The sequence below is a fragment of the Ylistrum balloti genome, unplaced genomic scaffold, assembly GCF_031769215.1.
Source record: "Ylistrum balloti isolate Yb309-2 unplaced genomic scaffold, AGI_CSIRO_Ybal_v1 Utg369562, whole genome shotgun sequence".
Lineage (NCBI taxonomy): Eukaryota > Metazoa > Mollusca > Bivalvia > Pectinida > Pectinidae > Ylistrum > Ylistrum balloti.
In genome coordinates, this window is record NW_026781862.1 from 356,024 (window position 1) to 477,919 (window position 121,896).

The 121,896-nt window shown below is 35.4% G+C and overlaps 3 protein-coding genes across 3 annotated transcripts; 1 reads left to right on the forward strand and 2 right to left on the reverse strand.

Moving 5' to 3' along the window:
- Positions 1-5,765: 5,765 nt before the first annotated feature.
- On the forward strand, positions 5,766-33,239 carry LOC132549270 (uncharacterized). Its single transcript, XM_060213224.1, has 11 exons — positions 5,766-5,826; positions 21,549-21,602; positions 22,376-22,552; positions 22,892-23,037; positions 25,834-25,926; positions 26,312-26,378; positions 26,804-26,961; positions 27,333-28,807; positions 28,919-31,744; positions 32,333-32,364; positions 33,202-33,239. The coding sequence occupies exons 1-11, from the start codon at positions 5,766-5,768 to the stop codon at positions 33,237-33,239; spliced, it is 5,127 nt and encodes a 1,708-aa protein (XP_060069207.1).
- Positions 33,240-38,003: 4,764 nt separating this feature from the next.
- Positions 38,004-73,247, reverse strand: LOC132544704 (carbonic anhydrase 15-like). The gene is made up of 8 exons (XM_060208381.1): positions 73,001-73,247; positions 44,738-44,770; positions 43,082-43,255; positions 42,188-42,336; positions 41,883-41,984; positions 41,480-41,537; positions 40,698-40,852; positions 38,004-40,414 (listed from the first exon to the last, which is right to left on the reverse strand). Exons 1-8 carry the CDS (start codon positions 73,062-73,064, stop codon positions 40,208-40,210), a joined length of 942 nt encoding a protein of 313 aa, XP_060064364.1. The 5' UTR covers positions 73,065-73,247; the 3' UTR covers positions 38,004-40,207.
- Positions 73,248-89,231: 15,984 nt separating this feature from the next.
- Positions 89,232-119,864, reverse strand: LOC132547194 (carbonic anhydrase 4-like). Its single transcript, XM_060210993.1, has 7 exons — positions 119,782-119,864; positions 107,251-107,385; positions 106,520-106,660; positions 105,579-105,673; positions 105,138-105,201; positions 96,362-96,501; positions 89,232-92,444 (listed from the first exon to the last, which is right to left on the reverse strand). The coding sequence occupies exons 1-7, from the start codon at positions 119,849-119,851 to the stop codon at positions 92,265-92,267; spliced, it is 825 nt and encodes a 274-aa protein (XP_060066976.1). The 5' UTR covers positions 119,852-119,864; the 3' UTR covers positions 89,232-92,264.
- Between the last annotated feature and the right edge of the window lie 2,032 nt (positions 119,865-121,896).

Consider the following 121,896-nt stretch of genomic DNA (forward strand, 5'->3'; position numbering starts at 1 on the left):
TTGCATTCAGTTGTTGCAGCGGTTTTTTTTATCTCATCTGATTAGTGTAATCAGGTTAATTGTGGTTTCATCTTTTTGTGAATTCTTCAGTAAGTTTAAAATCGTTCCGGATATAAACTGTAAAGTCACCGTGGGTTATCTCTGATAATGACAAACTGTAACGATTAAATATATCATCCACTTCTGCCTTCCATCTGAACATTATCTTTTCTATGTACTAGTACATCAGGTATAGTAACACTGACTTTTCCTTTATTTATAGAGAGAGAGAGAGAGAGAGAGAGAGAGAGAGAGAGAGAGAGAGAGAGAGAGAGAGAGAGAGAGAGAGAGAGAGAGAGAGAGAGAACCACTGACGTTTTTGTGATTGGAGACGATGTCAGAATTATTAGATTGATGTTTACAACTTCATTGCACATCTCAAATAACCAACGATTTAATTGTTAATTGAACAGGAACACTCGATCCAAGAATTGATAGCAAGGATCTTACCACTGTGCTACCGTTACGTTATTGATTATAGACCCATAAAATGTCAATGTTTCTTTCAAAAAAGAAAATTGAGCCCTGTTTGTATATATTTATGCTTGGGCTTCAAATTTTAGGCCCTTAATGTTACTGACGAGAGGAATAAGGCTGAAACTGTTGTAAGGTGCAGTTTAATTCACTATTTGGCTCTACTGTATGTAACCTTTCTTTATTTAAGGACATAGTGACTTTTTGCAGCCTTCCTTTTGGATGAGAGACAAGCCCACCATCCACTTTTCTTCTTGGAGTAGAACGTCATTGTTCCGGTTATAACCGAGCCTAGCACACTCCCACCATCCACCCTTTTGTATATTTGTTATGTATGTTCCACAAAGTCGCCTGTGTGGGTATACACTCATTTGCATAAATGGTACATAGTTTCACTCAAAATTCAATACAACTAATAAAACCAAATAAAACCAACCTGTCGAGAAGTATTCATGTTTAGAATAACAAATTATAAAGCAATATTTTCACAAAAAGCTGAAATATGGTGAGATTTTGAAGCTATTTGGTTCAGCTGCAACTATATTTATTTCTACGGGGTACTATGGGTTATGTCCTCTTAGCGCTAGTCGAGACGTAGGCACGTGAGCACACAGGTAGAATGGGGTCAGTCTTGGATGGGTGATTTTATCAAACTTCAACTATACTAGTCTGAATAGTACGGTACATATCAGGCTCATTTTGAATTTAAATCCCTGATAGCATAAATTCAAGTCAACAATATCTGTTCAATAAAAACACATCACATTTTATTATATGAGTGCATATAGTCAGTTATTTCAATGGACTCGACAGAAAAAACCCCCTGTAGTTTACCTGGACAGGTGTGAACTATGTTCATCTCTTTAGTAGACTAATTTCTCGTCGTCCGATTCTATGTCCTATATGATTTCATACATTTCTACAGACAATATACGAAGAAATCATCTGACACCCCTGACTTTGGTTAAAACAAATAAAACTGCGAGAAGATCTAAAATTTGAAAAATACATTTGAACAGAAAAAATGATTATTAATGTAGCAATTAAAATCTGAGGATTAACAACTGAAAATTCTTGATCAAGGATTCGGATTGGACGGGATCTACAACATCTACCGTTAACTATATCACAAAGTAAGCCAGTACACTAACGAAAAGAACAATGATTAGAAATTGATTAACCACAGCACTTTTAAAGGACTTTTTCTCTACTGTGGCAATGCTTCTATCCAATACAAATACATAGTGGTACAGAGCAAATCTCTAATTCATTGAACTCGTACATTTTATTTCTGACAAAGATTTATGACTTACATTTATAAATAGCAGTCAATAAGTCAATTCTGATTAAGTATTTTTGTTTACAAAAAGATAGGAAAATTATAGTAATACAGGAAAAATAAAACTAAAATTTCCTTTCTGACTGTATGAATGATGGTTCATTGCGGAACAAACTGTTTACATATATAATAAATATGATCACGTGCGAAACTGTGGAAACAAAACACTTTAAATTGAGAGTATATCAAACTATTCAGTCTGTATCTTATAGACTTACACGTGTCTGACCATATACTTAGTTGTACTCTTATATATATAGAAAATGAATAAACCTTATCCCACATTTTGCTATGTCATTTTAAAAATTATATCAGTTACGATAGAATCAAACATCTGTGCGATAGAACATGTGCGGTAGCTTATTTCGCCCTGTTTTCCTATCGTTCGCACATCGTATAATGTTGTGCGATCCCACAACTGTATGTAAAGGAAAATAGTTGTTTCCAACACGGAGAAATAAATAATTCTTATATTATGGCATCTGATGCTGAACGGATAGAAGTTTTGATGAAGCTTGACATTACTGTAGTTCTCGATATCATTTACAACCTCAGGGGAGTGTAGTATCTTGGCAAAACCTAGTTATCCTACCTTTTTAAATGGGGATTTCTCCTTCAGACATTATCAACTAGAACATATACACGATACTTATCACCAACCTGTACCAAGAGAAAAACCCAGACTTTTTACACTGGTGTGTAGCCGTTCGTCGGGACGGAAATATACTAAAGACTAAGCATTTTCATGAAGACAGGTACCATTAGATTTCTTTTGTAAATAAACTGCCACTGAATGTAGAGCACGCAAATTAACGAAATGTCATTTACTTTAAATCGTATTAAACAAAAGAAGCTAATCACCTCCCTTTAAAAAATATTTAATTGGAACAAAGGGACTGGGCACAAGTTGCTGAAATTATGTAAAAGCCCTCTACCGCATTATTACAAACAAACAATTACAACTGATCAGATAACAAATTTAAACATAAATAATTTATATATAGTAATAAGCTACGATCATTTGTTAGATTGTAAATTTAAGGACTTTTGCTATGTTTACAATTAATTTTCATACATACGATATATATATTATATATATATATATATATATATATATATATATATATATATATATTTCGATGATGAAATGAAGATATGCTCTGACAGTAACTTACAGAGATGAAATAAATACTTTGAAATACTTGTTTTTAAATATAAACGAATTTCAACAATTTCTCTATTTTTCATTCATCATCAAAAAGTTTTACCTGGTAACCTTTACTGTTAAAAATCTATTTCTGTAAAGTTATGAAATTCCTTAATTAAGTATCAATTATTATCTTGAAAAAGTTCAAGTAACTTTATGACATCTTATCTCAGTATTGAAATTTTGAATGCAATAACTTATTACTCGCTCCAGGTGTGATTCAGTGTGTCAACATTGTGTAATGTTGTATAAGTGTTACAACAAATTTGTGGACAGTATTCTAAAATCCTGATATGGAAATATGAAAGGAAACATTAATTATGATTGTTTTAATAAATGTTTAGTTGACATATTAAATGAGGTATTCAGCGAACGACGATATTATCAGTCAACGAACTGACACAGGTCATATTAATTAAGGTCTAATTTGATACCTTATTCAAATAATGCGGATTTAATCATAATTAATCTTGATTTCTTATGTTTTAAATATTGTTTTAATCAACATCATTAAACATAAAAAAAAGATTATACAAATATGTATATAAAAGACAATAAAATGGAAACATATGCATTGTAATGTTAATTTCTGGCTTAACAACGACATATATCATGACATACTAAATGGAAATGTACATCTGATGTAGATTACGTATAAAAACAGCTGCCAGTCTAATGCATATGTCTAAAGATTACATCAGTAAGGCCTTGATTTAAACTCATGATAATGCATAAAGTGGACACATTATAGACTTATATTGACGTACTACAAATAGAGTACTCATACTTATCATTACAGTGATGAAGAAACACCAGTAAAATATTCATACTTATCGTTATTGTACTGACGTAACACCAGTAAAATATTCATACTTATCGTTATCGTACTAACTTACCACCAGTAAAATATTCATACTTATCGTTATTGTACTGACGTAACACCAGTAAAATAATGCTTCTTCCTACTATTGTATTGACGTAACGTCATTGAAATTATTATATTTATTGTTTTTGTTATCACGATATTCAAGGATAATTTCTATGGCGAATGGATGATATCACGCGCATAATATTGTTGTAAGTGTATAATTATTGCAATTAATAATTATAAACTGATATATGTGATATTGAACACTGCTGACGACAAATAGTGTATAAAATAACAACAAAGAAAATGCCGAAATTTCGATGGAATCTCAATTCGAAACTTCACTTAGAAAATGAACAAAAGAAAGATTTACACGGAGACTCATAAAAACGTAAAAGGAGAATAAGACCAGGTGTTTCAGATGGGTAATCGTCTTCTGCTTCATCAACAAAGTCAGAAATGCAATTCCAATCAATCCAATTATATAATGAAACCTAACTAAATGAGAACAAGTTCAACAACAACGGAATTGACAGGTAAAATGAACATAAAATATTTACACCATACAAGGAAACAATGGACGACATCGTGAACGTGTAATCTATGTAACCCGAGTAACTTTAATAAGTCATTATTGTTGTACCAGGAAATGAATAAAAGATTCGTACTTCATGGTATTCAAGAACATTTAAATCTAATACATCTGTTTGATCGTTGACAGTATGGACACACATACAATTGATGTTATACAAGGCAATAATACCTATTTATGATTGACGTAATACCGTTACGTACTCACATATTAATATATATATACAATACATCAATGAAGCAAGGAAATCACTAAACGTAATGCCTGTTGAACTGTTATATAGTTTTAGATACATTAGCTGCGACTTGAAAGAGAAACAACTACATTATGGATGAACACAAAGAACAGATATTGAAAGCGTCAGATTCTGAACTTATCTTTTACAGAAAATGGGCCAACAACAACACCAAACTCTGTTACAGTTTCAATTTTTACCAGAACATACATTCTGTTAGTTTTCTCTATGTATGTTACTGCTAGTAACATTTTTTCGTTCTTATTAAGTTCGCACAATTATCATATCCGTAACATCATGTTAGTATTCTGTATATTCTTCTTAGCTGAGAAGTATCATTTTATAGAATATTGATAACCTAATCATGCTGAACATCAATCTACCAGTTGTGAAAGTAACAGAACAACATTTAAAAAGGAATCGAGAAAAAAGCTGATTGATGATTAACCTTGGTCCCTAAACCCAATCTGCACTCTGTCATAAGTATACTATTCATGTGTAAATACTGATCTCAGTGATGCGATATGTAATCCATCACTGTAACATACAACGACATGTTGTCCATTGTAAAATTTTAATATAATCTCTGTTTTAGGTAGTAGAGTAAATTGAATAGTCCTTTAAACACTGAACCTAACGTAACTGATTAACATATTTGAGTAATAGTTCGTGACGGAACGAAACGAAGCGTGACATTAATATTGCGCATTCAACCAAGACATGAACTACGAATCAGTTTCGGGCTTACTTTCGATTTGCATAACATGCAAATTAGTAGCAGTAAGTTACCAACTTTTCATCAAGCCCTTTAAAGAGGGATTTTACAAAGGAACTTGAAGTGGGACGGGCAAGATCGTGGGAGCAACAACAATATGCTCGGAGTAAGGACGAATGGTGGATAAGTCTGCTGATACTACTTCAGGATTCTAGTGTTTTGAAAAAATATATACAATTAAGTGAAAGTGAAAATAAACGTGACTTTGACTGATTATAATAAACTAATACTCCACGATGGGGGAATTACCTATTGTGATGCTAATGACTCTTTTATATGGAGGTACAATACAACCAGGTGAGTGTGTAATCAATTTCATTTATAAGTTGTATGTAAAAGGTAAGTCAGATTTTGTCAAACAGTATCCATTCAATCATATCTGTTGAAAAACGTTCAGGAAATATTCCTAGGAATAAATGAATTTTAACACTAGAACGCCCTTTGGTGCCCATCATCCAAAAAAATATAGCATGATTGAAAACTGAATCCCTTTTCACACAATGAACTCTTTGCAGAATGTCTGTTCTATCTCGTAAATCTCTGAATAATATATAATTACTGATTTGATAGAATTGAATTTCAATTACTAATATGCCACTTTCGTCAAAATACAAAATATAGATTTAACTAAAGGAAACTTACTCTTTGAGGTCAATTTCATACAATTTTCAATTACTTTGACAAGACACCTCTGCAAATGTATAGTCCAATGATTCAGGCAACCGCACTGTGGCATTATCGTTATGTCATGAGTCAGAAATTTTTCACCGAGAATGGAGAGATCATTTCAATCTTCTGTCAAATTTATGTTAAATACAGCATATATCAAACTAATTGTTCATTAAACTTATTATGTTTGTAACTCGACCTTATGTATATGATCTTAAAAAAAGTGGCCATTTCGTAAAAGATTTTATCTAACGTGCCTTAAAAGTCTTTATTTTGTCGCGTCTTGACGAGGGAAAATAAAACTTCGAGACTAATTTATATTTTAATCACTTCGCATTTTAAAAGCAGTAAAAGATATGTATGTATATATATATATACATTATCATTTGAGCCAAATTTTCTCAAATGGTGCTGAACGAATATAGTGATTTCTTTTGAAATGTGAATTTTGATTTTTATGAGTCATTCACAATTTTTGAGAATATATCACGGGACATTTTCTTCAGGTTGGTAATGTTAATAGAATATAATTTCTTATAACACAACCAGTAGAAGATCTTCTTTCTGATGTTAAAAGAAATTATATTCCAGCTAGATACAATGTAGTAGCAGTAATAAGATACAATGTTATAAGGAAACAAAACGCATAAATATCATTCAGGTCATTAGATGGTTTGGTGAAAAGCTGTAAATGATATTCAACCAAACAGAAATGTATTAATCACACATCAGATATTATGTCAGTAAGGTAACATAGCTACATGATGGTAAGAATGATTCCTATCTCGTTGGGAAAAAAACAATAATTTTCAGATAATCTAAAAATCTGTGTATATTAATGAGATAAAAGATTCGATATTTCATTGTAAACAATCCATGTATAAGTGTTAAAGTAGTTGAATACAAAGTATTGTACCGTGAATTTTTTCTGTGATGATTAATAGCGATTCATTGAAAAGTGCAGCGTAAGGTATTATCAACCTGTCCGGTGATGTCATTCACTGATCATAGGTCAAATAAAACGCATGATTTTTCGTACATTGACATTTGATAATATGAAAATATATAATGAAAAAAGAAGGTAAATGTAAAGGTACATGTAATCAGTCAAGTTTTAAGTCTTGGGTTAGCTAGATAACTGTCATTTAAATTAATCACGATGAACGTAACAAAAAAAAAAAAAAAGAAAAGGTAAGGATCGAAAATTTGAGATAAAAACATTGAAACAAACTATTATGATTATCAGATTTCATTAAAACGAACCGAAAATTGTACAATATTCAGCAACACGTATTTATTCTTGATTCTTAACAATATTGTTTATTGTATAATGACCAAAATAAGAATGCATATTTTAAGCGAAAAAAGAAAATTTACTAATGGTCTGAGCGATACAATTGACAGACATATTACATTGATTCATATTTTACTGGGATTGACTAATCAATTGAATAACAATAGTAATAAAGACGATCTGTTATATCGCGTGTCATTAAAACCTTATAAACATCAGTACATTAATATAAGATGTTGCCATCAATTTAAACTTTCATCCTTTAAACACCTCAAATTGACTATAAATGAAGATCGTGTGTTAGAGTAATCACTTTGTGCTGTTCAGGTATGCTTGTGGCCACGTGACATGTCTATGTAGCATCGTAATGAGAAGTGATTAATCAATTACGTCACAGGAAGATGACGGCGAGATCACTGCTAAGCACCATGCAACTCTGTATATTAATAAGACAAAAACGCAGACATATTCCGTGTATACAACTGTCCGAGACAATCACAAAGACACAAGTTAAATACATACGAAATGTAATTACCTTCAACAAAATGTCACGCACATGCAATTATATTGATTTTATGGAGATTAAAATTATTGTTTAACATTTCAAAAACAGATACAATGATAATATATAAACTGTGTTATAGAGATTAAAACATGAACAGAGTTTAAACAGTGTCAAAACATTGCTAAACAATTAGTAATGAGAATTTTGACAGACTCCCAACGATGGTATTTAGTAAATCATATGTTAGACTGGGAAACTCCAGGAAATGTAGATCTGACCTAATGACCCCTTTTAAAACAATAATAAATCTTAATTTGAAATTAATATCCTCGTCAACACTTTTTTTTTGTATGTAAGATCACACTTGGGTGTGGGAGAGTGAAACACGGAAATATTCGTCACACCCATTTAATTACAAACGGAACATGAGTCGATGTTGACCTTATGTAGACATTAAACAATTAATCCATGCACGTCACGCTGGGTTTGAGGTCACATCAAGTATAATTGGGTTATTTATTATGACAATGGTCAGACTTAGCCATCTTATTCTGTCGTTACCTTTCGTGTTCCCATGTTAAGGGCTATATATTATCTTTTACAGATAGTTAATTGTTTATACCAGTGATAATGAATCAACACCATGAATTTCGTTAAGGATCGAAGTATAACAGTATTGTGTTTTTTGTTGGTGAATATAACAACAAAATAATCACAAAACTATGAAATTGATACAAGTTCATATGGAATTTTCTTTACCTCTCTCACAGAAACACTGAATGAAGTTAGTTGCCATGGTGTTCAATTTGCTAATCGTTAACAATCAAGTTTTTAAACTTACAAAAGACACACAAATAAATATAAACCTTGAATACACAATTAGAATTGGAGGCACCCTTGGAGGAGACGTATGTAAATCCAAAGTGATTGAAAGAAATGTCCAGATGTAAATGGGGAGGTGCATTACCCCATCATGCAATGGATTTATGAAATTTCACATTTCTGATAACTTTAGAAAACTCCATTTACCTTTATTATTTACCGTTCTCATATGACCTTGACAATTACCAGGACGTTTAACCACGTAAAACCAATTAAAACCACAAAAAATGTCTGAAGTTATTTGTTCAACTGTCTACTTCTGGTACAGAAAGGCTAGAGTATAAACGCGATGTCATTGTCAACCTCAAATTAAAGATGACAAAATAATTGATATTGTGATGTTTATTGAATTAGCATTACTATATATATCAATCATTTCGTACATTCGAAAATGTCAAACATTTCATATTAACGTTTAAATGCCGTCTATGCTAGTTATTAACAGTGAAAAGACTTCCCTTTGCCGTATACTTTGCTTGTTAGCTAAATTCATTTCAATACAATGCATTGTCCCATACTAGTGAACACATCATCAAAACAAAATCAATCGATACAATAACACAAAGAAACTTACCGTAACATTTAATGAATTGCTTGACTATGTTTACTCTAAATTATGAAGTTGATCGTGTTATGCGGCTTGTCACCACCCCATTTACATTTTAACATTTTTTTCGATTATACTTTTCCTCTATCGCCTCGTAGGTTTCAAAATATATCCTTGCCATGACTGACGAGTCCTAGAATTCTTTCAGCGAATAAGGCTTATAGCAGCAATGACTAGTCCTAGAACTCACGAGCTTTATGATGCAGTAAAGCTCCTTATTACACTTAACAGTACTTAACTTTGTATTGAAATATGCTGTGAAGTTGGACGATCTGTTTCATGCAATGAAACTTGACATAGAGACGCTCCCTACGTCCTGTAATCTTATTCTACTTAATTATCTTGAAATAATTGCGAATCCCTGTTTTGAAAAGTGTTGAAATGTTTGTGGAAAACATTCTTTAATGAAACAATAGTAGAGACATACATACCAGCGGCTGTAGATATACATGTATCGTACATTTAAATAAGATTGGGTAAGTGATTTTACAGAATACATGAAAACGAATTAATATGCGACACTGATGTTCCTCGGGATAGTTATAAATTCTTGCTGCCTCTTTGACATTTAGTTAAGAAAACATCTGGGTTTATTTTACAATCAATAGGTAATTATCGACTATGTGACTACAAATCTAATATACAGCAATGACCTTTAGTTTCCCGTGATATATCACCCCGAGCTCACAGCTGTCCCGAAATATAGTGAACAGCTGTGAATTGGAGAGCCCTGATCAGACTTCCCGGAAACAACGCAAAAGATAGGAAAGTCTGGAATAAAAAATATATAAATAAATGAATGAATGAATGAATGAATGAATGAATGAAATAACAACAAAAAATAGAAAGAAATGTAATGATGTCACTTTGCAAAGGGATTTATTTTGTTTTGAAATAAACAAAATTTTGTAATCAAACAAAGTCCATCGGATAGATCATTCACAATTCACTTAAAAGGGTAGGGTCAATATTGTATAGGAGGAAATAGTTCAAATTAAATGAGGACAAAACTATCATTTGGCGAAAAACGAGCCCTAAAATTGCTTTGTACTTGTAAGCTGAATTAAGCTTGGATATCTCAAATGGTAATAAAAAAGTTTCCAGTTAATGAACATGTGTTTATTGTTTAATTGGAATAGTCCCCAAATGGTCAGTGAGGATCAATTTCGCAAAATTATGTTCTTGTATTTGTCTGTTGTACGTACATGCCCAAGGCGGTAAGAACATTTCGATATTTTTTCTGAATACTACAAATGTAATTTCGTCCTTGAAACTATTAACAACCTATATATTTCCAAAATTAAAAAAAGACACAATATATATAACGTTATTAAAGATTGTAGTAACATTCAACCCCCAGTAGTACTATTAAACCGAAGAGGAAACTAGTAACATGTCAACATAATCAAAAGTCAAGCTCAACATGTTGCAAAATATGAACAAAAGAAATATTTACACACAAACTTCTGAAAAAATTACAACGACAATAAGACCACGTGTTCCGGTAGACGACACCCACCATGTAAATGTTGGTCAAGATGCACTCTATGTAAGTAATGTCACGTTCTCAAATGAGAACAATGCATAAGTTCATTCTAAAACTACACAGAATATATTATCAGTAAAAGGTGATCATGACATTACACTTATCACTTTCTGAATTAGATGAACATGCAATTATGTCTTACACAAATGCAAAGCAGAAAAAAAATATAATATATAACACAGTATTGTCAGATCAAATTAAATTTTCCTAACCCGTATCAATCACACTACCGAGAGCGATGCATCACGTAACTTAAGGTACTAATAGGGTATACACCTCATAAATCACAAATCATGATGAACTGTTTAATTAGAACATATTTTTATTCATCAAATGGAATATTATTACATGCAACACAATATTGATATTGAAAACTTATTTCCTGGTTTTGTTTTCTAGAACGAAGCAATTTGATTGATATCAGAGTTGAATGGGTTTAGACTAGGTGTAATGTAAGTTTTAATCTGAGTCAGTAAGATATTAATAGGAACATATTTAACACAAACATCATCAAAAACGGAGAATACGGCAAACTGATTCCGAATAGGAAGTGCTTTACATTAATGTACACTTGCCGTTTAAATCAACATGTAATACAATAGGAACAGCATTCTCAAAAAGATGACCGGGGCAGTGACAACGAGCCTTTGAGACATATTTCCGCAATGTGATGGGTGGTCATCTTCTTTCCTAACCCTTTGATGTCTAAAATTGATCATCAGAATCGAATAACTAATAAGTGTGACATATAAACATAGTTCGGGAAGCAGATATGTATCTCTTGAAAAGTTCAATTAACAAATGGAAATTGGTAACATAAAGGTGAATATCATTTTACAATGCCGACCTAAATTCTAGTAGCTTGAAAATTGATAGTGTAAAAGATATTCCAACCTCTGGCTTTAACTGGAAGTTAAATCGAAATCTATTCAGAAAAAGTGTTACCGTAATGCTTATTACGTGAATCCCAATTTTGACTTTGACCCTTTTCTTTGTTGGCCGTATTATAATATAAACCTTTATAATCAAATAATATCAACATACCAAATTTAGAGTGTTACAATATATCTAATCCAGAGTACATTAATCATTAGAGTTATAACAATAAAGGAATTTTATGTCGCTTAATATCACATTGAAAATGATATTCTCCTGGGTTTTATAACTATCTCTTTAATTGGGTCTACATACCCACCTACTCACCTCGTCAAATATCCTTATCAATATTCGCTGAAGGAAATTAAAGAATCACTTATTTCCAACTTGATAATTTATGTTTCGACACAATTCTGCATATACTTATATTTATTGACATACGTGACGTATCATTACTGCTGTTGAAACAATGACTCTATATGCTAATGTATATTAAAAATGATGATTTATGAGCAATATTCTAAATATACAGTTTGGTCACGAATTAGTGTTATCACGACACGTGCACACCACATAGTGGTAACACTTCTGGTCATATGCCTTTTCATTAGCATATATAGCTGTGCCTTTATAATTAATGTATCTAGTCAAAACTCATTTCCTTTCTCACGGACTGCATTTAGATCAATATAAAAATCGGTTTGTATATATCAAATATGTTGTAGATGTAAATAATTTACCTACGTGTCCTTGTGAGTATGCGATAATATTTATCTCAAAATTAACGCGCCTGCAACTAGTCAAGGAAGGAGAAAATAGATTAATTCCTTATTAAACTGTATATATTAACATGTTAACAAGGTGAGTGTCGGTAGCCGCATAACTGAAGGGATAATCATATCTAATCCAGTTTGACACGGAATACACCGTCAGGAAATAATACTATGTGTCTCTTTCTTACTCTGTGAAATTAATTTCAACTTTTTACAAAATCTCATTTGATACTGATATACAAGCCGAAAAATTTCAGAGAACTATTCAAATAAATATCATGTTTTTACAGATTGTGTTAATTTTTTCATAAGTTTATATCTATCTCTTCCTCGGTGTTACGTGATATATCCAGTATGTCATAACATCCTAATTATCATCAATTTTATAATTTTTTCTAAGTAAATTAATTCTATACATCGATTTTACCTCACTCACAGTAAGGGTACCTTACAGTTGTTTATTACCATGTTATCTTGTTTCCGTCGTGTTTTGATAAACATGAATTCCATCTGTTGATGTATTTTAGTCATAATATGACCTTTGGATAGAGGAATTTATTCTTTTAATTAATTCAGAAAATAAATAACTACGATGTTATATAAAAAGTAAGAGGGCATATTTACTTCATTATAAACGCAATTTATTATATATGTCAAGAAACAATATATATGTATTTCATGCTCGTTTACCAGTTTATTTGTGTGGCGGATTTATCGTCGAATTAGGTTGAAGTGTCTTGATGAATGACACAATTATGTGTCAATTAATGCTAGAACAGACCAGACCGTTTCTCGTCTTCTTCAGAAACACAAACCGCAACGGAAATGGAGCGTCGAGTAATATACATTGGATTTTTACATGAGGTTACACATGCCAACGTGTTCACTGACTTCAGTAAAAGCAGTCGTTCCGATTGAGCTTCGATGACCTAGTCGACATCGACACAATGGAAATATATCTCAGTTTCCTCCACGTTACCATAAGTCATTACCCAGCGCGAGCCCTATCTCCTTTATGTTCTTCAAGTCTTCCTACATGTCATAACACTTCCGACATGTTTGCATCCACAAATCACGTCACATGTGACGACGGACAGGTACTGACGTCACACAAACTTGGAACTCAGTACCTATCACATTTGCACAAAAAACATTTCAATTTGGCATTAACGCAGATATTGTTTATCTACTGACCAACGATTCCACGAAATACGGCAAAAAATCTTAAAACGGTCCGAAATTTAATTAATCTGACAATTAAAAAAACATTGGGTAACGGCGTTGAACAGCTTGATGGCTCCACATGTCAGATATTGTTGTTGAGTATAAACATACAATGTCCGTTTCTTTGAATTTTTTTGGAACATTTACAATTGACACATGACATGTGAGCTGCTTGTTTCTCCACGACTACATGTGTTTATAATCAATTTCATACGTATTATTAAGTGTAATTAAACCATATATAAGTCTTTGTTATTGACATAGCGATTGTCCAATTTAACTTGGAAAATGTATCATCACTAATTTCGATCATTTCAAAACGATGGGCGATGAAAGCGCATTATCAACAACATTAATCTAAATTTTATTTTTGCCATAACTGACAAACACCGGATTATGGATTAGTCATGTTCAATAAATATACAACATATACGGAAATAAGTATATGTTAATATTGTGGTCAACATCAGTGAGATTGATGTGCACAATAAAATGATCATTCTAAGTGATTGCATGTCCTCAAAGTGCAGTTTGTGGCAGTATAACATTGATAGCCTATATGACAAAATCCGAGAAATTAATAAACAAGATCATAATATGTCCATGAATGTATTTGCAAGAATTCATGTACAAAGATACTGTTCTGTAGATTTAAATTCCATCACGTTTTGTTACAAATATGATAATACACATATCTGGAATAAGCGCGTTGAGAGTTATCAATTAATGAATATGGATATGGAGATTACTTCCATAAACTATGCCTTTAGCTCAATTAAATTCGTCTTCAAGGTCTTAACAATTAAATACAATAATGCATTGATTGAACTATCATGAAAAGAAAAAAAATATTCTAGAAAATTACAGTAATGAACTTTTCTACGTGTCATGAACTTGACTTGTGTCGTTAATATTCATCATCACAAAGTTGTGTTTATTTGACACTCGTGGTATTTATTTCGTTTGATTTTATTAAGCTATGTGTGTTTTATATACATACATTTTCTTCTTATGTTATTTGTTATCATTAAAAATATTCAAAATATTTTCAACTACACATTCGTTTTAAAATATGGTCTTTCTTGAAGAGATAATTTTCAAGTTAAAAGAAACTAATTGTTTGATATGATAAAGAATACTGATTTATGTATGCAAAGATTATTCTGATAGCTGCTATTTATAACAACAAAATTACATTGCTAATAATCTGAGGCAATAACAACAATCAGAACCATTAAACATTTAAAGTGTTTTAGATGCTATATGTATGGCCGACACTAGGTAAGGTCTGAACTCGTGCGTGGTAGATATGACAGGATGTCAGTATGGATGACAGACGTGTTCTAGATTATGGAATCTCAATGCTGGCCCTAAATGTAGTACCATCAAATTAAACACAGTATCTATGAATAATTAATGTAAGCTTCACCTTCAGGTGACTGGTATATCAATCAGATGGAAAAACTATTTCCGCCTCACATTATCTCTGAAAACTGACAAGCAAGCAATCTATGTAGATCATCAGTTCAAATAGATACGTAACGATTGACTGTATCTGCTTTAGGAATGTGTAAACTATATGAACATGCTATGATGAATCTAAATTTGCACTATGTTTTACTTACCATTTACGTATAGTCTGAATTATGTTTCAAGCTAGTTAGTTTTACGTTTGTATATTGTAAGTGAAATGCTTTGTAAAGGTATATATTACGTCTAGAACAGTATCAATTTGTAGTATGTTCGATACATTGTAAGTTAAGTACATTATAAATTTGATATATAGTATGTATAGTACAGTGTGAATTTGGCACATAGTAAGTTCAGTGCAGTATATAATTGGTATACAGTCAGTTTGATACGTTGTAATTATAATACATTGTAAATTTGGTAAATTGCGACTTTGTTGTAACATACCTTCCGTAGACTACGAAGGGGCTACCAATTTGCAATTGTTTCATTACATATATATCTTTGGCGAAGCAACCTTGGACGATACATGTTGGCTCTGTGTCTCTCTGTCCCTGTCTCTCTCTCGCGTTGCCGTTTGTTTGTTTAATGTAATGTATGCTTTCCATACTTCTTTTAGCCGTTTTATGATGACATAGGGTACTGCTACTGAGAGCAGTCATACATAAATGTGTGTTAACTATACGGTATAAACGGCATAAAGTATATATAGAATCAAGTTACGACATACTTTGCTCTAAATCTTAACACAACAATGTCACAGATAAAATTTCATTTTTCGATACACCACATCATAATTGTTAAAACACAAAGATATTTTTAAATAAAGAAACCTTATCAATTCGGAAGTCATTCTAACTGAATCTGAATTTCGAAAGATTACGTGCTAATTTCAGAATAACAAGATAAAATATGAAAGGTAGACAAATTGAATGTTTCCCCAATCTGTGAATGCGTCAAAAAGTTAGGCGTACCACTTCTGATAGCTGTGACTACAGTTTTTTTTAAATCCTATTTTTAATTTCTTGAAAGATTACTTTCAACACACTCAACATTTATTGAAAAATATAATTTAAGAAAGGTTTTTAGAATGTTTTTTATTTTGAGTATCTCCCTCAACACATTGTGTCTGGCAACACTTAGAATGTGACACTTATTTCAATTTTTTCAACACAGGTGTGAAAATGTATCACTAAAAGCTATTTAACTATCATCCTATGTAGGATTATGTTATTTCTTGGTAAATTTACCTTTTAGAGTATAGAAAATGATAATGATTCATAAGAAATCGTTGCAACTTACGCATCTCTTTCACATAACTTAAATAGAGATTCTAGCAAAATATGTTTGAAGTCACTGTATACATTGGAGAGTTGATAGAAAATAACACTTTTCCTTATATATTCATTATGCAAACATGGCCAAAAGTTAGATTGGATTTATTTATGATTCTGGAGTGGCAGTGGTTTCCTCAGAGAAAAAGCTTTGGCGTCTGGTCAATGGTATGAAACGACGGGCACAAATATTATACCAGAAGCGTGGTTGCTATCCCCGATTTTCATATCCAATAGAATTTGTTGATTAAAACGTTTTTTGAAAATTAAAAAATGTCTTTTTGAGTGCTTCTTTTTACAATGAGTACAGCACTTTCGGTTAGCTAAATTTCTTTCCCTAGTAACTGTGTATAGCTTAGTCAGAATACGTAGAAAGCAATATCATATTTTTCTTAGATACACAGAACAAAATAAGCCGAGATGTCACTAACTTATGGCAAGTGTTTAATAAGACATTGTTTTGATATGTAAAAGTTTATTAGCAAAATAATGTAAATACATGTATTATGATATATGAATGTTAAATAACAAATTTAATATGATAAATTTGCATATTATGAAAATTAACAAAGAGAAAATTGCACAAAAAATCTGATGGGAAGATAGAAATCAACAATGGTGTCAAACAGGCCAAAATTTTAAGTTTTAAAATCATTGCTTTTGACAATTTCCTGTAAACGTTACATGCGGATCGAGAATGAAACAAACGATATTGTCTAGAAGGTTAATATATAATTTCTCAAATGTTTACTTTCAACAATTTCAAACAGAGGTCGTGTGTTTTTATAGACTGGTTTTTGTTGTTGTTGATGATGTGTTGACATTATTATGTAATGATCACAGAGTTATGTTGTTCATTACTAGCTTTTGGCATCCTTAAAAACCAATTGGACACGCTAACTTCATTCTTCTATGACACATGGAGGATAAATTATTCATAGACATCTTCTGGCATTATGATGCTGTATGATCCCGGATGGTTCCTACGACACAACAAATGCTTGTATAGCCCATGATTAGTGTCATTATTTATAAATAATTTAAAACCTGATCTTGGGTCATTTCGCTAAATCCTTTGAATCTTCAAGGAATTTTTAGATTTTACAGTTTTTTCTTTCGTCACATATCTCTCCCTTTTGTAATGTGTATTCAAAGTTCTTTACTTTAAAAATCCTAGTTATCGGAACACATGCTTTTGTTAAGGTCATTTTACAAAATGTCCATGTATTGTTTTGTTTAACGTTCTGTTTGACTTAACATCCAGTTGTTGTATGATAATGAAGAAATACCGACAGTTCAATACTTTCATAATCCAAACTCCAATTCAATACAAATATGGCATAATATGAACAAAAGTAAGATTTCTGAAACATCGTAAAAAGTAGAGGGAGAATAAGACCAGATGATTCGGAAGAGTAGGCGATCTCTGTAGCTATAAGTGTTGGTATATCCATGAAGGCCCTTCTGTTTTCCTGTTTCTGTGGTTTTTGTAGTCTCTTTAATAATGTCTGTGTCTGCTGTATCTTCAGCTTAACGTTATGGCTTATATTTTCATTCTGCTGTCACAAGAATTCCTATCATTGTAATAAAACTATTGTGTTTTATATATTTCGCAATACTTCTTCACTTCTTCACTTCTTCACTTCACCTTCTGTCCTTTGTCTTGTTGACGTGAAACCATTTGTCCGCATGAGTTTCCCAATCATTGACATAATGGCCATAAAACAGCCATTTATGTCTAAGTACGGAAACCTTACGACTCGTGTATTACGAATAATAAATTCACTATTTTTGCGTAGAACAACATATTTTTCATATTAATGTTGACCTAATTACAGAAGTATTTTTTAGAGAGAATCACGGTAGGCTGGATTGTATGACGATGTCTACAACATTACTGAGACAGTTTGTTGTTTTTACAGAAGACAGAGTCACTTTTAACATTTTTGTAACTCGTTAATTCAATATATGATGCGTGATTACATCGATATCAAGAACACGATATTGAATTAGAATGAAATACTGATAAAGTTATATACAACATCTTAACATTATCTAAATTTTACTAAAATAGACAATTTTTTAAAACAGGTTTTAATCTTTATCTGTATTCGTCCTACACAGGTTACCTGTCATTTTATATGGCTTATATCATACACCAAAATTACAAAAGTAATAAAGATTAAAAAGTACAATATCGAACAAACAAGGAAAGACCGTATAACAAATTTGGTCTCTTCCATGGCACAGAAAAAAGTAAAGTTATGCTACTTATGCTAGGCACATAAATATGACTTATTTTTTAGTTGCCAATCGTCCGAGAATTAATTGAAATGCCTTTTTCCAGTTCCGTCAGGAACCAACATTACTCTCCGCGTTACGGAGAACAAAATGACACCAAAGGCTTGTTGTACTGTGGCAAAACTTGTTTCATTTGTTCCATGTTTTTCACGATTTTATCATTATTATTTATGTGTATCGATGATTTCAATATTCATAGATTTGTAGTGTATAAGGAAATACATCACTAAAACTATGCCGTGCCAAAACGATATTTTTTCTGTAAAGTGTATACTTTGATTATCGTAGTTTTAAATATGTGCCTCTAAATCGTGTTTCCAGGTTTAACACACGATTGACGAATATGTATTAATAATAATCAAGAATTGCTAATTGTGTTATCTAGATTTTTTTGTTCTAAAGATCATAAACGTTTTATGTGAACATACAGTTTTTTTTACATTTCTTTTATAGTCATACACCATTGATGAACTCAACCATTGAAAACGTTTGTTTTCTACTTCATCATGTCAGATATCATGGAGTACTGTTGCTGATTTCCAGTACTATCATGTCAAATATCACGGAGTACCCTTGCTGATTACCAATACTTGCTGATGTTCTTTTTGTATTCCCAACTATCTCTGCATATGCACATTTCAAGGAATTTGAAACTCAAACGTTTCAATAAAAGATAAACAAATAGGCAGAATCGTTTCGATCTAAAATATTCTTTTTTAAAACTTTGTTTTGTTTGTATTATACTTTATAATCTTCATGGTAACTGTTGACTCCTTTGTACCGGCGTCAGCTGACAAACCTCGCTATAAAATATATAAATTACACCTCTTTACGAATACGGCTAGTTCATTAGGATATATAACATGAACACACTGCATGATTGACACATTTCTAATTTATAGTTGAAACGTGTTTTTGTCATTTCTTTAATTTCCATAATTACACATTCTTTCCGTCACATTGTTTCTATATGTTTTAAAGTCGATTCATTAATATTACATTACCCCATTACATTTATATGTACACAATGTAAAATTTAGTATGTAAAGTACTTACCTATATACAATTTTTATCATATAAATGAAGTTCACACCGTGTGTCACATTTTTCGTATATAAAATAAGTACATATCTTGTATAATATTTTGATTATTTAAAGCAAATTCACGCCCTGTTGGATACTAATATGTATAAAGCCATGTTATATAGAATTATAGTGCTTTCATATATATCACATATATAGGTTTCATCTATAACACAAAAGGTACCAAGATGTCATTAAATGTCCATACTTAGGTAACACAACGTAAATATCAATAATACATCAGGTTATGAATAAACATTCTATGTGGCAGGAGTCAATGTGCTTAATTAGCATAAAGGATACAAAATTAGCTTAATTCATTTTACAACCATAGCTCAACAAGCTTACAGCTTAAATCTATCATACAATTCAAACAAAATTTCAGATGAAAAAACACTATTCCGTTTTCGTCGATACAGGTCTATGTATTTTTATATCAAATTAAATGGTATGTCAAAACGGAGACATTTTCAATAACAGTATCAGACAAAACTTTGGCATTTTTCCGTAACATGACGTCATCACAATCTTACACTCTGTGTAAGGTATCACGTTAGTGTTGTGAATGGAGACCGTTTAGCAAGCATCAGCATATGCCATTTGTAATTAACATAAGACAATCATTGTAATCAACCTATGGATAAAACCTGTAGTGCTGAATGACACACTAATAATGATAAAGTATATGTAAATCACTATATCTTATATCGATATCATAAAGAGGGCTGATGACGAATAACGACGACAGCAAAAAAATGGTTACTAGCTCACGTATATGTGATGAATTTCAATTTTCTAATGTAATTTTAATTCTCAATAATCTCTAAGGTCATATTCTTTGCGATCCGATTGATGAATTTCAGTTAAGAATTAAATTTATTACGTATGCATATTGCACACTTAAGATTGATTGATGACAAATAGAACTACAGAAATAAATTTAGTGTCACTTCTTAATATTGATGATACATAAATATGCATTTCATTGTTACATATCCCGTAAGTCATGTAACACTTCTACACGTAATGTGTAATCTTTCATACAAGTTATGTTGTGAATTAAAACATATGTAACTTACGAAAGGTAATGTTCTAGAAAATTCTAGATAGGTGTTACTGAGAACCTAGTAACGGAAATTTTCAAAACATTCTCTTCTACCGAAGAAATTAAATAGGCTGTCTTTGTCTTTGTCTGCTGGAAGTAATATACCCTATATATAGAGCAATCATGGTGTGCTTTGAAACTAGGGAAGGAAGACACGATACAAATGTATTGTCATATGATCAGGCTCTAGTTCATCTTTTTCTATTATTATTAACATATAATTTATCTACATTTTATTGAAATAGCATTGGCAGAAAATATTGTGAACTTTGAATAACTTTACTGCAATATAAACAATTGTGATCCATATTTATGCCTATGCATTTACATGACTTTGTTTAATCTTACAGATATATCGCACACAAAACCCGACAGTAACAGCTGGAGTTATCATGGAAATTCAAGTATGTATTACTTACATATAGTTTACCAATATTACACACGTTTAATTTAGAGCTAATAGTTAATGAGAGACGCCGATAATGCAAAGTTTTGATGACACGGACTATTAATAGTCAATGAGAGATGTCGATAATTTAATGGTTTGAAGACATTGACAATTAATAGTCAATGAGAGATGTCGATAATTTAATGGTTTGAAGACATTGACAATTAATGGTCAATGAGAGATGTCTATAATTTAATGGTTTGATGATATTGACAATTAATAGTCAATGAGAGATGTCTATAAAATAATGGTTTGATGACATTGACAATTAATAGTCAATGAGAGATGCCGGTAATGTAATGGTTTTACAAAATGGACAATTAGTATTCAATGAAAGATGTCTATAATATAATGTTTTCATGACATGGATAATTAATATGACCAAGCCTTAGATATGATTCTTAATTCACGAATAAGATGTTTAACAATACACACGAGACACTGTTTAAAACTTGATCAAGTCAATAAAAATTATGAAATTACGCGTATTTTACGAACGATCTAGATAAAGAACATCACAGTTGCCAAATCATTCATTCTTTCTAACTAACTTAGATAATTATACTGTACCTTTTCCGACCTTATATAATTATACTTTTTTTTCCTATAAATCTCATAAAGCAATATTGTATAACATGGTGTCATATTTATATCTAACATCAATATGAAATTTTGATTTTTTTTTTTTCATATTCAGGTTCAACATTATTATTTTTGATATTTTTACAGACCCACAAAACTGGCACGAGACATATCCCAAATGCATTGGACCAAGACAATCACCTATTAATATCAACATCGAGGATGTCCGTCCCGTCAGTTGGCTGAAGCCTTTCGTTTTTTATAATTATCCATCAGATTCAGCCACACAAGTAGCAGCAACACTTGTAAACAATGGACACACTGGTACGTTTTCCTAAAAGGAAAGGAATATTCTAGAAAAAGATCAACTCTGTAGATATATGATTTAAATGTCATGTATATATGGCATGGGTTGCTTTCTGTAAGACCTACTTCTAGAGATTAAGTTTTACAGTATAATTACAACGTAATATCAATTAATGTCACACTTTTTTATCGTTGCAAAGAAACATAAATTAAATCAATGTAAATATACAGATTAAGGACAAAACCAAAATGATACTTTGCGTTAGGAACAATGTGATAAAAACGAACTGTCTTAAAAGTTCACAGCATATAGCAATTGTGGTTTGTTTATTCATTGAAAACATTCCGTTCATATAGCGAGTCTGGCCCTCGCCTCCAACTGGTTCATAGGAGGCGGTAACCTTAAGGAGCGGTATCAGGCTGCAGAGATTCATTTCCACTGGGGTGCAATGGACGAAGGCGGGGCAGAGCACAGTATCAACGGCTTCAAACACGCTATGGAGGCAAGTATCTTTAAGTCGGCAGATCTTGCGAGGTGCATACGAATTATGAAAGATTGTCCATTACTTACTGAACACTTGACATCATTGTGTCTACATAGGTTTTCCTGGTTGCATGCTGGATTACTTCTGAGTTAGTTTTTCAGAGTTCAATAGTAAATAATCATACTGTCTACCAGGAGTATTTTCTATAATTATACATAAATCATCATAACTTAAGAAACAGTCGTCTTTTTCCCTAACGAGATTCCGAAGAGGATGTCGACATGTAAAAACCCTCAATCATATTTCAAAGGAAATGAAGACAATATATGAACGACGGGAACATTTACATGAAGACACCTTAAAAGTGCATTGAAAACAATACCAGATGTTTTGGATACAGATATTGTCATATTGTAAAAGGACTGTTTTCCTATGAGATCATGAAGGCGATGAAACCTTCACATTCGTCTTTCAGAACATCGCTAAACCCTGTTGTACATTTTGTCCTACTGGTGCCTACATTTATAGTGTTAAAATTATGGTATTAAGAACGTCTAAAATAATTCCTCTTGTAAATTTATATCAAGTTTGCGCTAAAGGTTATATTTAATTCATCTAGGAATCAAAGGAAAATGATAACAAAGTACTTGATATCAAGTACTCTTCAATAAATATTTTTATATTGCTTATATATGTAATAGTCGTTATCAAGTGTGCTATAAACTGCTAAACGGGGCAAGGGCGTTTTATTTAAACACAAGCAAGATTTCAGACTTCATTTTCTATATTTAACATATAAAAAGAGAAAAGGCTAACACGTATTGAACACAATACATTCATATCTAATCATCAGAAATTTGATGTTATTATGTAAGTCTGCTAGTCATTCCAGGGCAGTACAGGTAACTTCAAACTTTACATTAATTATCCAGATGTGACATTAACACTGAAGTCTAACAAAAGAACACATACCTGTAAACTGCATACGAAATAACTCATTTATTCTGAATGTCCTGCAGATTACAGTAAAATAAAAGTGAACATTATAATAATAAACAGGGAAATCATTTGAATAAGTTAGAGATCCATCTCTACATGGTACCGGCTCATAATTGTATATATTAATATCAAGACATTGTTCGTCTTGTCACAGTGGGAACTGTATCTGAGTAGTGGTGAGGCTAGCTCGTGTTACAGTTAATGTGTTCGGGTTTATTTGGAACATGAAAGTATATAAAATTGCGTAACAATTCATTAGCATACAATATACATTTGATTTATGATATCCGGCATGGTATTAAGGAACTGATTTATCGTGATTCTATACCACACCTTTACTTGCCTCTAATTTGGCACCAAAGATGTCACATACACTCACAATTGTGGCTGGTGCACGGATATATCTTTTCTACACTAATAAAGGTCTACTTGATCTTGTAGTGCTGATAAACCTTTTTTAAACCAATACGATCAATAATTGGGGTATACTTATCTTACTGTGATAGAATTCTGATCCAATATTATGTTATATTATATAATGTCCTGAACTAGGTAACCACATTTATGCTTGTAAACTAGAGTTTTTGGTAAATCAAATTATACAAATGAGTGTATTTCGTAAATAAACAAGGATTAGTATTACAGTTATAATTTCATAATTTCTACTTCAATGTTTGCTACTGGTGCTGAATCTATCACTCCATATTTAGAAAGTGCCTGAAGGTAGGGCGTTAAAATTTTACCTTCTGCACCCGTTGCGTAATTATAAAAGGCGATCACTACTGGGATCTTTATATTTTCTCTGCCTTCTAATGCCTCTTTTGATACTTCTTTAAGTTTGTCTTTAATTGACGTTCGTCCATTTAAAAAAAGACGTTGTGTTTTGCCCCCTGGCCGTGGTATACTGAAGTCTTCAAAATTGGTAGTTACGTCTTCCTGCTGAACGCTCAGCATTATGTTCCTGGTAGGGGCTTTCGTCAGTGCTTTAAAGTCGACAGCCGTTTCCCGGCTATGACGCTATCATAAGGAGGCTTGCACTAGCTTATTTCAGCCTCCGAAAAACACGCACTCAACATCTGCACTCACTTAGCAACCAATGTTCTTAAATGACTCTAGATGTCGATGTTAAAGAAAATACTTAGTGAGACAGACACTATATTTGTTTTATATCTAACAAAGTAGCAAATTTGTGCTGCGTCTTATCTGGCGGCAAAATTTGTGCCAATACTGACATTGTGTTAAACATCATACTTAGAGCATTTCTTCGAAACGAATATTTGCTTTCCCTCTCTGTATACTACTACAACCCATTCTAAACTGAAGGAAGGCCTTCGTTCTCTAGTTACGAGAAAGGTGAACGGCGGTTCAAAAATATATTTGTGAACTCTATTGAAGCGTATTTTGTTAAGGAAAAATACGTCAAAATCAAAGGAGAAATATGCAGAGGACGAAATCATTAAAATGTCAAATTTCTGGTCGACAACATCTTCCTTGAGTTTGGTAGTAAAATCGTCCAACATGCAAAATGTAATATTTCAGTCTTTAATGCTCGTTAGTTTTTTCCTGGTGGTGTCATTTTTCTCATTTCAGAAAGTGAAATTAAACACGTAGATTAACCCAAAATTTGCATGGCGAGTGCCGTCGATGAAGCAAAAGACATTTATCCTTCTGGAGTACCTGGTCTTGTTCCCTTTGTACTTTTTCATGAGTCTTCGTGCATAATTTGCCGTAATATAATCGCATTTGTGTTTTAATTATGGTGCTCTTAACATTTTGTGTATTTTGTGGTTAGAATTGCGTCTTTCTTCGTTTCAGATCCAAATGATATTCTTCGCTACCAAGTACGGGAACCTAACAAATGCTATGACACATCACGATGGACTCGCAAGCATTGCCGTATTTGCCGATGTAAAGACCATTTATGTCTTACTCTAGTATTCAATTTATGTATAGATTTTGATAACAGAATAGTAAGACATGAATCTATATATTAAATATTCAAAATTAATTAAGTAAAAATTTTGTGTCTATTCCGATTTATTTTGTAACTTAACCCCCTAATACTAGTATTGATTATGCTTTATGTGCATAAGAGGAAGGAAACAAGGTTACTCATCCCCTTACAGAGTGTTTTCCATTGTTTTACATAGGTCATCAGGTCCTCCCTTTGTTTAACCATAATGTAGTTATGCTTTTATCTTGGGGTTTTCTCTGGATTCAATTATATTACATTATTGCATGTTATTGATTTCTGACGACTATTCATATTAACGAGGATTTTTTCCTTTATTAGGTTTCGCCCGAAGATAACCCTATATTTGAAGACCTTGTTGGATCGCTTGAAACAGTAACTGAATACGGTATTGTAGCAAAATATTCACATTTATATCTCGATTTATGAAAGTAGGGCATCTGTCTTATATTTGTGTTTATGCATATATCATTTTAGTTGAAAGGATATAAAATTTTCATAGCTGACAATAGACTTGACTTTTACTAAGCTGCATATAAAAGACAACGGGGTATTATGCTTGAAGAAGAACTGGCATTAGATTTAGATAAATAATATATATATAAGAACCTTGATTTAATTTAAATTCATTTCTCCCTCTCCCTCCACCCTCCACTCCCCTCTCTCTCTCTCTCTCTCTCTCTCTCTCTCTCTCTCTCTCTCTCTCTCTCTCTCTCTCTCTCTCTCTCTCTCTCTCTCTCTCTCTCTCTCTCTCTCTCTCTCTCTCTCTCTCTCTCTCTCTTTTCGATTTCTAAAGTAAGATAATGTTTCCAGGGAGCACATCCGATCTCCTCTCCTTCCGATTGACGGACTTTCTGCCACAAGATCCCCAGGGTTATTTCCACTACATGGGAAGTTTGACCACCCCACCATGCCACGGAAACGTCATGTGGTATGTGATGAGTGACCGCATAACGTTGTCTAGTCGACAGGTATGACAATGCATACACAATTTTTCATGTGAATGTTTTCTATCATGTCTAACTCCATTTTGTTACTTCTAAAAACTTGATGTTTAAAAAATGAATAAGGTTACAGGTATATCGGTGTTACTAAATCTTTTGAGTTGACATAAGATAGTAACTTAATTGAATAAAATGACATTTTGCATTATTATCATCAACACTATTCATTAGCTGCTACAATACATAAATTTATAAATTTCCATTTTAGAGACTGCAACATGATTTTGCTTTCTTGAGGTTTAAATACTCAAATATTCAAAAGGTAACCGAGATTCAAATAACCCGAAATTGTTTAGAATGCTGACGAAGTTGCTAATAAAAGAATACCTTTATTTCAGATTGACGCTTTCAGGTCACTTCAAACTGGCGTCGGTGAGGTTGAAGCAGTGCAAAATATCAGGGACAACGTTCGTCCAGTACAGCCTATTGTTGGTAGAACGATATTTAGCAGTAAACAGGTCATTGTAGAGTCACCAGCATCTCCTGCAGCCTATCATTCAATCCAAAAGAGGGCAGTTGCAGGGGTCATAAAACCTAAGTTCAGGTTATCCGGTAAAATCAGTGGCAAATTCAGTTTTTCAAGGGGAAGAAAGATTATGTCGAGAATTGCACCAGCAGTGAAAGAGCCAACAGAGCAACTGAGCGTTGGACATTTTTTCGGTCAAAAGAAATCTGTTTCATCGATGAACACCCAGGTGCAGCCGATAGCAAATATTAATCAAAAGTCTTCAAATCATATAATCCAACCAGCGAGCGGTGGTGGTGCGCCATCATGGAAGTCACCTCCTGCTTCCGCAGGTACCGCCTCCAAGAGCAGCTGGGCCTGGCCTGGGACTCAGACAGCAGAATCCTGGTCTCCCGCAAAAAAAGAACCCAATGTTCCCCCACCACCTCCAACAGAATTATCGAAAACAACAACCGAAAATTTCATATTACAATTCAAAGGCGCAAACAAGGCAGCAGCGATGGACCTCACAAGTAATGTACAGTTTGGTTCTATTCACGGAATTTCTGTTAAGCCACAAGAGGGTTCTGCAAGTGGTAATACCATTAGTAACACACCAAAAATAGGAGGTACACCGAACGAGCCGAACATGGAATTTGGTGTTGACCCAGCGGTACAAGTTTCAAAAATAGGCGGAGCAGAAACAGCTCCCCCATTGACAAGACCAACAACAGCGGCCCATGTTAATCCTACAGTACCGACGACTATGCCAGTTGTTGAGACAACTATGCCACCGGCTACTCCGGACCCGTCTTTGGTTCAAGAGACCAGGTTTCCGGCAGTAGCTACTCTTCCAGCAAATAGACAACATATTGCCTCCCAAACCACGGCCAGTCCCATCAATAACCACCAATCGTGGCAAATGACCGCGGCTGACCCTACCAACGGAGTACCAATGCATGAACCAACAGCTGTTCCTCCGACCACTGTACAAAGTCCACAATCAACAACACGTGTCTGGCAAACCCGTGTCTCGGAGCCAGCTATACAAGAAGCACCTCAACGACTTTGGCAATCCGGTGTTGCCGATCTAACTCATAACCAACAGGCAAGAAATTCACAATCATCTTGGCAGTCCGGAGGCTCTCAGGTATCAGGTACAGTAGCATCTAGAAAAGCATGGCATGCAAATTCACAAGGACTAAAAGGATGGCAGTCAGGATTTAAACAGGCACCAGTATTGACACAAAAGACTCCAACAAGACAAGAGTGGCATCCTATCTCATCAGCAACAGGTTTCACGGCTGCCAGCAACACGCAAATAGACAGACAACCATCATGGAATCCTGGTCAAACTTCGCAGAATCAGCAACAAGTACAGACTCAAGTACAATCTCAAGTACAATCTCAAGTTCAATCCCAACAACAACCTCAAGTACAAAATCAACCACAAACTCAATCACAAAGCAAAGCACAAAGCCAGGCTCAAACTCAATCACAAGCAAAGGAGACTGCACAAACCTGGTCCGGAAATGCAAGAGTACCTGCATCGACGCAATCAGCTCCGAACCAGTCACCTACACCATCAGGTATACCTAATAACTCCACCATGGAGGACGCAGTTGGATGGTTTGTAGCTCAGTTAAAAAGTGGCGCATTTCAGGCAAATTACAAACAGCTGTGGAATCTTCTTGACTCAGCTATAACACAATACAAGAAGGATACAGCAAAACCTGGTATGAAAGAAAAGATAAATGAACTCAACGCCAAATTACAAAAGCTCGGAGGACAATTAAGGAATTCAGTAACATTAGCTCCTAATCTACAAACATATAATCAACATAAAAACGGGCAGGCGCCATTCGTGTCCTCACCTGAAAGTCCCCAGGCAGTGCAGTCATTTGTTCAGCCTGGAAACCAATATGGTCAACAAATGGAAAGATATCGCCATCCAGAAGTTCCACAGCAGAGATCAGCATTATATCGAAAGCACGATCCTCCCCGTTCACGTTATAATCAGGATGTAAAATCAGTCAACTCTATGAATAAAATCGACAGAGGCGTAAATGCTGGCTCCGCATCGCTCAGCAATCTTCACGGCCACAAGCCACATGACACAATCACCGTTCCACAGGACATCACAGTGTTTACTCCGGTGAATGGTGGAAATCCACAATCAACACCCGCCCCAAAACCACAGACGCTGGCAAACTCAATGATTAACCCACAAGAACAGCATGTATCCAGACATGCTGAATTCAACGTTGCACAACCTAACCAGGTACAACAGCATGGATTCGAACCTAATGTTCCAGTTAATGAGCCTTTCAGTACTGCTTACGAGCAATTAACAACAATGGCTACTCCTATAACTACTGTTAAAGTCGTACGGAAGAAGCCGTCTTTTTCTGTCGGCAAAAGTAAAACGGCACACAGCTTCAAAATGACAGGAGGTTCTAGATTTTCAGCAAAATCGTCGTTTTCTGCTCGTAAAGCTGTATCAGCATCATCTTTTTCACCAAAAAGGATGAACACTTGGTCTGGTTCTTCTGCCAATCAAAAGAAGTTGGAAGAGCAGCGACTTCAGGAACAACAATTGAAGGAACAGCAGGAACAGGCAAGATTACAACAAGAACAGCGACGCCAAGAACAAATTAGACTGCAGCAGGAACAACAACAGCAAGAGCAATTAAGGTTACAGCAAGAGCAACTACAGCAAGAACAATTAAGAATGCAACAGCAGGAACAGCAACGTCAAGAACAAATGAGAATACAACAAGAACAGATGCAGCAAGAACAATTAAGATTACAGGAACAGCAGCGTCAAGAACAAATTATGCTACAGCAAGAACAGCAACGACAAGAACAATTGAGATTACAGCAAGAACAACAAGAAAAGCTGCGATTACAGCAAGAGCAACAGCGTCAGGAACAACTGAGATTACAACAACAAGAACAGCAGCGTCAAGAACAAATGAGATTACAGCAAGAACAACAACAGCGTCAAGAACAAATGAGATTACAATCCCAAGGACAACATTTCCCAAATCAACAGCAACAGCATATGTTTAATCCTACACACGATCCTTTCCAATCGCAGCAACAATTCCCACAACATAACCAGATGCAACATCAATTTAAGGAGGTGGCCCAACAACAACAACAACAACATCAGCAACAATTACCACAACAACAACAACATCAGCAACAATTACAACAACAACAACATCAGCAACAACTACCACAGCAACAACATCAGCAACAATTACCACAGCAACAACATCAGCAACAACTACAACAACATCAGCAACAATTACCACAACAACAACATCAGCAACAATTACCACAACATCACCAGCAGCCTCAACAAAATCAGCAATCACCACCTCAACAACAGTCGCCACCACAACAACAACAACACATGAATCCGATGGATACTTTCCAAATTCAACCGCAGCAAGCTCAGCCGTATCAAAACCAGCAACATCAGCAACATTTCATGGAAACACCTCCTGCCGAACCTGCTCATCAATTTGGACCTTCGGGTAGAATTAACGTTCCTACGCCTGCACATGGATCAATTTTGGACCAAGCGTTAGGTGTAAATCCGACACAACCTATTCCCAAAGTCAATCATGGAGGGAATGCTAACACTAACAGCATTGTCCCAAGCAAAGGCCCAGAGGTCGCTCCATTTGGTCAGCATCAACCACAGGTGAATGCTTGGGCTCCAGGTGCATGGGTGGATCCTATTCCTGCAGGTCAACAGGCATCTAATCCACAACACGGTGTCGGTACAATGCCCATGCAGGCTCAGCATTCCACTTTTAACCCGTTTGGTGTCCAGGACCCATTCCAACATAATGCAGGGCCAACGGTCCCTCGACATGAATTTATGCAGGCACCAACCAAAGTCGCTAAAGCTCCAGGCTTCCGTCGTAACGCGAGAGTACAGAGTACGGCTTCTGTTATGCAAGCTAGTCACCAGCAAATGCATGCGCGTGCATTTGATAGACCGCCTTCAACAACTGTGGCCCCAGCGGCAAAGGCTGTAGATTTCTGGAATCAGCCAATGATCACGCAGAGAATACCAACACCTGCTGTAACCCAAATGCCAACCACATTCGCCCCACCACCTACCCATGCTCCGATACCGTCATCCCGATGGGCACCTATGGTACCACAATCTCCACCACCCAGGAGACCCACAGTGCCCGTCACTCAATTAGCCAAGCCGGTGACGTCCCAGAAACCAAAACCAAAGCCTAAACCAAAACCTAAAGGAAGGAAATCCAAACCAAGAAGGTAAGTAGAATCGTATGTCTGTATAGGGAATAGACCTTCATGGTGTATGTTCTTAATTACATACAGTCAGATGCGACAGTTCAGTGGCAAGTATGGTTATGTATCCTGAATGACCTTTATTAGGATATGCATCAGTTAAGTGCTCTGTAAACATTGAAAGAACAAATAACAAGGGTCACAGTTCAGCATCAGGCTTGGACATCTATGTTGTATGACATTGATTTGTGGGAGATCACTCCTCAGCCAGCGGTTAGTGAAAATTTTAAAATACGGAAATAACTAATTTGGGATCATTCAATATCATTTCAAAAGCTTCTGGGTTTTTTTTTATTTCATATTGATTTTTTAAAAGAAATTCTTAGAAGTCCAAAGTTTTTTTTTCAAAAATTAATATTTCTCATTAACCACAGATGAAATTTAACCAAATTTGTTCCAGATAGTTGATACACGTACACTGTATGGTATCGAAGTGAGTAATGAGCTAAAGCCGTAAACATTGTTAGTGGAAGATCAGAATTTTGTTATAATGCCACTGAATATAGTAATGATTCTCTCAAATCTAATTGTGATATTTTTTACTTTCAGGAGAAATAAGAAAAGGTTTGGCTTGTCAAAATTACGTAAGTATCTAAATTATTTTATGCACATTTCCTAGAATTCCCAGGCCTTAATGAACTAGCTATTTTCTCGGTTGACATTGTGAATTCCTTTTTTTAAACTATATTATGTCCATGTAATCTAGATTATATTATGTCTAGATAAACGGTTGACGTTAATTTGTTTAACTAAAGTTTAAGTTAAATTGTTCTGTACTAAGATTATCACAGGCTGCTCGGAGGATATGACACAAAATGGATATGAGACAATAACCTCTTACACTCCCACTTCTTGCACGAGTCGTCAAACAATGCAATGTATTGAATTGTGGGACTGGGGCATTTGCCTCGTATTGATTTCTATATTTCTTTCAAACACCAATGATTTTCCTAAAGCACGTAAGTCCTAGAAGGACGAAACAGCTGTATGGTGCGTTTTGATTCGTTATTTAGCTCTATTGTATCTGGTTCAAATTTCAAATATTATCTCGTGCCCAATGGCATCAAAACGCGTTTAGTCAAAGAGATACACGGGCTTTAAAGAATACAAGCTTTATCAATCAATGTGCCCAAAGGATTGTAAAAGAGACGCACAATAAATCAACATCTGCCAATACAAATATGGAATTAGGTACAGTATAGCAAAATACCCAATTAAGCTGCATCATTGAAGTGTTTCGTCCTTCTAGAACTCGTAAGTGCAATAAGGTCTAAAGTGTTGATACTTGGAAAGCGATTAAGGAAAATCGAAATAGCTCAAATCAGTATAGAAATTAACTTGGAACACATGTTTTTCAATATTTCAAATATAAAAAACGGACTTCACATCAATTAATCACTAATTTTGGCTTACGACTTTAGTTGCAGGGTTTGGACCAAAGCTGCGCGTGGAAGGTTAAACAACGGAAACGGCTAAAACTTGAGTTGAATTTGGTAGGAACTCCTCTCCTTTATGAAGTGAGAAATAAACACGTTCAAGCTGCAATAAATATAAGAAATGTACGAAACCAGGACATTTTTACCAACAGTGTTTTGAAAGACACGCCGCAATACAAACTGTAACAGTAAATCGGAGTCTGTGGTTACGATCGAGAGCAGGCTATAATTTATATTGCTATCAGAAATTTATATATTGTTAAACTTTCAGTAACGTTAAAAATTTATAAGAATTATTTTGTCTAAAGCGCGTTTAACTTTTACGAAAATAATAAAATCCATCTCTGTATTTAATGGATCATTTATCCGCCATTAAAACCTGCTACTGCAGCATGAATGCGTATCATGTTCATGGTTTACCTCTGTTCTGTAGGACAATCATTACATTTTCTGTGTATATTTTGTCAACAATACGCCATCTATGTGTTGGCAAATAATCCATCAGACTCACTAGTGGAAAGGGCAATGGAGATGACATCCTGTTTGCAGCAGATCCAACGTGTTTCAACAGAGTGTTTGAGGCCGAATCTGGATCAGAATGGACAAGTTTTTTGATACTTGTGTCCGGATTCCGGTCGCCATTCTGGCATTTACCACAGACAAAGTGATCTAAAACCATATAATATTTTGTACAAAAGTGTTTTGTTTATAAGTAGTTAATTCGATTTATTGTTAGGAATAAAGCTACCTGTGGTTCGTGTAAATAAACTTATACAAAACGTATCAATATATTTGTCTCCTGTTACATACTTCTTTTTAAAAAAAATCACATTTATTCCTGAACTATACGCGATTCATTCACAGAAGGATGATCACTGCTAATTTGTCACTACACCAATTGAAGACCAGAGCATATTCTTGCGATAGATAAACTAGGAAAACAGCACATTTAGACATTCTTTAGACGTTCTTAATCCGAAGACTCGACCCATTGGTCATCTAAATAAAGGCCATATAGACATTCATCAGACTACAATGGAGCTTGTCAGAGAGTCCATAGATTGGTCTACTATGTAACATCGTGGTTGGCATTCAGCGGATTAGTATTTGGACAGAGCGCCGTCCTCTATACAACTGGAAGTATGACTACTAGTGAGGTCTTTCGACAGCTTGAATAAAAGGGATTAATGACTTACGAAGCAAATAAAGAAATGAACACGTTGCTCTCTTCAAGCGATCAAAAAATAGATAATGCACTTCAATTGTTTCAAAAGCTGCAGCATCTTTTAGGCCATCGACAATGACGTTGCTGCAGCGAACTCTTAAACCATGAAATAATTTATTTCCTTTTTAACTGCCATACACATTAATGTATGTAATTATATATGTATTTGCCCGGATTTTAAGTTATGAGGTGCTATAGAAATAAGAATTTGGAGTTGAGTTTGTGTAATCAAATATTTACACGATTGCCAATGTAATTACACTCATAACTCTGATTTGAAATGACAACAGGAGCAATAGCGCCCAGCCAATCAGTGATTGTCTGGAGGTCCTTTGGCTCTTTCTCGTCAAATTCATTGTGTTGTCATCTGAAAAGAGATATAATGTGAGAATATTACTGATTTTAGCTGATATAATAGTCTTGATAAAACGCAGTTTTCACGAAAAGTATCGAAACTACGTGATAAACAGAATCTTACGTGAGTTCTCATTTCATACAAGAATTATAAAACTCGTCTCGAATTGCTTACTGGTTAAAGGCTCGTCAGAACAAAAAGTGGTTTTGCTAATTTCCTAGACCTCATATAAAATAGAATTTCTTGTAAGATTGTCTGTTAATGATGTCATATATCAACCACTTTTTAAAGAAGGGGTACCTTAGCGTTCTAGTCACTGTGCCTACAAGGTCATAGATTTCAACTTTCTCACACAAAACAGTCAACTCAACATACCGACTACAATAGGCTTGTTCCTGGTGTATGGAAACAATGTCTCGAGTTGGTTAACATTGAAATCAATGGGCCGCAGATATTCATATGAAACAAACAGGTGTTCTAGGAGAGTAAGCGTCTCCTGCTTTATCGATGACATCCGTCATGTTAATCTTGGTCAATCCAAATAAGTGATGTCATTTTCTCAAATGAGAACAAGGTATACAACAACGCAACCAACAAGCAAAATAACGAGCATCAAGCACATCCAGCTTTATATCGCGCAAACAAAAAGAAAATTTCTTATTAGTTCACTGAGACGATCGTTAAACTTTCTCATAATTTTCATCAATCTGCTTCATTTGAACCTTGTATTATGAGTTTGTTCGTCTACAATGACGAATTCTAGAAGTCGTCATCGTAGAAGTTCGACATTAAAGCTGTGAAATGAAATTATTTAACAAGATGAGTAAATTATCCACTGTACAAGTCAGTGTGAATCAGTAATAGAAATGTAATCGATAAACAGCAGTAGACTTCTAGCACACCTTGAAAACAAAATAAATTCTGAAAAAATAGGTCTAAACGGACGACAGGGTAATTATAACATAAATATACATGTAGGTTTAGGGTTTATTGATTTAACATAAGCAGCAGGTAAGTAACTACTGTCCGGTTGTTTTAAGGTTGGCCAATGTAAGGTAGTAAAAGTGAAACAAAATGTGACTGTCAACTACTTTTCAGTTTCAGACAATTTTTCAGCGCAAGCCTTCACATCCATCGCAAACACAACAATATAAACCTTTATTGGGAAGTAAGGTCCAAAACGTTGCATAAAATGTTCATTATAAACTTCCGTCATATGAACACATATGATGGATTGCGGCATCAAAACGGATTTTGAATTATGACTTGGCTAACTTGACACAATGTCAGATACATAATAAGTATTTCCGTTTAATATTGATAAAACTTGCACCTTCTACTTCATTTGAATAATTTTTCAATAACGATTTGCTGTCAATCGAAGCTATTTTATCTAACCCATTTTATATCACATGATTAACTCTACTCGACACTATGTCTATATAAAATGAACAGGAAATCGCTTATTGTTTCACTAAGTGTGCATAACACTACATCAATACACGATACCAAAATAAGACATGGTCACTTTGTCCGTCCATACATCCGCCTCTAAGTACAGTTCTGTGTCTGTGTCTCTTTAATCATGGACATTTATATGACTGACCATTACGCCACATTTGCTGAACCTTGGTTAGTACGGTTGATCTTCGTAAACTTTCCTGTTGGTTCAGTTGTTGTAAACTTTGTTCTCCTTGACGTTTGTCATGCGTCTCCATGTAAATATTTCTTTTGTTGATGTTTCGGTTTAGTTTTATTGAATTTGAGTTTGGCTAACAATTATGTTGACATGTTTGTATTTTGTTCTTGTTTTTTTTTCTCTCATATTCACTTTGAGTTTCACCGCAATAGCCATGTCCATATGAAGACGGATTTCAGGAGTGATAGTATTACAAAGTGAGAAGTGAAGGAAAAAATATAATGATTTGAAATATTGCAAAAGAACAACAGATCGAATTTTTGTCCACCGTCCGTAAACAAAAACAATATTGCTATCTACTTTCTTATACTAGAATAAAGAAGGTCTTATGTTTCTGAAAGCAGATGTCAAAATTTAATTCGGGAAGGAAGGTTGTTACTCACCAGAAATGGAAAATTTAAAATAGGATAACTGAAATCATCACGCTTGTCATACAGCTCGGTAGAAAGCTGTCCCTGTTAGTTTCCTTATAGAAGATCGAGGTAAGCGACTGATGTAGAAGAGTCTGTCGTGTCCTTTGATTTACAATTCTGGTGGATATACAAGACACGATCAACTGACGTTTTGTTATTTAAGACAACACAGCGTCAAAACAATAAATGCGCATGACTTAAATCTTCATGACCTATTTGTTAAGGCATTCCATTGATTCAACAGTTTCGATGAAATATCTTAAGCAGATTCAACGAAGATATGTTAAATAAAAAATCCAATCATTCTAACGACGTCCGCATCAGTATATTTCGCGAAAAACACTCCAGTAAAAGACACAACCATATCAAAGCACATAAATTATCGTAAACTTTTCTTTGAAAATCAATTACAGAATTTATTTAGTTCTTTTAGCAGTGGAAAGATGGAGAGCCATGATAATCGATGTCTGCGAGACCAGACCAAACACTTGATGAAGAAGAAGTAGTAGTGGAAAGATGGATTTTTAAAGAAAAACTCTTCAAAACCTATGTCACATCAATTCCACTTCTCGAGTACACAGTATTGTAACTAGACTACAACTCAAATAAAAGAGTAGCTTGTTTAAACAAGAGACCTTGAGCGGTGTATGACCTTTTCCATGTACATCATAACGAGCAGTAGTAGGAAGAACTGATATTGAATGACTAAAACAGTTGGGAATATTTAGCAGCAAAGACATCTCTGTTTCACCACATTCCCGCAAATTCAGCCCAAAGGCACTATTAGGATTGAGATGGCTGTCATGGCGGCCATATTGGATTTTGGACTGTCCCGAGAAATAATTATTTGGCGAGAACTATCTCTGAATCATTTCAGCCGATTTTCAGTTGAATCCCACTACTGGAACACGAAAACAGAACACTTTTAAAACAGGTAATGTTCAGGGAAACCATGAATATGTAATCATGTTACAAAACGACCACCACGACTGCCAATTTTAACTTTCGAGGAGACTAAAAATTAACATCACGTTGTTGGCTTCCTTTTCCAGCATTTGATAAACAAATGAGTAGAGAGAACACGACAACATCTCCTTCAGGATTTTAATATTATAATTTTATTTCCAAATATTAGCAAGTCTGAATATGCATAATCTACATATCTATATTTTACGGAGGGAAGACTGGGGTAAAGTATGTATACTATTCCATATCATGTATGCTAATACATATGAATACAAATACACCATAATTTAATTCTACGAGAAGTTGACCTCATTACATATCTAATTATCATACTTCTAGAAAACAAAGCTAAAAGAATGCACAATAAAAATGGAATATTGGATTTCATAAAGTAATATCCATAAGGATTTCTAAATGCCTGAATGTGGATCTTGTCCAAGGTTTTCAAAATGTCCTGTGGACTTGATCCGAGATTCCCGAGGTGTCTCACAGACCAGGTCCGATGTTTCCAAAAATCACTATCTATTGGACCTGGTCCAAAATGTACAGTCTTTTGAAGCTGTGCCTGGGGATTATAGTAAAAATGTTTAATTGTAACTGTAAAGTGATTGTCCTTTACGTCTCACTTCAGACCATTATTTTCAATACAGAGAATCGTATTTGTATCTGTAATAATGTCTTAATAAAAAAAAGATCAGGTTAATATCAACTACCACTACATTTTAAACTTAAAAAAGGTATGCTCTTTAACGTAATGTCCCCTCCCCCCACTTTCTTCGTGATTTTGTTAAGGGAGACTATCTGGAGAGGTATATAATATAAATAGTAAAATAATATATAAATAGTAACAGTGGCGTTTGTACAGTTGTTTTTTTACACGACAAATCTGCATTTAATCCACAGAATTGTTTTACATGGTTAAATAAATATATATCTAACAAGGGATCTGTATATTTCATTTTACCACAATATTAGGGTTATTGTAGTGATCCTTAAGATATAATATACAGCGGTTCATCAGATCATGTGTACATCTACTCATTTATGCTGTCTATTCTATAGGGAAGACTGATGTACTGATGTTTCAAAATGTTGACCAGGGGGACTCCTATATCAGCAAAATACAATTCATTATATACATCTAATATACATGGAATTAAAAGTGTTGTCCTTAGAGGCAACGTACACAGGAACTGGTATGTAGTGATGTAGTGTAACACACCGTACATAGGCCCTGTCATGTAGTGATGTAGTGTAACACTCCGCACACAGGCCCTGTCTTGTAGTGTAACACTCCGTACACAGGCCCTGTCATGTAGTGTAACACTCCGTACACAGGCCCTGTCATGTAGTGATGTAGTGTAACACTCCGTACATAGGCCCTGTCATGTAGTGTAACACTCCGTACACAGGCCCTGTCATGTAGTGTAACACTCCGTACACAGGCCCTGTCATGTAGTGTAACACTCCGTACACAGGCCATGTCATGTAATGATGTAGTGTAACACTCCGTACACAGGCCATGTCATGTAATGATGTAGTGTAACACTCCGTACACAGGCCCTGTCATGTTGTGTAACACTCCGTACACAGACCCTGTCATGTAGTGATGTAGTGTAACACTCCGTACACAGGAACTGTCATGTAGTGATGTAGTGTAACACTCCGTACATAAGCCCTGTCATGCAGTGTAACACTCCGTACATAAGCCCTGTCATGTAGTGTAACACTCCGTACACAGTCCCTACCATGTAGTAATGTAGTGTAACACTCCGTACACAGACACTGTCATGTAGTGATGTAGTGTAACACTCCGTACACAGGCCCTGTTATGTAGTGATGTAACACTCCGTACACACGCCCTGCCATGCAGTGATGAAGCCGCAATTTTACCCGGTAGAAATGATATAAAAAATGATGAATGCACTATTTTTTGTTGAGTACTCTTCTTCAGTATCTGAAAACTACTTACATGGTGTGATATAATGAGATGTGTAGTTTGATAACCCCTGGTGCTAGACGGTGTTCGCGTAATTTTCCTGATCTGACAACAACGTAATTTGCATATTATATATGATGGCTGCGCTTTGAAGTGGGATTTTGGCTATGGTTTTAATGAGATTGCGTTTGTGTCGTACATAATTTGTAAGCTATTCAATGTATTATGTAATGCATGATAAGGTCTTTACTGGGAAATACATAGAGAGTTTGCTGTGCATTTCGCCAATTATTGTGGCTATCGTTTAAGAGTAAAGTATTCCCGCCTACATACTAGGTGACCGCTTCTCATGACTAGATATTTGTTGATGACGAGTGTCTAAAAGTCATTTCTGTTAACACAAGTATGAACGTAGAAACGTGACCAGGACCGTTAACGTCACGCCGACGGTTGAAATCTTGGAAGCCGAGTTAATTTCGCTCTCTAACTGGAAGTTTCGTAGCACTTCCCGTCCATTTAACGGGTGCACAGGCCGGAAGTTGTCAACGAGTGGGTGGGAATGACCTCTTCCTTCTGATGACACAGATCTGAACCTGTCCAGCTATTTTAAATAAACAAACACAAAACCAAGAGTTATTTCCCTTAAAACATATTTGAAATTATTACCAAAATTATTACGAAATTCTGTGATTACATTCAAGCTAGAAAGTGGAATTGAAAAGTAAACAGCAGGCTGAATAATTAAAAAAATGTAAAATTGTAAAAGTCATAGTAAAATATCAAAGCGATATGAGAAGCATTTAATAAGATTAATCGTTTCCTTAAAGCGTTGTAGACAAGCTCTGCATTGAGTAAATCTAAAAGTTCTTCATAAACATATTTACCTGCTGTCGGGACAGAAATATTTTGTCCTCAAACATTGTCCACGTAACACTTTCAAAGCAAGGGGGTGTGGTCAGACTCCCTTTGTACCGGAAAAACCTGTTGATGCGTTTAGGTAGCATAGCCCCAATGTTTACAGTGAGTGGGGTATTAGTATCTACAATGTAGAACATTGCCTTTATATTTTAAATGTTATAAACAAATTGCATTATGTAATCTGTAAAATAAAAACACGACAAAAGAAAAAAATCATTGAATAAAACAAAAGCAAAAACGATAATTCCTTTACAAAACGGCCAAGGTTAAAACTCCAAACTATATATAGAACTTGTACATCAAATAATAGATTGGCGGATTGTATAGAAATCTATGTACACAATAGTAAATGTATATTTATTATGTACTCTGTATGTATATCATCTCCGTAAATGCCATGTTATATTACAAATACATACCAGTGTACGTATTATACAATACAGTGTATATAATGTATAATGAATACCAGTATATTGTAATGTACAATACATACCTGTGTATTACATTGTATAATACATACCAGTGTATTGTAATGTACAATACATACCTGTGTATTACATTGTATAATACATACCAGTGTATTGTAATGTACAATACATACCTGTGTATTACATTGTATAATACATACCAGTGTATTGTACAATTCATACCTGTATATCTAACTAGGTATGTGACGGTAATATTACTGTGTACATATGTACACAGATAAGTAATGTTTTATGTATGTACCTAGAAACGTCATATTTACCTTTAAAAGTCAAGTTGCCTATTGCGTCGACAATTGGTGCAAACGCGGCGTTGTCAGTCTGCAACAAAGAACGAAAGAGTACGGTCTAAGGGATATAACTCGTATTGATGCTGCACACAGGGGTTCTTCAATACTTAATAAGATTCGTCTACATGTCGTTCACAACTAGGAACCAGACCTCATGCCATTTTGTCCCTAACGATGCCGACATTGATTAAAAGTGTTGCTATTATAAATGTAAGACCGTTTTCACAAACCGATGATATAAATGAAATGATGAAAACATGACATCAACTGTATTTTTTAATGGATAACTCCGTTTTATCATGACCTAAAACATATCGTACTGTGTGATACGTTACTATAATATTCTATAGTAACGATTGCATATATTTGTACCTACCGGTGTGTGCGTCACCCAGAATCCTAATACAGCTAGTCCATCAGACTTGTCTATTGCCTCTCCCAAGCTGCCGTACTTTTTGTTGTAGTTTACGACGTGCATCTTCAAAAAAGATTTTTAAAAAAGGAATGAGAAGGTATAATATAGGTATGAATGTTTAAATAACACTTTTCTAAACCAGTAGGTGTTGACTTAAGTAAACTGTCATATATACTTGCACATGCGTAGTTACATTTTAAACCCAACTCTCAAGCTGTTACCTAAATACCAAAACCCTAAACACCTTGCTGTCGACCCTTACATACCTCCATGGGATAGGGACGTCCATTATAGACATGTTCGGACCCTTCCGAGTTGTCATGGCCCCAATGGAAGTGTAACTGAGCCATTTTATAGCTGTTCCCTGGAAGTCCTCCGCCAGAAACGATCAAGTCACCGACAACATCGACCTGCACTGTAACACGTGACGTCATAAATTAATGGTTATGGTACGTATAAGACGTAAGAAAGTTGAACTCGTGCGTGTGTCACGTGTACGAACGAAACATGACGTCAGATGTATGTAATATACCCTACGCGAACATGTGCGTTCATGTAACGTACAAAACAGTAATTCCTGCGTGTGAAACATACAAAACAGTAATTCCTGCGTATGAAACGTACAAAACAGTAATTACTGCGTATGTAACGTAAAAAACAGTAATTCCTGTGTATGTAACGAACAAAACAGTAATTCCTGTGTGTGTAGCGTACAAAACAGTAATTCCTGCGTGTGTAACGTACAAAACAGTAATTCCTGCGTGTGTAACGTACAAAACAGTAATTCCTGCGTATGTAACGTACAAAACAGTAATTCCTGTGCGTGTAACGTACAAAACAGTAATTCCAGCGTATGTAACGTACAAAACAGTAATTCCTGCGTATGTAACGTACAAAACAGTAATTCCTGCGTATGTAATATACAAAATAGAAGGACAGTGCACATAGATATCAATACAAGACATGAACACATTTTTCCTTGATGTAAAGAAACAAACACATATTCACCTTTTCCGTATAAGGTGTAAAAATGTTTTTAATGCACTCACAAGTGTGTGTGATGTGTTTTCGCCCTAACAAACTCACAAGTGTGTGTGATGTGTTGTCCCCCTAACAAATTCACAAGTTTGTGTGATGGGTTTTCACCTTAACAAACTCACATGTGTGACCATTGTTTTTCATCGTAGTTACGTAATGGTGAGTGTCCTCAAATCCTTGAAGCTGGAAGTTGCTCATGATAGAGTAGTCCTGTTTTATAACAGATGGGATGTCTACTGGGGACTGGTACCGTCCCATACAGACCGAGTTGGTCACCTGGTCCCAGCCTGGAGGGTCTGCGAAGATAACGGGTACAAATAATAGACCGAATACTGATGTAATACACTAATGTCTGTGGCAGTTCCACATGGTGAATATCATTGTCTACACTCAATAATCTATTTTGGTTTAAATCAAGTTATAATCGACAAAAACAGCATTATATATTCCAATATTTCTGAATGGGAGTCATTTGCTCTTGTGTGTATTTATTGATTGTTACGTCATTTATTTCTGAGTGTAACGTCATGACAAAACGCCGTAAGTTTCTCATGTGAACTAGTGACGTCACAATTCATTACTCCGCATTAATAAAAGAAAATATAGAGACTGTAAATACCGTGTTTATATGTATAATTGTAAAGTCTTTGGGAGCGAGTGTAGTAGTTTAACTTGTGTATTTCACTGTAGTGAACAAACGTGACAAAATATTTTGGCGACAATTATCCTTGAACCTTATCATTAATGAACTTTTCCTTCCTTGAATATTGTGTTATTTGTTGTCCTAACTAGTTCGTGGTGTTTAAGGTTATCCTAGTTTATCCGTTCAGACAACTTCTCTGTACGTTTGCCGATCAAGATACTAATCGTGTAGTTTTGTTCAGACATGCTCTTGTTGTCTGCGCACGTTGCTGTTATGTCCACCATTTTGCTATCCGTCATGGGCACAAAGCATTACTGGAAATTCCACTTCCTTGTGATAGTATGTGTGATTTTTTTCACTTTTTTTTCTTCGTACGTGTTATCATTGCTTCACAAGCGACCTCAGCAGGTCCGCTCGAGCTACGCTCGCTATAACACGACAGTTCGGCACCTAATTAATCACGTGACCGCTAAAGACACCAAATCCGACGATATAATTATGGTAAAACTTTTAACAAAAGTAGTCTGCTGTTAAACAATTTTGCAAATTGACATAAGAAAGCGAAATAACTTACATGTTTACTGTGTGTATGCAGTACATAACAAATTCAAAACTGAAGGTAAATCAATCGATGTTTTACCAAATGACGTCATGATCCAATATCACTGACATCATACATCATACAACATAGTCATTTTAAGGTATCTCTGTGCCTTCCTTCTCAAACGAATATTTTTCTAAGTACATTTATCATTTTTTTTTAAATCTACTTTTTTTTTAAAGTAAATGAGTTTGTCTCTGGGGTTCGTGTTGGTCAAGCAGATTCTTGGATGTTGATATTTCCGGCATATTGTCTCACAGTTCATTTTGATGTAATGTCATCTTAAGTTTTCTACAGTGATTATTTATTCTCTCATTTGTTCAGGAAAATGAATTAATATTAATCTTGGTAGACGCAGAAATCTTTCTCTGAAAATTTCACAAGAATGAAAGTACATATGTACATGGGTTGCTTATCTACAGAAATCAATTACAAGAAAATAACAACAGATAGACTTCATAAACGAGTAGTCTGGTTTTCAATAAGAAATCACTATAAATTCATCGATTTCCCTTATCTTCATATGTTACGTACCGGATTTGGAGCCAGGCGCGCCATAATGCCAATCTGAAAAAAACAAAAAACAAAATGATTAAGTTAATTAGAACAATAGCTACAAAACATCTTTAACAATACAAACAGAATATATATATATATATTAAAATCTACGTTGTTTTTTTTACATTATGAAAAATAAGTAATCTAGTTTATCTTAAAAATAATATCTGCCCCACCATCGCACCAGGCGTCCACCATCTTACCCAGCGCCCACTATCTTACCCAAAGCTCACAATGTTACCAAACGTCCACCATGATTCCCAACACCCACCTTGTTACCCAGCGCCCAACATGTTACCCAACGTCCACCTTGTTACCCAGCACCCAACATGTTACCCAACGTCCACCTTGTTACCCAGCGCCCACCATGTTACCCGGCGCTCACCATGTTACCCAGCGCCCATCATCTTACCCAGCACCCACTATCTTACCCAGCGCCCAATATCTTACCCAAAGTGCACTATCTTACCCAGCGACCACCATGTTACCCATTGCCCGTCATCTTATCGAACACCCTCCATCTCACCCGGCTCCCACCATGTTACCCAGCGTCCATCATGTTACCCAGTGCCCACCTTCTCATCCAGCGCCCTCCATCTCACCCGGCGCTCACCATGTTACCCAGCGCTCACCATCTCATCCAGCGCCCACCATCTCACCAAGCGTCTGTTTCTATAATTGGTATTCCGAAGTACGAAGTTAAAAAAACGGAATTCCGTTATATACCATGATATAGAAATTATTAAGGAAAAAAAGCCTTGACAACTGGCATGTAGTCTGGTAAATACCATTCATTCATATATAACATTCTATTTGAAAATTCCTTCCATCAAACTACCTCGCACTGTGTGCACTTGGCGAAATATTCAACCTAGAATTCGTCCGGATGTCAGATAGCATGCGAGTTTGTTCTGTATCAGGTCGTGTCAAAGTGTCTGTGATCTGTGATAAGTGTACATGTTTTAGGGGTTAAATACAGATGTAAGTCCGATCAGAGTAAAAGTGCTGATATCGCCGTTACATCGCCCCAGATCATCCCAGTGAAATAGTACAACTTCAGACGTTGAACAGTCGGAGTCCTAACCATGGTAACATTGTAACTTCCATTTTAAAACAATGGAATTTTAGAAAGTAGAAATGTGAATACAGACAGAATACAAATTTCAACCACTTTCTTCTGACGAAGTTATAAATATATTATTTCACTAAAACGGTTTTGATAAAAATGTCAGAATATTTAACGACAATCGCGCCTTATATTGATTTCAGGTTATATAAAATAAACTCCCATCTCAATAATGGTTGATTATCCATTTAATTGATACGGTTTGGAAACTTTGAAACTTTAGCGTAAAATATATTAAAGAGCCAGACCCACTCCTCGACCGATATTATTTTATATAAAACAAAAGATTCATGATTTTCTATTTTTCTCGGATAGCAAAAGTTCTGACTAACCCTGTAATACCACAATTTTAAAGTAAATCGCTACCAATCTAACGTAATAAATAGTTTTAAAAAAGAATTCGAAACGACTCAGTGCTCACTGCCCTCTGACGCATGCGCAAAGAACTGTAAATAAATCTACCGTCTTCCAACATGGCAGAAAGCGTGCGAGGGTAGCGGGGAAGAAAACGTGTTTTGCGAAAAGAAGGAAGATGGCTGGTTCATACTCTGTATGGCTCTCTGGTTTTCTCGTGTAGTATCACTCTAAAATCATGTTCATAAATATCATCGAATATTTGCTTTATATAGATCGATTTCGCGATGTTCTATATGTTCGTTACCGTATCGTAGCCCCCATTTGAGGGCCTCTTTGCAATTAATCGTAGTTTTTCTCGTAATCTGCACGTTTTTGTGTCATATCTAAGCATTGAAAGATGTGATCAATACATACGTTAGATGATTTCCATACAGGATATATATATTGATTGCATTTACCGGTAAAATCTCTTTACAAGCGATGTCACATGGACGTACTACTCACTTCTTCCTCCATTTTTGTTTTGGTTCTGACCGCGTCTGAACGTATCACGTGACTTTTCCTCATCAATATTCAGATCCTGGTGTTGATTAATGAGAATAATTTCGGCACCGATATCTCCGGTTCCCTTTCAATTTCAAGTTCGAAACTTTATACAAGTCTTTATTTATATGTTATCTATTAGTATACAACATTTCCAGTCAATAAATTATGAAAAAAAAATTCTATAACGGAGTGGGTCTGGCTCTTTAAAAACTAAACACAAGTTCATGTTTCGAATTAGTTATTTCGACAGCTTCAACTAGGCTACGTTTCATTTGTTTTATCAAGATGTTTACATCTGGAAAGTTCGTGTGTGAATTAGGACGTACCGAATTTTATTTAACATTGAAAAAGCAGGACAGTGTATATACATGTAACGTGTCGTGTATACAATGCTGCCGGGAATCCGTACAATATGTGTACAGATCTAGATCTGTCTCCAATTGGTTTTGACAGTGACAGGATGCCAGGGTGATTCCGATCTAAACAAATGTCAGTTGTCTGTAAGTTATGTGACAGATATCAACTCGTCAAGAAAAAGTATGTTTCAATAGTGTATTTGTTCTCTAAAAACGGATCCTCTTACAATCAATGTCCCGACGATTAAAATAGACCTTTGGATTTCGACTTCTAGAGAAAGTCCACCCCCCCCTTTTTTTTAACAAAAGACGGTAACCATGGAAACGAAGCTCGCGGGAACGTAGATAACGTTCTACAAAGATGACGGTGAACATGGAAACGAAAAATGCTTTCTTAACTAATGATCACGGAAACGAACCTCACAGAATGAGAATAACTTCTATACAGATGACGGTAACCACGGAAACGGAAAAACGTCCTTTGATATATTAAAGAAACCATTGAAACAATACTCAGTGAACGAAGTTAACATTCTATAGAGTGAACGGTAACCATGGGAACGAAGACAACGTTCTTCCCAGATGATGATAAGTAGGGAACGAATAAAGCGTTCTTTAGAAATGAAAGTATCCATGGAAATGAAAATTATCGTTATATATATTTGACGGTAACCACGTGAATAGGGAGAGTGATCTTAATAGACGAAGAGATAGTGATCTTTACAGAAGAGATAATCATTTAAATAGAGGGGATAGTGATCTATATAAAGGGGATAGTGATATATATAGAGGGGATAGTGATCTATATAAAGGGGATAGTGATATATATAGAGGGGATAGTGATCTATATAAAGGGGATAGTGATATATATAGAGGGGATAGTGATCTATATAAAGGGGATAGTGATATATATAGAGGGGATAGTGATCTATATAGATGGGATAGTGATATATACAGAGGGGACAGTAACCTATATAGAGTGGGTAAGTGATCTATATAGAGGGAATAGTGATGTATATAGAGGGGATAGTGATCTATATAGAGGGGACAGTGATATATATAGAGGGGATAGTGATCTATATAAAGGGGATAGTGATCTATATAGAGGGGATAGTGATATATACAGAGGGGACAGTAACCTATATAGAGTGGGTAAGTGATCTATATAGAGGGAATAGCGATGCATATAGAGGGGATAGTGATCTATATAGAGGGGACAGTGATCTATATAGAGGGGATAGTGATCTATAAATATCCGGTATCCACAGGGTTCAATGCAGTTGACGGTATCCCCGGGAAGCCGCTAGCGATTTTACAGAAGACATTAAAATCAGATACATAAGGTAACGTTCTTACAGAAGACTGCAGCCATGGGAACCATAGTTTTATATTCAAGACTTATCATACATGTAACAGAAGACCTGAACTACGGAGGCAGATCTAATGTTCTGACCTGAAGACAAGCTTACAGAGTTGACGTTCAGGAATAATAAAATCTGTTACCTGTAACTGAGCGAGATTGGGGTATTTAAGGCGAGGGCTAAGTTACTGTTGCATAATCCAAACCGAGGCGTTATTAATCCGCGAAAACGCCCGTAAGAGTACCAGACAGATCGGTCGAGATAGAACACTCTAGGATGGGATATCACATGTTTATCCCTGTCTGAGGTGCGAGAAAGATAACAAGAAAGCTAACTTTTTAAACAGGTGGGGCCATCTAAGGGAACGACGCTAATTTTACATGTGCTATATGTATAACGTTTGGTACATGTCAATTCAGAGGTTAACCAGCTACAACATGTAGGTGTACATGAGGTAGAAACACCTTTAGCATAAACAACATAACCAATGCTGATATTTATAATAACATTCCTGTATGGTTTCTATCAAATAGACTCGACGAGTGTCAGGGTACAGGGACTTCGAAATCATTTACCATTCTGTTTGGACTATGGTCTATAGCATCGATCATAACGGTTAAAAGTAGATCACCTACAAGTTGAAAAGTAAACACTTGTGTCGAGCACACGGATGTGCGGCCGAACTCAATCAGCGATTTTGTTATGTACATATACAGCAAGTCAAAGCTATCAGTCTGTACTTTATGTGACGCGGTTTATACTATCAAGTCTAATTAACGAAGACTAATTGTTACATTTGGCCAAATCTGCCCATATCAACGCTTTGTTATGCTGATTTGAACGTTACTCATGGAGAGCTTTACCCAATTTAACACGTCATTCGCTGTATAGTTTGCTGTACCCAATATAACACATGGTCCACAGTACTGGTTTCCATGCTTAGTTCGATGTTTTCAATGTAATTCTTGTTCCGTTGTACTCAATGTACTACAAGGGCCGCGGTGGTCGAGTGGTGAAGTCATTAGGTACTGACCACAGGTCGGCGGTTTTCTCCGGAAACTCCGGCTTTCTTCCACCAGTTAAAATCTAGCACGGCATGAAATGACGCTGGCTGTTAATAGGACGTAAAGAAAATATAAACTTAACTCAATGTAACGTATAATCCGCTGTACTCAATGTAACACGTGGTCCCTGTACTCAATGTAACACGTGGTCCCCTGTACTCAATGTAACACGTGGTCCCTGTACTCAATGTAACACGTGATCCCTGTACTCAATGTAACACGTGGTCCCTGTACTCAATGTAACACGTGGTCCCCGTACTTAATGTAACACGTGGTCCCTGTACTCAATGTAACGCATAATCCGCTGTACTCAATGTAACACGTGGTCCCTGTACTCAATGTAACACGTGGTCCCCTGTACTCAATGTAACACGTGGTCCCTGTACTCAATGTAACACGTGGTCCCTGTTCTCAATGTAACACGTGGTCCCCGTACTTAATGTAACACGTGGTCCCTGTACTCAATGTAACGCATAATCCGCTGTACTCAATGTAACACATGGTCCCTGTACTCAATGTAACACGTGGTCCCTGTACTCAATGTAACACGTGGTTCCTGTACTCAATGTAACACGTGGTCCCCGTACTCAATGTAACACGTGGTCCCTGTACTCAGTGTAACGCATGGTCCGCTATACTCAATGTAACATGTGGTCCCATGTACTCGATGTAACGCATGGTCCGCTGTACTCAATGTAACACGTGGTCCCTGTACTCAATGTAACGCATGGTCCGCTGTACTCAATGTAACGCATGGTCCGCTGTACTCAATGTAACGCATGGTCCGCTGTACTCAATGTAACGCATGGTCCGTTGTACTCAATGTAACATGTGGTCCGCTCTACTCAATGTAACGCATAGTCTGCTGTAATCAATGTAACGCATGGTCCGCTGTACTCAATGTAACACGTGGTCCCTGTACTCAATGTAACGCATCGTCCACTGTACTCAATGTAACGCATGGTCCGCTGTACTCAATGTAACGCATGGTCCGCAGTACTCAATGTAACATGTGGTCCCCTTTACTCAAAGTAAGGCATGGCCGCTGTACTCAATGTAACGCATAGTCCGCTGTACTCAATGTAACGCATGGTCCCTGTACTCAATGTAACGCATAGTCTGCTGTACTCAATGTAACGTATAGTCCGCTGTACTCAATGTAACGCATAGTCCGCTGTACTCAATGTAACACGTGGTCCCTGTACTCAATGTAACGCATTGTCCGCTGTACACAATGTAACGCATGGTCCGCTGTACTCAATGTAACGCATGGTCCGCTGTACTCAATGTAACGCATGGTCCGTTGTACTCAATGTAACATGTGGTCCGCTGTACTCAATGTAACGCATAGTCTGCTGTACTCAATGTAACGCATGGTCCGCTGTACTCAATGTAACACGTGGTCCGTTGTACTCAATGTAACGCATCGTCCACTGTACTCAATGTAACGCATGGTCCGCTGTACTCAATGTAACGCATGGTCCGCTGTACTCAATGTAACGCATGGTCCGCTGTACTCAATGTAACATGTGGTCCCCTTTACTCAATGTAAGGCATGGCCGCTGTACTCAATGTAACGCATAGTCCGCTGTACTCAATGTAACAGGTGGTCCGCTGTACTCAATGTAACGCATGGTCCCTGTACTCAATGTAACGCATAGTCCGCTGTACTCAATGTAACGCATAGTCTGCTGTACTCAATGTAACGCATAGTCCGCTGTACTCAATGTAACGCATGGTCCGCTGTACTCAATGTAACGCATGGTCCGCTGTACTCAATGTAACGCATGGTCCGTTGTGCTCAATGTAACACGTGGTCCCTGTACTCAATGTAACGCATCGTCCACTGTACTCAATGTAACGCATGGTCCGCTGTACTCAATGTAACGCATGGTCCGCAGTACTCAATGTAACATGTGGTCCCCTTTACTCAATGTAAGGCATGGCCGCTGTACTCAATGTAACGCATAGTCCGCTGTACTCAATGTAACGCATGGTCCCTGTACTCAATGTAACGCATAGTCTGCTGTACTCAATGTAACGTATAGTCCGCTGTACTCAATGTAACGCATAGTCCGCTGTACTCAATGTAACACGTGGTCCCTGTACTCAATGTAACGCATTGTCCGCTGTACACAATGTAACGCATGGTCCGCTGTACTCAATGTAACGCATGGTCCGCTGTACTCAATGTAACGCATGGTCCGTTGTACTCAATGTAACATGTGGTCCGCTGTACTCAATGTAACGCATAGTCTGCTGTACTCAATGTAACGCATGGTCCGCTGTACTCAATGTAACACGTGGTCCGCTGTACTCAATGTAACGCATCGTCCACTGTACTCAATGTAACGCATGGTCCGCTGTACTCAATGTAACGCATGGTCCGCTGTACTCAATGTAACGCATGGTCCGCTGTACTCAATGTAACATGTGGTCCCCTTTACTCAATGTAAGGCATGGCCGCTGTACTCAATGTAACGCATAGTCCGCTGTACTCAATGTAACAGGTGGTCCGCTGTACTCAATGTAACGCATGGTCCCTGTACTCAATGTAACGCATAGTCCGCTGTACTCAATGTAACGCATAGTCTGCTGTACTCAATGTAACGCATAGTCCGCTGTACTCAATGTAACGCATGGTCCGCTGTACTCAATGTAACGCATGGTCCGCTGTACTCAATGTAACGCATGGTCCGTTGTGCTCAATGTAACATGTGGTCCGCTGTACTCAATGTAACGCATAGTCTGCTGTACTCAATGTAACGCATAGTCCGCTGTACTCAATGTAACGCATGGTCCGCTGTACTCAATGTAACGCATGGTCCGCTGTACTCAATGTAACGCATGGTCCGCTGTACTCAATGTAACGCATGGTCCGTTGTGCTCAATGTAACATGTGGTCCGCTGTACTCAATGTAACGCATAGTCTGCTGTACTCAATGTAACGCATGGTCCGCTGTACTCAATGTAACGCATGGTCCGCAGTACTCAATGTAACATGTGGTCCCCTTTACTCAATGTAAGGCATGGCCGCTGTACTCAATGTAACATGTGGTCCCCTTTACTCAATGTAAGGCATGGCCGCTGTACTCAATGTAACGCATAGTCCGCTGTACTCAGTGTAACAGGTGGTCCGCTGTACTCAATGTAACGCATGGTCCCTGTACTCAATGTAACGCATAGTCCGCTGTACTCAATGTAACGCATAGTCTGCTGTACTCAATGTAACGCTTAGTCCGCTGTACTCAATGTAACGCATGGTCGTTATACTTGAATCTTAATTTTCGTCTAATGATAAGCACACTTCCTATTAAGCTGAAGCTTTACCAAAAGTTAATAATCAAATATTAGCATTCTGTAACTCAGAATGAAGTGCATTGTTAACGGTACATGATAATTATAGACGAGTTGATTGTCGTAGCGCAGTGTGAAATAATTTTCGAGAGAAAAACAATTATATGTTTGTCAGTTTGTGCTTAAGTAACTAATGTGCTTCCATATATCATTATTTTGGTTGATACTGAATGTTGTAAAACGTGTTGGCCGCCGTGCAATATATCACCGTATTTCACTACCTTTTCCATTTCGATGGTACGAATGGACCATCGTATATCACAACCTTCGAACCGCGAAATGTTACAAAAAGATCTGTTCTGAATACAACTTGACTAACTTTGATTATCTGACCACAAGAGGACAATGTACAAGGCTCACTTGCCGAAATATACGCTATTTAATGCCAATATTCAGAGGTGTCTCCTCAATGCCTAACTTTTTGTTAACAGAGAGTTTGTAAGACTCGGAAAGATTAATCTACCGTTCACTAATTCAATAACGCCAGAATCTTATCGACTACATTTTCCTTAAGTGGCAAGCTCGTATCGGGTTATTTATGGGTTACCTGCTTAATACATTGTGGAGCAAATAGTCGATAACTTAACGGAACCGTAACTGTATAGTTTTAAATATGGAACCGCAACACCCTCTCGATTGTGACTGGAGGGTAAAAAGCTCAGCCGGGTCACTTTTTATCTATTTATTTTTTTTTTTTTTTTTTCGGTCCAATATTTTGACTATGAAATTTGGTATTAACAAATAATTTACCAAAATCGTTTCCTAGGACACTGGTTTATTATTTTTGTTTCACTACGACTACTGTACTATGTGTCACATGACCCCATTATTGGAACAAATTGATATTTTAAATACAGTTATATATAAATAGTTATCGCCTATTAGCTTGTAATAAGAAGAATATCAAAACAGAAATGATCGTCGCCATTTATGTGGCGCGATTGGACGACCGTATACACTGGTCATTTCTTTGGCACGTGTCAGCTACGGTACACAACCAAACCCTACGCGTACGTAGATGTGTCATTATTTCTCAAAGTATCTTTGGAAGACAGCGTTTATAAACCATCCGATAAACGGATGTCAGTTTTGACAGAGTGCACCTCTCGACTCCCCCATTATTTGTACTTTTCGTCAACAAGAGGATGCTGACGATGTAACTTAGGGTTTGTAGAAAGCCGTTGCCCGGAAGCCTTTTCCGTTCTATGGACACACATATCCAGATGGTTTGCTTCCGAATTTTCAATGCATTAACGAATACTGTAATCGTGACATGACTAATGAGAACACGTGCAATACCTAAAATCGAACCTCGTCAAACATTGGCTTTAGTGTGTTCGGGACACATATCGTGATGCTCGTCATACCTTAACATTGTGAGCGCTTCGACCACTTTACGGTATTGTGTTTGAAAATTCAAATTGGTTAGAAATGGAACTCAGTGGAACGTTTCTGCAGAATAAAATGTGAACTTCCGAACTATCGATTGGTTTTATTTCCTGTTGATCTAATTTCCGGTTTAAATTGTGGGACATACTAAAACACGGATTTTATGATACGGAACAAAATTATACTAAAATACCGTACGAAGAAAGTTGTGCATAGGAAGGTAACCCAGTCTATTTAAAAAAAGCCATCATCACTAGCCCCTGGGAGCACTAACAAGTGTGCCTTGCATTCAGTGTAGTATCAAATATACAAATACTGACGTGTCAACGGATGTCTCTATTTTGAGAACAGGGGCTAGCAAAGATAATAGTACTATCACTTGTTATTTCTCATCCTATACATAACGTTGCTAGTTCCTGTGGCTTTCGAAAATATGGAAGTATATATTATTATATATATTATATAAATCCTTGGCCTAATTGGAAAAGGCGAATTAATTTCATAGCATTGGTTATAATCCATATCACACGTTCTATTACATATACTAATTATTTCGTATCCCTGGTGTTGGTGCGGTAAACAAGGATGTCGTGTCCATTCTGATACAAGTCAAATTAATTACGATCCGTAAACATCTAAAGGTCTAGGTGCCTGGCTTTACTTATATAGTTTACATCACACCGGACATGTTTATTTGATTCCTTGGTCGAGCTTAAAATTCTGGAACCGCGCTCCTCCAACCCGGATCAAGTGGCTCAGTGCAATTTGTGTGGACAATGTGCGGGTTGTTTTTTTACAATTATGATAACGTACAACGCACCAAAATCTTCGTCCGCACATCGTCCATATATTTCCCGCACATCGTCCGCACTCACACATTATGCAATACCTAGCTCGCGTGCAACTGTGGGACACGATCGTTGCTAAGTATTACGGATTCTTGTAGCTATGACTAAATAGCGATCATAGGCGAATGATTATTGGTCTGTGTTTATAAATATAATTCTTATTTGACTGATTTCGATGTAAGATCCTGTATCGAATCGGTTTCCCGTGTAACAAACACAACACTTGAAATATACCTCAGTATATACATTGTTTTGTTGACGAAATGATAGAAAAAATGAGAGTATTACAGAAGTAATGATAAACAAATTTATATTCTGACTTTATGGTATTTGAGATGTTTCATTTCCGAGAAATATATATATATAATGAGTGTCTGTACACAAAGGCTGGTCACGTGTGGCAATTTGTTAATGAAACACTCTAACTTACGAGTGTATATAAATGTTCTGTCTATATTTGAGAGATGTACATCTGTCTAACGTATAGATTTATGGTTTAATCAAGAAATATACTTAGCTGTACTCTTTTGTATTTAGAAAATAATCAAACCACTAATCTATAAATCATTTCTAATCAGCCATCATACAATATCACATCTGTACGATAAAACCGCACGACGTGCGCAAAGATGTGCGATAGTTCATTAAGTTTTCCTATCGTGCACACAGTGTATACATCAGGTGCACATCGCACCCTGTGTAACGTTGTACGGTCCCACAACTGTATAAGCTAATTTAGACTGCATGAGGCGACAGTAACACTTGTGTAAGTGGCAGTAACCCTTGTGTAAGATGGCAGTGACACTTGTGTAAGATGGCAGTAACACTTGTGTAAGATCTCAGTGACACTTGTGTAAGATGACAGTAACACTTGTGTAAGATCACAGTGACACTTGTGTAAGATGGCAGTAACACTTGTGTAAGACGACAGTAACACTTGTGTAAGATGGCAGTGACACTTGTGTAAGATGGCAGTGACACTTGTGTAAGATGACAGTAACACTTGTGTAAGATGGCAGTGACACTTGTGTAAGATGGCAGTGACACATGTGTAAGATGGCAGTAACACTTGTGTAAGATGACAGTGACACTTGTGTAAGATGGCAGTGACACTTGTGTAAGATGACAGTAACACTTGTGTAAGATGGCAGTGACACTTGTGTAAGATGGCAGTGACACATGTGTAAGATGACAGTAACACTTGTGTAAGATCACAGTGACACTTGTGTAAGATGGCAGTAACACTTGTGTAAGACGACAGTAACACTTGTGTAAGATCACAGTGACACTTGTGTAAGATGGCAGTAACACTTGTGTAAGACGACAGTAACACTTGTGTAAGATGGCAGTGACACTTGTGTAAGATGGCAGTGACACTTGTGTAAGATGACAGTGACACTTGTGTAAGATGGCAGTGACACTTGTGTAAGATGGCAGTGACACATATGTAAGATGGCAGTAACACTTGTGTAAGATGACAGTGACACTTGTGTAAGATGGCAGTGACACTTGTGTAAGATGACAGTAACACTTGTGTAAGATGGCAGTGACACTTGTGTAAGATGGCAGTGACACATGTGTAAGATGACAGTAACACTTGTGTAAGATCACAGTGACACTTGTGTAAGATGGCAGTAACACTTGTGTAAGACGACAGTAACACTTGTGTAAGATTGCAGTGACACTTGTGTAAGATGGCAGTGACACTTGTGTAAGATGACAGTAACACTTGTGTAAGATGGCAGTGACACATGTGTAAGATGGCAGTAATGCTTGTGTAAGATCACAGTGACACTTGTGTAAGATGGCAATAACACTTGTGTAAGATGTCAGTATGGAGTTGTGACCTAACGCGATGATCGTTTCCCAGTGCTAAATTTATCCGTCTCGTGCCAACCTCATGGAAAATGACGTCATATCAACAAGGGGTCGTAATGTAATCGATACATCGAATTGTGCTGGAAATGAAACTAGGTACGAATATCTTTATATGAAATTTTGACAAAATTTTACGAGAAAGTGATATTATGTTACATATTTTCAGCACTACATCTATATATGTATCATAACTACATAAAACTGGTATTCAAATACAAATTAATTCGTATTACCTGAAAGGACATAGAATTTGTCCCTAACTTGATTCTTCGCCAGCTAACGTGACTAATGGCGTTGTTACATAATAACTGAGTTCTCACTACTGATTACATTCAAGACACTTTTATGTGCGTTTATCTACTCGTTTGTTTAGTCTAGGCCTTTTGAGGTAGTGTTAACACTACCAGTGTTTACATTTAGACAGTGGGACCATGCGATTCTTCATGCAGTTCATAACGTTGTTTACACAATTAATGAAATATATGGTGCATTTCTATGGTTGACGTATGCAAGAATATACATCCTTACAAACTCGACACACCTATGTTCTGCTAGTGAGTCCGAAAATTTTCCAGGACCGATTCCTAGTTGTTACAGTCGTCATAAACATGCATCGCTCGACATATTTACAAATGTACGATTGCACGTGGGTGGGATAGATAGGATCTTAAATGAGTTAACATTTTATGTGAGATTTTATGAAACTTTTCTTGAAATCTAGTTTTTACTCGCCAAGGCCCACAATAATAAAATCTTCTAAGACTTGTTCGATAAAATTTCAAATGAAATGACAACAAAATTAAAATAGTTTTCACCAAATAACTCACAAAATAACATTTTGACAGTTTTCAACGTAGAGGACAAAATCAACGTAATGACGGTAATTTTGTAGCGCCATTTAAGCGCAGGACGTAACGTCATTGTCACCATTACAGCATTTAGACATCTGATTAGCCCAGCCAAGGAAAAGAACTCCAGGGAATATAACACTCGAGAAATACATAAAACTAATACATTTACGAATGTATTCCGACCAAGTGAAACGAAGTGTACAAGTTATTTGCCACGTATGACGTAGTGTACAAGTGATTGACCACGTGTGACGTAATGTACAAGTAATCTGCCACGTGTGACGTTATGTACAAGTAATCGGCCACGTGTGACGTTATGTACAAGTAAACGGCCATGTGTGATGTATTGTACAAGTAATCGGCCATGTGTGACTAACATTTATACATAAACACAACATTGTAATTACACGAGGATACTAACATTAATACATAAACACGACATTGTAATTACACGAGGATACTAACATTAATACATAAACACGACATTGTAATTACGCGAGGATACTAACATTGATACATAAACACGACATTGTAATTACAGGAGGATACTAACATTGATACATAAACACGACATTGTAATTACAGAAGGATACTAACATTTATACATAAACACGACATTGTAATTACATGAGATACTAACATTGGTACATAAACACGACATTGTAATTACACGAGGATACTAACATTGGTACATAAACACGACATTGTAATTACAGGAGGATACTAACACTGATACATAAACACGACACTGTAATTACACGAGGATACTAACATTGGTACATAAAAACAACATTGTAATTACATGAGATACTAACATTTATACATAAACACAATATTGTAATTACAGGAGGATACTAACATTTATACATAAACACAACTTTTTAATTACTGGAGGATACTAACATTTATACATAAACACAACATTGTAATTACACGAGGATACTAACATTTATACATAAACACGACATTGTAATTACAGGAGGATACTAACACTGATACATAAACACGACACTGTAATTACACGAGGATACTAACATTTATATATAAACACGACATTGTAATTACAGGAGGATACTAACATTTATACATAAACACGACATTGTAATTACAGGAGGATACTAACATTTATACATAAACACGACATTGTAATTACAGGAGGATAATAACATTGATACATAAACACGACATTGTAATTACAGGAGGATAATAACATTGATACATAAACACGACATTGTAATTACAGGAGGATACTAACATTTATACATAAACACGACATTGTAATTACACGAGGATACTAACATTGATACATAAACACGACATTGTAATTACACGAGGATACTAACATTTATACAGAAACACGACATTGTAATTACATGAGATACTAACACTGGTACATAAACACGACATTGTAATTACATGAGATACTAACATTGGTACATAAAAACAACATTGTAATTACATGAGATACTAACATTGGTACATAAAAACAACTTTTTAATTACTGGAGGATACTAACACTGATACATAAACACGACACTGTAATTACACGAGGATACTAACATTTATATATAAACACGACATTGTAATTACAGGAGGATACTAACATTTATACATAAACACGACATTGTAATTACACGAGGATACTAACATTTATACATAAACACGACATTGTAATTACAGGAGGATACTAACATTTATACATAAACACGACATTGTAATTACAGGAGGATAATAACATTGATACATAAACACGACATTGTAATTACAGGAGGATAATAACATTGATACATAAACACGACATTGTAATTACAGGAGGATACTAACATTTATACATAAACACGACATTGTAATTACACGAGGATACTAACATTGATACATAAACACGACATTGTAATTACACGAGGATACTAACATTTATACAGAAACACGACATTGTAATTACATGAGATACTAACACTGGTACATAAACACGACATTGTAATTACATGAGATACTAACATTGGTACATAAAAACAACATTGTAATTACATGAGATACTAACATTGGTACATAAAAACAACTTTTTAATTACAGGAGGATACTAACATTTATACATAAACACGACATTGTAATTACACGAGGATACTAACATTGATACATAAACACGACATTGTAATTACACGAGGATACTAACATTTATACAGAAACACGACATTGTAATTACATGAGATACTAACACTGGTACATAAACACGACATTGTAATTACACGAGGATACTAACATTTATACATAAACACGACATTGTAATTACATGAGATACTAACACTGGTACATAAAAACAACTTTTTAATTACTGGAGGATACTAACATTGGTACATAAAAACAACTTTTTAATTACTGGAGGATACTAACATTTTTACCTAAAATTTACTTTTGACGCTAAATAATTAACAGTCCATTGTCTGTCTCGGAACAGACACGCTCGCTACCGTCAAATACGATATTTTGTTTCACGGCAATATGAAGCACTGATAGAAACCAAAAACGACGAAGTAATCCAAAGTGAAAATGATAATAATATAGTTATTGATACAGTGTATCTAATTGATGGAGAGAACTCAAATACAAGTGTTTCTATTATATACAAGTTTTTTTTCGAAGTCATTTTATTAAAAATGATTTTAATTTGTTCCATTAGTACAAAAAATGAATATACCACAAAAGCGGTCTGTTACATGCCTCACAGCTAATACCTTTAACAAGGGTCACCCCTGACCTAACTACTCGCCTACAGTGATTCCCTCAGAAACGGCAATATAGTGCACATGTATAAGATTTTTGGCGAAGTCACGAAGTACAAGTTCCTTTTTTTGTCGGAGAATTATAGAGAAGTTACGATGGTAAATGAGTATGTACATAGGGCCTTACCGAATGAACTTATACACCTAAAGAAGACTAGTAGTTTGCTTACGTAACGGACGAATAGAACTAGTTATAAACGGCAATATTTCACAGATAATTGGACTCATTGATCCTTATACGCCCTATGTCTTAACTACAAATCCCCAATTAAGATGTACTTAAGGAGGCATGCACATGCTTATTGAAACTTTATCAATTTGTCGTATCATCTTGAAGTAGGATAGTGGCGACATCCTAATGAATCGCTGTAGGCGTGTCCTGTTCCACAATTTCATTCCTTTATTGCCAGAGCCAGTTTTACACTAAGTACACAAAAAAGAAGAAATTATGCTAGATTTATTTTATCCTTGAATAGAAATATCTAGTATTCAGGTCTTATCAATATGTTTTTTTGTCAGCGTTCAGACGATCTCGGAATTATAACTATTCAACATAGTTTCCGGGGCAAGGTTGCTCGAGCATGTTTGAAACGCATGTTGAGATACATGCACGACCTGCCAATTATCGCCCATGTCGTTGTGAAGTGGAAATGTTCTGAAGCCTTCAAGTCTCGGTTCCTGCTGAGAGGTAATCACTTCACGGATTGGTCCTAACACACACTGTAACGGAGACATGGCATGCCGATCATTATATCCTACATATCATCGAACGTTGGTGGAGGACGGAGAGGGTATCGGTGCTGACCCCTAGCGGAATAGGTCTCATTCGCGCCTTAATTGGTAAAGTGCCTGATCAGTTCTAGGTGCTCCCTCATTTCCGGTGGAAGTGTGATCCGATAACCCTTCATATTGTATTGGCGCTATATAAACCCGTCAAACACTTACGGAAGCGTGCACAGCGTTACACCAACTCCTGTAACACTGACCTTAGCTGTCACAGCATCGCCATTGCTTCACATTTAATCAACGACCTTTCACTCCCGTTCAGGTTCATTCACAGTGCACATAGCACATTAGTAAAAATAATTAAGCCATTACCATGGTCCGCAAACCAGATAAATATTTTGAATAGGTTATTGATGAAAACATGTCTCTGATCCGCTATCATGTGCACGTACATTTCCTATCTGATACACGTGCTTGGATATCCTTGCATCAACAAAAGGCGTTCTCCTCCGAAGGCAAGCCCTTCAGTCTACCGTGACGATATCGTAATGGAAAAATCGGGAGATAGGAAAAAACACAGACGAGACCTATTGAAAAGTCGTTATAATCGACACACCCCAGGTTTCCAGGTTACGGATTTATTAGATCTGGTTATCTATTTAATCTTTGAAAATCAGCTGAAATTGTAGAAATACATTCCATTTACAATTTTGCAAATGTGGCAGATTTTACAAGCTGTGTTGACGCCTGCTATCCTGTGACTTTGCAACACGATTTATTTAAATGGATATTGTCTTGGCATGAAACGTTCGTTCACACTAAGCCGCTTTGACTAGTGTGTTTTCAGAAGTGATCACCGAGTGCATCGCTTTCCTAAAAGATTTTTTTTATTAGATATATGCACATGTGTTGTTTCGCACTAAATACAAAGCCATACTTGTGTAGTGATACAATTTTAGTTCTATACCACATGCCAGAATATATCCGCGTTGTCACTCACGTAAAAACAGAGTTGACCTCGTTTAGTCCCACATTAACTACCTATGATAAAACTTAGTGGTCTGCACTAAAACCGAGTTAAACATTTGAAGTGGAATTGTATAGTTCTGCTCATAATTCCGGAATTTTTTCGCGCCCAGTTCCACATTAGGTACCAAAACATAACGAGTAGTTTTAGTCCTGCATTCAATACCGGAATATTCTCGCGCAGTTTCGCATTAGATACGTCGGTAAGACTGAGAAGTCCAGATACCCGATGTTTATGACACAAGTGTATTACGTGGAAGAACAAGTTTGAGAGTTTAAAACAAAGACCGACAATTTCTTATGCTTTGTTATACTGTAAACCACCTTTTCGTCATGACCGCTAGAGATGTTTCACGATTTTGGTTTTCCGCATCATAGCAAATTCGCGATGATTATCTTTCGCTGAAATGACTCTACTCATACTTTGAATACAAACAACATAACCTCGTTACTCCTGTTATCAATATTTTTAAATTCGCGTTGATTGATTTTCGTGAAAAGGTTTCAATCGGAAAATTTACGTCAGCTAACCACACGCGAAAATAAGGTTTATGTCGGTTTCCGTTTACGGTCCGGCGTACTAGTACCTTGTGATAACTTTACATGATCTAGTGGTATCATTTAAACTTAGCACGGCCACTAAGTATTTAAACAAGACACATTTACTTAATATCCCAGCTCAAGTGTTCTAACGTTATCAGTTAAGTTATACTAGAATCTATATCCTTTACCACTTCATTTTAAAGTTACGACTTAAAAACTTAACAAAAAAGACCTTTATTCGAGGAGACCTGATTTTGTTTCCAAAGTAAGCATTGCTCACGTTCCAAGTGATGTGGAAAGAGTACTTATAAGTTCTGTGAACAGGATACTATTCAAGTATTAAGGCCAATATAGGGAGTCTTTTATTTACTTTACACATTTGTCTTCATACATGTACAATCAGGACGTGAGAAATATCGATAACACGCACAATGAAGACGTTACCATGACAATACTGAAAGATTCAGTTTTAAACCATCAAATTAATAGGAAATTTGTAACTAATTGTCTATATATGCTATCACGTGATCGTAATAATTCAGGAGTATTCAGAATATCGCGTAGATGGTTGTGTCTGTTCGTCAAAAAATCAACCAATCATGTTATCATTAATCTTTCTTGAGATAACTAACTTTGGCGAAGGACAAATTCTTTCCGAACAATGTTGATTGTTATTCTGGACATCAGGGATTGTTGGTATTGCGAAACCATGGTTTGTATCTGGACTCGCGAGCTGTCCTATTAACAATGCAATAACTTGTATGGCTGTCCTCGTTTGACGTGGTACCTTGTTATTTATATTCGGAACCAGATGTTATTTAAAACAATACAGTAGTCCCCCAAGTCAAATCAAGTCTGATCTGCATAATAAAAGATGATTCATTTGAGCATTTTGATGTACTCAATGTCTACCCTTGCCAGCAAGAAACAGATAGTTAGCAATGAGTATACATCCGTGAATGTTTTCACAGGATGAACAAACTGATTTTAGCATGAAAATTTCATCATTTCCTCTTGTGTCTGAGGACAGAGCAGATTAACTTATCTATGTGAGAGTCTTTGCTTGACTTTGGTACAAGGTTAGTAAATTGTGTTCGAGGACACATGTATATCGACCCGTTGAAGAGTATTTTTGCTACAGGGTGTACGTGTGGTGTTCAAGGACACATGTATATGAATCTGTTTAAGAGTTTTTTTGCTTCTTGGTTTTACGTATGGTGTTCAAGGACACAGGTATATCGACCTGTTTCAAAGTCTTCAGAATTTAGGCGCTTAACATCACTGACGAGTCCTCGAAGTTCGGAACAGCTGTGTGATGCAGTTAAGTTTTGGGTTCGGTCCTACTTTATTAAACTCTAGTGTGTCATTAAAACAATCTATGAGATTCTGCAAGACCTGCGTTGAAGAATACATGTTTGCTTTGTGTAACACAAGAGAGGATTTAATCACACTTGTGTGCGATTACAAAACAAACAGAACTTATCAATGATTATCTTGATGTACACTTGTGATAAACCTGTACGATATATCCTAAGGTCACAGAGATAGGACAACACATTAGTACTCAAATCAGATGACATTCTATCTAAAGCATTAATCTTCTTCTTAAAGTGCAGGCAGATCTTATCTCATGGCGGCCAAATCCTACAGAAGTTCTCAGCTAAGTATTCACTAAGACACAAAATACGCAGACAAAAATTGAATCAGTACAGAACATCTGTATAACAACACAGAAAAATGAAAAATTGTTTTAGTGAAGTTATGTCATGATATGGGTCATGATATGTAACATGTAAATCGTCTTTTCATTTTTCCCGACTGGACAAGATCTAGCGTTACAAATGCAAAAAGAATATAGTTTTATCCTGTTTGATATCAATACCAGTGTCTAATAGTTTGGAACAGTCTCATGTTAATACCAGACCTTCACAAATGTTCTACTAATGTTTGCTATCGAGTAAAAATCAATATGATTAAAACCCGAAACGGTTACATGTACAGGAACAACAGTATAACTTAAAGCAAAGTAAGATATATATGGACAAATATCAGCGTGTTGTACCGCCGAAATTTGTTTCTTCCTCTAAAATATCACCTACTGTCTCTATAATATCAATATTTAATCTGACATTAATCTAAGTACATTACATGTGCATCCAGATAATCTGAAGCCTAAACGGGATACTCTTAGAGAATCCGTCTTCCTTGTAGCTCAGCATATGCCAGCTGTGATTTTTATCCATTCGGTTAAAGGAATAATTGTTGTTGCCATGGCAAATATTGTATTATCGAGAATTGTTTTAAGTTGCTAAATTTATCGCCGCGTCAACATCCAGGGTCATTTTGAGGTGGAGACTTCTTGTAACGGTCGGTGGTTACGTCACTGAACAACATACGGGAGCAATCTAGAGCATTCAGAGCAATTCAGATTATGTATCTTGATGAAGGACAAAACCAAGACAGCACAGACCGCTTCCTTTCTTAGCTTCCAGGGAGATGAAAAACAAACCTGGTAAAAAGCTTTGAGTCACATACCTCGGACCTATATCTAAAGACGTCGCAAGCCGACGCTCCTTCAACTAAGCTTTCACAGCCTCTTTAGAGTTCTTCAGTTTGAAATTATATTAGTACAGTTACATAGATATATTTACAAGTGGTGAACCATTTATGTCAATCTTATAATTTAGAGTGTCACAAACCAATACTAAATAGATAAATAAGAAAAAAACGAGAATACACGAGATTCAAGCCCTCCTTACATATGCCAAAAGACGCCAAAGAAAGTAAACCTATTCGGGATGCAAAACATTCAATTAAGATAGGATTTTTATATAAGTTTGTAAAATATACAAAATAATATCAGTTAAACATAGTACTCTGGAAAGCGTATCATTTTGTAAATCCTCCTCCGGAAGTCAATGTGACGTATATGTTACCTAATCAACACGGCAGAGTTAGTACAATCTCTTTCTCTATATCTTTTCACGCCTATTTTAATTTTCTAATTGCCGTTTTATCCGTATCTCTGACTTAATAGTACAAGATCAATGAGTTAAATGCATCAGATAATATAAGTTATCACGCCCATAAAGTTATCACGCCCACATCCACTAATTCATTCGTAAATTTCATCCATCTGTACAAAAAAGAAATTTTGTCGCGTGCATTTTTATTTTTCCTTTTCTGTGAGCCATTATTATCATCATTTTACGGTTCAAATTTTGTAAATAAAACTGTTTCAAAAGGAGATAGCCATCATATCTTCATTCATGGTCGTTTACTTATCATTCATATAATTACTTGTGTATTTTGGCACCTATCTATTCATGTTTTTTTAACTGAGTAGTGGCTGGTCGAGTTTTCCTTATAGCAAACCCCCGTCTGATTGGTGTGTCTTATCTTTGGTTATTTTTGATTGGTATAACTGTGGGGTGAGTTGTTGGAATAATTTAATTTTGCTTCATTCAAATTAAAATGGATTAAATCGGTGCCCATTAGGTGACCACTGACTGGTGCAACTGAAAATAAAAATGAGCACTTTATAGACAACCAGTGATACAGACCTTTCCTGTGATCCTGTCGATAATGTGAGTGGGTTTTAACAGTCGATGGACATCTTGTTCCGTAATGAGGTCAGACAAAGGTTATCGACTCTCCGATAATTAGATAAACAGCTTGAAGTTTATATTTTCTGGAGGACCCAGACTATACTTCATTACTTGCTGGGTTAACAAATCCGGCAGAAATTTTGTTTTAAAGTAATGAAATCTAGAATATATGACTAGAAGGGTTATATAACTCAGTAAGGTACGAGTAATTTGGTAAATAACCCTATATAACACAGCTCCAAAGTTAATCTAGTTCAACACAAATTAAAATATCAACGCTAATGGCAGAAGTGATCGGTCGCACAATGACAAAACACATTTGTATCATGCGTTTTAACAATATAATCTCAAGACTCAAGTCCGTCGATCTGTCGTTTTGTATGTATATGTGTATCTGTATCCTTTGTTTAATTCGAAGAATGTAATAATGTCAGCAAACAACGGTAGAGCTAGAACTCAACGTCAGTTTATGTCATAAAGATTTTTTATATATTAATTTTGATAGAAAAATCTTCTCAATCCTCAATCCACCAGAAATATGCCAGGTAGATATTTTAAACTAAATTTATTCATCAAAACCTAATTAAGATACTATATGTTTTTTCATCTAGTGCAAGTCTTGTAAAAATTGTTTTCAGTATGATTTAATTTTCATTTTTGTCTTTGAGAACAAAATTCGTTATTGAAGAAATTAAATATAGGAGAACTAAGTTGAGGATGTCGGCGAACCTTTGACTTTCTCTCTCTGCACACTACCATACTCTATTCTAAACTGATATTGCGCCTTTGTTCTCTTGTTATAAAAGCTTTCTTTTCCATGAAAGTTGAACTGCGACATAAATATATGTTTGCGAACTCTACTAAAGCATATTTAATAAGACATACGACCAAGTCAAAGAAAAATATGCGGAGGACGAAATGATCGAGTATCTGGTTGATGAATTCGAGTTTGGTGTTAAGGTCTTCAAACAGACCATTAGCATACGTACGGGAACAAACTCTGTCCCTCTCTTGGCTTCCTTGATTTGTTTTCATAGCAGTAAGATTTTATCGAAGAGCTTATCACAACAGGTCAAGAAATTCGTGCGAAGTCCTTCAATTTTACTTCCAGATATACTGATTACATCTTATCTTTAAATAACAATAGGTTTATCGAACATGTTTGTTTATATAGCCACCAGAACTGGAATCCAACGACACGGCAGACTTTTCTACATCAGCTGCTTACCTTGACCTTTTCCTACAACAAACCCAACATGGACAGCTTTCCACCAAGCTGTATGATATGTGTGATGATTTAAAATTCCCTATTTTGAGTTTTCCATTTCTGAATGGCAACATCCCAAATCTTAAGTGTTTACATGTCGCATTTGATTCTATATTCAAAGGCTTGTCCTAATATCGCATTTTTTAAGCAAGATGTCGACACCTGACAGACACACTAAAATAATGACAATGATTGGGCGGTTTTACGGTCGACAAAGTGATCTCATTGAGAAATATTCTATTTCATTGAGCGATTTGTGTTGATGCTTGTTAGTGTGCTTGTTGGTACCGTTGTTGTATACCTTGTTCTCATTTGGGAATGCGACATTGCTTACTTGGATTGACGAAGACTGACACGGCGTGTGTCGTCGACGAAACAGACGATGCTTACTCTTCCGGAACACCTGGTCGTATTCTCCTTGTGTTCCTTCACGAGTCTCCGTTATCACCATTCTTTTGTTTTATTCTGCACTAGTATTATTGAGTTTGAGTTTGGTTTGTGATTCTGCATATTGGTATATTCATGTTATTTTTAAAACTAAAATACAAATATGGTAAACATCCATCTAACAAACATTAGGTCGCTAGGTAATACTTCATCAACGTATCTAAAGTGCATGTTAGTGATTGTTATTATATCGTGATATTCAAACGTACCTAATGATCGTGCTGGCGATGCTATGTGTGACGTGTTCTGTGATGTTTAGTCAAATCGTAGCCAGTAATGACCGCTGCGTCAATATCTGTAAACATGATATTATTGCAGCTGCTGACAGGTCTACAGTACAATAATAGTTTTATCTGATATTACATTAACCATTAGATAAAAAAATATGTATTGTTTACATAATGCGTTGGGAATATAATTCTAAACTAAATTCCAAATCACAGGTTTCGTTTTTTAAATGTTGTATTTTACTTAATGCTATATCGCATATCTAATTACAGCGTATGAAGAAAAATGTTATTTTTTTTATAAAAAACTTTGAGAAGTAATTTCTTGTCCCGATGTTGCTTGGTTTTAAAAACATTGTGATACCCCAGGGTGTCTTAGAACCATCAATAGCCCACACCCACATGTGGTACCATTACACCAGTTCTCAGTCACTGCAGCGCCATCCTCCACCGCCTCGCGATGCACGCGCTGCACAGCTGATGGCTTTAACATCCCCGAGTTGGATTCCGTAAGAAAGATTTAATGTTAATTCGATGAATGTTATTGTGGAATTTCTCATGCAAACCGATGACTGTGTACATGCTGTGCATGTATGCTTTGTTTTTGTGATAGTTTATATTCAACCAGCTTCACGGGATTAAAAACAACCATTTAACGGTTCAGAAAGTTGATACAGAAGGCCTAGAGGAGTTAACATGTTAATGCACCATGCTGTACACTATAAATACACCAAACTATACATTTGAAATTCTTTTAAATATCTAAACGAAAAAAAGAAAAAAAACTCGGGTTGAAACAGTTAGTTGATTCCTAATCAAGTACACCCGTACATAGTGCCAATACTAATCTCTACTGTGTTGTAGGGGTCTTTCAGTCTGCCAGGTGACAAGTTGTACAGGTCCTTGCACTTGACTTTATCATCGTTTTTCACTTGAGTTGAATTGGTATAGATTGCACTGAATAATAAGCCCCAAGATAGTTCAGCATGCTTGACAAAAGTAATATCCACAAAATAACTAAGCACGATTAGGGGTGAATCATGAAATAACAGACGCAGATACCTAGATATATCTAGAATGTTTAGGATAACCGGTATTAATGAATGTTTAATCTACTCCTGAGTGGGAGGCAGAATTCTGGAGAATTAATATTCGACTGATGACCTGGTGAAAAGCGGCGTGGAAACATAATTAAGTTTGTACAAACAGTTTACCAGTCAAGTCACTGTTCAACATCCAGGAGAAAATCTCCGTATTGACCTTTATAACCTCTCACGAATTTAGCTGGAAAATACATATTACAGTTATATGGAACTATGTTTATAAACCAACTGTGTTAGAATGCTAAGTCAATTAATCCAGGTTTTCTTGATATCGGTATAATACTACCATCTATAAGTGTTATAGTGTTTACTTAGTCTGATAAAATTTACTTACGTCACTCAGGTAGATAGAGATACAAGTGTAGATAATGTCATATAGTTTAACCTAGCTCAATTACACTCGATATATCATAATTGTTTACATGTTCGGGTGTCGCAGTGGTAATGCACTCGCCATTCATCTAGCCGTCCTGGGTTCGACTCCTGTAACGGGCGTGAAAAGCTAACGGTCACCTGCCCGACCACGTGGGTTTCCCAGGGTACTTCGGCTTCCTCCCACAATAGGACCTCTCACGCGCTTACATCCGGGTCAACAAGAGTGATTAGTATAAGTTGTGCTAATTTGTTTCGCAATTGTTGTAAATAAATAAAGTTAATAGTTTTTTTTATTGCTACGTTGTTATTATATTCTTTTAAATAATTTGCAGTTTAATTCACAGTGTTTGCCTTTTTCAAACTATACTTTGCCCTGCCTTTAGTACTAGAAAATTGACAATACGAATTATTACGTTTTCATAGTAATTGTTTTTTGTGTTTTTTTCACCGAAGTCGAAAAAAAAGCGTCGCTTATCTGTAGAATATGGGCTTTGGGCTCGGTAAACCGCTGAAGTCCTAACTGATTAATTTAGCATACATGGTTGTTAGGTAGCTAATAAATTGGCAATTGATACATTTGATAATATTTCTTAACTCACAGTGGGGTATTTACTGGTTTTTAACACCTACGGAAGACAGCAGAAGGCCAACTTTTGTGTGTGATGAATTAAATCCAAAATTTAAACGACAGCTTCGCGCACATGCGCAGAGTGATTCTCAGTATCAGTAAAATCGATAGGATAGAGGTAATTGAAACAGGACGGTAAAGAATGACATAATCAGTGGAATTGTATAGGGAAAAAACGATCAAAATACCAGCGATGGAAAAGTACTGAAACACCCTACATACAGTTATAACATAATATCTTAAGGGGAAAAAATCAGATGAAATGTTTAACGTACTAATGGAAATGGTGAGGTAGATATCCACACCTGTGTCCCTGACGTCAATTCTTTAAAAAAAAGTCTACAAAAGACACGCAGATGAAATAGAAATGGGAGTTACGCTGTTGAATTCCACATAAAGACAACAAAACAAAGATTTTACTTGGTAGAGAAGTTTCGCAAAATAATAAAAAAAATCCATTTCTTAAATGATCCTGTCGTTTCTCGCTATGACGTCTTTTTGGCATCACTATTTACTGATATTCCTGGTGCAATTTCAAGTTGACATAAATGAACGATCTGAGTAGTCACCGTATCTTGTTACTGTCCCGCCAAAACAAGGTACACATTATAATGGTGAGATGCTGATGATGCAAAGTGAAAACACCAAAATAATATCTTAACTTTGATAGTAAAAACAGAGTTAATCTCAGAAATATTCAACAATATTGTTCATGGAACTATACAAGGAAAACCCGATTTGTCAGTAAAATCGAAACATTAACACAAAATTGATGAAACATGTGACAAGAGCATCACAAATCAACCAGTATGGTCACATGTTTAATCTTAGTCTCGTCTTCGTAACGCTTTATACGTTAAAGGAGGAACCAGTTGTATAAAATGTACGACGCAAGCGTCTGTGTAACTCAGAGCTCAACGTCATCACGTGCAACACAGTCCATAGCATTGCTTGTACAAATATGAGAGAGTATTTCAGATTAGGATGCTTACGACGATAAACGCCCGAGATACTTTTATGTTACCTAGTTAACACTGATACAATGTTGGATAATTACTAGTGACGTAATGTCGAGGAGAAGCACGTGTCTGTTCGCGGTGCAGGAAACACTATGAGCTCTTCGGACGAACAAATTACTATTGACGAACTGAACATTTCGCACGTTAAGAAACTATGCATTTTCTTACCGATAAGCTGATTAGGTTGGACAATAACGCATTTATACAACTCCACACCGACAATAGGAACCCAGAGGATGATTTATTCGCAGAATAAGCATGTACGGGAAAAATCTTGCAAATTCCTAATTGTACATATTAAAATAGTGGCATGCCTACATAATATCCTAACTCTAGCACTGGGGATTACTCTCAGACTAAGACAGATTGCAGATTTGATATCAAAGCACAGCCTCAGATTTAGCGAATTAATGGTATTTTCTGAGTGTACCACACGTGAGAACATTATCAGTTCCCCTTCCTTTACAAAGATATCAAATACCATGTTCATTTATTCAAGAAAATTTACGTCGAAATTAATAATGAATTGCAGTATTGAAAACTCTGAGAATAAAACCAAATCTTGCATATTACAATTATGGAAGTCCAACAAAGAAAATACCAACATGTCAACATAATCATAATTTTAACTCAAATTCAATAAAACTAGAGCTAGATATGAACAAAAGAAATCTTAACACGGATATTCTTGTAAAATTACAAGGAGAATAAGACCAGGTGTATTGGAAGATACGCGTAGTTTGCTTCATTGACGACACCCGTGCATCATGATGACACTATAATTGTTTTAATCTGACCCTGATACGTCACTGTAGAAGGCCGACCGGAGTAGAGCGATAGGTAAGACGTTTAAACGTGTGTAATATTTAATCTCACTATACACGTTATCTTATCGAGGTATGTAACCTAATTCAGGATATTTATAATGTCCTCTTTAGGTCTTCAACGACAAAACGATCGATAAATTTTTATGATACTAGGGTAAAACATTTAATATTTTCTCAAAAAGGCTAATACGGGATATTGCCGGCTGCACTTGATTTTAAGTGACTTTTTTAACATACCAGTTTTGAAAACGCTGTAAGTAATTTACATATATTGTTAAGAATAGCTATGGTTTTAAAGATTTGTGCAAAATCCTTATTTTGCAAAATTAAAACTTGTTCAAAAAGAAAGCTATAATTGTCTAACCTTAAACAATATACATGTTACGAATTGTTGGCATCGCTTATCGCTGACAGTTATATAGTTATACAGCTGGTTGGCAACAACCCGTATAATACACATGTTAAACAATTATAAATCTACCGATTACGAATGTGTTACCTTTTGGTCTATGTATAAAATAGGCGCTTACCTTCCGCGCTGGAACAGCTTAGAAGTCCGAACAGCAACAAGACTATGTTTTCAATTGAAGACATTTCGATATAAGTCCACCACTATTGACCACTGCAATCAGAACGTGCCGTCCAACCTGCTACAGAAGAGAGACCTTAATAGTGGACATGCATGTACTCATATAGGTTTATCAGTATCCTAATACTTTGCTTCTTCATGGCGCATGCGTAAACACACCCCTATGTCACGTCATAATATTGAACTGACGAACCAATTTTTGATAAAGAGTTAATTATTAACACCCCACTTTACCATAAACTGAAACAAGTTGTACCGAGCATAATTCATTCCTTTAACAGTGGAACATTCCCCAAGAGTGCATTACATCTATCAGTTGCTGCACAGTCTTAGTCCTTCACGCTGAGACAGTTCATACTGTAATAGGTATTCTGTTATAGCGATAATTCACATGGTATATATTTCCAATGTTAACTTATACAGTATTGACTCTCAGTAGTAAAGATAATTCATACGGTATTGACTCTCAGTAGTAAAGATAATTCATACGGTATTGACTCTCAGTAGTAATAATTCATACAGTATTGACTCTCAGTAGAAATGATAATTCATACGGTATTTACACTCAGCAGTAAAGATAATTCATACGGTATTGACTCTCAGTAATAAAGATAATTCATACAGTATTGACTCTCAGTAGTAAAGATAATTCATACGGAATTGACTCTCAGTAGTAAAGATAATTCATACGGTATTGACTCTCAGTAGTAAAGATAATTCATACGGTATTGACTCTCAGTAGTAAAGATAATTCATACGGTATTGACTCTCAGCAGTAAAGATAATTCATACGGTATTGACTCTCAGTAGTAATAATTCATACGGTATTGACTCTCAGCAGTAAAGATAATTCATACGGTATTGACTCTCAGTAGTAAAGATAATTCATACGGTATTGACTCTCAGTAGTAAAGATAATTCATACGGTATTGACTCTCAGTAGTAAAGATAATTCATACGGTATTGACTCTCAGCAGTAAAGATAATTCATAGTATTGACTCTCAGTAGTAATAATTCATACGGTATTGACTCTCAGCAGTAAAGATAATTCATACGGTATTGACTCTCAGTAGTAAAGATAATTCATACGGTATTGACTCTCAGTAGTAAAGATAATTCATACGGTATTGACTCTCAGCAGTAAAGATAATTCATATGGTATTGACTCTCAGTAGTAATAATTCATACGGTATTGACTCTCAGTAGAGACGACAATATTCATACAAATTTATCTTGCAGTAATATTAGTATTTCATAACTTATTATTTTATTAATTAGTTATTTATCTCTGTAGTAATTGTGATTATACTGTACCCTATGTCTGTAATAATGCTAATCCCTATGTTATTGACTTTCAGTAGCTATGCTAATTTGCAATGATACATCGCACAATAGTTTGCATTTTACTGACTTTTTTCATGATGTCATATTTTATAGCAGTGACAGTGTTTTTGTCTCGTGTATTTCTGTAACTGAGGTGTTGATCAACATGTACTGGGTTTTTCCAGCTGTTTATAGAAAAACAAAAAGAAAATACTAGTATGTCAACACTATCGCTGTTCTAACACAAAATCGATAAAAATTGGACAAATGAAAGAAGGGAAATATTATACACAAACAATAACAATGGGATCAGGTGTTTGGAGGATGCCAGTTCTCTAGGTCATAGACGTGTTTGTTTCGGTCGATCCTATCAATGTCACGTTCTTGAAAGGAGGACCAAATGTATAGATACAATAACGAGTAGAATCCAGTCTCTCTGTCTAGATGTATAGGTACACACTGATCATATAATTTGTTACACATCCGTTACAATTCATTGTGTAAAACTTTCATTGTGATATCGTTACACTTCCGTTACAATTTACAGTGTTATGATAAAGCTACACTTCCGTTATAATTTACAGTGTTATGATAAAGTTACACTTCCGTTATAATTTACAGTGTTATGATAAAGTTACACTTCCGTTACAATTTTTAGTGTAATCATTTTAAAATCATTACAATTTCGCAACACTTATATTTCAATTTATAATTTTTACAAGTGTAAGAAATCAGTAAAGTTAAATTAAAATCGTTATAATTTACAATTTACAATTTTTAGTGTAATCATTTTAAAATCATTACAATTTCGCAACACTTATATTTCAATTTATATTGAGTTCATCAAACCCCCGTTACAATTCGCTCCGTAAGAAATCTGTCACAGTAAAGTGTAAATACCTAACTACACTTCCGTTATAATTTACAGTGTTATGATAAAGTTACACTTCCGTTACAATTTTTAGTGTAATCATTTTAAAATCATTACAATTTCGCAACACTTATATTTCAATTTATATTGAGTTCATCAAACCCCCGTTACAATTCGCTCCGTAAGAAATCTGTCACAGTAAAGTGTAAATACCTAACTACACTTCCGTTATAATTTACAGTGTACCGAAACGTCTTTTTTTGATGATTAGAAGAATATTGACTTCATTTCATTTAGTAAATATAAATATATTGATATATCATTATTTACTTTAATAGATCTAATTCTTTGTCAGTTGACAAACAACCAAATATCATTTCATTCCATAGACTCCAAGCACTCCGCGACCACTCCACTACCGTAACCCGTAGAAATATACAGATATTCTATTATGAATTTATTATGTTGATACGGAAGGGGGTGGGACCAGGGATTACTCATCACAGATTTTTTATTTTCATTAACATGATTGAGTCACCCAAACTTCAAGTTCGCGCTTATTTTTCTGTTTACATATAAAATGATTCCAGTGATGTCAGTTTTGTGTCTGTTTATATGTAATTGTAATATATGTCTCTGTTTACTCGGCATAGATATACAGTAACCGTGCATGGCGTCAATTTCGACTAAACGTAATTGGCCATCTTGATGACATGTAACCTTCTATATCACTCAGATACACGTGGCGAACAGGCCACACGCAGTCGGGGATCGCTAATACTGTTTGATAGTAAATACCATAGATTAATGACTGCACACGTAACTTGTACCTTAATAACTTGTAAGGACGTTCACACCGCGGAGCTTTTTTGAGACAGATTAAGAAATCGAATGTTTTACAAAGAGACATGATTCCTTCTGCTAGCTTAGAGTAACGTAATAAGGTGTTGTGACTATTCGTCAAAACAGAAGTTCAGAGGTATGTTCTGATAAGGTCAACAGCCAAGGAAATGGTCACCAGATCTAATCATAGAACACACACGTCAGCGACGAATCAGTTGAAGTACATATGTATAAAATTTAGAACGATGTTGTAGTATGGATTTGCTTTATATTTATAGATGTAGTCAGAGAGCCACAAGGATTAAATATTTACCATGTGGTAATAGATCATCTATCTTGGACTACGAGTAGTATAGCTGATGCTGTGAGTCGGAATCAGTATAAAATAGCATAGTTTTGGATATACATTTTTTTTACTACTCTAGAGAATAGAATCAACTCCCGATCGAAATACTTAGAAAATAAATTTGATATTGAAACCATATTCAGTTTCATCCTTGAATGCATTAAATAAAAGAACAATCCTACTATTTTCCTGTATATATATATAACTTATAATAGTGGATGGAATTGCTTGAAATGGTTTGAGGAAAGAAGCATCATTCAGAATATCTGTGTAGTGAATTAAAAAGAGAATTAAATAGTTTTACTTATTCATAGTTGAAAGAGGATTGTACTCTAGACACACAAATGACTAGCACCCTTCAATGCTAATCAAGAAAATGATAAAGTAGAATAAAATAAAAATACAGCGTTTTCGTAATATTAACAGAGACTATCCTTCATGACTTAATGGATTCACAACCAACTTTTAGTACGACAGAATGATAGACAAAATAGACACGTCGTTTTCAATTCTATAAACGGTTAGATAACCCTATTTAGCGCTTCATCTCACGTAGTGTCTGTATTATATATATATATATTTACAATTAGTTTAAAACATCGGATACTAGAAAGAAAAATAACAAAAAATATACAAATATATTTATATCTACATTATAAGGAAAAATAAATGATGTCAGAAAATGATTGTTCTGAAACATAATTATAATAGGTTAATATGAACCTCGGGTGTTAGTCTCCATTGTATTTGTCATATAACACGAATATCTTTGTCAAAGAAAACAATCACAACAGGTTAGTATTTATCCATAATGATGAGAATGACATTGGATTTCATATAAATAAAGATACGTTACTCAAAGCCAAACCTTGTATCATCCAGGTTATCGACGATTGGTTTACGTCTCCTTTCAAACCGTCAAGGTTATTTCCTCATTCTGTCGATTCTTTGTCAAATGTTATGCGACAATGCAATTTTCGACCAAGTGCGATACATTTTAGGTCGAATACCTGTAGTTATTGTTGTTTTCGTATATAATCAGATTGGCTGTAAGGAACGACGTGTAACCATGGTAAAAAAACTAGCCCAATATACTACTCGCCTAGAGAGGACTTCTCTTTAACTTGATTGGTTGAGCGTCAGACTATTAAGCCAAGGGTCCCGGGTTCGATTCCTGGAGGAACCGAACTGTCTATCAATCTATTCTACACAGAAATGCACCCTTTATTAAATATGCACATAATCACTGTTATGTAATGTGGTAAGTACATCCACATGCTTACAGTAATACAAAAATCCGGCCTGAAGAGTTTTCCATGAAGAAAAAATAGTTACTAGCTACGATACAGATCTAAACGCAACGTTAGGGGGTAAAATGTACATTTTAAAATGTTTTTATATCTGTCTAACATTTAAGATGTTAACGTTGTAGACACAGGTCCTTGTAATGAACGTATGCGGTAAAATATCTTAATATACCCCTGATTAAAGTTTATCGCCGAATAAATGGTTTCAATAAGTCTTGTGTCTTGTGTATTATTTCCCAGGTGCTTCAGAGAGAATTGTGACCTATCATGATTTGGTAAATTGGAACTTTCCCAAACATTTGATGGTTGCACAATTGTAATTTGTTGAATGAACACGACCTATTATACAGACAAAATCATCTGTATCTAGTCTGGGCGATAACACCTTTCACTCGACAAAACAATCTACCGATCGGTTCTCTATGGTATTCGGCATAAATTGTTTGATTTAGACCGTTTTGATGAAGTTCACTTCTATTACAACATGTCCGTTTATTCTTTTGTTTTTCTTTTCTTTTTTGAATAAATCACACACACCTTTGTGACCTGTGTGTTGACCAAGACAATGTTATCTGTGTGACAGTGTTAAACTATGTACAAGTACGATGTGTTTAGTGTATCATAATGGTGAGAAGAAAAGTGATAGTGGTATACATCCGATCACTAAACAATCAGCTGTTCTATGTTTATCCTACAGAGTAATAACATGTACTTGAGACCACATCCTATTTTCATTAGTATAATACTGCACAGTCATCTCGCGTCACCAACGAGTTGATAGGACAATGCAGTTCTTTGGATTATCGGCATACTTCTTGACATCCATCAACCTATTCATTGTTATCAGTGCACACCCTGTAAAACAATATTTACAGAAAGGATAGTCCCCGATCATTGGCAAGTGATGAGATCACTACGTCAAATACAAATCTATCGATGGTAAGATTTACACAGCTATAGATACTATGTATAACAGTTGTCATGTGAAACATTGTATAACAGTTGTAATGTGACACATTGTATAACAGTTGTCATGCGACACATTGTATAACAGTTGTCATGTGACACATTGTATAACAGTTGTCATGCGACACATTGTATAACAGTTGTCATGTGACACATTGTATAACAGTTGTCATGCGACACATTGTATAACGGTTGTCATGTGACACATTGTATGACATTTGTGATGTGACATATTGTACAACAGTTGTCATGCGACACATTGTATAACGGTTGTCATGTGACACATTGTATAACAGTTGTCATGTGACACATTGTATGACATTTGTGAAGTGACACATTGTATAACGGTTGTCATGTGACACATTGTATAACGGTTGTCATGTGACACATTGTATAACAGTTGTCATGTGACACATTGTATAACAGTTGTCATGCGACACATTGTATAACGGTTGTCATGTGACACATTGTATAACGGTTGTCATGTGACACATTGTATAACAGTTGTCATGTGACACATTGTATAACAGTTGTCATGTGACACATTGTATAACAGTTGTCATGTGACACATTGTATAACGGTTGTCATGTGACACATTGTATAACAGTTGTCATGTGACACATTGTATAACAGTTGTCATGTGACACATTGTATAACAGTTGTCATGCGACACATTGTATAACGGTTGTCATGTGACACATTGTATAACAGTTGTCATGTGACACATTGTATGACATTTGTGAAGTGACACATTGTATAACGGTTGTCATGTGACACATTGTATAACGGTTGTCATGTGACACATTGTATAACAGTTGTCATGTGACACATTGTATAACAGTTGTCATGTGACACATTGTATAACAGTTGTCATGCGACACATTGTATAACGGTTGTCATGTGACACATTGTATGACATTTGTGATGTGACATATTGTACAACAGTTGTCATGCGACACATTGTATAACGGTTGTCATGTGACACATTGTATGACATTTGTGATGTGACACATTGTATAACAGTTGTCATGTGACACATTTATTACAGTTGTCATGTGACACATTGTATGACATTTGTGATGTGATATATTGTACAACAGTTGTCATGTGACACATTGTATAACAGTTGTGAATTGACACATTGTTATAACAGTTGTGAATTGACATATCATAACAGTTGTGAATTGACACATTGTATAACAGTTGTGAATTGACATATCATAACAGTTGTGAATTGACACATTGTATAACAGTTGTGAATTGACATATCATAACAGTTGTGAATTGACACATTGTTTAACAGATGTGATATGGCACAATGTATAGAGTTGTGATTGGAAGTGGAGACCAATCCATTTGATAATGATGAAATTCATATATCATATAAAAGGAATACTCAACTATTAAATCGTATTTATTTTCGTTCAGAAAACAGTGTTGATGATCATATGATTACACCCACTCCTCATGTTAGTGTGTCTCCAATTTTTGTATTCTGAATGAGGAATGTTGGGATCAATTTCCATCAGAAAATGTTTTGTCACTTCATGTAGCGTGTGATAGTTATGTGTCTTCAAATGTTCGTCAGCGTGAGAAGTGAAACAGTGAATATAGTGTTATGAACAGGCTATGCTGAATACACAGCTTTCCGATGTGCAGACAAACTAAATTGCTTCTATCGCGAGAGATGCTATTGATAACGCCACAGCAATCCTAACTCGCGGCTATCCATGATAGCGCTACTTCCTGTGATATGCTAATGAATTACACTGCAGATCTTGATAGAAATATTGTTCAGCCCAAATGATGGGATAAAAACCGAACAGAACAAGTCTTTTAACTATATTTTAGCCTATACAGATATAAGAAATTAATAAGAAACAAAAAAAAACTGACACGGTTTACAATATACACATGTACTTAACACTTTTCTAAAATTATCGGATTTATGAAAATCATGAAATTTATTTAACCATTGAGCTGTTGCACCTCTCCGTCGAAGTTTTGACTTTACTCTCGATCACTTAGAATTTTCTTAGTTCTCCCAGGCTTTAAAACTTAATCCCTAAGCATCACTAGCGAATCCTAGAAGGACGAAACAGCTGTATGATGCAGTTTCATTCATCGTTTGACTCTACTGTGTCTAACTTGCAATTATTTAAAGGTGCTAGTCTTTTGTGCAATCTTTGTGCAAAGCGCCATGATGTACAGTACATGGTAAATTAGTGCAGGTACAGGAAATCAATAGTATAAATGAGGAGAAGAATTTATTTTTATTTACAATAGTATAAATAAGGCTATATATTTACAATAGTATAAATAAGGCTATATATTTACAATAGTATAAATAAGGCTATATATTTACAATAGTATGAATTAGGTTATATATTTACAATAGTATGATTAAGGTAATATATTTACAATAGTACGAATAAGGTTATATATTTACAATAGTATGAATATATATATTTACAATAGTATGAATACGGTTATATATATATATGAATAAGGTTATATATTTACAGTAATATGAATAAGGTTAGTTATATATAAACAATAGTACGAATAAGGTTAGTTATATATTTAGAATACTATGAATAAGGTTATATATTTACAATAGTACGAATAAAGTTATATATTTACAATAGTACGAATAAGGTTATATATTTACAATAGTATGAATAAGGTTATATATGTACAATAGTATGAATAAGGTAATATATTTACAATAGTATGATTAAGGTAATATATTTACAATAGTATGATTAAGGTAATATATTTACAATAGTACGAATAAGGTTATATATTTACAATAGTATGGATACGGTTATATATTTACAATAGTATGAATACGGTTATATATTTACAATAGTATGAATAAGGTTATATATTTACAGTGGTATGAATAAGGTTAGTTATATATTTACAATAGTATGAATAAGGTTAGTTATACATACATTTACAAAGATATGATTGGAGTACCACAAACTAACGGGGAATTGGTTGAAATGACATTGAATCCCATTTCAGAAGATGAATAGTGACTTATTACAGAAGGTCTAATATATTGAGCACTTGCCAGAATTTCAACCCTAAAGGTTTTTTTCAGGTTGGAAAAAATATAAGCAATGTGATGTATATAATGAGTAATTAGTACTTATTATGAAAGATAAATGTAACTTAGAAATAACACTCAATTTATACAGGGTACCTGTTACCTATAAATAGTTTTTTCATTGTTTGACTCTATTGCATCTTATATTAAATTTGCATGAAAAGGTGCGACACACTTGTGTGTTTCTGTAAAATCTTATATGTAAATGCCACCAACAAAGAGTACATAATACATAGACACCTGCGACCTACAAAAAGTACATCATTGATAGGTACCTGTGACCTACATATAGTACATTATGGATAGGTTCCTGTGACCTATAAAATGTACATTATTGATAGGTACCTGTCACCTACAAAATGTACATTATTGATAGGCACCTGCGACCTACAAAAAGTACATTATTGATAGGTACCTGTGACCTACATATAGTACATTATGGATAGGTTCCTGTGACCTATAAAATGTACATTATTGATAGGTACCTGTGACCTACAAAATGTACATTATTGATAGGTACCTGTGACCTACAAAACGTACATTATTGATAGGTACCTGTGACCTACAAAATGTACATTATTGATAGGTACCTGTGACCTACAAAATGTACATTATTGATTGGTACTTGTGACCTACAAAACGTACATTATTAATAGGCACCTGTGACCTACATATAGTACATTATGGATAGGTTCCTGTGACCTATAAAATGTACATTATTGATAGGTACCTGTGACCTACAAAATGTACATTATTGATAGGTACCTGTGACCTACATATAGTACATTATGGATAGGTTCCTGTGACCTATAAAATGTACATTATTGATTGGTACTTGTGACCTACAAAACGTACATTATTGATAGGCACCTGTGACCTACATATAGTACATTATGGATAGGTTCCTGTGACCTATAAAATGTACATTATTGATAGGTACCTGTGACCTACAAAATGTACATTATTGATAGGTACCTGTGACCTACAAAATGTACATTATTGATTGGTACTTGTGACCTACAAAACGTACATTATTGATAGGTACCTGTGACCTACATATAGTACATTATTGATAGGTTCCTGTGACCTATAAAATGTACATTATTGATAGGTACCTGTGACCTACAAAATGTACATTATTGATAGGTACCTGTGACCTACATATAGTACATTATGGATAGGTTCCTGTGACCTATAAAATGTACATTATTGATAGGTACCTGTGACTTATAAAATGTACATTATTGATAGGCACCTGCGACCTACAAAATGTACATTATTGATAGGTACCTGTGACCTACAAAAGTACATTATTGATAGGTACCTGTGACCTACAAAACGTACATTATTGATAGGTACCTGTGACCTACAAAACGTACATTATTGATAGGTACCTGTGACCTATAAAATGTACATTATTGATAGGTACCTGTGACCTACAAAATGTACATTATTGATAGGTACCTGTGACCTACAAAATGTACATTATTGATAGGTACCTGTGACCTACAAAATGTACATTATTGATAGGTACCTGTGACCTATAAAATGTACATTATTTATAGGTACCTGTGACCTACAAAATGTACATTATGGATAGGTACCTGTGACCTATAAAATGTACATTATTGATAGGTACCTGTGACCTACAAAATGTACATTATGGATAGGTTCCTGTGACCTATAAAATGTACATTATTTATAGGTACCTGTGACCTACAAAAAGTACATTATTGATAGGTACCTGTGACCTACAAAATGTACATTATTGATAGGTACCTGTGACCTACAAAACGTACATTATTGATTGGTACTAGTGACCTACAAAACGTACATTATTGATAGGTACTTGTGACCTACATATATTACATTATTGATAGGTACCTGTGACCTACAAAGAGTACCTAATTTTCCATACTGCCCGTATTTACAAAATGTTTCTCTTGAAGGATAGCACAAAACACATACAACTGAATAGGAAGGCTCGGACATGTATTTGAACCATGTTCATCATATGCTATAGCATATTTACTTCATATTTGACAGAAAACACATTTTAAAAGTAAAAGGAAAACTGGACAAAAATCAATATATCATGAAAATATATTACATAGAATTCTACTAGCACCAAAGAAAGTTTTCATAGATAACAAGTTCCGCCAACCTGCCTCCTGATTGACTTCATCCTAAACCAGATGTGGTTTTGTTCTGCATGTGTGTTTCGTTCTTTAACTAAAACCCAAGACTAAGCAAAGCTAAGCGAAGTCGCCAGCGATGATATACATACAATCAGCTCAACCAATTACTGATGATTAGAGTAAATAAAGTATATTGATTAATACTGTCCGTAACAATATAAGTAAACCTCCCTGATAAACTATGATATGTACCCTCAATATATCAGTCATCGATATCCGCTTCACAACACTGTTAGATGTTATTTATACATCATTATCAAATAGGATCATTTATACCAAGTTGTCAGATATACAACAATTTTTTTTATCGATGGGGAAAAATCTGACACGTGAACATAATTTTAATTCAAACTCGAATTCGATGAAACTATAGCAAAAAAATGAACAAAAGATAAAATTCCCCGTAAACTTCGGAAACAGTACAAGGAGAATAAGACTAGATGTTCCGGAAGGATAAACGTCTTCGGCTTCATCGACAACACCCGCCATGTAAAACTATAGCACCACCAGACATACAACGAATATCAAACACATACAGCTTCATATCGCACAAGAAAATAAAAAAAAACTATCCCAATGAGATCCCCATGATGACTGTAAAACTTCCCAATAATCTTCACCAACCTTCAACCCTCGAAACACAGATACACTCACGTGTAAGGTCGCAATAATTTACACCAGCATGATTATAGAGCTGACGTTGTTGTTTGATTATGGTTTGGTCCGTTCTGTATACCAAAGTCGTTTGTATCTAAATTTACAGGTTATGAAAAAGGTCCCATGTTGTGTGAAGATTACCCATCGTGTTTATGAATTTTTATTTGACACTCAGTAATGTGTCATGAATATAAATAGACATAATTAAATCCACGGAAAACTGTCCACACCCATCCGATAAACTGCTTGATACTTCCTATGTCATGTTTAAGTGTTAAATATGACCTAAGCTAACGTAAACCATAGTTCGGCATTGATTTTGTGAACGAAACATTTAAGTCCATGGGCCAATAAAAAGTTTTATCACTCAGACACAAATTCTACCTCTCTTAAAAAATATGTCTTCTCTTATCAGCCTGTGATCGTTTAACCTGACTCGCACTTTAACTTTTACATTAAGTCCAATATTAATATGTCGTTTTCGATTTTTTGCTGTAAAAAGAAACTTTCAGTCATTTAAAAAGATGTCGAGAATACTGTAAAGATTATCATATTCGTGGGTTTTTATCTTCCATTATTTTCATGGATAGATTAAAACTAAGAGAAACACATACATAAATAAAATAATAATGATTTTAGATTTTGAATGAAAATAAATTCTTTCGGTTAAGAAAAATCATTTGGTATAAATTGTTATTACATACTAAACGGTACACAATATTGCATCATTAACAGAATTACAGCTTATCCCGGTATGAGGTAATTTAAAAATGCATTTTTTGCGGTCATGAAATTATCTTATTATCATTATTTTATTTAAGACTAACCTACAAAATAGTGAAAATTAAAACCCCTGACAAATGGCAGCCTTGATGCTGTAATGATGATTTGATCACAGATAGAAATTCAATATTGATACAAAAAGTTATGAAGTTACATGTATATGTTGCTGAAGTAATCAGCCCTGATTCCAAAACAGTATATAGAGATAAGTTAATAAAACAACGTGACTACACATAAGAGGCATTCTTGTGGTAATTGATTGTGTATATACCGAACATCTTTTTATAGACATGTTTTACAGGTGACCAAAAAAAATGCAATTATATTGATCATCAACTCACCACAAGAAAAAGAATGGATAACGAGTGCCAACTGGTCCCACCATGTGAAGATCTTCCGATAGAAGTTTTGTTGTCTAATTAAAGTAGGTAATCCGCAGAGCCTAACGATCTAAGAAACACGGGCAGAAAAACAGGGAAGTTGTCAGGCTCCGGTCATTACGTCAAAAGTTGTTCGTCATTGCTATATTATCGTTATGGAGTTGTGGTACACAAAGTAACATTTCGCCGAAAGACATATTCTCTTATTGCATGAAATCTACATGACAATCATGTGCATTCACTAACGACTCGGGAAATGCCTCTTTATAAAACAACCGCAGGGAAAACATTCTCATAAGTTATACCTCTCAAATTATATACTGTCAACGACGAAAGACAGGACTAGAGAACTTGGTGTATCAGCAACTTTGGTTGAGATCATGGCTGTACGACTATCAGTGATTGATCTGTTAAGTGTTAGAAACGTCACCTTAGGTCCTGTATCCATTCAATTTCATATAGCTAATTTCACTGCTTTTAAAGACGTTTGAAAAATACATTACTGATAATGTAATGGATTTTGGCAATATACCAAAATCCATTTTACCTTGCAGCCATTGGTTATAGCTAAACATGTAACGAAGGTGTACAGCGTCAATATACACATGTTATCCTTATATCAATGTTATCCTTATATAGTAAGCACGAGAACCAATACTATTTAAAATTAATTACTTTAGATTAATCAATGCATCCGGTAATGTTTTCTTTTATAAAGAAATAAAAATAAAACATTAAAAAAACCACCTTACCTTTATTCACGGCAGTTTCAACACTATGACTGCAAATGTTTCTGTTTCACTGATTAAATAGCTACCCGTCAGGAAATAAATTTAATCGCTAGAAGGACCATTAAGGCGGGTTTGAGACAGATCTGGTACCTTTGTCTGCTTGAGGAGGCTGACAATACAACACGAAGCCATTCCCTTCACTAAATCAAACTCTCATCTACCGGAAGTTAGTGGTAGTTATAAATCAAGTAAGAATAAACATTCCCATGTTATTTAGAAGACACCGATTTCTATTTGTTTAGTCTCCTTTTAACAATCATGTAAGTTTCTATTCCCACTGCTCAAATCGAACCAATTAAAGCCGAATATCAACTCTTCCTAAGACAAAATTTATCCATAGCAATACCAACACAAAAGCTTAATACCAATTAAAGACAACCACTAAATTTAACCTTCTTCAAAAGTGAAATTTCAAATATCAATATTTAAGGTGTTCTAGAGATTTGGCGTGACTAAACAATGACATTAATGGTTATTGGGAGAATTAAAAGTCGTTTCAATAAGTATGTTTTTGTCTACAGCTTACGACAACGGATGCGCATGCTGTTAAAGAGACATCACGAATGATGAATGGCAGGTTCGGGCTTGGAATACGGTGTTTCCTACACCTCCTGGAAGAACGGTAAGTCATGATATTGATCAGTTTATCACTACCAAAAATTACGAGTGTGAAAACTGAGACCACACTATATAATAAAGTGTATACATTACAAGCTCCTTGCTTCAAATCAATTGTATTGGCTGTCATTACTTGTTATCCAATACGAAACGCGAAATACAAATGTTTACTATTTATAAGAGTTTCATCCGTTTAAAAACGCAACAGCTTTAATCTGGACGACGAAATTTATGTAAAAGTATGTCATAGCAGTATATATATGTCATGTATATCTTAATACCTCTGACAGTAGTTAAATGTCATGTGTTATATAAATACCTCTGACAGTAGGAAGATGTCATGTTTTATGTTAATACCTCTGACAGTAGGAATTTGTCATGTTTTATGTTAATACCTGTCAGTAGACATATGTCATGCTTTATGTTAATACCTCTGACAGTAGGTAGATGTCATGCTTTATGTTAATACCTCTGACAGTAGTTATATGTCATGTTTTATGTTAATACCTATTACAGTAGATATATGTCATGTTTAAGGCTTATACCTCACATCTGACCGGAGGTGTATGTCATGTTTTACACGTTTGATGATACCTCTGATAGCACTGAATATATTTGTATTTTGTTTTGAATATCTTTGACAGTAATGATGTGTAATGGTTCTGAAACTGAAGGCGTGCTGAAAATGAATCATTCACGTCTCGTTTAAAACCCTTCATGTGATACGACGTTTCGCAAGGTTGAGAAGTTGTGAGGCAGACAATGCGCTTATTCAGTAAAGGCTTCCGCGGAAATATGCTGTAGCTGTGGTGAAGTTGTCACTTTTAGTGTCATTTTAATTTTTTTTACAATATATCATGGTTTATCTTTCCAATGCTTCCTTAGCAAATACACATTTTTCTTTTAAACACTATAAGATAAGAGTCTTCAGTATTTAGCAAAGTTATGTGAATCGAGAATGTCTTAATTACGAAATGGTTTAAAATATAATCAGTGTATCTACGTACTAACCATGTATATGTGTAGACAGTATACTGTATTCAGCACTCTATCAGACCAATGTATCTACACTTCCTCAATAAACTGACCATCAGCGTTTTCATGTGACCCCCGTCAACAGAACAGTACACAACTGTATGTTAAATCAACAAGCAATCTGGTGGTGATGGGGCTCTCAGTTCTCGTTATGTTCATTAGGTGATGATACAGTAAATATATCTTTCACTTCTCTTTGATATCACTGCAATAAAAAAACACAACGATATCATAGATCCAGTCAAGATCACAAAAAACGGTCTAAAGTTTAAAATAGAACTTGTATGTCAAAATCACCAGCAAAGAAGTTTGTCTCAAATCTAGTCTATGATTAAGCATGTATGTCTGAATCAAATTAAGTCAACAGTACAACAAAGATATCTTAATCAAATTTAGCCAACGACAAAAAGATGTCTGAATCAAATCTAGTCAACAACACAACAAAGACGTCTTATAAGTCAGAACAAACACACAACAAATATATTTTAATTAAAGATAACAACACAACAAATTAATTTTTAATTTAGTAAAAAACATAATAAATATGCTTTTATCTTGTTAAAAATTACCAAAAGATTTATTAAATCTGGAAGATAAAGCAGCAAAAACCAACATAAAATTATTGAACCATACAACAAACATGTCTTACATCCGGTCAACAACATCATCAAAGTGTCTTCAATTTAATTAACAAAACAAAAACATGTCTTACATCTAGTCAGTAACTGTGCAAAGATGTAATACCTCTAGTCAAAAGTACAAGAAAGTTTAGTCATCAACACAACATAAGATAGTTGAATTTTAGTCAACAAGGAATGAAAATGTCTTAATATAACGACAAAGAAGTCTTAACTAACGTCAAGAATACAACAAAGATGTCTTAAATCATGATAACAAAAAACACAGACTTTTTAAAATAAAAACGCGAACAAAAGACAAGAGAGTTCCTGTTTATTGTAAGTAACGTGTTAATATACAAGCACGTGCCTTCGGCACAAGTTCCTAAATGGAAAAAGGAAGACGTTTTCAACAGGAAACAGATACCATCTATCACATGACATTAAACAACATTCATCTGAGTAAAACAATTACATTGTTTAGCCTTAAAGTAAAAAACAGCTAACACTTTTTCACTAGACCATTGCATATTTCACAGAGTAACTATGCTGTAATTTCATTGTAACATTTCAATATTTCGCCGCCAGACATGAAAAATGATGAAAATGTAGGACATAGCTTTATCGTATCGTTTACGGCTGTTTGTAGTCATCTGCAACACTTAGCGCTTGGGTACAGGGAAAGTAGCAAGCCAGAGTGCTGAATGGCTAACACACCGAAATATCATCCGTTATGATCAGGTGGTATTTGTTGTATCGTTAGGCTATTTTTTTACTTTGTAGTTAATTTTATACCGCTTTATTGTCTCTTCGTTTGTCGATATGAATACATTTTTCATTTAATTAGCGTCTAACGACATTAGTAACGGTATGTTTTCTTCTTACTATTGGATGTTAATTACTCTGGTAAACGATCGCTGTACGTTGTAGTATATTGTTCAATTAATCTATAAAATAATTAACTGGTCTGTGTCGAACGAGACCAGAGACCTACATGGACCATCTAGAAGTGACGGGTACCTGTCTGCTCATTTTCATTTCTCCTCATTTAAGCCATGTTTGTATTTTTTTTTAAATCTCTAACATTGATAATAGAGTATTCAGTATTCCTGCTTTCTTTGGGTTATCACTATACAACTATGTACTATCACTGAATGTCCACATTGAATGGACGTTCCATCGCTATGTATCTGCTCTTGTACAGATGAACGTGATACAGAATAGCCATTTTTCGACCATCACTATGTTGATTCGTACAGTTTCTTTGTCTTTTAATTAAGTTCAACTGTTACACATTGTATATTCGAGAACCTCTAGGAATTTCAATGCTCGCAACACATTAAGATCGAATATTTTTAGCATATTTCTATTATCTTAACGGGTTTTAAGTCCACTATTACGATCTTCCGGTCTTTCAGCGGACGATTTTTTTAGCAAAAAGGATACGATTTCAACATCAAGAACAGGAAATATAATGAATGGACTTGTTTGACATGAAGAGTGTTGAAGCATAAAGTGATACACATATGGGCACGCTTGAATTGGGAAAGGGTAAAATTGTGATATAGTTTGACACAATACAGTATAAGAGCTGGTTAGTAGTCGAATTAGTATTAATAAATTGTTGATACTATAATTATCAGCAAGATATACAGGTAAACAAATGTTCATATACATGTATAGATTTAGCATGTTGTGCATAACAAAGAAATGGAAATATAATACTGCTTTGTAAATTGCACCACGTGGATGGAAATTCCATAGTGTATCAATGGAAATCCCACAGAGTTCCAAGGGAAATCCCAGTGTACCAAGGGAAATCCCAGTGTACCAAGGGAAATCCCAAAGTGTACCAAGGGAAATCCCATAGTGTACCAAGGGAAATCATGTAGTGTATCAAAGGAAATCCCAAAGAGTTACAAGGGAAATCCCATAGTGAACCAATGGAAATCCCATAGAGTTCCAAGGGAAATCCCATAGAGTTCCAAGGGAAATCCCAGAGTGTAACAAGGGAGATCCCTTAATGAACCAATGGAAATCCCTTAATGAACCAAGGGAAATCCCTTACCAAAGGACATCCTAAAGCGTGCTTAGGGAAATCTTACAGTGTACCGAGGGGTACAGATAAACAGCAAACATGAGTATTACTAGGAATGGTTGTCGTTACGTTTAGATACATAGATATACATTTACAAGCTATTTATATAACAATATCAACAATAATGCTTTAATCACTGATTTACCTACTCGTGTGGCAGGGGAGGTATACTAACAATAGTGTACTCATTACAATGTAATAACATATATATTCAGAGTATATATATGTCATATATCATATCAAAAACAAATATACTGAATATCATATTTGGAAGACAACGCATCTGTTCTTTAATACAGGAATATAACACTCTTAATTCCCGTTGTTGTTACAACAACTACCATTTTAATCAGTCTGTGTTGCAACAACTACCGTTTAGATAAGTTTGTGTTACAATAACTGCTCTCTAGATTAGTCTGTGTTACAACAACCAACTTTTAAATTAGTCTGTGTTACAACAACTACCCTCTAAATTAGTCTGTGTTACAATAAATACGCTCTGTGATACAAATGCAGATGTACTGAATGCGTCACTGTAAAAATGTATGAAAATTGAAGACATTCGATCGATAGATCACACAAAAAAAAGAAAAAAAGAAAAAAAAACAGGTAATTCTGTGATCGTAAATTATACCTTTGAAAGACAATCGTCTGATTATGAGCTCTATATACATCTTTATTAAAGAGTTCCGCCGTTATAGGCATACAATATGTCCCTGTCAGATATCCACGTTAGGAGTGCTGCATTCTATTGATCCAAAGTTATACTTCGGTGTATTATGCCAACCTTTTCACTCATTCAATATGTAGTAAGACATCCGCCATGTTTCCTAGAGTCACACCTTACGCTGTTTGTTACTTTCAGTCGAGAAAGACTTCCGTAATTGATTTCGGAATCACGACCAATTTGTCATAAGTCTAATAGATATGTTTAAAAAAGTGACAGAGAAAAAATCACACGACCATAATTAGAATTTGCTGTGAACAGTTTTTAGTTATGTTAATAAGATTTCGGAATCTCCGGATGACAAAATATTCCCAAACTTCCAGGAAAGAGGTTTCATCATCTTTTCACTACTCTTAACTTATCGGAACGTTCTAAAATTGTTTTTGTATACAAATCTACTTTAGATTAAGACAACATAGACCAGAAATCTACTTAAGCCAAGTATTTACGAGTATTCTTCTGTGCGGTGCCTTTTCGTTTCTAGCTATTAGAATAGGTAAATAACTTTCCTCGTGCTGATTATCCAATCTACAAAATACAAAGGGAATATAGAGCTACAGCTCCGAGGGTGACTAGGGTGTTAACGGAAACAGCTGGGGCAGACGACTCAGTCGATAGTCGGAAATTGCGTGTTACAGTTGGTGAACCATTGCTTCTGGTGCTGGTCTTCCTCTGAGAGGTCGGGAATCGTGATCTCAGCGTCTGAATCTGAAACATATATACAACACATCGATATCACAAGTCCCAGCCGAATCAATAACAGGGTTCCCCTATCAGCAAATCTAGACACCATTGATCAAATGATGGTCCATGAACATATATGATAGTAATCGAAAAGAGAAGACAAGACGAAAGGTTATGAATAGGATATCGTATATAGAATTTAAGTCACTGAATGTCAATGATCAACTTTATATTTTTTTACATAATAAAAAATCCGGCCACATCGAAATGTTGAAGGCATAAATGCAAAATATCCCTAGTGAGAAGAAAATAACAATGAAAAGTGAGTGTAGACACAGATAACATCAGCACCATTACAAAACTAGTGACTACGTAATGTTTTTAAAGTATGAATGACCTGTCTAGACAATTTCTTTGGAATATCTAGTGACATAAAGCACAGGTTACCTCTATATAATAATGATAAATTCAAGGCGTGATTAATAAAAAGAAATTCTAGAAAATCACATTGAATGAATGTTTTGTCTCAGCGTTCAAATTGAAATAATACACAAAAATAACAAAATCTTTCTGATCTTGAAATATGAAAAATAACATTAGATTTGGAAACTAGATGTTGGTAACTTTTACAATGTACCAAAGAAACCGGTTGTAGTCGGGGCAAATATTGGAAAGTGGGATTTCCAAGTGTTAGGGAGAACCACAGCACCCTTGATTGACCACGTGATCAGTGATACGTTTATGCTAATATTAGATAAGACACAATATATAATATAGATAAAATAAAAATTGATTTATCCATCTAATTGATAAAACCCTCACGTCGAGCAAATAATCCATAATTTTAAACAACAATGTTCATGTTTCTGATGATCGATCCGATTGCTTGCTTAATATTTTGGCAGGACAGAGACCTAGTAAGGTCCTTTCTGATTATGAGGAATCATGATAACTGTTGATATATAAATATAAATAAGAAAAATAAACGTATAACGTTACATTAATTTAAAAGTTAAAGTTTATCTAATAAAATCATCCATTAACCATAAGATGACTTTTTCAAGCCAAACAACCTGGAACGAGTGGAAACGTGGACTAAAATGAGTATTTTTGGTGTTTAATTAATTGATGTAAAGTACTCTTAAGCATATTAAAGTCCTTTTACAAATAACGCGGGACAAACGTCGTTGTTCAGTTTTGACAGAAATTAACACCAAGACGGCACAATTGGTAAAATTTCATCTTTTTTTTAACCTTAATTCATGTACTTACTGCTGTGTTTGTATAGGTACTATTCGTTATGCATGGAATTCAGATAAAATGGGTTGTTCTAAGGAGTTAAATGTAAAGTTATATTACCTAATAATAATATTTCATACATTTAAAAATAAACTGATATTCAACATCGCCAATATCTTCAAGTAAGCCATAATGATAGTTTGATATTTTCTCATGTCAAGTGTTACAAATGAGACATTTACTACACTTCAAACGTTGCAGAATATTTGAGTTTCTTTATTTTCTTTATACCGCAGAAGAAAAAAAGGAAAAAATAATTAATGAAAAGGTAAGGATTCATCAACCACCTCCATTTCTCATGAATAAGTCACGTCTTCATCAAACACCTCCATTTCTCACGAATAAGTCAAGTCTTTATCAACCACCTCCATTTCTCATAAATAAGTCACGTCTTCATCAACCACTTCCATTTCTCATTCATAAGTCACGTCTTCATCAAACACCTCCATTTCTCATTCATAAGCCACGTCTTCATCAACCACCTCCATTTCTCATAAATAAGTCACGTCTTCATCAACTATCTCCATTTCTCGTAAGTCGCGTCGACATCGCATGATCGTCTCGGTACTTTTAACCGTAGTTTGATAGGGAAAATACATGTATCCATGTCATATGGAATTCGTAAAGCTCATTTAATTTTGAGACGATAACGCGTGCGACATATAGAATCATAGAACTCGATTGATTAATCCAATACTACATTGACACTCGTGTCGGATACCCTACAAATATTAATATCAACTGATATATGTAAATAGCATAGGCTTGGCTAGCATGGACGTCACTTTATAGAAATAGAACAAAACTCACACAAAATAGGGAAATCATGCGTTTCATACAGCATGATGAAAGTTTTGTTGTAGGGAAAGATCGAGGTAAGCGGATAGTGGACAAAGTCTGCCGTGTCCTTGATTTCCTTTATGGCGGTTATATACGATGGAAATAATCGATAATTTCTTGTTATTTAAAGATATTATAAAAATATCCAAACGCGAAATTCAAGGACTTGGTAAGGTTTCTTTTCCTGTGTGATAAATTGAGCTTTGAACTTGCAATAAAGCTCAGTGATAGTAATTGTCAGCCAGAGTTTCAGTTATTTACATGATTCAATGATCAGATAATATTTTGTCCATAAACATTTACATTATTCGCTGAATGAACAAGGCGTTCCTTTAGTTTGGAATGGGAAATAGTAGTTTAAATAGCAGAAAATCATATTATCTCTATTATCTAGAACCTAGCTCTGTACTTATAGTGTACAACTAGCTCTGTCGTTATAGTGTACAACTAGGTCTGTCGTTATAGTGTACAACTAGTTCTGTCGTTATAGTGTACAACTAGATCTGTCGTTATAGTGTACAACTAGGTCTGTCGTTATAGTGTACAACTAGCTCTGTCGTTATAGTGTACAACTAGTTCTGTCGTTATAGTGTACAACTAGCTCTGTCGTTATAGTGTACAACTAGATCTGTCGTTATAGTGTACAACTAGGTCTGTCGTTATAGTGTACAACTAGCTCTGTCGTTATAGTGTACAACTAGCCCTGTCGTTATAGTGTACAACTAGTTCTGTCGTTATAGTGTTCAAATACACGAAATATCGAATCCGTCAAAAAAAGCAACCTTTACAGAATATCTGTTTGTGATGCATGAGAGATCACAGGAAGTGTCACTACCAAACCAATTTACTTACTACAAGGTGGAGATATCAGGTTACGTAAATACAAGGGGGAGATATCTGGTTACGTAAATACAAGGGGGAGATATCAGGTTACGTAACTACAAGGGGGAGATATCAGGTTACGTAAATACAAGGGGGAGAAATCAAGTTACGTAACTACAAGGGGGAAATATCAGGTTACGTAACTACAAGGGGAGATATCAGGTTACGTAACTACAAGGGGGAGATATCAGGTTACGTAAATACAAGGGGAAGTAATCAGGTAACGTAAATACAAGGGGGAGATATCAGGTTACGTAAATACAAGGGGGAAATATCAGGTTACGTAACTACAAGGGGAGATATCAGGTTACGTAACTACAAGGGGGAGATATCAGGTTACGTAAATACAAGGGGAAGTAATCAGGTAACGTAAATACAAGGGGGAGATATCAGGTTATGTAAATACAAGGGGGATATATCAAGTTACGTAACTACAAGGGGGAGATATCAGGTTACGTAAATACAAGGGGAGATATCAGGTTACGTAAATACAAGGGGAGATATCAGGTTACGTAACTACAAGGGGGAGATATCAGGTTACGTAACTACAAGGGGGAGAATCAGGTTACGTAACTACAAGGGGAGATATCAGGTTACGTAACTACAAGGGGGAGATATCAGGTTACGTAACTACAAGGGGGAGATATCAGGTTACGTAACTACAAGGGGGAGATATCAGGTTACGTAACTATAAGGGGGAGATGTCAGGTTACGTAACTACAAGGGGAGACACCAGGTTACGTAACTACAAGGGGAAGTAATCAGGTAACGTAACTTAGTGAAGTCACAGACTCAAGATCAGCTTATATTTAATTCATATTAGAGTCACGAACAACAGCTACGCCCTTCTCTAACATGTAAGGACGATATGAATTCTCGTCGGGTAATGCATTATTGACGAGAAGTGACGGACGGCGTACCTGGTCCTTATGTATAAGCAGTCTGTCGTTTGAAATACTCCAGCTGACGTCACAAGATGGATGCATTGGTCCCAGCTTGCCATGATATTGGTAAAACTTCAGGAGGTACTGGGGGAATATATTCCTCAGTTTTACATTATCTGGAAATAAAACAGAATTTATTTTAGTAATCGTAGACAAACATCAGAACTATTGCTGTTGTGATATGTTTACTGTATTTTGTATTGTAAAATGAAAATAGCATACAGTGGTCCAAGGGAGACAACCGCTGAATAATATTACGCAAGAGACTAACCTACAAGCAGGTAGATATTCTTTCATAAAAGGCATAATATTAGTGACCCTAACATGGCTTGATATTCAAACAATACATTATATAATTCAAAACTTTAGCATGAGACATTGATGGCAAACTGAATATCCTTCTAATTTCTCACGAGACAATCACAATTTCAACCGATTTGGCGAAAAATGACACATTGGAGACCGGACTTATCAAAATAAACTAAACGTTCCTGAGACCTTCTATATGTTATTGATTGAAAAGATATATCGACCGCGACACAGGCAAAGTAGAAATAACGAGAGGTATTAGGGACCTTCCAGATATAGAAAGACAGTCAAAACCCTTCGAATTATTGAGAGATTGTCAGAACTTTCTATCGGATTATGGAGCGCTAATCAGAGACTTTCTGATTAAGGAGAGAAAATCAAAAAACCCTTCGAATTATGTAGATTTGTCAGAACCTTCTATCGGATTATGGAAAGATGGTCAGAGACTTCCGGATTATGGAGAGATTGCCAAAACCCTTCGAATTATGTAGATTTGTCAGAACCTTCTATCGGATTATGGAGAGATGGTCAGAGACTTCCGGATTATGGAGAGCTGGTCAGAGACTTCCGGATTAAGGAGAGAAAAACAAAATCCTTCGAATTATGTAGATTTGTCAGAACCTTCTATCAGATTATGGAGAGATGGTCAGAGACTTTCGGGTTGTGGAGATATGGTCAGAGACTTTCGGGTTGTGGAGAGATGGTCAGAGACTTTCGGGTTGTGGAGAGATGGTCAGAGACTTTCGGGTTGTGGAGAGATGGTCAGAGACTTTCGGGTTGTGGAGAGATGGTCAGAGACTTTCGGGTTGTGGAGAGATGGTCAGAGACTTCCGGATTATGGAGAGATGGTCAGAGACTTTCGGATTATGGAGAGATGGTCAGAGACTTCCGGATTATGGAGAGATGGTCAGAGACTTCCGGATTAAGGAAAGATGGTCAGAGACTTCCGGATTTTGGAGATATGGTCAGAGACTTCCGGATTATGGAGAGATGGTCAGAGACTTTCGGGTTGTGGAGAGCTGGTCAGAGACTTCCGGATTATGGAGAGATGGTCAGAGACTTCCGGATTATGGAGATATGGTCAGAGACTTCCGGATTATGGAGAGATGGTCAGAGACTTTCGGGTTGTGGAGAGCTGGTCAGAGACTTCCGGATTATGGAGAGATGGTCAGAGACTTCCGGATTATGGAGATATGGTCAGAGACTTCCGGATTATGGAGAGATGGTCAGAGACTTCCGGATTATGGAGATATGGTCAGAGACTTCCGGATTAAGGAAAGATGGTCAGAGACTTCCGGATTATGGAGAGATGGTCAGAGACTTTCGGGTTGTGGAGAGGTAGACAAACCCTTTGGATTATAGAGAGATACAGATTCTCGTATTACAGAGAGAACATTTCGGATTATATAGAGATAATGTGTTTCCTAATTTCACATATCTAGAAACAGTATTGTCATCACCTGGGAACTATTATCGCCCACATATTGCCTCCTTATCAGAAAACAAGGTACTTTGATGATGGTACATTGAGAGTCAGCTCAATGATGACATGTCAACTGTGTATACCTTTCGTTCTTTAATCGATTTTCTGTCCAAATTACACCTTCTTATTCACTCGCAAACATGTCATCGAATGAGCGTCCGTCGAGAAGAAACGTGATAACGAAAGATTCTAACTTGCGGAAAGGCGATTTAAAACAAATTTATCACAATGTTAAACCTTGATTCCGTCCATATATAGAAATTTTGTCACTAGCGGTGTTGTTTTATTTCTTCACAAACGACTTGAAATGGTCGTTAAAATTCACATCGAGACTTTAAAACCATGCTGATTTTGTGAAAGGTGCTATTTCGAGTCCCTTGTGATAATGTCAATGAACGTACAGTATTGTCAAGTACTTAAACCATACTTACTCTATCCGTATCTTACCACAAGTAACAAATACTCAAGTAAGGCTAAACACGTTAGCCTTAATTTGACACCATGATTTCCCAGTCATTCAGTATCATGAGTGACGTCATCTCATCCCCCACTTCCTAATTAGGATTTCAAGACTTCAAGTACTTTATATACTAGTAATAATATCCGTTAATTTATTTCCATCAAGACACACCTAACATATCTAATGGTAATAAATAGAATATTGTGGACATGAGTTCAAACTCTTTATTTCAGAACCTGACTTACGTAGGAATCCGGCGAGAAAAATAGAAACACAGATAGTACTGCTCAGGGCTTAGTACGGACACGCCTTTGTGATATAGGTAAGTTACCATGAAGACAATAAGTACAGAATCAAGAGGACTTTTCAGAATGACTTTCGTCAGTTTCTTCATTTTTTGGTATACTGGTTAAGGAACCATTACTTTTTCTCCGGCACCATCATGCACGTGCAATTTTTGCGGCATGTGTTTTATAAATACATCTCTGATCAAACCCAATTTTATCACTAAATGTTCGAGTAAATTAATTTTTAACAGCGGAGTAATTAAAATTTTATTTTTAAAAGTTACAGCAGTAGGGGATACGTACAGCACTTTAATTATCTACAAAAATAAACCCCACAAAATTTGTCTTAAAATTATTACAATTATCTATAAAACTCACGGGAAGATATTTCTCTTGACAAAAAAAATATTATAATAATGGGTACTGTGCCCTATGTATGATAACATGTTTTTGTCACTGGTGACTTTCTACGAAATATGAAAAAAATGGATTGAATCCACGAACTAAAAAAGTTGGTCATAAAACACTGTATCTTTCTCGGTGAAGTAAGTTGTGTCGAATGGTGACCAACTGATATCATTTCATACCATAAATAGGAAACTCCTTAAAGTTCAATTTTCTTCAATATCATATGACTTTTGAAAGTATTCTACGTGAAATGGAAATTTATATGAAATAATTTTCATTATGCGTGTTTCAACATAAGTATATTGCCGTTACACTGAGAGCTAAATATATTGTGTCGCGTTGTACAGATAGAGTACTCACACAAGATTTTATACCTTGATAATTCTGCAACAGGTAGTACTTGATAAATTGTACTATCACTATTGTTTAAGGGAACGGTAATAAAAACTCAGGTCAGTGTTTAATGTCTATTGTTTTACACTCAGTAAGTAATGATTGAGTAGTCTCCCTTCCTCTGTTCCGGACCGTTACATTGATGTTACACCAGTAATACTGTTTCAGAATTTCCTTAGATGCTTGTAAAACATCAACCTACACTTTATAAGTCCACTTTTCACTGTTTTATGGAGTTCATAAAAATTAGTTGATTGATGTAAAAGCGAAGTTTTAAATAACAGTCATCGCGCGTTACCTATATGTTGTACCACGGGACCGATACAGATCGAAGTCCGTGGTTGTAAACTCACGTGCATGTCAATTGAAATATATTTAACAACAAAAAATGTTAAAAATGAGAAAATTGTAACTAAGAAGTCTAAACACGTGTTTATAATTAAATGCATTACAACACGAATACCCGGTTCTTTAGTTTTCTATATATTCTAAGCATTCTCTTAAAACTGTATATTCTTCCGGGTCGATTATAACAAACGTTGTTTATCGTCTTTACAGAAATGTTATCTGACTCGGGGCATAGATTTGTTGGTATACTTCAAAAAGACCTTACAAAGGACACAAATTATATATTTCCATTCCACTATCAACTTCCTATTTAGTTCTATGTAAACACGCCCATCTTTCTGTGAACGGGTGGTAAACCACCGGAATTCACTTCCTAATGCCGTTGTAACGTCACGAACAAGCAAAACTTTGGAACCCGATTGGATAATCATTGGAGGCAAACTGAATGTGTTTATAACCATGAACTAGACAATAACACACTGATCCATATTCCGGATACTAATTCTTTAAACTCTGATCTGGATATATAGGCTTAATAAGCCTGCGTCCAGTATATTATCAATATTATTATTATTATTTGTTAAGCGTATGAATTCACATTCCGCATTCAGGAGACGGCCATCAAAAAGTATTCCTAATAGATATAAATGTTATGTTTATATTCTGTGTTGTATTCACCTTTGTGTCATTACTACCCTAAATTATAGTATATGAGACTGTGTGCTACAATATGCCTGATTATGTCGGTGTATGATTAAACAAAAATGGCCGCCCGTTATTTTCGGTATCAACATACATTGTACTGACATATCCGAAGTTGTTGGACTTAAATAAGAGGTCATCACAATAAAGTAACTTACAAAGCAATCAAATTATAACAGAACAAATTTATTTTCAAACATGTAAGTTTGCCACAAAATCGTTATTGTCACCATAACATACGTGATTACCGAGTTTGTCAACTTTGTCTGCAAGACGTCGATCTGACAGTCCACATATAGAATCCGTTACAAACAAAATGTCGTCACTTACTGACTGTAGTGACTACCATTTATAATTTCCATAGTGATTCTATAAGGAACATTGCATCAATCCACTCCAGGCACGACAACACAGTTAACACTGACACATCGTTCGTGAAATCTGACTTAAAGCCGCATCACTTTTTACTGGAATATCAATGCGCACCAAACTGCTTTTATTTCATACGAAAATTGTGACCATACGATTTTTATATAATTGTTATTTGTGATGACATGGGGATCTATATTACTACGGCTGTTTTCGGATTTGAACTTGTTGACGTCAGAAACGGATTATACAGGAAATTTAAATGACGTTTTCCTCGTTTTTTTTTAAATCCTAGATACACCTATTTGAAAATGACAATATCCACAATAAACCATTAACAGATGGTAAACAATTAATATGAAGATGATTCGAGATGAAGAAAAATTTCATGACGTCTTGTATCTATCTTCCAGCACGCTCACTGACTTCATATCAACTGTATATTCCAGTCGTAAAAGTTAATTATTTAAATGTTACAAGAGAAACAAAAGTACAAGATGAAGAAGTGTGGCCTCGTTATTTATCAATACACTAATACTACAGTTGCTGTATGCTGGAAGATAACCCAATCCCAATACAGACTCTCATCCAATTACATAGAAAATCTCTCCATCAATAGTCTCCTAACTAATGATATAGAAAATATCTTCATCAATACAGTCTCCTAACAAATTATATAGAATATCCTTCATCAATACAGTCTCCTAACAAATTATATAGAATATCCTTCATCAATACAGTCTCCTAAATTATATAATTATATAGTCTCCTAACAAATTATATAAAATCCTTCATCAATACAGTCTCCTAACTAATTATATAGAAAATCCTTCATCAATACAGTCTCCTATTATATAGAATATCCTTCATCAATACAGTCTCCTGACTAATTATATAATTATATAGTCTCCTAACTAATTATATAAATATCTTCATCAATACAGTCTCCTAACAAATTATATAGAATATCCTTCATCAATACAGTCTCCTAACAAATTATATAGAATATCCTTCATCAATACAGTCTCCTAACAAATTATATAGAAAATATCTTCATCAATACAGTCTCCTAACAAATTATATAGAATATCCTTCATCAATACAGTCTCCTCACAAATTATATAGAAAATCCTTCATCAATACAGTCTCCTAACAAATTATATGGAATATCCTTCATCAATACAGTCTCCTAACTAATTATATAGAATATCCTTCATCAATACAGTCTCCTGACAAATTATATAGAAAATCTCTTCATCAATACAGTCTCCTGACAAATTATATAGAAAATCTCTTCATCAATACAGTTCAAATTATATAGAAAACCCTTCATCAATACAGTCTCCTCACAAATTATATAGAATATCCTTCATCAATACAGTCTCCTGACTAATTATATAGAAAATATCTTCATCAATACAGTCTCCTAACTAATTATATAGAAAATATCTTCATCAATACAGTCTCCTAACAAATTATATAGAATATCCTTCATCAATAGTCTCCTGACTAATTATATAGAAAATATCTTCATCAATACAGTCTCCTAACAAATTATATAGAATATCCTTCATCAATACAGTCTCCTAACTAATGATATAGAAAATCCTTCATCAATACAGTCTCCTAACAAATTATATAGAAAATCCTTCCTTCATCAATACAGTCTCCTAACTAATTATATAGAAAATCCTTCATCAATACAGTCTCCTAACTAATTATATAGAAAATATCCTTCATCAATACAGTCTCCTAACAAATTATATAGAAAATATCTTCATCAATACAGTCTCCTAACAAATTATATAGAATATCCTTCATCAATACAGTCTCCTGACTAATTATATAGAATATCCTTCATCAATACAGTCTCCTAACAAATTATATAGAATATCCTTCATCAATAGTCTCCTAACTAATGATATATAAAATCCTTCATCAATACAGTCTCCTAACAAATTATATAGAATATCCTTCATCAATACAGTCTCCTAACAAATTATATAGAATATCCTTCATCAATACAGTCTCCTAACTAATTATATAGAAAATCCTTCATCAATACAGTCTCCTAACTAATTATATAGAAAATCCTTCATCAATACAGTCTCCTAACTAATTATATAGAAAATCCTTCATCAATACAGTCTCCTAACTAATCATATAGAAAACTCTTCATCAATACAGTCTCCTGACAAATTATATAGAAAATCCTTCATCAATACAGTCTCCTAACTAATTATATAGAATATCCTTCATCAATACAGTCTCCTCACAAATTATATAGAATATCCTTCATCAATACAATCTCCTAACTAATTATATAGAATATCCTTCATCAATACAGTCTCCTAACAAATTATATAGAAAACCCTTCATCAATACAGTCTCCTAACAAATTATGTAGAATATCCTTCATCAATACAGTCTCCTGACAAATTATATAGAAAATCTTCAAAATCTCTTCTAACTAATTATATAGAATAAAATCAGTCTTGACAAATTATATATAAAATCAATACAGTCTCCTAACAAATTATATAGAAAATCTCTTCATCGATACAGTCTCCTGACAAATTATATAGAAAATCTCTTCATCAAAACATTCTCCTCGCAAATTATACACATAACCATATTTCTCAAAATCAAAAGACAGATAGATTATGACATGATGTTTATAAATTGTCATTACAATAATACGTATATGTAGAACTTTGCATAGCAATATAGACGTTACACGTGGATCCGATGATAAACTTTACATTATGGTTTCAGGCGGAAAATGTAATGTGTTGTGTTAGATAAATGTATTCCTGTCCACAAGATTGTTAATATGACAATCACTGTTTTAATGTACAGGTTGTATTTTGGCGAGGTTGAAGAAAGACAAAATTTGCGAGCTTTTGGCGAGCGATATTTGTCTTTCTATCCCGAACCAAAACGAAGCTTCTATTTTAAGACACTGACTATTTATTCTATTTATCCTGCCACATTGATTGACGATCATACCATCAAAACTTCAACAATGTTGATGTTCAGTCTTTGTTTACCTGACGTGGACTTCATGCTGAATTTTGCCTGACAACGTACGTCAAAATAATTGTTCCGCGCGGAAATATAGTTCCAAACTTCAAACAATAAGGCAGCTATTTTAATAATTGTGATTTTTGTAAATGAATTTGTTCATTACAACATATGAAATAGCTATTTCAACAATTTTTTTATATTGTCAAACATTATTTAAGTAAAGTCAGAAAGTAATTCTGTTGTACTAACGCACGTGCTAAAATGCAGCTGTTACCATCACTACGAATATAGCGACAATGGCAGTACCAGTTGCAGGATAAGTAGAGAATATTGCCAAAGGTTTGGAACTTTTGTATTTCTTCATCCTCACCAAAATACGGCATATATTTGAAGACACTGACCATGCATTCTATTTATCCTGCAACATTGACTGCAAATCAGATCATTAAAACTTCAACAGTTTCTTGTTCAATCTTTGTTTACACGACACTGATGTTACGCTGAATTTTGCCTGATAACGTTCGCCAAATTAATTGTTCCGTGCAGAAATATAGTTCCCAACTTCAACGGATATGACAGCGATTTTATGAATTTTCGTAAATTAACTTGTTCATTACAACAAATAAAATAATTTATTTTCAATAGTTATTTATCTTGTTCAAAAAATTTTTAAGTAAATTCATAAATTGATTCCGCAAATTCACGCACGTGCTAAAAATACAGCTGTTTTCCATCACTCCCGAACACAGCAAAAATATACGTGGCAGACGTATTCTGACAATGGCGGTGCCAGTTGTAGGGTAAATAAATACATGTAGTTTTCTTTTACAAAAATAGGATCCAGAATATACATTTATTAACTATATTGATTTCATGAAATGTATAAACACGATGTTTTACAGGGAGACATTATTACATCTAAACTTATCGTTAAGTGTAATTATTAATTAATTCGATAGTATTTACCTGTCCTTTCACCTGCCTTGAAGAGTTCTTCGAACGTTGGAACCAGCTCAGAATTTTGACTCGTCTAAAAGATATAATGTAACGAGATGTGTTAAAATTCTGATATAAACACATACAGTTCAAATACCTCTGTTATTCAGTCTATAAAACTACAATTTAAAACAATTTTTCACAAATCTTCTGTAAAAGTTGTTAAGTATTGTTAATAACTAGTATGAATACCTCGGTAATTACAGACACGGTACAACAGGGTAAACAAACAACGTTGTAACTTAAAGATCAGAACGTGATATTTCGCGCTATAATTTTAAAAGCAACAAAATCATAGCGTGATGAAATCATGAATAACTGGACAGATACATGTCAGGAATCAGAACAAATAGAATTATTAAAGAAAAGGACGAATGATAAGATAAAGACAGATTATCTATTATACCTTACCATAGTGTCCTGGACCCAGAATGACAAGGCAGACAGTCCGTCTTTCTGACCTGTAGCCTCCGTTCGGTTTGCATACTTTGTATTGTAGCTTAGGAAATATATATATAACAATGATAAATATATATATAACAATGTATATATACTATGATAAATATATACATATGATAAATATATATATAACAATGATAAATATATATATAAATATATATATAACAATGATAAATATATATAATATATATATAACAATGATAATATATATACAATGATAAATATATAACAATGATAAATATATATATAAATATATATACATAACAATGATATATATATATATATAACAATGATAAATATATATATACAATGATAAATATATATATAACAATGATAAATATATACATAACAATGATAAATATATATATAACAATGATAAATATATGATAAATATATATATAACAATGATAAATATATACATAACAATGATAAATATATACATAACAATGATAAATATATATATACATAACAATGATAAATATATATATAACAATGATAAATATATATACATAACAATGATAAATATATATATATTACATATATAATTGATAACTATGTCCTGATGTTATTGAAGGGGGAGGGGTGTTAGCGATTTCATAAAAAGTAAATGATTTTAAGCATACTAATTTTCTAATTCAATAGCAAGAACAAATATACATGGATTTTAATGTAATCGCACTAAAGAATATACGATCGTTGTAAAAGTGCATTAATATTGAGATAATGGGACAGAGCACAGATATTAAATCTTAACGATAGTTTTTGGAATGTATAACCAATTATATGAAGCTCAAGTTTCGTAAGATATGATATATATATATCTTCGTTTAAAAAATTGGAAGTACAAATTCTACTTTGTCAGAAATCGTGTTTCCTCTTAATATTTCCTCCAAGATATACCTGCATAACGAACTGTCTCTTATTGTACAGATGGATGGTCGAGTTGTCCATTAGCATAGTGATTTGGACAGCTTTGTATCTATTAGTAAGGCCACCTCCAGTCACGTACAGCTCGCCCTCCAGATCCATGGCGTCTAGAGCAGATTATCATCAATACAATAACTATCATGGTATCTATCGGGATAAATTAATGGACGAATAAATATGTTGTATATTGAAACTGTTATGATGTGATTAAAGTAAACATCGATCTTATCACTTGTATAATAGGATAACACGACCAATTGATGTGATGTTTTACCAGGAAACGAATTCAACAGAAATTGTTTTAAATTTACGATAACATTATCACAACGTCGTCTGGAAACATAAATTAAATGTGTAGTTATAGGCGTTAAACAATTAGAAACACGAAAAGACTCACATGACAACACGATAAGTCTTTAATCAAACAGGTGATGTATTGTTAACAAGCTAAATTCTTTCTCATATTAAGGTTGACACACCGCAGAGAGGCGAGACCTAATATGATTTATAACAATGATATCTGGAGGATACAGCGTGCACCCCTGACACCGAAATTAACAACGTTTATTCCGTAATTGTCTCAACTTACAACTTGTTTAGGAAACTTTATCTACGTACTGTTTAAATTATCCTTGTTATATAAGAAAAGTCATCAAAATGTAGATATCGTCCAAAAATACGATATTCTAGATCTTACATCCTTCTGATGTTTTTCGTAGAACAACGGTGGCATCGTCGAATCCTTCCAGTTTGAAGGACGTTGCTGCCTTATACTTTAGTGACGACCCTTCCGGTATGTTGACAGGGTAGTCCGTACTGCACGTGCCCTCAACTGTACAATGAACAAACACAAGTTGAAAATTGAAGAGATAAAATTTGAATTAAAAATATTCTAGCAATAGGATTGGGCACAAGTTTTACAACTTATATAAATCCCTTTTCAAACATGTTATTACACACACATTATATTTACAAGGTGGCAGTAGTATATGATAACAAGGAGAGATTATTCTTTAAAAGGCAAATATTACAGTAAAAATCTAATATATGTTCCTTGCGAGATGATTGATTTGATTCCATTTTGACAAACACTAGAACTGGTGTAACATGTACTACATACAGTAAAAGGGGAATAACATCGAAGAGACAATGAGACAGATAACAAAATAATAAGGGGGGTGGGGGTGGGGGGGGGGGGGGGGGTGGGGAGAGGGGAGGGGGCATTGGCAAATAGTTTAATGGCTTTCAGAATTCTTCTTGTAAGATGATGATCTTGCCCTTTTTTTAATAATGTTAACCAAGGTTAGTTCATTTTCAAAAAGTTTAAACTGATTTTGTTTGGTTGTAGCCGCCTGTATATTTTGTCTATATATCTCCTCCTCTATAACCCAGTCGTTACGTGTGATACATCCTTGTTACCAGTTGTCTCCCCCTACTATCCTCTATATTGATATCTATATATCTACTCCTCTATAACCCAGTCGTTACGTGTGATACATCCTTGTTACCAGTTGTCTCCCCCTGTATATTTTGTCCGTCTACTATCGTCTATATTGATATCTATACATATCCTCTATAACCCAGTCGTTACGTGTGATACATCCTTGTTACCAGTTGTCTCCCCCTGTATATTTTGTCCGTCTACTATCGTCTATATTGATATCTATACATATCCTCTATAACCCAGTCGTTACGTGTGATACATCCTTGTTACCAGTTGTCTCCCCCTGTATATTTTGTCCGTCTACTATCCTCTATATTGATATCTATATATATATAACCCAGTCGTTACGTGTGATACATCCTTGTTACCAGTTGTCTCCCCCTGTATATTTTGTCCGTCTACTATCGTCTATATTGATATCTATACATATCCTCTATAACCCAGTCGTTACGTGTGATACATCCTTGTTACCAGTTGTCTCCCCCTGTATATTTTGTCCGTCTACTATCCTCTATATTGATATCTATATATCTACTCCTCTATAACCCAGTCGTTACGTGTGATACATCCTTGTTACCAGTTGTCTCCCCCTGTATATTTTGTCCGTCTACTATCCTCTATATTGATATCTATACATATCCTCTATAACCCAGTCGTTACGTGTGATACATCCTTGTTACCAGTTGTCTCCCCCTGTATATTTTGTCCGTCTACTATCCTCTATATTGATATCTATATATATCCTCTATAACCCAGTCGTTACGTGTGATACATTCTTGTCATCAGTTGTCTCCCCCTGTATATTTTGTCCGTCTACTATCCTCTATATTGATATCTATATATATCCTCTATAACCCTGTCGTTACGTGTGATACATCCTTGTTACCAGTTGACTTCCCCTGTGTATTCTGAACTGTGCTGCTCTCTTTCCGTATATTGATCTTTTGTAGTTGCTGTCTGGTTTCAGTGGTGATGGAGCACACATCTTTCGGTATATTGTAAGCTGTTGTGTACAGTTTTGCCAATAGTTGCCAGACATATCTGTAATATTCCGGTATTGTTCGGAACATTTCGGCACACAGTGTATTTTAATATCTAAACATTCTGTTTGCTGAAATATATTAGCATGTTTTACTGAAAGTCTAGGCGAGATAAGAAAAAAAAACATCGTTCCTATCTTAATTTTCATAGAACTTAACATCTTAGAACATCATATTGATTGTTTCATTCATTTAGCTATGGACGATACAGATAAGTTCTCCTGACAGCGGAAAACGAAAGTAGAATTGATATGTACAAGTCGTTTAAAAATTGTATTATCATTTTTCAAATGTTTCATATAGACAGACTATTTATATAATAAACAGTTGATTTATTTCAAAATTCTCAAATAATGCAGAAAGTTATTTACAATAGCCTTCTCAGTGTTGTTGGAATGACTGACACAATTGTATAATGGGTATACAATGTAACAGAGTGAGGTGTCATTATACTTGTCCGGGTTATGACATTATAGTCCGTAGTCAGTATAATGTAACAGAGTGAGGTGTCATTATACTTGTCCGGGTTATGGCATTTTAGTCCGTAGTCAGTATAACGTAACAGGGTGAGGTATAATGGTAAGTGTCTGGTTTTGACATTTTAGTCCGTAGTCGGTATGATGTTACAGGGTGAGGTGTCATGCTACGTGTCTGAGATGACATTATAGTCCGTAGTCAGTATAATGTAATAGGGTGAGGTGTCATGCTACGTGTCTGGTTATGACATTTTAGTCGGTAGTCAGTATAATGTTACAGGGTGAGGTGTCATGCTACGTGTCTGGGATGACATTATAGTCCGTAGTCAGTATAATGTAACAGGGTGAGGTGTCATGCTACGTGTCCGGGTTATGACATTTTAGTCCGTAGTCAGTATAATGTAACAGGGTGAGGTGTCATGCTATGTGTCTGGTTATGACATTTTAGTCCGTAGTCAGTATAATGTTACAGGGTGAGGTGTCATGCTACGTGTCTGGGATGACATTATAGTCCGTAGTCAGTATAATGTTACAGGGTGAGGTGTCTATGATGACATTATAGTCCGTAGTCAGTATGTTACAGGGTGAGGTGATGCTACATTATAGTCCGTAGTCAGTATAATGTTACAGGGTGAGGTGTCATGCTACGTGTCTGGTTATGACATTTTAGTCCGTAGTCAGTATAATGTTACAGGGTGAGGTGTCATGCTACGTGTCTGGGATGACATTATAGTCCGTAGTCAGTATAATGTAACAGGGTGAGGTGTCATGCTACGTGTCTGGTTATGACATTTTAGTCCATAGTCAGTATAATGTAACATGGTGAGGTGTCATGGTACTTGTCCGGGTTATGACAATTCAGTATGATGACGCTATAAAAGGGCTAATCAGTGACTTGGCTCGACATTGTACCGACTCTGTATGACTAAAGCTGTTTCAAGTGTATAAACACATAACAACATTTTGTACACAGCTGTACCAGGAATAATTACATGTAAAGTTTGATTACTCCACTAATATCTGTAATGATATGCTATAGAGAAAGATATTCTGGATATAGAGCAAGGTGTTTGTGTATTTATATACAAACCAATAGTTCTGCTGCATTAATTGATTTTCTCAATTATCCCAAATACATGTCCACCTAAACTTGATAAACGTGCTCATGTGTTGATTTATCAATAGATACTCAAACGTGACATGTTAATCATGGGATTTTTTTAAGTAATCATACATTTCGTAAGTATCTGTTATATTAGCAGAAAAATTTCTTCAAACAGAATCAAAGATATCAATGTAAGGAACATATCAGATGATTAAAATATTACAACAGATTTTAAATAAATTTCAAAATTTGATATTTCGTTCCTGATATATTATAAATTAATTCCCTAAAATCCTGGACTGGGTTATGGGACCATGGCCGAGATCGGGTACGGCGTACAGCATATTCTACGAAGTACGAGGCACCATCCTATCGTAGATCATTCTGTGTGGACACGGTCATTGGTGCCGTATACCACCCACAAGCGGTTTCGGCATATCTATTGAGGTATCCATTAGAGGCGGGGGTGGAGGGTGGGGGATGGGGGACGTTTGATTAAAGCTGTTACAAGTGTACAGGACAGAGAAATCTCTACCTAGCCAATTCCGAATTTGTCGGACCAAAGCTTGGGCAATATCCGGCCAATCTCCTTCATCGAACATTCATTAAAAAGATAATTAAATAGGTAACAATATATGTGTTACTAACATCTAGCTCCTTAGAATATAGAAAAACAAAATAAGGTAAAAAAAAAATGGGAATGCGTGCCAAGTCCCTGTACTCATAACGAAATAAGTACGTAACGTTTGCCACTACAAGGCAACTTTCCGACATTGGTATTTAAGCATTAATGATTGATTAAATTTTGTCGGCTATGAAAGGTTACACAATTCAAATATCGCGAGTGTAGTGTGCTACGACCAAACCTTCAGGAAAACTAATTTGAGTACAGGATAGTAACACATAACGCCGAGCCCAAGTAGTGTTTCAGTTCCATCGATCGGAAGTCGAGACAGAGCGAAATGATTTACAGGGACAACGCTTCTTCTGAAGCACGGCTTATTTGGTCTCACTATGAAAAGCAACTTTTTGTGAAGAGTGACGCGCTGTACATTAACCTTTATTGAACAAGTTCCATCTGTATATGACTCCCATGGTTACAGCGATACCGGAGATTGTTACCATGGCATCGGGTGTAAAACACAGTCAATATGCAATGTTTTAGACCTCCCCTCATGTATATTTGATATTTTATTAACTATTACACAATTATTAACATCCACAGAGGTCGATATAGTGGCCATATTATCACGGAGAAGATTATTATCCACGAGACAGAAGCAGTGGGAAATATTACTTTAATGCCTGACAAAAGACTCAAGATACCTAACAGTAATAATTTATGCGTCAACTGAAGATGATGGGCTTGTTAATTGTTATCCAAAAATATTTCATTGGGAAGTGAATCTCGTTTTTAACGGAAAATAAAAAACTAAAATTTCAATGGAAAATGAAAATTTCAAATTTTCAAAAACATATTTAGAAAATGAATCCTTTCAAAAGAAAAAAGAAAAAAAAATAACAAATATGTCAACAAAATTATAATCCAAACTCAATTTCAATAAAAATAGGGCAAAATAGGAGCAAAAGAAAGATTCACATGGATAAAATAAGACCAGGTGTTCCGGAAGAGTAAGCGTCTTCTACTTCATCGAGGAAACTCACCATGTAAAAGTTGGTCAAGTAAGTATTGTCACATTCTTAAATGAGAACAAGGTATTCATCAACGGAACCACAAACAAACTAATGAGTATAAGTTTCATATCAAACAAAGAAATAGAATATTTCTCAATTATATCACTATGACGACTGTAAAACCTCCCTATAATTCTCATCAACCTGCATCTTTTATCTTTTGAAATCCTGTGTTACGAGCTTGTCGGTCAAATGACGACTTCTTGATCGGAAAATTGTGATAAATGGAACAGAACTTGAATATCGAAATAAGTGCGACATGTAAACACCATAGGTTTGGGACGCAGGAATGTTGCTAACCAGAAATGGAATAGAAATTTTGCGATAGTGGAATTGAAATTATCACGCTTATCATACAGCTTGGTGGAAAGCTGTCCATGTTAGTTTCGTCGGTGGTAGGAAAAGAATTCGAGATGAGCGACTGACGTATAAGAGTTTATCGTGTTTTGATTTCCAATTCCAGTGAGTGGGTATATATGATAGGCGTGGTCAATAAATTTCTTGTTATCGACAAGACATTATCGATATATCTGCAAGTGAATTTAATGAAACGTAACTTACACGGACCCTTATATTTCACAGATGAAAAATTTACTTCGATATACATTTTCACAGAGGCGGAGGTTCCCATTACGTAACTACATTTAATATTGACCTAGCGGATTGGAGTTTTTCTATCGCTGCAATCAACTTTGAAGGAGGTGCCTCAATGGCAGAAAAAGGTATTTGTTTGTTACGACTTTGCTTCACATACTAAAGTAATTTCAAATTTGCTGAATTCCAAAATTGTATTTTTGTATGTTCCATATAATGTAAGGAAAAAATAAATAACAAGTAAAAATATATCAATAAACCCTTTGCGTCTTATGCCCTGTACTCGCCCCTAAAATCAAGGTCACTTCCTATCCCTATATTCACCCCTAATATTAAGGTCACTTCCTATCCCTGTATTCTCCCCTAAAATTAAGGTCACTTCCTATCCCTGTATTCACCCCTAAAATCAAGGTCACTTCCTATCCCTGTTTTCTCCCCTAAAATTAAGGTCACTTCCTATCCCTGTATTATCCCCTAAAATCAAGGTCACTTCCTATCCCTATATTCACCCCTAATATTAAGGTCACTTCCTATCCCTATATTCACCCCTAATATTAAGGTCACTTCCTATCCCTGTTTTCTCCCCTAAAATAAAGGTCACTTCCTATCCCTGTTTTCTCCCCTAAAATCAAGGTCACTTCCTATCCCTGTATTCTCCCCTAGAATTAAGGTCACTTCCTATCCCTGTTTTCTCCCCTAAAATTAAGGTCACTACCTATCCCTGTTTTCTCCCCTGAAATAAAGGTCACTTCCTATCCCTGTATTCTCCCCTAAAATTAAGGTCACTTCCTATCCCTGTATTTTCCCCTAAAATCAAGGTCACTTCCTATCCCTATATTCTCCCCTAAAATTAAGGTCACTTCCTATCCCTGTTTTCTCCCCTAAAATTAAGGTCACTTCCTATCCCTATATTCTTCCCTAAAATCAAGGTCACTTCCTATCCCTGTATTTTCCCCTAAAATCAAGGTCACTTCCTATCCCTATATTCTCCCCTAAAATTAAGGTCACTTCCTATCCCTGTTTTCTCCCCTAAAATTAAGGTCACTTCCTATCCCTGCTTTCTCCCTTAAAATTAAGGTCACTTCCTATCCCTATATTCTTCCCTAAAATTAAGGTCACTTCCTATCCCTGCCTTCTCCCTTAAAATTAAGGTCACTTCCTATCCCTGCTTTCTCCCTTAAAATTAAGGTCACTTCCTATCCCTGCTTTCTCCCTTAAAATTAAGGTCACTTCCTATCCCTATATTCTTTTCTAAAATTAAGGTCACTTCCTATCCCTGTCTTATCCCCTAAAATTAAGGTCACTTCCTATCCCTATATTCTTCCCTAAAATCAAGGTCACTTCCTATCCCTATATTCTCCCCAAAAAATAAGGTCACTTCCTATTCCTGTATTATCCCCTAAAATCAATGCTACTTCCTATCCCTATATTCTCCCCTAAAATTAAGGTCACTTCCTATCCCTGTATTCTCCCCTAAAATTAAGGTCACTTCCTAAAATAAAGGTCACTTCCTATCCCTGTCGTATCCCCTAAAATCAAGGTCACTTCCTATCCCTGTATTCTCCCCTAAAATCAAGGTCACTTCCTATCCCTGTATTCTCCCCTAAAATTAAGGTCACTTCCTATCCCTGTTTTCTCCCCTAAAATTAAGGTCACTTCCTATCCCTGTTTTCTCCCCTAAAATAAAGGTCACTTCCTATCCCTGTATTCTCCCCTAAAATCAAGGTCACTTCCTATCCCTGTTTTCTCCCCTAAAATTAAGGTCACTTCCTATCCCTGTTTTCTCCCCTAAAATTAAGGTCACTTCCTATCCCTATATTCTTCCCTAAAATTAAGCTCACTTCCTAACCCTATATTCTTCCCTAAAATCAAGGTCACTTCCTATCCCTGTTTTCTCCCCTAAAATCAAGGTCACTTCCTAACCCTATATTCTTCCCTAAAATCAAGGTCACTTCCTATCCCTGTTTTCTCCCCTAAAATTAAGGTCACTTCCTATCCCTATATTCTCCCCTAAAATTAAGGTCACTTCCTATCCCTGTATTCTCCCCTAAAATTAAGGTCACTTCCTATCCCTGTTTTCTCCCCTAAAATAAAGGTCACTTCCTATCCCTGTATTATCCCCTAAAATCAATGCTACTTCCTATCCCTGTATTCTCCCCTAAAATTAAGGTCACTTCCTATCCCTGTTATCTCCCCTAAAATTAAGGTCACTTCCTATCCCTGCTTTCTCCCCTAAAATTAAGGTCACTTCCTATCCCTATATTCTCCCCTAAAATTAAGGTCACTTCCTATCCCTGTTTTCTCCCCTAAAATTAAGGTCACTTCCTATCCCTGCTTTCTCCCTTAAAATTAAGGTCACTTCCTATCCCTATATTCTTCCCTAAAATTAAGGTCACTTCCTATCCCTGCTTTCTCCCTTAAAATTAAGGTCACTTCCTATCCCTGTTTTCTCCCCTAAAATTAAGGTCACTTCCTATCCCTGTTTTCTACCCTAAAATCAAGGTCACTTCCTAACCCTATATTCTTCCCTAAAATCAAGGTCACTTCCTATCCCTGTTTTCTCCCCTAAAATCAAGGTCACTTCCTAACCCTATATTCTTCCCTAAAATCAAGGTCACTTCCTATCCCTGTTTTCTCCCCTAAAATTAAGGTCACTTCCTATCCCTATATTCTCCCCTAAAATTAAGGTCACTTCCTATCCCTGTATTCTCCCCTAAAATAAAGGTCACTTCCTATCCCTGTATTATCCCCTAAAATCAATGCTACTTCCTATCCCTGTATTCTCCCCTAAAATTAAGGTCACTTCCTATCCCTGTTATCTCCCCTAAAATAAAGGTCACTTCCTATCCCTGTATTATCCCCTAAAATTAAGGTCACTTCCTATCCCTGTATTATCCCCTAAAATCAAGGTCACTTCCTATCCCTGTATTCTCCCCTAAAATCAAGGTCACTTCCTATCCCTGTTTTCTCCCCTAAAATTGAGGTCACTTCCTATCGCTGTTTTCTCCCCTAAAATTAATGCTACTTCCTATCCCTATATTCTCCCCTAAAATTAAGGTCACTCTCTTTGCCGTGTATTCTCCCGTTAAATACAATTCCCGTGTTCTGCTTTTCAATCATATAATATTATAGGATATATAAAAACTTTCTATACAATTGACATTTTGTTTATGTTTTCTTCTCCCTATCATTCATCTGACAGGTTCCAGTAAGTATTCTTTGCTCACACTTGACCTATAACCTATAACAGAACGTGTTTGGTTTTGCAACACACCAAACATCCCAACTTGCTACGTCACAGTACCGGAAGCTGGTGGTGTATACATACCGGAACATAGACATATGTAATATACTGAGCTCAGGAAATGATCTGACGTTTAAGGGAGAGAGAGCAATGACCTTCTTATTTAAAATCATTTGTCAGAGTGGAAGGTAACGTAAAGATAACACGAGGCAATAGCATCATTTGTAGAAGAGATTTTAGTATTAGATACACGAGACAGGCAGTGATTAAGAAAGTATTAGAGACACGTGACAGACAGTGATCAATTTAGTAGAAGAGACACGAGACAGACAGTGATCAATTTAGTAGGAGAGACACGAGACAGACAGTGATCAATTTAGTAGGAGAGACACGAGACAGACAATGATCAATTAAGTAGGAGAGACACGAGACAGACAGTGATCAATTTAGTAGGAGAGACACGAGACAGGACAGACAGTGATCAATTTAGTAGGAGAGACACGAGACAGACAATGATCAATTAAGTAGGAGAGACACGAGACAGGACAGTGATCAATTTAGTAGGAGAGACACGAGACAGGACAGTGATCAATTTAGTAGGAGAGACACGAGACAGACATTAATCAATTTAGTAGGAGAGACACGAGACAGACAGTGATCAATTTAGTAGGAGAGACACGAGACAGACAATGATCAATTAAGTAGGAGAGACACGAGACAGACAGTGATCAATTTAGTAGGAGAGACACGAGACAGGACAGACAGTGATCAATTTAGTAGGAGAGACACGAGACAGACAATGTTATCTATTTATTAGGTGTGACACGAGACAGGACAGTGATCATTTTAGTAGGAGAGACACGAGACAGGACAGTGATCAATTTAGTAGGAGAGACACGAGACAGACATTAATCAATTTAGTAGGAGAGACACGAGACAGACAGTGATCAATTTAGTAGGAGAGACACGAGACAGACAATGATCAATTAAGTAGGAGAGACACGAGAAAGACAGTGATCAATTTAGTAGGAGAGACACGAGACAGGACAGACAGTGATCAATTTAGTAGGAGAGACGAGACTGACAGTGATCAATTTAGTAAGAGAGACACGAGACAGACATTGATCAATTTAGTAGGAGAGACAAGAGACAGACAGTGATCAATTTAGTAGGAGAGACACAGACAGTGATCAATTTAGTAGGAGAGACACGAGACAGACATTGATCAATTTAGTAGGAGAGACACGAGACAGACAGTGATCAATTTAGTGGAGAGACGCGAGACAGACAAAGATCAATTATGTGAAGAGACGCGAGACAGGAAGTGATCAATTTAGTAGAAGAGACACAAAACAATGATCAATTTAGTGGGGAGACACGAGACAGGCAGCGATCAATTTAGTAGAAAAGACACGAGACAGACAATGATCAATTTAGTAGAAGAGACACGAGAAAGACAGTGATCAATTTAGTGGAGAGACATGAGACAAACAATGATCAATTTAGTGGGGAGACATGAGACAGGTAGCGATCAATTTAGTGGAGAGACACGAGACGGGCGATGACTCTATTTGTAAGAGAGACATGAGACAGGCGATGACTATATTTGTAAGAGAGACATGAGACAGGCGATGACTCTATTTGTAAGAGAGACATGAGACAGGCGATGACTATATTTGTAAGAGAGACATGAGACAGGCGATGACTCTATTTGTAAGAGAGACATGAGACAGGCGATGACTCTATTTGTAAGAGAGACACGAGGCAGGCGATGGCTCTATTTGTAAGAGAGACATGAGACAGGCGATGACTCTATTTGTAAGAGAGACATGAGACAGGCGATGGCTCTATTTGTAAGAGAGACATGAGACAGGCGATGACTCTATTTGTAAGAGAGACATGAGACAGGCGATGACTCTATTTGTAAGAGAGACATGAGACAGGCGATGACTCTATTTGTAAGAGAGACATGAGACAGGCGATGACTCTATTTGTAAGAGAGACATGAGACAGGCGATGGCTCTATTTGTAAGAGAGACATGAGACAGGCGATGACTCTATTTGTAAGAGAGACATGAGACAGGCGATGACTATATTTGTAAGAGAGACATGAGACAGGCGATGACTCTATTTGTAAGAGAGACATGAGACAGGCGATGGCTCTATTTGTAAGAGAGACATGAGACAGGCGATGACTCTATTTGTAAGAGAGACATGAGACAGGCGATGGCTCTATTTGTAAGAGAGACATGAGACAGGCGGTGGCTCTATTTGTAAGAGAGACATGAGACAGGCGATGACTATATTTGTAAGAGAGACATGAGACAGGCGATGGCTCTATTTGTAAGAGAGACATGAGACAGGCGATAACTCTATTTGTAAGAGAGACATGAGACAGGCGATAACTCTATTTGTAAGAGAGACATGAGACAGGCGATGACTACATTTGTAAGAGAGACATGAGACAGGCGATGGCTCTATTTGTAAGAGAGACATGAGACAGGCGATGACTCTATTTGTAAGAGAGACATGAGACAGGCGATGACTATATTTGTAAGAGAGACATGAGACAGGCGATGACTATATTTGTAAGAGAGACATGAGACAGGCGATGACTATATTTGTAAAAGAGACATGAGACAGGCGATGGCTCTATTTGTAAGAGAGACATGCGACAGGCGATGACTTTATTTGTAAGAGAGACATGAGACAGGCGATGACTCTATTTGTAAGAGAGACGTGAGACAGGCGATGACTATATTTGTAAGAGAGACATGAGACAGGCGATGGCTCTATTTGTAAGAGAGACATGAGACAGGCGATGACTATATTTGTAAGAGAGACATGAGACAGGCGATGACCTTATTTGTAAGAGAGACATGAGACAGGTGATGACTATATTTGTAAGAGAGACATGAGACAGGCGATGACTATATTTGTAAGAGAGACATGAGACAGGCGATGGCTCTATTTGTAAGAGAGACATGAGACAGGCGATGACTATATTTGTAAGAGAGACATGAGACAGGCGATGACCTTATTTGTAAAAGAGACATGAGACAGGAGGTGGCCTCATTCATTGAGAATATATGATACTGGCAATTGTTTTGCGTAAAATTGATGGCAGGGACCATCAGAAAATAGACTAAATTAATTTAGTAGTTAGTGTGATTGTCTGCTAAGCGAGACAGACAAATTGCAAATTGAACAAGAGATCAGCTCGGGTTATAGTGACGCCTCGCGGGCGTGTATTGTATCACACAGATTTATAATCGATAAATTCACGTTTAAAAACATGGAAGGTGGTTGAAGTGAATGAAAATGGAAACCAACACATGTTACTTTTGAGAATAAGACTGCAAACCGTACCATTATCAAATATATCCATACTAACATTTAGCATTAATCTGATGAACACAAATGAAACTGGATTTTTTCCAGTTAGGGTATTGTAATTATTTTGAAAGCTAATCTTGCCTAATTTCGGATTGGCATGGTAAGAAGTTCCCCATACGTTCTGTAAATTACGTTACACATGGTATTCCATCAACGGTCCCGGCATACATTATCTACTATACTACAAACACTGCAGTGAAACTACATTGTAAAATAAAAATAAAATATGCTTACCATCCGATGTTTCTGAATCTATAACACAGAACTGAAACACAAGAAGGAGTAAAGAAAATAAGTTAGACATGTTCCAGTGCACGTGAGGCGTTGCAGTCCCTGTGTATACAGTAACTTCAGTGATGGTGTGGTGCGCTACAGATCAGTGATGTCACGTTCTAGTCGGGAGTTCCGCGATCTACACAGCAAACAAAATGCTGTAGATTTCAGTCATTTTTCTAGGATAATAGTTTACAAGAAGGAACGGACCACTTCTGACAGAGACTGAAAGACGGATCAATTGACACAACGATTAAACCATGGAAATGGTAAATTGCTGCAGGTCTCTACTCGGATATAGTAACAGATAGGTCTCTACTTAGATATAGTAACAGACAGGTCTCTACTTAGATATAGTAACAGGCAGGTCTCTACTTAGATATAGTAACAGACAGGTCCCTACTCAGATATAGTAACAGATAGGTCTCTACTTAGATATAGTATCAGACAGGTCTCTACTTAGATATAGTATCAGACAGGTCTCTACTTAGATATAGTAACAGATAGGTCTCTACTTAGATATAGTAACAGATAGGTCTCTACTTAGACATAGTTACAGACAGGTCTCTACTTAGATATAGTAACAGATAGGTCTCTACTTAGATATAGTATCAGACAGGTCTCTACTTACATATAGTATCAGACAGGTCTTTACTTAGATATAGTAACAGATAGGTCTCTACTTAGATATAGTAACAGACAGGTCTCTACTTAGATATAGTAACAGATAGGTCTCTACTTAGATATAGTAACAGATAGGTCTCTACTTAGATATAGTAACAGATAGGTCTCTACTTAGATATAGTATCAGACAGGTCTCTACTTAGATATAGTAACAGATAGGTCTCTACTTAGATATAGTAACAGACAGGTCTCTACTTAGATATAGTATCAGACAGGTCTCTACTTAAAGTATCAGACAGGTCTCTACATAGACATAGTACAGATAGGTCTCTACTTAGATATAGTAACAGACAGGTCTCTACTTAGATATAGTATCAGACAGGTCTCTACATAGACATAGTACAGATAGGTCTCTACTTAGATATAGTAACAGACAGGTCTCTACTTAGAGATAGTATCGTACAAGTCTATTATATAACATCAGATATGTTTCTACTACTTTAAATACTGGATTCGCGATATATACATACATACATACATACATACATAGATACATACATACATACATACATACATACATACATACATACATACATACATACATATACTGTACAACTATGACAAAACAAGGCTCGGTAATGACACCAACTTTTGTCAATTGTTAACACTATAGCACTCGAAATTGATAAAAATATTAGAAGAACCTGTTTTGATGTAAAGGGCACGATCGACACTTTAGATATAATCAAAATGTGGCCATGTAAACCGACCGTCGCCCTTCAAAATTGTTCACCTTTCATTTCACTTTGGATAAAACCAAAACAGGTGAGCGATGCAGGCCCTTTTGGCTTCTTATTATACATACTTCATTGTGGCAAAGCGAAAACGTTTTGACTTCGGGAATTCTCTAGTTTTATTATTCATTATTTCCTGTGACAAAGCGAAAACGTTGAGGCTTCGGTATTCTCTAGTTTTATTATTCATTATTTCCTGTGACAAAGCGAAAACGCTGGGACTTCGGTATTCTCTAGTTTTATTATTCATTATTTCCTGTGACAAAGCCAAAACGTTGGGGCTTCGGTATTCTCTAGTTTTATTGTTCATTATTTCCTGTGACAAAGCGAAAACGTTGGGACTTCGGTATTCTCTAGTTTTATTGTTCATTATTTCCTGTGACAAAGCGGTTACGTTCAGACTGCAGTATTCTCCGGTTTTATTCTGATTTTTTTTCATATGACATGTGAGGTACGTTAACACTTCGATCTTCTCCAGTGTAATCATACAGTTTATACCTCTCTGGACATGAAGTACTTTAATACTGGTGTTCTCTGGTTTTATCATACAATTCATACTTCCCTGTGACTGAAATAAAGTTAACACTTCGGTGTTCCATAGTGTTATTATGCTCCCCGATGGGAGAGCACGTAGACGCCGCTTAGTCCGTCATAATTT

Bases quoted from the DNA above. Each gene is read 5' to 3' on its own strand.
- LOC132544704 (XM_060208381.1), bottom strand. From the start codon at position 73,064: ATGTCTTCAATTGAAAACATAGTCTTGTTGCTGTTCGGACTTCTAAGC. The intron at 44,771-73,000 runs GTAAGCGCCTAT...TGTTTTTTTCAG, and splicing joins AAGCTGTTCCAGCGCGGAAG to ATTGGCATTATGGCGCGCCT. The intron at 43,256-44,737 runs GTACGTAACATA...TTATCTTCGCAG, and splicing joins CGCGCCTGGCTCCAAATCCG to ACCCTCCAGGCTGGGACCAG.
- LOC132549270 (XM_060213224.1), top strand. From the start codon at position 5,766: ATGGGGGAATTACCTATTGTGATGCTAATGACTCTTTTATATGGAGGT. The intron at 28,808-28,918 runs GCAACAAGTACA...CAAAGCACAAAG, and splicing joins GGTCAAACTTCGCAGAATCA to CCAGGCTCAAACTCAATCAC. The intron at 32,365-33,201 runs GTAAGTATCTAA...TTACGACTTTAG, and splicing joins GTTTGGCTTGTCAAAATTAC to TTGCAGGGTTTGGACCAAAG.
- LOC132547194 (XM_060210993.1), bottom strand. From the start codon at position 119,851: ATGTCTAACTTATTTTCTTTACTCCTTCTTGTGTTTCAGTTCTGTGTT. The intron at 107,386-119,781 runs GTAAGCATATTT...TTCATTGTACAG, and splicing joins AGATTCAGAAACATCGGATG to TTGAGGGCACGTGCAGTACG. The intron at 105,202-105,578 runs GTAAGGTATAAT...TATATCTTTTAG, and splicing joins TCTGGGTCCAGGACACTATG to ACGAGTCAAAATTCTGAGCT.